This window comes from Eleginops maclovinus, chromosome 2 (assembly GCF_036324505.1).
Source record: "Eleginops maclovinus isolate JMC-PN-2008 ecotype Puerto Natales chromosome 2, JC_Emac_rtc_rv5, whole genome shotgun sequence".
Classification (NCBI taxonomy): Eukaryota; Metazoa; Chordata; class Actinopteri; order Perciformes; family Eleginopidae; genus Eleginops; species Eleginops maclovinus.
In genome coordinates, this window is record NC_086350.1 from 8,490,250 (window position 1) to 8,628,548 (window position 138,299).

Consider the following 138,299-nt stretch of genomic DNA (forward strand, 5'->3'; position numbering starts at 1 on the left):
GTGAATAGATCATTTTTTAATGCAGAAACTGGCGCTCAGGAATTGGTTTTGAGTTGGATGTTTTGGCAACATGCTCAAAAGTGTCTCCCCATGTATTTATCCACAGCAGATGCCCTTTATGGACGGATTGGGCCGAAAAATTGGGAATTGTTATTCAACAAAATGCTCTCAAAAGATGCAGTTTAGCACATTGAAGTGAATGGGATGCACTGTGACACAAATGTCCTTCTTACTGCCTTAAACTTTCCGAAATACGGCATAAATCCAGTTTTCCAGTTGTTGTTGAAATATATCGTATATTACTCAAAACTACAATGTGAACCTCATGATGGAGATGGATAAAATGTCAAATGATCACCAAATGTCTTTATCATCTGGAAACCATAGATGTCTCCAGACAATAGATGTGAGTTGTTGAGCTTATTCAGCATGGACCAAAGTGCTGGACCAACCAACCAACAGTGAGACATCATCATTGTGTCACTACTTTGGTAAAAATGGGAAATATATACAATATTTACTGAAAAGGCCAGACGGAAAGCCCTGCTCATATATTTGAGAGGCAGCAGCACATTCATCCAGCTATCAACCTGCCCCACAGGAAGAAATCTAATCATACAATTGGTTTATGCTCCCACAGTCACTTCTTTATTTCTCATGGTGACATCTGTCTTCTGAGGAGGGCCCAGGGTTGGGTTAATGTACTTAAACGTGTCCCCGTCTGGGCTTTTATGTGTGCAGTGCTGCTCTTATTTCTCAAGGCTCTTGACATGATAGATGTGTGTCCTTGACATGACTGATGGCCAGTTTAGGACTGGAGACCTTGGAGAGCTCTTTCGAGGGAGGATAAGCCCTCTGAGAAGTGCTGGGGGGGCCAAAGGGACCTTAGCTTCAGGAGGACGTCTGAGTGCTGCCTGTCTCCAGTAGGTCCTTCTAGGGCCTGAAATCAGGTCTTGGGTGGGGACCAGTCTGAGTGACCGGGTAGCCTGTCTGGTCGGATACCTCAGGTCTTTCAAGGTCCCTCTCTGCTTGAGTGCTCAATTAGTGACTAAGAGCCTTGCTCACAGACTTCCAGAAAGTCCATCTGCAGGGCTGGTTCAACACTGCTTTAGTTGATTTTAGGGGCTGGTTTGGGAGGGAACTAAATCCACAACAAGGCCTGAGGGCAGACAAGTCGGATCAAGGGGTAGCCTCTTCAACTCCCCAACAATAAACAGCAGGACAAGAGAAGACAGGTACTAGTCAGACAAGGGAGGCTAATCATTGAACTGCAGGGCTTTCCCTTTCAGTTGGTTAAGCCTCTGTAGTCAGGCTGTTTCACTTCTTGTTCTTGATTTGTTGACTTTCAGTGAAAGAGGTCTTAAAAGATCAGTGTCCTCATCCACAGGACACCTGCCTCAGCTGGATCAACCTCCTGCGGAACTCAGGTCAGTGATAACAGATGCACAACAAATATTTTTCTAGCACTAAATCATTTGGAATACAACCCTTATTTTATTTTTTTTGGGGGGGGGGGGCAAACACTTAAACTGTAAGTTTCCGGCCTCTTTATCTGTTGTGGGTTTAACTGCTGACAAGCTCATTTGATGTCACAGTAATCTCTGTATTCTAGTAAGTATAAGCAGTCCCGGCCTTGGAAGAATAGCCTGGATCAGCACTTTATGCCGCATTTCCTCCCTCTATGCAGTGACCACAATGCCAGTTAAAGCTGCCTGCTCCTTTTCCTTCCAGGGCGTAATCATTATAGAGTGGCAAGTCAAAAAGCCCCACACAGTGGTAGGCATCCTGATCCCGGTGTGCCTTTCACATGGTAAACAGTTTCAGATGGCCCCGCATTGTGCTGCTATAATACAGCATCTGCTTTATGGCATGGAAAAAATGCATTGTCACCAGGCCGCAGTGAAAGAGCCATTGAAGGACAGCCTGGATCTTCGCCCCAATGCCGAGGCTGTGACCGTGACACAGGCTGGTGGGTGGTGGTCAGACGACCTGCATACTACTCTGACACTGAGGTTGTGACAACCAGGACATAAAACAAGGTGCACAAGAGTCAGTGAAGTAGGAACTTTATACTCTTGCCAACACTTAGAACAGAAGCCTATGCTGCAAAAACTAGTCAATATACTGCATAACTTCAGTGGAGCTAAAAAGTCTCCAATGGGGCTTTGTATCCGGTCTCAATGCAGCAGCGTAGTGGGTCAGAATGCTGCAGTGAGCCCTGGAGCTTGGCCAGGTGGGAATGAGACACTATGCAGACGGAGACAGAAGATGCCCCTTATTCCTTAACTCTCCATTAAACATTTAGAGCTGCACTCGCCACAGCTGAGTGCTGCGACTATGTGTGAACACAACTCACAGAAGTGTTCATTTATTCCACATCTACAGAGACCATCAGAGCTTATCTGGCAAAAAGCACTATTCTCTCTATGTTTTGACACTTTTTTGGTTAGTATTTCTCCATAGTATCATAACAGAAGCTTCTTAGATTAGCTCATGAGGATTAATAAGATCTTATCTGGTGTTTAATCCTTACACTTTCATTAATGTGGTCAGAATAGGGTAATCATAGGGATCCAGGTTTAACGCTTAGCAAATGTCCCACTTACATGTATCTGATCGGTTCAGAAATACATGAAAGCCACTACAAAGACAGAATAAAGCCTCGGGGCCAAAATTAAACTTGACTGTTGTCGGGTATGTGTGCTCTCTGTGAGCGGTGTATGGGTGGGGAGAACATATACTCAGTTACAACAATGTACAATCTCAAGTGTTTCTTTAATTGGAACAAATCCAGTGATAAATGTAATCCCTATCAGGTCACGTCTGCATGAATTTACAGAGAAAACTTTTATTCATATCATGAAACAGGAACTTCAGTATTTGGATCAAGCAGCTTGTGAAAATGTGTGTCAGATTAAGTTACAGCCAGAGCTGTTATTTAATGTGTCATATACATTTTAAATCAACAGTTAAAGCCCTGTTTGTAGCATTTAGGGGGATCTACTAGCAGAATGACATATTAAATGATCCATCATTATGTTTCATTAGTGCTTTATAACATGCATCTAAGACTTGCTGTGTTTCATTAGCTTAGCATATGCCCATTTGGAGCATCTCCTTTTCCACAGAGTCCGCAATGTTGCAACGCCAGAAGCTCAGGGTAGCAATGTGCAACTGCAATGCCAGCAAATATTACACCCTGTCCCTTTAAGTAAATACAAGCATTTGATCTGACTTGGATTTGGTAAAAAAAGAAAATAAAAGTTTACTTTTTACTTCAAACAGTGAAGTGGAAATGTAATGAGTTATTTGCTTGCATGACTGTGTGCATTATTATCCCTGTCAGTTAACATTTACAATGATCCACATTGTATTAAATTATACATTAAACTAACCATTTTGAAATCATCTCAGGAGAAAGCAGAGAATACATGAAGTAGCTAAAGAGCTTTGATGGTATTATTTTATCCACCTCAAATGATAACCCTCATGCCAAATGGTATTCATTTATAATCCAGAAAAAGTACTCGATCTCAATGCATTGATATAAAGATTGTGCACATACAGTGCTCAGCGTAAATGAGTACACCCCCTTCGAAAAGTAACATTTTAAACAATATCTCAATGAACACAAAAACATTTTCCAAAATGTTGACAAGACTAAGTTTTATATAACATCTGTTTAACTTATAACACGAAAGCAAGGTTAATAATATAGCTTAGATTACACATTTTCCAGTTTAACTCAAATAAGGGCGATATTGTTTAAAATGTTACTTTTCAGCGGGGGTGTACTCATTTACGCTGAGCACTGTAGGTCTCATTTCATATATTACATTTCAAAGTAAAACAACAACGGTCAGTCTAACTGAAGCCAATCCTGGGAAATATCCATGATGAAATGGAAAGCTATCCTTGATAAAATGGAAAGCTATTACTCAAACAGAGTTGAGTTTTCTGCCCTATTACCATATCAAGCACATGCCTCAGATTCTGCTAATTTTAGCATTACAAAACACAGATATGTTGAGGTTGCTCCAGTTTGAATTCACAGAGGCCCAGTAGTGAATGAAGGAGGTTAGCCATGCACTTGTCCAATGTTATGTTAAAGAGCCACTTTTATACTATTTTACCATGTCTGATGTGAAAGAAGAAGTGCTATGTCAATCAAACTGAAGAGCTATGACGAGCTGTCAGGGGAGTTTTCTCTGCGGCCACCTAGCTACTCCATTATGCTTTAATTCCACACAATACGAGTCAAAGGGATAAAAAGGGATGGTTTCACGAGACAATATGGGTAGAAATGGACCTCCATCACAGTGTTGCCATATATCAGTAGTAGGTTTTATTCAAACCTCTTGCATTCCTTTAAACTAGCCATTTGGAAGGAATGAATTCAACAGGGCTTTCAAGGACGTGGCCCTGCCACTACTGTCAATGCTCTACTTCCACTCGAAAATCATACACAAGTCCCATTTCTGTTGAATCAAAGCTGAGCAAGTGATACAAACGCTGGTACTTTTGTTTTGAGGACAAAATAGCACTCACTCTGGCTGAATATTGATGCTAGACTGGACAACTCACAATCCCCTGAGAAAGCAAGAGGTAACACTTTGTTGCGTTATTGTCCAAGTAAAGTCATTGATATACTGATAATAGGAAACCAGAAACCTTATTCACATGGGTACAGGTCAGTGATACCTTGGAGACATGGGAAAGGAAACATGGGGAGAGGACATATCCTCAGGCCTCCAGCAGGTGCATTGTTTCCCGGATCAAAAGAAAAGAGCCATATTTCAGACTAGGCTGCATCCTGCTGAGTGGGAGAGCACGTCCTGGTCACTGGCTCTTCCCCTTCTCTCTCACCCCATCTTGACCCCCTTACACTCCTCACCTCTTCCTCCCTTCATCCTCACTTCCTTTAGGCAAACACCTGATCAATAGTGGTCTCCTGTTGTGGGTCAATCTCCTCACAAACAGACTCTTTTCAAGGACTGTTAAAAAGCAATGACCACAGTAAACATGTACTCTCACTCAACGGACACTAAAACAAAGGAGCGAGTGAAAAGCAAACCCTAAAATGCAAAGCTTAAATCCAACCCTCATCCTAAAGTTGGGACAAAAGGGAAGATACTTTGCAGGGTTTTATTTAGTCTCAAAAGATTTGAAGAGGTGGATGTGAGGGGGGGATGATTGCTCTTTCAAAGCATGTTTTCTGTTCTCTAATCTGCCTCTCGTTTCCACCCATGCAGACACACTCCTAATTTGACTTCAAAGTGTTGGGGATCGTGTGCTACACGGATAACACTCTGCATGAAATCAGTTGTTATATCATTATCTCCCCAAAACATGCCGATGTTACTGGAGCTATACGGCTATTTCTTGCTGTGGAGTTGCCCATTAACGCAGGCTATCACTTTCTCAAACTGGGATTTAAACTTCATTTACCTGATGTTTCACTGATTCTAGACGTGAGACAACGTGACTGACATACTACTGAGCATGTGGATGCAGGGATTTCATCACCAACCCCACACCCCCTCTAGTCAGCCCTAGCTTCAGATTATGGGAGTCTAGTTATCACTCTCTCCCAGGGTTGGGTTTTGGGAGCAGGGCCAGGGTAATCCCGGGGAGTTTGACTTGGGACGCCTAAGGCATAATTAGATTTTTTCCACTTCGATGACCGTGGAGAATCCAATCAGTCCTTCCTCTGTGTGGTTCTCCAATTCTAGTCTGATTAAGCACTACATCAGGAAATAACGCCTATATTTAAAAGCAATGTTGAAAACAGGGGACTCTTTGAATTCATAAAATATGCATGGATATATTGAACGCTACCAGTTTCCCTTAGGCTTCTATAGACGACAGTAGAAACATGCAAGATCCCAGACTTATAATAACATAACATGGAGCCATATTATTATCTTATAGGGAAAAATGTGGGTAACAACATGTAAATGCAGATCAAACACTAGCTTTCATGTAATGGTTTATCTTTGCAAATCAAATTGCAAAACATAGACATTTCAAATGCAGTCTGAATGGTAAAGACCTGTCCAGCTACTGCAGAGCTATCAATGTCCAAAGAAAAAAAACCCGTCTTTCCCACAGATTTGAGGTCGTAGGTTTCAAGGAGTATTACATCAGTAGGCGTAAAGCTGTAGCTGGTGCAACATATTGACCCAGGGAAACATACAATGAACACTTCACATTACAAAAACTGAAAATCCTTTAAAAGGTATCCTAATTGTGTCATGTAAAGAGCATATTGAGCTGCTTAGTATAGGTCTTTAGCAACACACTGTAAATACCATTGTACAGCTAGCACAGTGCAGCAGTAACTAACAAAGACTTACACATTATTCTAAGTGATGGATTTACAAGTGGCTGTGAAGAATATGTAGATATGAAATGTATCCTGAGAGTGATATGAGGGATAGAAAGGAAAGGGAATACACAAAGGAACAGAGAGTCAGAGCATAATCTGCTCTCAGGGCAGCGACTGCTCTTTTATTTAAATCACATGGCTACAAGCTGAGATTATGCACCAGGTTTTAATAATTCCATAAGCACTATGCATACTGAAAGGATGGCTGTGAAAATAAAACTACAGTTTCAATCATTATCATTGAAAAAAACAAGAAACTGAGATTTTGATGGAGAAGGCGGTTTTGGCAATCACGTAAAAAGCCTCAGCTGTGCACTTAAATTAAAGCTCAAATACATATAACCCAGAAGAGCGAGTACAGCAGCTCACCACAGCCCCTCAGTACATTAACAATTTCATCTATTATTCCACACCAATCACATTTCATGAAAGCACATCTAAAGCGTGCCCCTTTGACTCTAAGCTGAGCCTTCTACATACCACCAAATGTCAGCTACAATCAAGATACTCATTTCAGAACCGAGAGCTATATGAATTCCACCTCAGTGACACATCACAAATGACCAGTGAGTGAAAGTGTCCTATTTTCCTCTCACAGGATCTGTGGAGGCGTGCACTCTGTCATGCAGTAACCCCTTTGAGTAACATGTCCACCGTAGCTGCACTCGTAGAGAGACGTGGTCATTGTGACTTGAGCCCCGAGAGGCCCAAAACCAGCCAACCTCGAAGACCCGAGCATTAGGTCTGACTCAGAATAGTCTTTTCAACCTTTGCCAGGACAATACCAACTAAAACCAATATAAGGAATGTCATTCATTGCTAATGTCCAAATGTACAATGGTATAATTGTGTGAAGACAGGAAATGAAGCACGAGGAAAAGACCATTTCTGCTTCTGAAACATAACGATTTTTAGTGTCATTTTTGCTTTGAGAGATTTTCGGCTCATTCCACTGTGGAGCTTTGGCTATAAACCATGGCATGCTGACAAAGACTCATTGATATTTCCACATAGAGACAAACACAGATCTGAAAAAGCCCAGTGTTGGCCCAGACAGGCTACAGCCACACTCGACGTTAGATTGGGTTATCAGGCGAGCCAGCCTTAGACGAGATCCTGATAAATGAAGTTGCCATTTGTCCATCCTCCCCTCCTCACACCGGGCTCAGCTAGCCCACAGCAAGGAATTATCTCAGTGACAATTACATTCTTCCAGCTCCTAAAGACGCCCTGCGCTGAGAATCCAGCAAAGGACTGACCACAAGGAGATTATACTGATGGCTATTCCATTGCCAACGATTGATCCTAAATTGCTTTGGCACAGAGCCTGAGCACAGTCTTTTTCATGGTGGATGTCCTTGGGTTTTGTTAAGAAATCAAATTTGAAACCAATTTTCTTTTAAATATTTTGTCTGTGATGTTATAAGAATCTGGAAAGAATGCTCATATCTAATCAGTCTGGAATCGTGAAAAGAAAAAGAAGGCAGGATCAACATAAACCAACTAAAGTATACACTACTAAGGTCAGTTATTTTTTATTGCAAGTCGTTTTGATCAATCATAGATATACAACTAATTACCTCTTACACCCCGAGATTTCTAGGGCTTCATGTGAAGATTCATGCAATCATTGATTCCACTGTTGATTGTTATATCAAGGAGTATCGGCAATTAATAGAAACAGATATCTAAGATCCAGTCAGAGATGATTAATGATCTTTTGTACAACCAACAGTCAAAATACATTCATATAAAGCAGAGAAAAGCAGAAAATCCTCACATTTGAGAAGCTGCAGCTTTAAATGTGTGCTATTCTCCCTTGAAGAATGACTGTGGCTGTGACCGTGACTGTCAGTCAATCGCCTGAACAGCAGTTTTCCCAAGTGAACACATAGACAAAATAAATAATGCCCTTAAAAAGGACAATCTGTAGTATCAGCCTGGCAGATCCCTCCGTCTAATGATGCCCATTGTTTTTCCACATGTGATCTCTGGTCGGCTCTGATTGGTGTACAGGAAGGAAAAGGGATCTGGTTTGATGGCGACCCCACATTTTATGACACTAATGGTTTTCTGACCTCAATCTTCCTTAATCATTTCGAAGCCTGGACAAAGATTATCTGGGTATAGATTATGTTTTTACACAACACGCGGCACCAGGACAAAAACAAAAATTCAACAACAAAAACAACCTAAGCTAGCATTGTATTTTTAGCTGTTGATATCTCAAACAGAGATGCACATTTAACTTCTGATGAATGGAGGAATCTCAGATGTACACTTGGATTTGTTTACCATCCCATTCCTTTGTCTCCCCAGGGAGATTTTTTTTTTCCCAGGATTCCTGTGGCTGTGTTTGGGGGGTTTAAGAGATGAAAAAGAGGGAAAGAAAAGCCCATTGGTCTCAGCGCCACAGCAACAGCATCCAGAGCCAAGCTGTCATCCCACTTGGATTAAGGACCCTTCAGTGGTGGCTGCTGAGCTGCTAACATGGTGTCTTACCCTCGGCCGGGGTGTGGGAGGGGGTAGAGGTTTGATCAGAGGGTAAGGGCATTAGAAGGTCTGGCCTAAATAAGACCTTGAGGTCAGCGAGGCTTCTGAACCATGGAAAAGCCACTTTGTGTTTCCATGTCAACTTTTCTATTCATGCGCTGACAGCAAAGCGTCCCCGTCTTTCCTGTTGATTCAATCACTGTTGCGCCGGGACACAAAGATAATCTACACCTTCACTCCGCCCATCTCTGCAGACCCCTTCTTCTACAAGTTTATAGGATGTAACGTTCAACAACAGGCTGGTGAGAGGGGGTAAGGATGGATTTCCTGGCAGGGCCCACTATTCAATTCTCCAAATAGAATAAGAGCAGTGGCGATGTATTTGCTGAACACAAGTGGACTGCATTGGTGTGCCAACAGAGAGTGGGATGTGCAGCCGAGTTACTCTTAAGCTCTATGCAAATAGGAGGAGGATGGAGGCTATAGAACAGACTAGAAAACATTCAAGTGCACACTCATCCTGGATTCTCTGTTATATTGGCGAGCCTACTCCCTGCCGGTGGAGCAATGCCCACCTCCTGTTGTGTTCAGGACGGGAAAGGGAAGCAGCGGTCCTTGTTATGTGATGCCACCGGGCCACCAACTACCTCTCTAACATCTGCTGCCCATCTAAAGTTGGCCAGAGCTTAAAACAGGCCCAATGTGGCCGGTTGCAGTGACTGCCTCTCCAGTCCTCTTCAGCGGGAACAACTGTGTTGAAACCGAGGCTACAACACCCAAGTTTCTTTTGTGGATATCCTCAGGCATAACCCTGCATCACCCCCCTATGCTGCAAGAAAAGAGGCGAGGACAGCCGCCCCGCCAGTACAGACAGAGAAAACAGACCCCCTTTGTTCCCCCTGCCCCTTCTCAGCGTCGAACGAGGTACTTGATCCATCCCTCCTCCCTCCTGCAACCCTCATAGCCTTAAAAACACTCCCACTTTCCCCCTTCCCCTCCCTCCAATTCTTCTGGTGGGTGGCAAGATAGCAGATCATCTTATGAGCATTTAGATAATATACCCCGAGTGCAAGTATCAAGTCGGATATTGATCTGTTCATAGCAAGTCCCTAAAGTCAAGGTTGACTGGCAGTCAGATCTAGTTGTACATGCAGCTAGTTAACCTGTCAGGCGCTCTACTGGGGGAGGAGAGGGAACATAAAACCCATAACATTACGTCCCATTACCCCAACCTCTCACTTCAAAAGGAGGCTTTATTGCCGTCACTCCCCGGCAGTTGGTTTGGATAGAAAAGAGCATCTCTAAACGCTTTGTTCTCACTAAGGGGTGTAATAACCTGACAAGGCGATAATAGCATTCCCTGGGCAACCTTGAGTGATCAGGCTCGATGACTGTCATGGTGAAAAGCTCTGGAGTAACGACTCTGTCACAGAGAGCCGTACAGGGGCATCAGCACTGACCACTACTCATCCACCATCTGTGCAAATTACCTGCTCCAAAAAACTCATCCTTACATGTAAACGTAAGGGCAGCGCTTTAGGTAAGAACTGCAAATTAAAACAGTTTTCATTACTGGTGATTCTGCTGATAAAGATTTTCCCAAGTTGACATGTTCAAATTGCTTGTTATGTCATTCTCAAACTGCAAGATGTTCAATTAAAAACTAACACAACAGGAAAAAGCAGAACATCCTCACATTGGGGAACTAGAGCTTAATAACATGTTCTTAATAAATTACAGATGATTCATTTGTCTGCAATTTACTCACTAATCATTGAAGCAAAATCTCAGTGTAAATCCTTCAAGATGTGTTGTTGCAGGAGGTGAAACTGAAAATACTAAAGTGCCTCCACATCTTTTTATCTAATTAAACCAGTCTGAGTTGGGCTATGAGCAACACGTAAATCTTCATTAATATCCACTTTCCTTAGTCATCTATCACCATCCACTCCTGGAATTATAATAGATGTCTAGTACACAAACATCAACAGTTGCAGCTGTGTGGAGAGGATTCGCAGGAACGTGTCAATCCCCATTAGAGACTGCTGCCTAACTGAGTGTGAAACTCTAATTGCACCAACCAGCTTGCAACCATACAGGCCACACACACACACACACAGAGGGAGAGAGTGTGTGTGTGTGTGTGTGTGTGTGTGTGTGTGTGTGTGTGTGTGTGTGTGTGTGTGTGTGTGTGTGTGTGTGTGTGTGTGTGTGTGTGTGTGTTGAACATGCATGTCCTTCTTTGCATGTACTCATTTACCCCTGCATAGATTTGTCCAAATTACAACCAAGGCAAGTGTTCAAGCAGCCGTGAACCGGGGGAGTTGGGGGAGTCAGCGTTCCCTCTGTGTTCCCCTAATGAGGTGCTCATCAGTCCCAAAATGAGACGAACATGCTTGTGACAAGGAGGTCCAGGCGATGTCAGTGTGCTGGGCTTCTGTGTGTGACTGTCCCACTGGGAAGAAACACCCACACCTCAGTGACACTAATGGACAGGCATAGGCCTCTGTCAGTCCCTGGAGATGTAGCCCCATCACAGCTGAGCAGCACAGCCCTTCTATTCACAGCGGCTGCTGGATCGACTGCACTCAGGGCCAGGACACGTGTCTCCAGGACACAGTCAATCATCCAGTCAATAAGCCCGAGTGACCCACTGCATGATGAGCCATAACTTAACGGTGTTTATCTCAATGGAAAATAAATGATCACAGAGAATTTTGAACAAACTTTCATCAATAATTGTGGGTTTTTTCCACATGGGCATCTGTTTTGTAGTTGAGGTCGTAGCTGCAACAGGGTAATGGTCACATTTAGCTGATGTGATCTTAGGGCATGGCACTAGCGCTTGTAGAAGGCAAACAGGGCAGGAAACGCAACAAGTCAGATGACTATACAGATTGTAAACAAACCAACAGGTTGGACATATTCATTTATCAGAGTATACAAAGGCTAATCGTAATGTTGTTACTATTAACAGTCTGTAGTAAACATCCAATAAAGTCAACAGACAAACAGACTAGTGTACTTTTTGGAGTTGCATACACACATTGGAATATTACTTAAATACATGTTCCTAGTTTTACCTCCAAACACAGTGGTTTAAATCATATGTTGTCTTGTTTACAAACAGTCGGGTTTTCTGATCCAGTACTTTAGCTGTTTCTCTGTTTTGTCAAACAATTGATAAATCATGTTTGTCCATGATATGTCAGAAAATAGTGAAAACTGTGGGTTACAATGTACAACTGCTGAATAAATCTTGATAGTTGCAGATTCATTTTATGTCAGTCAACTAAATCATTAGTGAATGAATTACACAATTTCAGCTCGAGTTTGTTCACTTCTTGTTCACGACTTGCCTGACAGATTGTTATCTAATCTTTAGCAATGTTGTTGTTTGTCGAGATCTCAGCAATCAAGTAAGAACAAATCAACAAAAAAAATGATAATGTGAAAAAGAAAGTCAAAACTACAAATGTAGGACCAGGCTGTCATTATCGATAAGTATTCTTTAAAATACAGAGGACTTCTTTTCAAAAGTCTACAATACTACGGTGTGCTACTCTGACTTCAGCTGTAGTTTGAGATCGATCTAAAATTCCCATCTTTAAACACCATTTCTAAGACATGAATGAAGTCTGTCCTTGGAGAAATCAATCACACGAGAAAGGCTCTCAGGTTCAGCTCAGTTCCTTTTCAGAAATGATGTCATCATGATCAACATAAGTGACACAGAACCAGTCTTTCTTTCAATGAGACACTTTGTCCCATCATGTGGTTGGCGGAGTTCACAATGCCACAGACGGCTGCTTACAGAAGGAGCGTTGATCACTTTTCGCAGAATAGTCTGCGTGTTTCATGCTGCCCACAGAGTGACATAAGTGGCATTTTCCCTCAAACACCCAAGCTTTTCCCATAGCCCCCGCAGCAGGGCTGCCCGCCACTGGTTTTAGGTCAGCAGTGTGACTGACTGGTGTTCTCACAATAACTCCGGCCAACGTGTGTCATGATAATCCCTTAGTTATGCAAATCTCCCGGCCTAGTGGCATTTGTGCTGAGGGTGAAAGTAAAGATGGCAGCACAATGTAGGTCAATATCTTGTTCTACATTTCTCCACATTGGTCAAATGAGCCTGAAATGTCCTGTCAGAATAGCTCCAGTAGCTGCGGACAGTTGGCTCTCTCGACTCAAGCATTGACTGTATAAAATCAACTCCAGCAACATCCTGACTCACCCTGGTGAAGATAGGACCAGAGTGGCACACACAGTCCTCGGTATACGTACGTAAAGTGGTATCACAGATTTTGCCGCCTGTTTGTAAATTAATGCAAACGAGACATAAGGCAGGGGATAGTGGGATATTGTTATCTTCTTAGACGGATTAACAATAGTCTGCACGCAGTGAATAAACATCACTAGAAAGTGTGTCAGCCCTTTCAGAGAGAGAGTAAGAACAAGACAATAAAGCAGGGGGTCATTAGCATTGTATTAATATGGCTATCAGAGCAGGCAGCGAAAGTGTGTAGCTGGGAGATGTGTGTTTGAGTGTGAGTGCGAGTATGAGTGAGAGTGTCTGGAGCAAGAGGGGTGGGGGGTGTTGTTGCATGATGGTGAGCCCCCCCCCCCCCCCCCCTCCCCCCTTGAGTAAAGCTTTGACCAAGGGGAGACAGAAGGGGGGGGGGTGTAAGGAGAGGATTTGGGTGGGAATGTGTGTTTTTTTTTTCAGGAAAGCAATTGTTTGGCTAGTATAATAAATGGCATGGGATGTAATGGGTGAATCTCAGGGGGCTATCATAATCAGATTGAGTCTGATGAGGGGAAATTAGACTAAACAAACTGACTGGTCAGTCAAAACAAGACAGAATGAATATGAAGGGAATGAAACATGAGGGAAGCAAATCAGCTTAGGACATGAGGGATTTCTGTAAGAGGACAGCTTTTTTTACAGGGCAAAATAACAACTGTCAAATACAATAGATCTATGCATCTACCCATCCATCTATCTTTGCTCACAGCCTGTAGTGTGAGCAGCATGAAGCAAAGGACAGATCACATCCAAGGTTCAAACCGGAAAACAAGTGACAATGATTCCTCCCACCGTCTTTCAAAGCAGCACACATTTGATTGACAGTTGCACTCCGGATTATGCACACCTGCACCTGCTTTCTCTGATGACCACATGCAGGAGGCTAACGCGTCAATGTGTCTCAAAAATGATGTAGCTTTGTCAACAATCCTCGAGTCTTTAACCTCATGCATTGAATAGCACAGTGCTTTCATTGACAGCCTTACAGCATCCAACTCGCTGCTTTTTCTCCCACAAACTCCTGACAGAGAACTGAAAGCTACGACACGTGTTTATTATGAATGGCATCATTAAACTCACCTTATCTCCTTCCTCGGCGGTGGGAAACCCGGAGCCTGTTCTCTATCTTCAGTCCCCTGCGACACAGCGATACCGTCTGCTGTTTATTTACGTGGAGTCCCGTTCACTGCCGAGCCTCTTTGCACTTGTCTCCTCCTCTGCCTCTCTGGTCCTCTCTTCCTCTCCCCACCAGCTCTCCGTAACACAACAGGCGGGGGCGCGCAGCAGCACTCCGGGGCGTGCGCACGCCCATTGCGCGCACTGCAGCGCCACTACCGATGTATGGTGGCCTCAAGGCACTGAACGATTCTAGCAAAAAATGCTAACCAAATAGACACATTAAATGTACTTTACCCCCTACAGGCTCTAATCCACACATGGACAACAGCTGGATGAGTTTTAGTGTTAAACCCCCCACCCCCAAAAAAATCTAAAAGTTGTCTGTTAATTCTTAGCAATTCCATTTAGTGTTATTTACCAGCAGGGAGCTGCTTTTTAAAAAAATGTAGCTGCAGTGTAGGCCTAATCGTTAAATTAAATCACGAAAATGCTACAAGCATGAATAATGTTTAGTACTGAACCAATTCCCAGTTTTAAAGGCTTAATAATCCTGCACATTTTTATTAATCAGACCTGCCAAATGACAGAGAGGAAATGAGACAAAACGAAGAAAATAAAACATAAAATCCACGGTATACCATTTGTCGAATATGAATGCTTTCACCTTTTGTGAGTGAACTTCATTCCAGCTTTTCTTGACCTTGTATACCTGGAGCCATTTGCATGTCCTGATACACTCCAGCAGTTTGCCTTGAGAGCAGGATTGCACTAATAACCATACAGTAGCCTGCGGGATCAACCAAGACTACTGGATGAGCTCACGTGACATAAAAGGGACATTTCCTCTTAGTTCCATCTGCTGTAAATCAGCCAACCAGCCATGCTCTCTTTTCTCAGTGCATGTTACACACATGCATTATTTTAGGCTTAGCCATCTGTAGCTAAAGAATCAAACATTGAGAGCAAGTGACGCAGTTATTTCTGTGATAAGCCTGGTTTGGCAAGTAGACAAGTATTTAGTTTGAGTTGCCATACAGAGGCTGGCTGACTGAGATTAGCAGAAATTAGGTTGTAGCACGGATTTGAAGCAAGATGAAAATGGGTTGTTAGATAATAATCATTTGGAATTAAGCCAAAGTTCATCATGAGAAGCCGGAAGAAATGATCTATTTAAAGGTTAAATTCCCCAACCGTACCCCAACAATTATTAATCTCTCTCTCTCTCTCTCTCTCTCTCTCTCTCTCTCTCTCTCTCTCTCTCTCTCTCTCTCTCTCTCTCTCTCTCTCTCTCTCTCTCTCTCTATATATATAATATATTTATTCATGATGTCTTCTATTATACTTTGCTTAACATAACTAAATGTGACTGAAATCTGAAAAAGAAAAACGGTTAACACGCATACAAGGTCATCTGCTGGATTTAATTCCCGAGCGTCAATGGAACCAGTTTCCCTCATCATCATGAAGGGGCGAGGGGATTCTTACCAACATCAGTGCCACACTGGGAAGTATTGTAATTTTCGTGGCCTCACCTCTCATTTCAGACCGCCTCCAGATATGTCTGCACACCTCTTGAATCTCATTAAAATATTCTCTTAATTTCCCTCATGCATAGTATCCATAAAATACTCTGAGGGATTTTCTCAAGTTCAAGGATACAGCACCATGGGGACAAAGCACTGGCAAAGTTGCATAGTGAATCTTGTAAGGGCTTTGTGTTGAAATGCAAAAAAGCCCGCCAGAGAAGACGTCGTCTCTGCCTCACTGGTAACTCCAATTATCGTGGCCATTACTGAACTGGATCATGAAGTCCCCTACTTACTGAGATGCAAAAAAAAACCTCACACATGGCACAACTGTTGTGCAGACAAACAGCCATCGCTCGGCCTGTTTTCGTCAATGATTCATTGTTATTTGGTCTGATTATTTTTTAGAGCAAACATAATAACAGATGCAGAACCAGCAAGCCAACCATTAAATGAGTTCCCTCCCAACAGAGGTGATGATTATTTAACACAGATTCAACACGGACCAGCAGGCTCATAGTCAGAACTTACATCAAAACACAGCAGTTGAAAACAACATCACATACTTTCCCACCTTGACATTTTTAAATGAGACAGAAATTCAGAACAACATGCAATGATTATTAACAAAAATACCTCCATTTACAACGTGGTACATCTATTATGTTAAAGTGTAGTCAGATGGTCACAATATACTGTAGATGTTTCCTTTCCATCTGTCTGGGTTTGTTTTTCTACTTATCTTTTGTCACTTTCTCCAAGAGAGGCAATCATATTCTGCAATTAAACTCTTCACATCTTATCACAGTATCTGCCTCTCGCTCTAAAACTAATTGCATGCTAATAAGTTGGGTTCATTTGCTGCAGCTAAATGTGATGTGTAATTGAGAAGCAGCCAGCCCGAGGATGAGAGGTTACATGCCAACAAAGATGGGAGAACACAGAACCTGTCAAGACATCCCTGAGATATATATTCCAAACATGGACCGAAGAGATGTATTTATACTCAGAGACTGGAGGATTGGCCAAAGGTGCAAAAAAAATCGAATTATTGAAGTGATTACTGCTGGGGGACACGTTCATGAGTCTGATCTGTTTACATCAGGGGAGGATGCATTTCCTCTCAGCCTGCTGTGTAATTACATTATGACTTCTCTATATTGAGTGGGAGCAGCCTTTACTGGCTGCCTAACCATGTTAACAGACAGGGGGCAAAAACATGACACAAATCCACTACATACGACACAGTACGCTGATATGGAGCACCTGTGTTTACGCTGATAATATGTTGCTCTACAATCATTATTTATGTAAATCCCAGGCACAGTAGTTTTGTGTATTTCTTTGATTTCCATTTCCATTTTTCAAATATAGGTATAAGTTAGTAGGATAATATGAATCACCATCAAATTGGTTGAGGATTCATATTTATATTTTCTCAAATGTTGGCCACTGTATCAGTTTCCGTGATGGTACGACACCATTCACTCTGATTCATTTAACCCCGACAATGTGTCTTAAATGACCAAATCTCAGGGTTCAAAAATCTCTTCAAGAAATCCTATAAGGCCAAATTTAGAAGTAAACATTGAGAGTTCAAATAATCAGCTTCAGTGGCTGATTGAAAAGACGCAAATGCTGTAAAGTCACTTAAATTGTTATTTAGTGATTAAAGTCAGTTTAGAGTATTGCTTCAAGAGGAAAGAGTATGGGAGTATCCTCTTAACCCACAATAAGAAAACGCCATGCTCTTTTAAAAACGTAAGATATACTGAAAACTTGTTCATAATTTCCTGAAGGCCACACTAGATTGAAAGGTTTAGTCAACTAAGTGATCAAAAAGTTAGAAGGTGGATTGGTACAATGAGCAAAGCAAAGACCTTTAAAAAAAAACTGTTCATCAATATCTGCCATAATCTTCTCTTTACTGTTAAATAACTGGAACAGTCTGGCTGATGTGCGGTGTGGTAGAATTACAGTAAGTCTATTGACAGTGATTTCTACATTCATGAGCCACATTGTGGTACAAATGCTTGAAAGCTGTCTTAGTGGGATTCACCACCATCCCCTAATGGCGGCACAAGTTTATCCATTAAGAGGTGTGACCCACATCTCCAGTTAATCCCTGGAGCCAGGAATGCTGCATTCAAGAGCATACAGTATTATAGTGCCATTAACTGAAATGATCACAGGACAAAAACGACTGTACAGGCTCTCCAATGGAAAAAGAACACCGGTACGCTCTATAAACAGGCTGCACTGTCTATATTGATGCTGAATGGATCATCCTGATGAAATAAACTGAATTGTGCCTCAGGTTCAGGCCAATGAGCTGCCACACTGGTGACGGATTGAATGAGAGAGGAGGTATTCCTCCAAATATCTCTCTGGTAAAAGATGTCATGATGAGCAACAGAAGCACCTCTTGATGTTGATTATCCCACTTTAAGTAATTTGCTGTTGGAGAAATCAGCACCAAATCAGGGAACAATCAGCTCCCTGTTTTTCTAAAGGTTTCTGCTTTTATAGGCTCATATATATTATAGGTTCAAAAAGACCCTTGAGGAATCTCTGTGAGAAGAGGCTATTCATCCAGCAATAAACGTGCTTTCCCGTTATTTGGTCTTTGGCTTTCAACCCAATGAGCCAAATCCTGATAGTGTAAAAAAAAAAACAGGGTTCAATGCATGCACTATACAGTATCACTTAATTTTCATAATGTGTCTGCCATGGAATCTGCAAAGCAAGATATGTTTAATCAGATATTTCCATCTGTTGGTACTTAAAATATTTAGGATATTCCACCTTGTGCCCCTCTGGCGATACATTGTAACACCTTATACATTCCAGGTAAAACAGTGTGTGTGAATGACCTCCATGCTGTATCATCTCCCCCCTTAGCTAATGCTGTTCATTGTGTCCTCTACCTTCTGTGGCCATTTGTGCTCATGCATCTGCCACGCATAATTACATTTTCTCTAACAATTCACTTAATTTATGAATGTGTCTAGAGGTTTTTATCAGGAAAGCAAGAGATGCAGTTTAATTAGTACTTTAAATAACTAGGATACACCTGTTTTCATGTGTTGCTCTTGTCATTTGCTCTGTAATACCTTCTAAAACACTGTACATGAATGACCTCCATCCTGTATTATTCCCCCCCCCCGCCCCCCAGACCTCGGTTGATGCTGTTTGTTGTGTCCTCTGCCTTCTGTGGCCATCGATGTGTGTTCATGCGTGTAAGCAGTTGGTGGAGAGCTGTGTCAGTGCATGGTTTTTATGCTGGAGGGAAATGCGATCCATCACAGCCAGGGTTGTTAACCAGGTGCCTGAGCTCAGCCTTGCACAGTCATCTCATCCCCCCTTTTCTTTCTTTTATGACAAGCAGCTCAGGGAAGGACCTTCAAATTACCATCCCCTGAAAAATACACAACTGTACGACTTGAGAAAATACACCCATAGGAACCAGTGTTATGTTAAGATAAGGAGCGTACCTGCAATTCTACTCATCAGAATTTGCCGGTAATCAAATCTTGGAAATTGAGCAGTGTGTATATCAGTCCAGATCTGTGTTGGAATAATGAGACAGATGTGAGTACAAGTTATTGACTAAATATCCTCACCTCTTCCTTCGATAATCCTCTAGCTGTGAGAGAAACAGCAGATTTACTCAGAACACAATCAGCTAATCTTCATATAATTAGGAGGCGAGATGCAGCGAGGTTCAGTGATGGGTTTTAATTACATACTCTCTCATACAGTTTTACACAGGATCAACAGTGGAATTATATTAATCTGGGTAAATATCTGCGTCCACCTCAGGTCCTCTGGGAGTGACCGACACATTGCTGCATCGGTTTTACAGTACTTGACCAGGTTAGGCATGAACGTCTGCAGAGCATTTTTTTTATGCTGCACATGTCATGAAAATGATTTTAAGCCATGACAAATCAATAAGCAGCAATCGGGTTCAAAGCAGTCCCTCAGCTGTGACCTGCATGATTTAAATAGAAGTTATTGTACAGCAGAGTGTGTGTGTGTGTGTGTGTGGGGGGGGGGGGTGACACACAGCACTTCAAGGTAGAAAGAGGCTTTTGAGAAGAGGCATCAAAGGGAAAGAGGGCACAGTGAAGACAGAGCAGAAAATGTGTATCGCCTGTGGGGGATCCATAAAACCAAACAATCAAGCACACAATGATAAAAGCGTTTGAAACAAATGAACCTAAAATACCCAGGGTCTAAATAATACATAAAAGTACATCCTTATGACAGCAAGCTTCCAGTGGGATACTTATATATATAAATATATCTGCTTTTTTATTCATCATTATAGGTGTTTCAGATTAAACACTGGGCTAAATATTTGCAACATATACAGTTCTTTGCATTTTTCAAACCACATTTACTGTCTTTGTGCGTAAAATCTTAAATATAACATGCATTCACATACAGGACACACAATAATGTATTGTTTAAATTAGGCCCTCATGTACCAGTGTTACTTTAATCAGTATACAACTACACATTTGATCAATAGCTGCATTGTTAAAGGTGCAAATTTTGATTCTGATAAATGTCTCGAGCATTTAGTGCTCAAATTGGCCTTGATTTGACATCTAAGTTTTACAGTGTTACAGATTGCTAGCTTAGCGTGACAAATACTGCACAATACCACATATATCCCATCTACACGTTTTCTGAGAAAAACAACTTTGTGAGGATATGCTGGTGGTCATAACAAATCTTTATAAAAGAAAGCAAGTGGTTAAAAATGGATCACTTGGTTTAACAGTCTGGTACTGGCTCCTGTGAAATTGTACAGTATCTTTTAGAGCAATATTTTCCTGACAAAAGTTAGAAGTGAAGATTGATACCATTCAAGCTAGTTAGCTTAGTTTAGCAAAATGTCCAAAAATAGTAAACCGAGAGGCCATGCAACCCATTTTCAGCCTTTTTACTAAGCTAACCTAAGCAACCACTAAATATCTTCATATTCACCGAACAGAATTACATGTTAGCGATCTTCTGTGAATGAGAAAATCGCTACCATTTAATTTGCTCTGGATATTTCTGGCAAGAAAGCAAATAAGCTTATTTTCCCGAAATGTTGAACCATACCTTTAAATATACAAGCTGAATTTGCTAGCAAGCTGACACTGAATATCTGTCAAGGGAGCGCCGAAATCTACTTCATTTGACATGTCCTTGAATGCAACACAGTGCTTAGTTGAGCGCTGCCAACAAGGACGGCAACCGGATGCATTTACATGCAAATTGCAACACCTAAACACTAAACTCACAATCAAAGTGTGTATGAGAGAAGAGGAAGGTAGTGTTTGGCATGTTGGACACATTACCTACTTATATGTTTTCAAAAGCTACAGGTGAAGATCTTAACAACTATGACACACCAATAATGGAACTATGACTTTTTCTAGACAAAGACTTTCCATGTGAGGTAAAGGTGGCCTGTGTTGGATCTACGCCTTGGAAGATTTAAAGGACAGGCCGTTGTACATGTCCGCCCTGAGCTTGGCCCACTCTGTCACCTTCTGCACTGAGCGTTTCTCCCGGCTGAGGATGCGAGCAACCTTTTTCAGCTTCTCCTCGTTCCTCTCCAGATAACGGAGGCCCTCAGCCTGCAGCAAGTTAAGCTTCTCCTGCCGGTTCTCATCCATGGAGATGTCCTCGCTCATGTAAGGGTTGAAGCGGAAATAAGTGCCGTTGGGGAGGAAGGCGTCAAGCATGACGTGAACCTCTGGAGGGAGGAAGAGAGTTGAGAGTGAGTTCACACGAAATAACAAACATACACTTTTAAATTGAGATGAAATTCTAAACAAACGATTAACTTCCTAATAGTCTCAACATGTTCAAACATTCAGATATTGTGTTAAGAATTAGAATGTGTCTCGCAAATGTGCGACAGCATGACATGTGTTGCAGAGTAATCACTCAAGGCTGAGAGTGTGAGCTAATACCAAGTGAAAATGTCTGGCTTGTCAGTCACGGTTGTTTCCAAATGCGACGTCTGAGAGGTTTAAAATCAACAAGATGCAAATGCATGCCAACAGGCTGAGAGTAGCAATAACAGGGTAAATATGCCTGAAGGATCCAGAAAGGTGAGGGAGGTTGTTTCTGTCTGTGTTCCCACAGTGTTTCAGCAGTGCAGAAGTTCAGACTCAGCCAGAACTACATGCCTTTCAGTCTGAGGAGCATACTGTACGTATAGAGGGTTTTATTGACTTTCATTTTTGGATTTTCTTATCTATTAGGTCCAGGTACTGTATTACATTATTGCATTTTGAAAGAATATGCTATTATCTGTCTATTTACACAATTCTGAGATGACAAAAGATATAACATCTAGAGATTTTATATGTTTTCTATCCAACATAATTCACTGTTTTTCCTAAATGTACTACCCAGAGTGTGTCCCTGCTTTTCAGCTAAAGACTGATCAGCGTGACAAGTTTGGTGACAACTGTTAAAGACTCTGATTTTCCCTGTCGCCTCAAAACATAAGCATGTGGGCAGCAGCCTCTTAATGTTCGCAGCTGTTTCAAATACTTCACAGATTTGACACTTCAATATTCACGCAATAAGTTAAATGGAAGACAAATCAGTATACATAGTGAACAGGGGAGTCATCTTCTAGTGCGAGGTTCTTTTATCCTGAAAAATGCCATGCTTTGTATCGTAATAATAAATCCAGCAGACTTCAGAAATATTGTTCAGGAAAACTCCTCCAATAACTGAGTTTGCAGCACAAACAGATGTGTGCAGAAAGCTGGCACGTTATGGTAGAAACCATGGGCTAGCATTTATTTAGCAGGGTGCTGGACACTCTGAGCATCCTAATATGTAAGCAAATAGTTTACAGGTATTGCATGTTTGCACAAAGTCCTTGCAAGACAAAAATTATCAAAAGAAAAATCCTGAACAAAGTCTGTGAAACACTGAGACTGGAATTATAAAACAATTTTGTTCATATTGTTATGCAAGTCTAGACAGCAGCTTCACCTCATGGAGTATCTAATTTGTGGACTGCTCAAGTTTGTGAATGACTACAAGCCAGTTCCATCAGGAGCTTTGTACAATAAACCCCCATTAGATCAGCCGTATCTGTTTACAACAACAAACCGAGCTCTCCTGATAGAGCGATGACAAAGCAGGAGGCTTGTGAACACTGAGACAGGAGGTTTTGAAAAAGAAAATAAATATGCGATAAACACTGTTGCTAATCTGCCGTTTCTTAATAACAAGGCCTGTCGGAGAGCTGGGTAGAGCTTAATCCCAAATACAGAAGGAACAAGTGCAGAGAGGCATCTAGGTCACCCTCTGCACCACAGAGCAGAAACAGGGAGGGGACCGAGACAAATTTAGCCTCAGCAGAGGTGCCCGTGTCCAGAGGTGATAAGGAGACGGAAGGGGGCCACTACAGAGGGCCAGGATGGGACGTATCCAGAACAAAGTCAAGCTGCAGTGTTTACGACACATCAAAGCCCAGCTCCTTCTCTCAGAACAGACGGAGACAAAGGGCATAATTCATTTAAGTCTTTGTACATTCTGATTATAGTCTGTACTAATTTAATCTTCATGTGCAGACAAAACAACATGAAGGTAACTAAATCAGCAATGCCAAAATAGAGGGTATGCATGCTGGCGAGTTCCGTGTTGTGAACACTGTTCCTCTTTGTTGATGCAGCTTGTCTGTATTTGGCACGTTGCCTCATGATTTTGGGGACACATTAAGTAGTGTTTCCACATGTTGGAGAAAAATAATCAGACTTTGTTGACACACTGTGCCAGCTGGCTTGTGTTGCTTCAAATGCTCCCAAATGAAATGTAGAGAGCCAGACCCCTTTAATAGTTAATCAAACCAACAATATGTAACCCTTTTCTGCTCTAGAGTTAATTATTGTGATCAAAAGGGGGACTGTGAATATGTATTATCACACTTACACTATACGGTAGGGGGATGATGGACACATTTTAGTTAACAAAATGAAAGCAGAAGAGGCCAAGCTATCCTGAGTTTGAATCTCTAGTATGGATAAAGCTTTTTAAAAAGTAAGCAGCCTATAGATTCCATAATTCAACATACAGCACCTTTCCTGAGACAGCTTGATAAATACCACCCAGTTTATAACACAAGCTTTCGTTCTTGAAATATGTATTTTCAAACCTAATAGCCCTAAGGATATCTTCAGAGCTCAGAAAGCTCACTTTATTTCCACAGAGGACATTATACAATTGGTGGAATATCCCTAAGTCACAGTAAGTTTATTTAGTAGTTTCAAGGTTTTTAACCCACTGTCCAGCTACTTTAAAAACATGCATGTACTTACATTAATATTATATTGGAAAACCATTTGAATAATGTGCACATTTACAGTCCAATAACCTGACTAAATTACCACAAAGCGCCTTTATCATTCTGCAGTTACGGCCCCTTACCCTCAGTGTCTGTGGCGCTGCTGATGATATTGTTGAGTTTGGTCTTGAGGCTCGTGGAGGTGGTACCCTTGCCAGGAGTTTCAAAGGAGCGTCCTGTACCGAGTGAGACCACACACTCCAGAGGCGTGTTGGGCCACAAACACTTACTCTCATGGATAGCCAGTGATGTGGGGTTGTTAATCAGCAGACCTCCATCCTGTGCACAAAACAGAAGAGGTGCCATGTTAGAGAGTTCATATACACACTGTGAATGAGTCTGTGACAGGACCTCAGTCAGCGAAACCAATTCATTGGCATTTGAAACCTCAAAAAACCTTCATGGATTTTAACCATAGATGAACTTTTAGAAGAACCCTTGACCAAACAAAAAGAGCCAATCAATGTGCAGTTCCAGAGCTGCTTGTTAATGTACAAAGCATCGAGCTAAATTGTTTTTTTTCTTCCTCTCCTGGCACAGTTTCAGTCTTTGATATCGAACAACCGCCCAGGAGTGCTTTTGCTTTGGATCCATAGTCTACCCAAGGCAAAGGGGTGGTGTGGTGATGCAGGGGGGGTAACTGGAGAGGCTGTGGGGATTGTTGAATAGGCATGAGGCTGAGGGGCCGCAAGGCTGTGGGCTGGCAGCAGGATCAAACACACAGGGGCCAGTCCTCATTAAAGAGGCCAGGCTGGGGGGTGGGTGCTGCAGGGCCCCAATTGTCTTGGGACACACTGGAGGGAAGAGTGCTTGTTTTTATGACTGTATGCATGTGCATGTTTGATCGAGAGCCGTCTTAGGAGTGAATGCATATAATAATGTGGGTACGTGTCTCTGACAGCATATGTCACATCGATTCACACACACTGGGCCTTGGGGACGAGAGGGGGGGGACATCCCATCTCTCCAGCACATACAGTAGTGTTGAAGCCAAGGTTGTGTTGGGGAATATAAACGCAAAGGTCTGCTAATCATCCGGGAACCTGGACTGCGTAATTGCATCATCAATCCAAAGAGCAGGAACATAGAATTGCTAAGGGAGGAGGCCGTTGTTTTTAGGCTGGGGGCACTGCATCAAATAATAGCTCCCATGGTAGCAGATGCTTATGTTGTGTTACATTAAGGAGAAATTCAGAAACCAGGCAAACACAGACAACAATTGATAAATGTGAAAAATTACAACGGGAAATACCTCCAGTCCCTCTGGGTGACACTTTCCAATAGAGGAAGCTTTCAATAATTTCCAAGAAGTAATAGTATGACAATGAACTGCATGAATCATTTAAAACCTTACAGTAAGTTATTTAATGAAAGCCCTGTGTGAGCCACAGCCTCAGAGAGCAGCCAGCTCACAGGCTGAGATGGAAGTCACACAAAGAGAGTTTCGCTCGGCCACAAAGCACGGAGGAACTGCTGAGGCAGCCGTTTGACCAAAGCACGTCATTATGAACCAGTAGGGAGTCTGGCAGTCCAAGAAAATGAATCACAGATGAGGGAGAAAAGGCCTGAATTGGAGTTGCTCCTAACAAAGACTTAGAGGGACTGTGGAGAACACCAGACGAACCCAGCTGGAAACAAAACAACTAAGCAGTTTTCTTATCACTCACCACTGTCAGAGGCTCCATTTTCTGAACTCAGTGGCAATTATGGCAACAGTCTGGGTCCAGTCCTGGGTTCTTTGTGCCGATAGCTCGGGGCAAGTTTCACAGCACAGTGGCCGGCCTTGCACACAGAGCAAAGGCATGTAATGTTAGACGCCAAGTGCACAATGCTCCTGTGAGCGGGGAGTTGAAGGCAATAGCTTGTCTCCATTACAGTGCACCTGCTAAAGCAATTCAAAGAGTTGTTGAGAAATGTAAGGAAAGTCAGATTTTTTTGGGCAGTGAGGAAGCTTGTGGTGCCACTGGAAGGTAGGTGTTACTTGTGTGTGGAACTCTTCGAAGAATCAATAATTTAGAAAATAGTTTGCATCCGTCATGTCGTTCCACAGGAAGAAACAGGCACGCTCAAGGAAAATGGTTCTAGTTTCAACTTACTCTGAGAGGCTGAAGCTGCAGTGCTAGAGCCGAGATTTCCACACTTGGCCCTGTGCCACATTCTCACACAAGGGGTTTATGAGGCCAAGGCATATTTGGACATAGATTTAAATTAGAAACAATGATCTACTTAGGACAAGCTGCAAATAAGCTTTGCATACAAAAACGACAAACACAAACCGTCTGTCAAACACGCAGCGTGACGCAGGGCAAAGGTCACGTCTATTTTATGTGGATTTATAGCCGAAATACTGCTAATAAAAGAACGTGTCAACAAATTGATATCGTCGGAGAGCACACCCTTAAAGTGGAGACCATCTGAACGCCAGAGTTTGAACGGAAACTGTATTTTGAAATGGTTCGTTTGAATCCTGCCTTCCTGAAAGGCTTAATGATTGCAGAGCCTGATTGTTGATGCTCCAGAGGATCGCAGTTCCTCTGGCCTCGCCTTTGCCCTTCAGGGCTCCAATTGCTGAATCAAAAATCAGCTCCGCATTTCCCTGACGCTCGTATAAAGCAACTATTCAACTAATTAGGACGCGCACACCTTCGGGAACATGTTTCCCATTTTCCGATTGGCCAATTAAACTGAAATATTGCTTTTAAAAAGAAACCGTTCTTGCAGCGTGTTCTCAAATAAAACTAACGAGATGAAGAGTCATGATAAATAAACAAAATTAAGACATGCACGAGTATGAGGTTCCTTGCATTGCTGTTGGAAATTGCCCCGCAGTCATTAACTTTTGGGAGCTTATCTTCATTGTGCCAGTTTAAGCGGTCTTGGAGAGTGAGTGCTGATTTGAATAGGAAAGAGGTGCTATCGCCAGGATCAGTAAAAAGTCATTTCACGCCCCAGTGTATGTCAGCTCCCATTAGCACGGACAGCAACCTTCTTCCTCTTCATTCAGACTGTGTGCCTCTCCCACCCAGGAAAGGCTTCAATGCCGTCTTGTGTGAGGGCCATAATGAGCGGCCACAACACAGGAGAGAACAGAGTGCCTGCTCAAATCTAAATGAGGTGAACCTTCGACATACATCTGGGGAAGCATTCACATCGCAGTCCCAATGAGTCGCTGTAGTCATTAAGATCTCTTCTTCGGCTTCTTTGACGGAGCTGGACTGAGGGGCACTGAGCTCTGTCATGATTTATTATGAGGATGTGCCAAAGAGGCTCCTTTCTCTGAAGTGATTAATTAGGGAAGCATTACATAAGACCAGGACAACTGATTATGCCTGAGACAATAACCAGACTGTTTTCCCAGAGATGGGTCGTCATGATAATTAGGCAGCTATGAAAAACTCGCTCGATACTTTGCACAAATCTTCCAAATCACTCTTTTCTGTTTGCACATAAAAGCAAGCGTTCTCTCACTGGATGTAATCAGTAAAATAAATCTGCTCATTGAAGAAAATGAATTGCTTAAATGGCATCCAATCCACACAAAGGACACCATTGTAACCGGGGAAGAGGAGAAGGACAACACGGTCGGTGTGGTGACTCTTAAGGTCGAGTCAGAGGTCTTCATGCCATATTATGCAATTACGCCGACCAGTTCTCCTCTGCTTTATAGGTCCCAAAGGGTCACATTGAGGTTCAAGTCATCCTCCCAAGCTGTCAATAAAGAAGAGCCCCATGTGTGAGTGCCAACTTTGCCCCAGGCAGGCAAAGAAATTGAGATGTACTGTGCACGGTTAGCTTTTCCCACACATTCGGTGAATACATGACCACACATGTACACCGGGTATTGAAACAATGAATCATTCCTGTCGGCTGTAGCCTTTCAGATTAAACTGTGACAATTCCTGCACTGATATAAATGGGAGCAGTCAGAACACCCCTCTCATTATTTACTCAGTTTAGATTTCCTTGAGGCTCTTTAATGTACATTTGACAACTTCATAAGAATAATTTTTCTGTCCATCATCTAGTGAGCAATTTGAGGCTAATTTCCCTGCCAAACAGAGGAGAGGTGACACACACACTAGCATTTGAATGCAGGATTCAAAGCTGTGATTTATACCAAGGAATCTCATCGGCAGCAGCTGCAGTGAGAAGCTTGCTAAGTGCGGTGCACTGTGGGAATACAAAAGGGTTAGGGACAGAGGAAGATTTGGGCAACATAATTAGTGAACTGGCCAAGTGTGGCAATGCAAATCAAGTGTTTGTGCATGACTGAAAACATATGAATACAACAGAACAAAAAGAGCAGTCAGTGGAGGAAACAGAGTGACAACGAGACAAACACAGTGCGCGCATTTACACATAAAAGGACAAAAATCCAGAGTCTTTCTGGGAGGAGCGAGCTGTCTGAAGTACGGCTCAAAAGTCTGAGCTTCATCCTGCAACAGCCTTCAGGACGAGCTCTGTGGGCTTAACACAGGAGGGGAAGACTATGATGAGGAAGAGGCTAAAAGCTTAGATTTATACTCTCTGTCGCCTCCCCGAATCCAGCACCTCTCCTCCTCTTTGCCTCATCAGACAAGCGCTGCGGTGCTGAGCGTGTCATTTATGAGCAATAATGTTGCCTCCAGTGGCCTTTACAAGAGACAGGGAGTTGAAAAAAGGTTATCCAAAGGTTATGTCTTCTTGAACGGCACTTTCTTGAAATGGCAATTAAGTGAAACTCCCTTTCTCCTCTTCTTTCCTCACACAGAATCAAGACATTTTGAGATATTTAAGCCAAAGCTGCCACGTTTGATGACTTCTAAAGACTCTTTTATGTGTCACTCCCTCTGCCATTTATAAGCAACACAAATATGGGAGTGCTGATGTGACCTACTCCATTTCAGGCTGTGTGAAGTCTTTCTGCTGAGCGTTGTGCCACGTTAAAGCCCTCTAGAGCTCACGCTGAGGGTGGTGGCCCACTGATCCCATGCCTCCCACCGAATGCTGGCAGAGGTGGGCACAAAACATGCTCCCATTCCTCCCCGTCCCCTCAGGAGACGCCATGGCAACTAGGCGTAAAAATTGGGTCCTCCTCGCCATTCCACGCATGCTCTGGCATCAATTGTGAAACGTCTGAAGTCTTCTACTTCTGTGTTCTTTAAAGCAGAGATAGCTGAGGGAGCTTTAATGTGGAACCACCCTCCCTTCATCTCTCTTTTTTTTTTGCTCCTTTCCCCTTGTTCCCCCTCACTAAGTCGTCCTCTTCATGGCTATGGTAGCAAGTGTGAGGCTTTGATAACGCCGTGACTGTTCTGCTTCAAAAGGTCTTACTAGAAGTCACATTTTCCCCTGCGTTAACCAGTTTGAATCTTAGGATATGGTCGCTTTAGATTTTTCATTTACAGCCTGCAGAATCACAAAATCATCAACGGACAATCACAACCTTTTCGAAACGCTGCTTGAGAATTCCGGCATTCGTTCAGCACATGGCGCCGCGACTCTCCTGCGCTCACCGCACAAAAGGATGATTGTTTAGGGCTTGAATTAAGTGGAAAACTCTGTGGGCGTTGGTGGAAAAGAGTGAGATGACTCTCTCTCTAGGGAATCCTGACATCACACAGACAGCATGTTATACTCATGGCTGGCTTCAGTGGCTCAAGTAGCCAATAAAGAAAGCCATCAGGCTGGGTGGCCGTTTGAAGCTGCCGAGGTTCACATGGAAAATAAATTGGCAGACAGCGCTGCGAAAAATAGTTATTTAGAGGGAAAGTAATTAAAAATGCTGTTGACATTCACAACATGAAAAAATGATATCTTGTGTCCTGGTTTAAGTTAGTTTAACAAACAAAAAACTGAAAGAGTCTCTTTATATATTACAGGTCCTCTTGGTGCCGCTAAAGACATAATGGATGCTTCTGTAAGTTTTAGTCATATTCAATTAAATGTACATCTGTATGCATTGTTTTCCATTTGCTTTTAAGGTTGTAAAATGTTTTCTTTAACAAAACCAGATCATAAATCTTGAACTCAAGATGTTTATTTTTATCAGCAATGAAGGAAATGTAGTGGAGGTAAAACAATATTTAAAGACTCCTCACTGAAAGATATTTGAAGGAAGCAAAAATACTGTACAGGGCATTTGTTCTCCTTCATTTCACCTCCAATGGGAATTTCAATGTTTGAATTAATAAGAAAACTGAACTTTTTTCTAAATGTAATGGTTCGAGGCCCAATATTGATGTTTTAAAGTTTAAATCTCTTTTGGAAAAGCAAAGCAACTGCAAGTAGAATACCTTCAGTCATGGTGAACACACAAGTAAAAACTGTTCCCAAAATAAAAAGGATAGAAAGTGGAACAAACGAGCAAAAGCACAAATCACACAGGAATTACCAGTCAAGGCAAAACGCCTCCTAAAATACTCTGTAGCCTGAGTTAAACAAGAACAAAGCAACACAAAGTATTAGTAAATCAGGACAGAAGCTCTCCTTTCTCTTTCTCATTTAAATTTTTTTTGTCTTTCATAAGTTTCTTTATGGCAGCAAAGAGTGAAACACTTCACATCGAATGTATTAAAGATATCTAACTCCTGAAGGCGTCTCATCCTCTCACAGTATGAGGGTTTCCTGCTAGAGGCTAACAGAATTTGGAATAACTGCTCCATAATAAGATCATCTGTCTTCTTGTTCTAACGAGGCAGATGTGGAACTCTAACAGTCGTGTGTGATGAAGGGAACGCTGCACTGGGCTAATTTATGCATCTCAGAGTAAGGGGAGACCTGCTAGACGACAAGCTGGGGAAATCTTCGCACTACAGGTGGCTTTGCATCTCATAGTCTCTTTCATTCTCTCCCCCTGAAGCCCCCCCCCCCACTCACCTACGTAACTAACACAGTTTCCAATTAAGAGTGTGGGGGCGTGCGGACATGGGATATTGCCTTTGATGCAAACACATGCTCATTCATGTGTGCCGTGTCTAAGTTAAGTCAGTCTCTACACCCCGTATGTGTTTTGAATGTCGCTTGAAGGGGATATTGAATTCCTTAAGTGACAGGTCAAACACAGGCTACTTAGAAAGAATACTCAAACAGAAGTGGAGGGTAATGACTTGCAATATTGTGTGTGCATTATATCTCTTTTTTCTTAAAGCACTTTTCCTAAAATCTTTAAAGGTTCATGTTATGTGCCTCTACTGTGACAGGGCAAAAGGTCTTTATTTTACATATTCATACTGCCTTATTGGTCTGCAGCTTAGGGATGTCCTGCCCCTTACACTGTTGTGTACAATGTGTTGGAGTTCTAGCCAATACAAGCGCCAGTGTTGGCCGTCGTATACAGTAGCTCAGTTGGTAGAGCTGGCGGCCATATACTGGGGTTTGGTCCCCATGCGGAGGACCCAGGTTGGAATCCGAGACCATTTGCCGCGAGTCATCCCCTCTGTCTCCCAATTTCATAGCTCTTTATTAAAGTCACTGGTTGCCCCAAAAAAAAAAAAGCGCCAGTGTTACATAGTGATGTCATTATGTTACGGAAGAAGACAAAGGAGTCCAATGGAGGCGTTTCTGGCAGGGGGGTGTGAGAGAAACTCCCTCTGTTGTGAACTATGGTATTTAGCCTTTGCAGACCATTTACATGCACCTATATAACACACTACAGGATAGAAGAAAAACCCTAAAAGCAAAATATGGCATTTTTAAGATTCTACTCTTCCTCTGCTCATGTGGTTTTTTCGTTTCTAGTGTGCTCTCTACTGATTAAGCCCTTGTCGAAAAGACAAAAAGAGTAGCCTTAGATATTGATCAGTAAAACGGTAGAGTGCAGCGGTGGTTTGCTATGTCTCTGATGGCTAATGCATACCTGTTTAGTGGAGACGGATTTAAGTGCGTCTCTCTGCGACTCAATCTACTGTCAAGATGTAACTGACTGGAAATAAGCCCTGACAGGATGGAAATGGAGTTCGTCCCTCTCTCTTGCTATGCGGAGGATTTTTCTCATTAGTCTGCCTCGAAATCCTTCAGACTCTCCACTGTCAACACTGACTGCATAAAGGGCATTTAAATCCTGCAGCCCAACAATGAGCCATGGATTACTGTAGCAGAGCACTTTAGTTCAATTGTCAGTACTAGGTGTGTAAATACACAGTGTGAATGTGAAGCAAGGGGCGAAAGAGAGCGAACAAAATAAGCCTCCACAGGTCAAATTTACATTATGTTCCACACTATTTCACAGCTGAAGCAAACGTCTTCAAACTGTCTGCACTGTGGTACACTGAGGACTTGTTTGTGCAATATTTGCATGCCTCCAAACCAAACCGTTGTGAAAATGTACATTTTATAGGATATAGATATTCAGGAAAAGCTTAAGAAACAAACAAAACACATTGCCTAACAACATCTTTGCAAAACAGAAATATGTGATTCCCAATACTGAGGTTAGCCCCTAAATTAGACCAAGTTGAACTCAATAAAATGGAAAATGGACTTTAACAATGGCTTGACGGCATGAACACAAGGGTTCTTTAGGGAACTGACAATTTAGTATTTCATTTTGACCACAATCCAAAAAGAAAAGAAAACTTTGGTGTCTTCCCAAACTCAAACCCATTTTCTATTGCAACTAAATTGACTAAGCTTGGTCTGACTCCTCTTGACTCTATTAAGTACATTTGGAAAAATTGAGCTTGGTGATACATAAAATTATCCAATAAAGCTCAAAAATAGAGTTCAAAATCTGAAGTGCGGATGTTATTTTCTAAAATGTGCTCACGCAATGTTTGTATGTGGATTGATGTCTAGTAACCAACTCTGACCTACAAGTTCTGAAGAAAAAAGTATGCTATCTGACAGATTTTACTTACTTAATGTTATTGTACATAACAGTTGTGGTCATGACAACCATCCTCAATAAAAGCATCAAATGAAGGTCAAAAGAGGCACCATCCACAGCCATACATTCTCTCACTTCCATCTCTGTAACTAACAGTGATGTTTTAGAGATTTAATGTAGGATTTAATCACCAAGTTCATATTAATATTTAGCAGCCTATCCGCTGTTCCCGTGGTGAGTGAGACTGACCTGGTGGAGATCATTACCCAGAGTGAACTCCTGAAAGTACCCCGGGGCTGCTGATGAGGCGCGGATGGCCTGCCACAGCTGGTGCTGGCACCCCCCCAGGTAGTGAGAGCGCAGCCCGGGCAGCAGGTTGTAGTTCCTGAACACGTAGGCCTTCAGAGGAGTCCCCCGGTTCACAATGGTGCTCACCGCTGACACCTAAAGTTTTAGGGAATAACGTATAACCTGACATTATGTTTCAGCATGAGGCTGCATTTTACAAACAGATACAAAATGCAGGCGTAGTTTGAAGATCTATATTCGGACATGTGAAGTTAATATCATCCCAGTTCAATAAGCCTCAGAGGAGTTAGCTGACATATGAAATCCTGTTTACTTGATCCACACTGTTTTTTTATGTTGCAATTTCCTTCCACTTGTCATTGCAGAGGTATGCAAGTCAGCAGATAGAGATAGAGAAGGGAGCTTTCTTTTTTCATATCCCAGTGCTGAAGGCTCAGTGGTCAGAGCCAGAACAGAACAAGATGAAGAAGGAGAAGAAAGGCCAGGAGGAGAAAGACCTTCGGAGGCTCACCTTGGGGCATTCAGGGTTTCTTGAAGTTTCCACCAGAAGGTGAGAGCCCATTTTCTCTCTGTGGAAGTGAAGATAGGAGGATTTCATGTTTGGGTTTAGTCAATATTGGATAGCAGTGGTACATGTGACACACAAAATCCTCCTGCTTATCAGTTACTGTAACGGTAGGGATGGGAAGATATGGGATTATCGTAGTGAATTTCCACTAGTGGGATAATCGTGAATATATTTACATAAATATCTATAAAAAAGCTGTATAGCTCGCTATCATGGCAAAATCGTCAAATTATGCAGGGGGACATTGTGATTCATGATTACCTTATATAAAATAATTTGAACATTTGTTTTATACACAACATATGGCTCATCTGTGATGCAATACAAAAATATTTGAAATATGCTCGAGTTAGTTATGCACTACGCTGCCCTTAAAGACGCAGGCACTGACCTGAGGATGTTCTCCCAGGCTTCGCTGTCGTAGAAAGCATGGTTCCAGCCCATCTTCACAGTGCCAACGAGGACATTCTGTTTGAAGACATCTGAACCCAACTTCCGGTAAAGATCATCACACTCGTTCAGTGGGATCTGGAACACACCTAGCATGAACCCTAAGATAGCACCTGAGGGGTGGAAAAACAAAAAACAACAACATTTAGGAGACTGAGAAGGATGGGTCAACTTTAAATTCAGAAATACTGCACATGTATTTAATGTATGTCCCATATTGTATATTTATACTTTTAGGAATCACTTTTTTTCTTAATATATTTACAATAGTTTTAATCATATTTATTTACTCAGAACTCAATTTCTCTTTCTCTGAGAATCCTTGCACTAGTATATACCAAAGCAGATTTCCTTTACGTCTAAACCTACGTGGCAATAAACCTGATTCTAGTTTTAAAATTCATTTTTAAACAGGAGCTAACAGGTATTGTACAGCTTGATCTTCTGGTACTCTTGATTGATGCTCCGCTAATTGCCTGATTATCTGTTAGAGTAACATTTCTCTTGGGTGATCCATTCTGAGGAGTGTCATTATATTAACCTTTTTCTCCATGATTAAGTATCTCTGACAGGATTTCTAATACACTACCTTGCTTTAAGGGGGAGAGATGGGATTAATCTGAATGATATGGGTGATCAAACTCCCCAGATGTGGCCCAGATGGGTTCTACTGTTTGAACATCCTTCAATTGAGCAGGTTTACATTATGCTTTGACAACATTCATGATGAAACTCCAACTGGTGGAGATTAAGTGTGAGAAAGCTGATGGCAACTTGGGACAATACAACTTCTGGGGGTGATAAAGGGCCAAAGTGTTCTGCTAATATATTTTCAATCTGGTGTGAAATTAAAACAACCAGGCAGCAGATGGAGCATGAGGATGGTGCACACTACCCTCTAGTGGTGGCTTTGTAAACATGGAATGGGCGTTAACATTTTATGACATATAATTTAACAATCCACTTAAGAGTTTGAACCATTTAAAACTGTTATCTGTAGCATGAATTGAGTACAGATCTGGAGAAGTGTTGGTGGTGATATTGAGGTCAAAACAAGAGCAGAGAGACAAATGGGTCAGGGTGTGATCAGTGCTGCCAGTCCAGCCGGCGTTATAGCACTCGGCTCACATAATCCCTACACACGCACACAGCACACAGAAGTAGGACAGAAGGAAGACGCACCTGTGCTGACACCACAAATATAGTCGAAGAGTTTGTAAATGGGTTTGCCGGTCAGGGCTTCCAGCTTATGTAACGTCTGAAGTGCAAGAAGTCCTCTGAAAGTCAGACAGAGTTAAACACAAGAGAGACACATTAATAAAATGACAACACACACACTAGCTACAAAGAGTGACAGCTGATTGATTTTACTGTCATTATTATTTTGTATCAACATTTTTATATAATCCATACGACATACCAATGTGAAGGAAATTAAAATAAAATATACACCCATATCTCTTGTGTGTGCGAGGACAGGGGGCACAGATTGGTTTTAAACTAGCCTAACAAAGACCAATCGTCAATAGATCTGTATCCATTTAACTGAATGTTTGAAAGATTGAGACTGTTAATAGAAAACCTGAATTTCAGTTCAAAGCAGGGCCTTTGCAGTAAATGCTATTCAGTTCCACTCCACAAAAGCTTGACATCAGTGACTCATATCTTACAGGAAAGAAAAAGAGCTGAACTTGTACCTTAGTCCTCCTCCGTCTATGGACAGGATCCTTATTCCTCGACCTTTTACAGGTTTGTGGTAGCCCACCAGAGCGAGTGCTTCTCTGACTGCCGCCCTCAGGCCCGGGTCACTGGCCTGCTTCAGACGCAGCAGGCAAGGGATAACCCTCTCCTAATAAACACAAAAACATCCCGAAGAGGTCAGTCCATCATGATGTGAGGTGGTTTGAAAATTGTGAAACAGGGTCAGCTGCGGGAGATACTGAAATATTTGACTGGTGAATACATCCTATTCCTGTATTTATTCTCATTACCAGTCATACTGCTTTTCTCCAATTCTGCTACTTGTTTTCTTTCAGCATACAGTTACGTCACCAAGGGCAAAAGCAATCAATGCTTCCTTAATGATGGGTCGATACCAATATCTCTCTCAAATTGGCTTGATATAAACAAGTTTTGTCTTCTAGTGAGTCATAGTTTAATCAGAATGAAGATGGGAGGATTTGCCGATGGAAAATGAATGCATACTAAATCCTCACTGAAACAAGTGGAGCAGAAATGTGGTGTGACCGCACTATTAAATGGTTTTACGGCTAATCACACCATTAAACCTTGGTCGTGCATAAACATGAAACTGTTGTGTTGTAAATGATATGATTACAACTGGGAGAAAACGTTTGTACGGGGAAAGAGGACATATGTTTGTAACAACATGACTACATTGAGATCAAATTCAATCCAGTCAACCACAATGTCAACACATTAGTGCCCTTTAATTCAGTTGCCATTTGTAAAGATATTAAGAGACAAACCTGTCCCACACTAACAAAAGTGACCTTGGTCTGCATTAGATAAGCCCTGTATATGGTCCTTAAACATTCACAGATAAGGCAGAGACCTAAATAAAGGCTGCAGTGTGTAATCTGCATGTACAGGAGTTGCTGAGCAGCAACATTAAACCGAAAGCAACACATATGCTGCCTCCACAGCTGACAAACTGACATTTGCCTGGCATGGGGAAATTCGCAAACAAAAGTCTTTATCTACATCGTTTACATGCCATGACTGTTTAAAAACTCATGCCATATATAACCTGACTATGTAGGAGTGAAACATATGCTGCTGTAAACACCATCTTGACATTATGAGTAAACAATAAAAGGGGCTGCTTTTGATGTGGTGAGAAACTTCAGGCACTTTCCTGACAAAGCATCAGAATGTCAAAAGAAATAAAATAACTCTAGCCGGTTCGGATTTCTCACCTTGACTGCAACGCCACTGGTATCTGGAAACTCCAGGAGATGGTAGCTGAGGTCCTCCACCCTGTTGATGTAGACTCGTACATCTGAAGCCCTGCGGAGAGCCTGAACCAGACCCCGAGTTCGATTGTCCACACTCACTTTGGCAATGATCTAGGAGGGAAAAACAAGTTAGGTCCAGCAAGTAAGCATTTGCTGGGATCCAAAATTAAGAAATGATCCTTATTTATATTCTTTAAATGACTGAGTTATTAATGTATGTTCTTATCATCGTTTTATTCCTTGATTTGCTATCAGTTAAAACATCAATACATTTTCAATATCTATAAAAACAACTCTAACCTACAATCCACAATATGACTGTCATTATTTTCAGGACAAACAGACCCCAAAATGTAACTTTTAAGCTACGTTCAACTCAAATACTTTCAGTAATGGACTGTATACAATACAATAATTTGGTAGAACAATAATTGCTTGAGCAGCATATTTTTATTTTAACAAAATTAAATATTTATGCTTCCATCATCTAAAATGATGTTGTTTAACAGTAACATCTGACAGCCTCAAGGTGAACCAGTTCCTAAAATCCTAATTGCCAGTGGAGGGTGGTTAAATTATTAACAAATGTATGGAAAAGCTGCCAGTAAGTTTCTGTTGTCTTTACAAAATACTGTCAGCCAACATGTACCTTTACAGTGGGCTTGTCTTTAACTATGTTGTGTTACCTTGGTGGTACGGATTTCTTTTCTGCCCCTTGGATTAAATGTAACAACATGACCTGAGCTATAAGCCACCTGTATATGACATGAATCTGTATATCATAAATCAGTGGACATGAATTATGTGGTTTTCTGGCTATCTCAAACATAATGTATTATAACTTCCCATTTCAATAGCCAGCCAGCTTTGACATTAACTGAATGTCAGGTGTGTTTACGGCTCTACAGAATGAAAGCATGGCTTGGCCTTTAACGTAAACACCTTCTGAGGCCCTCTATCTCCTCAAGGGGTTATTTTTGAAAACACTTTCCAAGAACTCAGGCAGCATGTCAGCACGCGGAACTACCCTTGGACATAAAGAGTAGCAATAGCCCTGGTCAAAGTCTAAACAGAAGGCCCTCTGCTACAATATACCAGATACTGAGAACAATCTGATGTGGGGATTATGTTTCACACAAACATAGACACAACTTTTTGTAAACGTACCTTCTCCCTTTGAAGCAGAAGTTTATTGGCTTTCTCCTCTAAAGCCTTCTTCTCCTTACTAACTATGGCCTCAACCTGTTTGACCGGTGCTTCCTCAGACTTCTTTATCTCCACTGCAGCACTTTTGGAGTCTGCTGCCCTAAACCTTGGGACCAGGGGAGCGATGTAGCTTCCTACAAAGGCTTGTACAGTTGGAGCTGAGTAGGACAGGTAGTGTCCTAAACCCTTTTTAGTGGAAGCTGGGGAAACAGTAGCAGCAGAGGCTGGTTTATCAGACACTGGTATGAGGTCGCGAGTTTGTTTACCCTGAGAGGAAGCAGAGGAAATGTCAACATTGTTCCCTTTTTTGTCCTGAGTGTTTGTACTGCTGCCAAAGTATGAGTTGATGTGATGGGCCAGGTAGTTGTAAGTGTCATCCAGGTTTACTGAGAAGGTGCTGGGGTGGAAAAGTGCTGTGGTTTGTTTGGAAGTTGTGCTCTTGCTCTCAGTTTCAACCAGTGAAAGTTTAAGCTCCTCTTGCTTCCTGGCGGGACTGGCTTTGACAACGGGAACAACACGTCTCACCCTTTTCTCCTTAGGCACAGTCAGGATTGTGCCTGTGACAATCACTTTGTTAGAGTTGTTAGGATGGGTGGAAGTAGTGGCACTTGTAGGAATAGAAGGACTGGCAGGTGATGAGTCACATATAGGTTTGGGTGTAGTAGATGTTGAAGTGGGAGCAGCATTAATTGAAGGTGGAGTAAGCTTGACATCACTCTCCTCAGCTTTGGGCACTGACTCAACACTTGCCTCAGCCTTTGTTAAACCCTTTAATGCATTAGGCTTGAGTCTTGCAATTTTGGAGAGAAGTTCTGTATGCCTCCCACTCACAGCTTTAGAAACTGTGTCCAGTGTGTTCCTGACCCGCGACATGTGTTGGCTGAGACCAGCAGACCACCGAGAGGCAGATGTGTTCAAATTCAAGGTGCTGGTGTGGAGTCCAAGCCTTTGTCGAACTTGGTTAGCTTTGCAAAGCCATCCCTTCCGCCCAGTTATCCTCAGGTGATGGATGTGCCTCCAGCTGATATAGCCAACCTTGTAGCAATAAGGTTGTTGTACATGAACCCTGCAGTGAGAGGTGCCACACAAGGGAAGAGACGCTGCTGACTTGCGGGCATGTGTTTTCAACAAATGAAATGCTCTGCTTATTTTTACCCAGGTATTTGGTGCCCATTTATGACTCATTATTTCGGGTCACAAGAGTCTGTACCATCCAAAGCAATATTAGGGCTATGCTCTTCCTTTCATTAACCTGGTGAGAAACAACAACAAAAAGTAATGTATACATGGAAGAATGAAAAACAGTACAAAATAAAATGATGAGAATGGAATAACGCGGAATAAAGCTACACAAAATGCTCCTGGAACTGGGTCCTGAGTATTGTTCTGTTTTGAAGTAGAATCTCTTCGTTAAATGATCCTAAGTGAGAGGACAACACAATAGCTAACTTAACTTCTATTCAGAATAACAGAGTTTAACATCAGCCACTAACGTTAGCTGTTAGCACCGCGAGCTCCGCTAGCTAACACCTAAATAAACTCATAGAACTCACACTAAATATAACAACACGTACCTTATTATGTCTCGGTATCAATAAAGATAGAAATCCTTTAATGTTCTCATTGAGATACCATCCTTGGTTAACGTTAAGACAGAATAACAACGGTCATTCGACCTGACACAGTTCCATGATGACGTAGGACGTCAGTCGAAAGAAAAACAATTATCACGTGATGGTTAATGTGCTCTGCAATTTGCTGTCTACCACTTGCCTCTCAAAGACCGTCGGTTGATTGGCTGAGGAAATTCTCCCCACCGTTTGCTGTAGCAGAGGATCAACTTTCAAGGGTTACACGGGCGTACACCGGACTTCTCCCAGGTAGGCGGAGTTAACCCCAACAATAAGAAATGAACCCCCACCCTTCTATTTACCACGCGGGATTCGCACAAATTCAAATGGTGCGCTACGCAACTACTTGGAAATCGGAGCCGTATATTGAATCTGTATTACGGATCTGTTGGAAATGTAGTAACTACTTTTTCCAGAAACGTTATAATCACGTATAATAGCCTAAGTATTCCCTCAAAACACTATGAGATCATAACATTTATAGTGTAATATCAATAGTAAGACTTAGCAAGTAGCCGGTAGTAGCTGTTAGACTGTTTTAAAACATCACATCGTTGCTGTAAACACACCAGGGTCACTATCGGACACTCCCACATTACCGGCATTGGCCATCAGAGGGCAGAAGCGCACTCAACTGCACTTGCTCTGATGCAGTGCAAGCATCGAAGAAGACATGGAAGCGATGCTGCTTCTGACCGCTGCTTCTTTTTCTATAACACTCACTTAAACTAACAACTCGACACTGTCATGTTAATCGTTGGATACATAGTTTGATAGGCAGACCTGCAAAACACCAGCTAAGCAGGACTTGGGTCCCTTTTAAAGGTGAGTTTGGGTCTAAAAGAAAGGTGAGAAACGAAGTGGGCAGTGCCCTGTGTTAGCAACGTCAGCTAACGTTAAGGGTGACGGCTGATGTCTATGAATACATGGCGGTGAAGTTATCAAATATAACGCAAAAACTACTTACAATAAATGTGACCTAGTGGTAATTTATCTTTCAGTGTAACACCATGTCTGTTGCCGAAGTTATTAGAATGTAAGGCAAATGTTATTGTGGTATGCAATGTTCATTCATAATTCAAAGCTAATGCACAAGAAGATATACATAAAATCAAGTTGGACTAAATAGTTTTACTGTCATTTAGTACATTTAAAGTAATTAATATTGCCATATCATGTCACTCAGATATGTTCTAATATATGTTCTAGAGATACTTGCTAAGTTGCCTTCTCTAGATGTGTAAACACAAATTGACTCATTACAACACTGTTTTTTTTAACGCATGCATACATTTTAATTTCCATTTGTCTTCAATGCAGGGGGTATCAGAGCTATGGCATCTGCACAGTCGGCTGTTACATTTGCAGTGTGCATCCTCATGATAACAGAGCTGATACTTGCCAAGAAGGACTATTATGATATACTGGGAGTGCCTAAAGATGCTACTGAGCGACAGATAAAAAAAGCTTTCCACAAGCTTGCAATGAAACATCACCCAGATAAGAACAAGAGCCCAGATGCTGAAGTGAGATTCAGGGAAATTGCAGAAGGTACAGTTTAAGCTATCTTTCTTGTTTTTTGTGGGATAATTGTTTTGGTACATAATGGAATGATATTGTTATTTGAAGTGTTGCATTGTGGCCAGTGTTGACAGAAATTCTAAATCTTTCTCAACCTCAATTCAAGAAGTCCGAAGGATAAATATGCCTGAGCTTGCACATTTCCTACTACTTTTTTTCATTTTCTTATATGGGACTTATTAGAAATGTTCATAAGATACAGTACTTAATTTATCCAACCGTGACTGAATTATGTCTTCCTTTTGCAGCTTACGAAACATTGTCAGATGAAACCAGAAGGAGAGAATATGACCAGTTTGGTGACACCGCCACATATTTCACTGAGGAGACGCAAGGCGGACATAGACAGGGCGCACACCAACCTTTCAGCTTCAACTTTGATGACATTTTCAAAGACTTTGACATCTACAGCCAGAACAGGCATGCCCGTCATCGAAGACACTTTGATGAACACTCCAGGACCCACAAGGAGTCCCACAGTAGACATAAGAGACACGTTCAAGGAGGTTTTGGAGCAGGTGTCTTTGATGACATGTACGAAGACATCGAGAAAATGTTTACCTTTGACAGCACCAAACAGACTGACAACAGGTTTCATGGTGCATCAAAACAACACTGTAGAACAGTGACACAACGCAGGGGAAATATGGTAACCACATACACAGACTGTACTGCATCTTAAGATGCAATGTAAAATGACTCAAAGTTGTCCAAATGGCATACAAAACTGTTGTATCCATTAGGTAGCGTTAAGCCACTTGGTTCAAATGCTGTGAAATTTGATAATGATATTGATATCTGACATTCAGGCACAGTTAACCTCAGTTTACTTATTTTAGGTCTAAATTCAAATAAGCTATGTTTTTCTTAAAGCTATTCCAGGTGTGTGGTGCTCATGGACTCGTACATGATTGTAGTAGTTTTTCACGTATTGTGAAATAAACTTACGGAGTATTTTTTCACTAATTTAAGCACCTTTTGATAGTGGAACTGGTTAGGTTTAATGTTTGGAAAAACTTCTTCTTTTAAAGAAATACTCACGTGTCAGTAAATCAGTAATTCACTACTTCTATTATGTTTTTAGGGTCTTTTGTAAAGGTTTTGTCATTGTTGGTTTCAAACCACAACTCGAGATAGAAACAATAGCCAGTGGATTTCTGCTTATGTCAGCATTGTCAACACAATCCTCTGAACCTTCACAATTTGGCTTGTTTTACAATTTAAATTGTTTGTGTTACATCTTGTTAAAATATTATTTCATTCTACACTCCCAGTCAATGTTGAACAAACAATATTTTAAAATGTGTTGTATTGATTGTATTTGTAAATAAATGTACACATTTGTAAATATAAGTAGTAAAGAGGTATAAGTCAAAAGAGAAACGGTGTGACTCTAGCCTATCCTTATAAATATAAGTGTGGAACACATACTGTTCTGCTGTGGTATTTTGAGTAACTCAAAGTAACAGAGGACATCTAGATTTAGGTTGTCTTTCATTCAATAACATAGAACAATTTCTGTTTTCTTGAGTATTTAATATACGTTTCCAATTACAACTGGAAATCCTAAAATAAAAACCCTGGCACTACAAAGATTGTTCTCTGTAAACTCACACAAGCAGAAACAACACGTAGGTTTCACGACCACTGATTGTACTTTTTTTATTTTTTTATATTTCAATTTTACAATGGAGAGTGTTAATGTGTAAAATACTGCACATTTGATTTAAATGTACACTAAATACTGTTTTCGTGACATATAATCCATTACCTCTTATATTTAAACTAGACACATTAAAGTGCTCCTTTTACTTTGTAGTACAATGTTTTTCCCGGATAATGATAGTGCTTTAAAATTTGAATTTAGTTGAAATTTTTACTTTCACACAGGGCGTCTATTTGTTATGGACCTACAATAACATTTGACATCAGAAATAAGTATTTTTTTATGTCTCAACTTCGTATCATCTGTGAAATACATAGTTACTAACCAGAACGCAGGGTTGTTATTCGACAAAATACAATAATATGAGCAGATATTCATTATAGGATTTATACTTTAGTATTGGCCTCAAAAATCCACTGTCAGCTTGAATGTTACGGTACCTTTTCCTTTTTGTAGCACTTATTATATTGATTTGGATGATCTGAAGGTGTGACTTATTCGATGACTGTTTCATGGGTTTCAGCCATAAATATTTTGGTAGTCACCTTAGTTACGGTGGCGCAGAGTAAAAATAATTTCCTTTCTTTCCATTGGTCGACAAGCGCATGACGTCATCCGTAGGGAATGTAGTTCAGCAAAAGTAAATCCATGATAATACAAATGCCAACCGGGTCTCTAGCGAACTCCAACTCCCATGATTCAACGCTGAGCAACCGTCTGCGTAGTTGTTGGTAGCTCGGAGAGACGCTGCTTTAGCTTTAGCCATCATTGAATGACTTTGTCCCCCTGTGCAGCAGCAGGGTAAAGAAAGGTGCCTTTTTGACAGGTCGGGATCATTATCGGAGCTAATGGAGGCCCTCATTCCTGTCATAAACAAACTGCAGGATGTATTTAACACGGTCGGCGCTGACATCATTCAACTGCCGCAGATAGTTGTTGTGGGAACTCAGGTGAGAAACATTGCTTTAGGGCTAGCAAGTTAGTTAGCCTGCGCCAACTTACTGATTGAGCTTCTTCTGGTACGCAGACAGACCAGTTTTCTTTCACTTTCATGCAGCTGTGGTAGACATTATTGTGTAGACTGACCTTACATAAACGCCGCCTTTTTTACTCTAGGATCATTCAGTTAGCGGCTAAATTAGCATTAGATAGCTACATGTGATCTCACTTAGGACTTTTGTGGCTAGCAATGTTTTTAGCTAACAGTTGAGCCAATAATAATGATCCATGTTAAGTTTTCCTTCACACCCTGAGCTTATAAGCTAATTCTTAGCTGTAAGATCATCACTATAAAACGAAATATTACTTGCACCTCTCGATATAACACAACAACAATCACAGCACCATGAACTGCTAATGACGTTCAATTAACACCTTACTTTTCTAACACACTTGCCCCGTCTACCTTACTATCTTTGTGCACACATTAAAGCTAATTGGGTTAAAGTGGCAGCTTTTGTCTAACACATTCACTTTCACTGATCAGCTAATAGGATGTGACTGTCTCAGACCTGTTGGCATGCATCTGATTCTGTTACAGTGAGACAAAACAGCTAGAAGGTGTTTAACATGCCTGGGCTCCACAAAGGCCCAGGTCTGCAAAGACCTTCAGTTAGGACAGCTGTAACTGAGACCTGACGCCAAGTGTTTGTTATCCATGTAAGATCTATTAATAGGCCTACCCTATATCAGTCTAAACATGTTACTGCTAAGAAGGAAGTCACTGATTACATGTTTAGCCCTTTATACATCCATGGTTTAGCCTCAGTCTCCTATTGAGAAAGTCAGTACCAGTCTAATAAAGAGGTATCTGCTTGCCAAGTCAGGTATTCCAGTTAACAAAGTCTCATTAGGATTTATGTTTCCACCCATATCAACAAAACAGAAAGTCTTCCTAGTTTCCTAGCTGCACTGTGAATAAAAACTGTATTAAGGACTCATTTAGACCTTGTCCCCTCCAGCGAAAAGGCAGCTGAGGTTCCAGAGTTCCTGAAATTACCGGCAGTGATAACGGGTTATTAATAGTTTCAAAGTAACACATGCAAAATCAGGTCTAATGCATTCAAGCTCAGCACAGTGTGTTTTGTCTGAACCTGCACAATAGAAACACTGTTTTCTTTCATCCACGAGTCATTCATACTCCTGTCCCCCTCTTATGTTTTTGTTTATGTTTTTGTTTTTGTCTACAGAGCAGTGGGAAGAGTTCAGTTTTAGAGAGCCTGGTTGGCAGAGACATCCTTCCACGAGGGACTGGCATCGTCACACGCCGGCCTCTTATCTTGCAGCTAGTGCACATCGATCCAGAGGACCGCAGGAAAACCAATGAAGAGAATGGTAACATCACTGTCTCTGTGTTTTGCTGTATCGTTGGAGTTGTTGCACATTCAGTTGGAGTCATTTAAATTCATGCCATCTGTAATATACTTCACCTAAGTGTCCAACAGCATTTATCTTTATAAGATTTAAATGTGAGGGAAACTTTATTTAATCTACTTGAGTGCTATTGCTTTAGTAAAAAAAAACATGGGGAAGCTGTGCCAAGATACGCATCCTCTATGCTGTCCTCTGGGAATGGCTTTAGAGGGATCCTGCATTGCTGCGGTGTCACACGGGAGCTGCAGCTAGACAGGCTAACCCTTTTGTCTCCTGTGATCTCTCTTTAACCACAGAATCAAAGAAAAATGGACGCCTTAACAGAGGTCTCCTTTTCCTTGCTCTTTGCAATATTGTGTTTGCAATTACATAACATCCCCTCATTATCCCCCCCCCCCTGCCTTGCATTTTTGTAGCTTGTCTAAAGCTGCCGAACCATTGTACCTTCACTTAATTCAGCTCTAGCTCTCGGCTCGATTTAGGCTGGTGTCTGTCGGTCTAAGTTAGACAAAAAAATGCTGAAAATATTTGTTAGGCTTTTTTTTCAAATACCAGCTTCTTTTAAAATGACTCACAGACTCCACCTATGGAATTTTGTTTCTTGTTTTCGTTGCAATGTTTATGATTATTTCAGCTGAAATAAGAGCTTTGTTTATTAAAAACTCTCTACACTTAGTCCCTGCTTCCCTCAATTCACATGCTTTTTCTTTCCTAAGGCTTTTATTTGCTTTCCCTGTGACAACAACAGTTGTTCCACTGTTATAGTTTGTTTTTTAGCATTCAGCTGTGAATTCTTCTCTGAAGTGTTTTTCCATCCCATCATTGCCAGCAGAGAAATCCTCCCATGAGACGTAGCACTAGTAATAATAGTAACACTGATCTCCAGGCCACATCTGTCACATCGGTAACCACAACATCTGTCCTCAACTTTGTATTTGTGCAGGCATCGACGGAGAGGAATGGGGCAAATTTCTACACACCAAAAACAAGGTAGAGTTGTACTACAGTCTTGTCTGCCCCAAAACAATACTCTCAATCAAGTCTCCCTCCACGAAAAATCTAATTATTAATATACTGCATTTGATCTGAGATTCCCTTGTTCTGTATCTTGTATTGTTTTAGTTGAGCACATGCTGTGGTTTTGTGGTGTCTTCATAGCATTTCCTCTCTCTGTAACAAAACATATAAATGTGGCTGTCGGGTTAATGTCCTACAAGATTCAATTGTGTCTCTTGACTTCATTATGTTTGAACAAAGATCCCTTTTAATGTACTGATGATAGCCTCATGACACTCAACAGGAAGTCTCTTTGTAAACAAACCCTGTCTGTGTCTTGTCACACCTTGTTGCTGTTGTGGTTTGAAAATCAGAAACTACTGCTTACATATTGGAGTCTTACTTTCATGGTTTATTATTCTTACAGATCTACACAGACTTTGAGGAGATCAGGCAAGAAATCGAAACAGAAACAGAAAGAATTTCCGGCATCAACAAGGTATGGTAAATACGGCCAAAGCAAAGGGACCGTCATAAGTTGCCAAACAAGAAATGACCTTTGGAGAAACTGGATGATCTCTTTATATCCGCATACACCTGAGATCCTTTAAGCAACATCAGCCTGTAAGAGTTACCATCATTTTTTATGTTTGTTTTTCTCCAGGGTATTAGTGATGAACCCATTCACCTGAAAATCTTCTCCCCACACGTTGTGAACCTCACATTGGTCGACCTCCCTGGCATCACGAAGGTGAGATAGGTCTCCCTTTCACTTCCCGTCTCCCAACCTGAGTGAATATTAACTCAAATAGTCCTGCACCAGGCTTGGAATTTCATCATTTTAGGGGCAAAGCCATTTGGTCTTTTGTGTCACAGGCTAAATGCCAGGGCACAAAGGCCATTTAGGGAAAGACTTAGGATTTGGAGCTTACAAATAAATAACTTCACTTTCTGAACATAAAAACACATGGAAAACAAATCACTCTTTTACTACACTGTGCATTGAATAGAGTAGTGTTTCATTCAATGTGTGCAGCAACAAATAATTCAAAAGTGGAGCAAAGCGCTCGCAGCCCGACTAAAACGTCATCTCGTAAGTCAGAGCTGATGACTGTAAGTGTGTGCTGTGAAAAGTGTAGTTATGAAGAGGAGACAAGAGGGCTTAGAGTACATCCCCAGCGGTGAATAACACAAACAGAAAATGAAAGAAGTTGACCCTCTACTGGAGCTTTGGTGAGCGAAAGTATAGTTTATGTTGATGTCTGTGTTTAGCCTTTAGGCTATCCATCTGCTGGATTGATTGCTATTGTAACCACGGTGACGAGTGTCTGTGTTTTCCTACAGTCTGATGTTTTCATGCTGAGGCATCACGGTTGTTGTTATTGTTAAGTTTTGCTTTGTGATAGCACTCTTTACTCCATGTATTAAGGTACAAGAGGCCTATTTATAAATATCTAATTTGTTCCTGCCCCACCAGTTTTGTACATATAAAACACCACTGGGTGAGGAGAAGGGAGGCTCGTAGAGAGAGAGAGACGGGGGAATGATATGAGAGAGCGTGCAAGTGTGTGTGCAAGTGATAATTAACGTACTTCTTTGTTGTTTTGCCGTGGTTACGGACGCCAGTAAGTCCGTAGTGAATAAACTCACGGACAAAAAGAGACACGAGGCCTCCTTGTATTCTTATAGCGAGACGCTACAATGATGATTGAACGATGCGACGTGTGAGGTGCACGTAACCTATCCAAGCTACAAGGACTAATGCAGTTCAGAGCCCAGGCCACTGCTCTGACGCTTTTAAAGCAACTTCGAGATTTTAACAGTATCAGGGCATAAAGTCCATGGTGGCCGTAGGACGTACAATTATTTTCGGGGTGTCACGGCCAGACCGACGGGCAATGACGGCCACGGCCGCCGTTAAATTCTTACCCTGTCCTGCGCTCAGATTCATTTCACAGTTTGTCAATGAGTGCATATTTGTTCAAACAGTTGCCGGTGGGAGACCAGCCCAAAGACATAGAGGGCCAGATCAGAGAATTGATCTACAAATACATCTCTAACCCCAACTCCATCATCCTGGCTGTGACTGCTGCGAATACAGACATGGCAACCTCAGAGGCCCTTAAAGTTTCCCGCGACATGGACCCTGATGGTAAATGGACTTCTTGTTTATCCCTAACTTTCTTTCTGTTTCTTTTCCTGAGGTTTTATTTTCAGATTGTAAAACTTTGTCATGTAGAAAGGAAAGTAACTTGACTTGACTCTTTGTATTTCAGTGTGTGTGTGTTCGAGTGTTGTTTTTGTTAACCGGTGTTTATGATGTCTTTGTCTTTAGGCAGGAGGACGCTAGCAGTGGTGACCAAGCTGGATCTGATGGATGCCGGCACAGATGCCATGGACGTATTAATGGGCAGGGTCATTCCTGTCAAACTGGGCATTATCGGAGTCGTTAACAGGTAACGCTGCTCTTTTGTACTAGTTTGAAATTAATAAGTAAGGGGGGGACAAAGGAAGGAACAAACTAACTTTTTTAAAAATGATATAAAGATAAAAGGCAGAGACACAGAACCCACAAGCAGCATGATTTAATAAGAATTAAGACAGTACAGAGTCTCCCTGATTGTAAAATCATTGCTTGTGGTCTGGAACCTCCCTCTAAAGTCTCACTTGGCTACATCCGGGGCTTCCTTGTTTTCTAACATTAGATGTTCATACCACACAACCAAAATAAAATGAATTATCTCCAGCTGATTTCCATACAACATAACCTCTAAAATCACCTTCATCTGAGAGAGTGTGTGGATAAAACTGTCTCTTCTTTTCTTGTGTCTGCAATTTCTCAGGAGTCAGTTGGATATCAATCAGAAGAAGTTGGTGGCCGATGCCGCCCGTGATGAATATGCCTTCCTACAAAAGAAGTACCCGTCTCTTGCAAACAGAAATGGTACCAAATATCTTGCCAGAACATTGAACAGGTAAATATTGGTTTAGCTTCTGTTTTTAATTTGGCTGATGAAATGTTTGAGTCGTCTATTGACCTTGTTTACATTTGAGGTTTACTCTTTCTCTGACAATGTGGAAAATAAGACCGTGACCTCTAATCTTCCATGTCAACATACTGCTGTTGTCTATAACAAATCCCCCTTTGGTTTCCCATCAACATCTAAACCGATTACTTTATTTGAATCACAGGTTACTCATGCACCACATCAGAGACTGTCTCCCTGAGCTGAAGACGAGGATCAACGTGCTGGCAGCGCAGTACCAGTCGTTATTAAACAGCTACGGTGAACCCGTCGAGGACAAGAGCTCCACGCTGCTGCAGCTCATCACCAAGTTTGCCGCAGAGTACTGCCACACCATAGAGGGCACGGCCAAGTACATAGAGACCACTGAACTGTGAGTTACACAACCGTCAGTTTCCTTTACCCTCAGACACCACTAAGGGGTGCTAGCATCAATATTATCCTGAGTGCTCAAGTTTAATGTACTGTCCTCTTCGTTTTTCAGATGTGGTGGAGCAAGAATTTGTTATATTTTTCATGAAACCTTTGGTCGCACTTTGGAGTCAGTAGATCCTCTGGGAAATCTGACGACCATCGATGTGCTCACAGCCATCAGAAATGCTACGGTGTGTTTCTGCTTCCTCTTTAACTTGTTATCTGTGTTATTAAATGGGAGCATTTTAAAGACTCATAGTTTTCATTGTACTACCACAGGGCCCGAGGCCTGCTTTATTCGTGCCTGAGGTTTCGTTTGAGTTGCTGGTGAAGCGGCAGGTGAAGCGCCTGGAGGAGCCCAGCCTGCGTTGCGTGGAGCTGGTTCACGAGGAGATGCAGAGGATCATCCAGCACTGCAGCAACTACAGTACTCAGGTGAGAAACACGGCCAAACAAGTTGAGTAGATACTAAAATACACCGCAGGTTAGGGAATATGACCTCAAATTTATATCAGGGTATTTATTTTTTGCAATGACGGTATTGTATCATGGTATTACAAAAATGCCAAAGTAAGGCAATATATCTTAAGAAATTAAACAAAATGTATGTCTTTTTTGGCAAGGTACACACTTGTTTGTTTAACATAGTTTATCAAGTGTGACTAAAACCAAATTGTGGGTGTTAATCAAGTAATGATACGATTGCAAAACCTTTGTTGTGGCCGGTTTTGACACCATTTCGTCACTCACCGGTATCCCGCCAACCCTAAAACCAAGGCGTGCTAAATCCGTCCTTCCTCTTCTGACTCAAATCACCGCTGTACTACTGTATTGAATCACTACTAAGTAGGGGTGGGAATCACCAGGGTCCCATCGATACGATAGTATTGCATTTCTACGATATATTGAGATATGGCGCATTTCTGATTTTTATCTCCGCTGTCTCCATCTTTGTTTTGACTTGCTTCCTGAATTATAATAATTCTGCGAATTTCTGAAAAACTCAAAATTCTGACCCATGGCCATGACTGCACAAGAAATAGCTCAGCACCATTTAGTGGATTGAAAAAGCAATTGTTACCAAACAACTGTAATTTGGATTTGCCATATGAATTGTTTATATAATAAAACACGATACTTGGCGTCCGTTTATCGATACAATATCGCCACGCAAAGTGTCGCGGTACTATGCTGTATCGATTATTTCCCCCACCCCCAATAATAAGCACTAATTATGTCTGTTTATCTCTGCAGGAGTTACTGAGGTTTCCAAAGCTCCATGACGCCATCGTAGAAGTGGTCACCTCCTTACTCAGAAAGAGACTCCCGGTCACCAACGAAATGGTGAGGACCTGCTCACACTAAATACCTCAGAGCATCTGTAAGTGAAGTCTATAAGGATTCTTTTAGAGATTAATCTATATTTTTCTCTTCAGGTTCACAACCTGGTGGCCATCGAGCTGGCTTATATCAACACCAAGCATCCTGATTTTGCAGACGCCTGTGGCCTCATGAACAACAACATAGAGGTGAGACAGCGTCACATTTCTAAGAATGGAAGAACATTCATTTATATTAGATGAAATAAAATTACTCTAGACATTCTGTGCTTTGTAATCCTTAAAGCGCCCCTAGTTCAGATGTGTATAGTATCAAAGTATGAATGAAAATGTGAATGTATGTTGTTTGAGACTCAAACTGTTTTTCTTCATTTCTTCAAACGTGTTCTTATAGGAGCAGAGACGCAACAGAATGAGAGATCTACCCTCTGCTGTTCCCAGGGACAAGGTACAGCCGGGTCTCCGTGATCTGAATGTTTCCTCTGTTTCTTTAACATGCTTTAACTTTAGTTCTTCCAAATCTTGAAAATGAAGATTCAGTCCACTTTCGCTGAGTTATTAACCAAGTTCCTGCTCCCCCCTGCCTGTAGCTCCTGCCAGTTCTCTGTCCACTCTTTCTTTCATGTTGTCTTTCTTTAGTCCCTTAAAGGCCCAGGTGGGCAGTCTCTCTCTCCCTCTGAGCCTCACGCCCTCGAGGGCGAGGCCGCCAAGGTGTGTCCCGTTCACTCACTGCCCGCCGACATTTCCCCCTCTGCCCCCCCACCCAGCCCTTCCTGTTGTTCTTATTTTCCAGTTAACACCCGGCTCAGATCACATTGGAACGTTCTGCTTTAAATTCACCCACACCCCTGTTTCAGCAGGCGGTTTGTTCTCGAGTCCTCTGAAATACAGTGTGATTTGAGGGGTGTTTTTTCCCCTGATCTGAGTGAACTTCGACCTTCGCTCTCTACTATCTATACTAACCATTTTGCTGCATTCTGACTGCTGCTAACAACAAACAACGACTATGGCATTCCTTTTTACAGTATATTCATACACATCTGGCATGTCCTGTTTTAATTACAATAAAGGAACACTTTTGTTAACCTCATTTGGAGTGGGCGATATGGGCAAAACATTATCGCTGAATAAACACAACTAAATTGTATAATGAGGCGGCAATAAAGTATATTTTCTCGAATTTCAGTTGAAAATAACCAACAAATAGAATATTAACTTAAAGTAGTCATGCATGTTCATTTGGCCTTAAACCAGGAAGAAGGAACATTTCCTATTTTGAAAGGAACATTTCCTATTTCAGCATATATATTTTCATATCCTCCAATCCTAAACCTGGGTGATGTTATTGATGCACGCTACCTGTCAGAGTTTTCCAGCAGGCCTCTTCCTTAATTAACATTTCTCCAGAGTCACTTCTTTGCATTAAAATCAAAGAAGGCAAGTGGCATGACTGTTCCCAGTCTTACCTCTGTACACTACTAATATACATATACATCATGTAATAACGTTTATGAATCAATGCATCTCCAGCCTTTGTAAGTGGCTGAAGATGTGCATGATTCATCACACACATCGTCTCTCTCGTCTGCAGGCAGCAGCCGGCGGATCGCAGAGCGGCCAGGGCAGCGAGCAGACGGACGGCGGGACGGGGAACTGGAGGGGGATGTTGAGGAAGGGAGATGAGGGAGCAGCAGGAGAGAGAGCCGGGCTCCAGCACTCATACCCATCAAGCCCTCTGAAGGGCCACGCTGTCAACCTGCTCGATGTGGTGCGTCCTCCTCTATTGCCTTATACATTATATAATAATATTCCCTTCTCAAATGTCAGTCTATCGTCTAATATCATATTCATGGTTGTCAGGGGATTTTCTAACGGCTTTAAAACATGCCATGCTACTAAGTGATATCAACAGATTAAAGCATTTGCATTGTTAGCATCGTAGGTAAACTCCACCCTCTCCTTCAAATATGGTCACTTCTGACTCCAAAGATGATGGTGATGCCTAAAAGGCTTAAAAAATAGTCCAAATAACAATGTGTGACGTGATGGTGTCTACGTCCCACTCAATCCATTAATGCCTGATAGAAGCCACATTTAGTCATCCTTTTTGGAATAAATTAAGAAACATCTCGTTGTGTTTTAAAATGTACTATATTTTTAATTCTTTTAAATCCCCAGCCTGTTCCAGTTTCCAGGAAGTTGTCTGCTCGGGAGCAGAGGGACTGTGAGGTCATCGAGAGACTCATCAAGTCCTACTTCCTTATTGTGCGGAAAAACATCCAGGACAGGTACACACTTATCCAGAATCACTCTTTTTAATTTGTTCTACCCACCGTGATGTAATTCTTCCCATATTGGCGTGATTCGCCCTTCTCATGTACTTCCTCCTCTCTCTGTGTTGTTGTCTGGCCTCAGTGTACCGAAGGCTGTGATGCACTTTCTGGTGAACCATGTGAAGGACTGCCTGCAGAGTGAGCTGGTGGGTCAGCTATACAAAGCGGGCCTGCTGGACGACCTGCTGACAGAGTCCGAGGACATGGCCCAGAGACGCAACGAGTCCGCTGACATGCTCAAGGTAACGCATTCATCAAGTGTCACAAGACATCGCCAAAGCAAGATCCGGTATCAGTCATACGCTCACAGCTCCTTAAAGCTTTTTGTCAGTGGTCTTCATCGGGCATATGTGCTTTCACTCTTCATTTAAAACTTTTAAAATGTACGTAAACACGGGTCATTAAAAAAACATGTTTCTGAAGAGATTTGAATGTAATTAATCGAAGACAAAATCCAGGATCCTTGTTCTTTGCTAAATCAATTTGAGACGCTTAGGTTTCATAAGTTTAAGCTAGTCAAGTTGGTAGATATCTTCCGAAGTCACTGTCTTTTAGTGCAATTCTATCTTTTGATTTACCTGTTGAGCTGCAGCAAAAGAAAAGTAACTAGAAGAATACATTTTACATGTTTTTGCAAAGAAATAGTGCCTTGGATTTATCTCCCAGCACTTGTATTGTCAGCACACTTGGAATAGATTGTTTAATGGCCAGTATGAACAAAGGCATTATAGGAGCTAGATATTGTACAATGTACCTTTGATGAGTAGCCTAAAATCTTTTGTATTCACACCCTTTTTTTTACATTTACTGTCCAGGCTTTGCAGAAAGCCAGCCAGGTGATCGCAGAGATCAGAGAAACCCACATGTGGTGAGGGCAGCCGCTCTTCATCCGTCCCGGACCCTCCTCGCTCCTGCTGGATCTCCCTGCTCCTCAGAGACGAACAACATGAAAATGCACTGGTGTGGATATGTGTATATGAAAATATAGTTTTAACATACAGTAAAGACTTGGATTTAATAAAGAGCAATACATATCAGCTCCTCAATGTCAGCAACACATGCTTCTGTCTTAGATTATTGTATTTTTGTTATGTAATTGAAACCTAAATAAATAGATCATGTAAAGCATCAACACTATGTGGAGCCCTGCTGAAGAATGTCTGCTCTTATTGTAGATCTGAATTAAAGCTGGTAAAAAAAACCATGCTGCATCATCTAGAAGCTGTCTTTATCACGTCAATTCTTTATTTAGGTATTGACAAGATGTCTACTGAAGATTGCGCCGAAGAAATGCACTTCACTTAGATTTAGAACAGTTTGAATTTAATGTAGACATTCAAATATTCGACATCAGATCCATTTATTCCCTTTTGTTTACATGTCTCAATAAGCTCTCGTACACATGTTTAGGGTTAAGGTACTTTTAAAAAAGGTGTTTCTAAACAATTGTTGCTGCTTAAGTATTTGTGTTGTATGGTACTATATGCTGGACTTATTCCCACAGGGACAGTCTGCGTAGCTTGCAGGGAGGCAGCGGAGGGGATGTAATGATTTATTTATTGTTTTATGATAATTGACATGTAACCCAACACAACAGAACAATGAATACACACATAATGGACACATAGGCCAATCACTGGTGTCTGCTTCGCCCTCCTCTGGTTGCTCCTTTACCTCAGCCGGCCGCCCAACTTGCCCTTTCCACGACCTTTGGCACTGAAAGGATGCAGGGAGAGATTAAAGCCGAATACCAAGCACTGCTATCAGGGCGTTGCCACAAGGGAAGGTGATTTGATTGCCAATTAATATACAAAACAGTGAACAGGATGTGTTTTTGATTGGACAGTATTGATGGTTAATACAGACCTTATATAAATATGCTTTGATTAAATTAACTGTGAGAATACAGACGATTATATCGGTGAGGCTTAAAGTGTTTGTTATGCGATGATATTGCCAATAAAAGCTAAGTTTATTTCCTTTGCCGTTTTTGAAAGAGTCCCTGTTCATGATCAGATATTTCTCAATGTGTGCATTCATGAAAAACGTGGCATATGTTGTAATGAAAGTTGAGTAATGAGAAGCAGATGCAACATAAAACATGATGAGCAAAATGAGCGAGTACGGTCATAATGCAGAGTAGTGGAGAATGATCCGCTTCAGAGAGGGTTGTGGCTCATTTTGAGTATTTATGCATGATTGTACTCTGTGATCTCTGAACAAGGGGTAAATGTAAGGTAGGGTAAATTAGCATAATGGAAAGAAAGAGGTGGGGCTTTGTGTACTTACTTCTGGTGGGCCTGGACGCGACCGAGAAGCTGGTTAATCTGCAAGAACACATACATCGTGCTTAAGCTTTAAAAAGAACATACAGTATGTTGCCAGATAAGTCCAGCACAGGTTGTGAACAGGGACAGGAAAGCCCTCTGTTTTCCAAACATGGACACCTTTCATCCGTCATTTGCCAGTCACTTATGTTACCTCTAGCACCTGCCAGTATGGACTGTTTCTCTTGGATCATCTTCTCCAGACTCCAGACGTTGCTGATTATTTGTGACATATGGCGTTTATAACGGTTGTCTTCAGATGTGTCTCGTGTGCAGTGTCTGTCTGCCTTTTTTGCTTCTCATAGAGGCCCTCATTGCTAAATCAGTCATTTCTTTTATTTTGTTTGGGTGCTGGATTACTTACATCGTACTTCTGTCTTTTGAGTTTTTCACTGAGATCAAACTTCTCAGCCTCCAGTCCCATCAGCCACTGCCACAGCTCGTTGGCCTTCTCCCTAAACACAAACAGCCACATTGAGCATTTTTTAAATCCTACAAATATTCATACGGAGTAAAGTAAGTAAAAATACTGCACAGTTTGGACTTACTTGAGTTTGTCCTCATTCAGATGATCAACAACTAGAGCCTTCTTGCGGTCAGCAAGGATCTTCTTCTTCTTCTCTCTCTCAGTTTGTTTCTTGCCTCCTCTTCTGGTCTCACCCTGTGTTAGTCATCAAGCAGAAATAAACATTACACAATCTGAATGCAACAAAATGGTTTAGTTTCTTTTTATGAATTCATTATTTTATGAATAAGGGATTGATTAAAAAGATGTTTAAGTTAAATAACCGCTCCACTGTTACCTATATCCTTTTCCGAAGTAAAAGTTGTGATAAAACTTTGTAAAAACCCCTCTTTTACAATAGAAGTCGCAAATAAATGAATAGCTTCAAAATAAAAGCTGCCCTACGATTGTTCTCTTAATCCACACCATTTTTCAACATTATTTGAGTCTTTTGTAAATGTACTTGTAAAACTATAATTGTTAAAATACTGCATTATCTTTACTGGTGAGTTTACAGTATGTGTAAGCAGCATTCCAGTGTTGTAGTTCAATTGTGTTGGGTACTTACATCTGCAAAGTATGTAGTGGCTTGATCTGTCAACTCAATGTAATAAAAAGTACGTTTGTAGTGAAGTAGAATTATAATCAAAGTACAATTACCTCAGAATTTCAAGGAACTTGAGTAATGTAGCGTTGCAATAACATATCGCTCTACCAGTAGCCTAAAAGCTGCACTATCAACGTATTAAATCTCAAGTTTTACCTAATTTATTTGAAAAATCTCAGAATAAAAGGGGCTTACATTGATGGTGCTCTGGGAGGTTGATTCATTTGAGGGTTTTTGTCCTTCATAAAGCACCATAATCATCAGTGGTGAAGAGGAGTCGGGGCCAGTTCATATTTAGACTCTATTTAAGAGTGTTGTGACCTCCAAATAGGTTAGCAATAGATATTTTTGTTTGCTTAGGTATTTCTATTCCTGTAGTTTTTCAGTAGGTTTTTTTTTTGTAGTACTTTTTGCATCCCTGTTCATTATGTTTCACATTTGAACTGTACAGTATACGTGATAGATATTGAATGACCTTCTGCCCAGCACTGTATTGCTGGGTCATGTTAGATAGGGCCTTCTTCTTCTTAGCGTCATCATCGTGCTTCTTGCGATGCTCCTCCAGCTCCCTCCTCTCCTTTTCCTCCTGTATGCAGCATAGTTAGAAAGGAGGAAAAACACTGTCATGTTTTTGATGTCCTAAAATGTGAGTGTATGAGTTAATGGCCACTGAGATCATACCGCCTGCCTGGCCTGCCTCTCCTTCTCCATCTCTGCTCTGACTCTCTGCTGCTCTGCTCTCTCAGCACGACGTTTATCCTGTAAAATCCAAACATACACTGTCATGGTGGTTTGAACAAAAAGAAACACAATGATTTATCTTTGATTGACACACTCACGATTCTGCTAACGAGGGCGATGAGCTCCTCCTCCTCTTTCTTCCTCTGGATGAAGTGAGCCTCGATCAGAGACTGTAGCTCAGACAGGTCCTTCTCCTGACGCTTCCTGTGGATGTCCTGCCATCACAAAACAAAGTGTAATCAAAATAAATCAGTCGACATGATCCAAGGGGATGTTTCTAACAAAATGGGGGCATTCAATGAGATCCACTTACATCAAAATCCACCTTGTCACCATCAGGGATCTTTGGGGCAGCAATGTTTTGCATGAACCTGTGAAAGTGAACAGTTTATAATTGTATAATCTGTTGTATAATATAAGTGTAAGGTAAGAGGTGTTATAATCACAGACGAGACAAAGACTTACTTGGGCTTTGGCTTTGACTCATCTGGGACAAGAAAAGAAATGTGTAAACATTATGAATAAATTGTGACAGGAAGTTAATATTCAATAGGTCATTGAAAAACTGTTGCATGGAAAGACAAACAAGTAAATGAAAGTTTGTTTACCTGTTGCCTCTTCCTCCCTGCAGAAGTATTGACGAAAAAGAATAAGAAAAGGATTCATGAATAAACTTAAAACCACAAATCATGATCAACATATATGTGATGAAAAATACAACAATGAGTACATACAGAACCTCTTCATCCATGACTTCTTCCGTGTCAGACATTTTGATATGGATGATCTCTGCAAAATGGATACCTATTAGCCTATTTTAAGACTGGCAAATATTACAGATCATTAAACAACATAGCAGAGCATGAGATGGAAACGCAGCTCACAATGAGTGGCAGCTATGACCCAAATATCTGTGGTCACTGTGGCAGAAGTGGAATAAGTATTCTTATCTGCGACAGAAGCAATGTCACAATAAAATACGCTGTTAATATTAAACGTCCTACATTCAAAACAAAATATTTATAAGTACGACCAGCAAAATGTACTTAAGAATCAAAGATTTGGCAAGCTGTAAAATGCGGCTTTAGTTTTTGTAACTTTTTTTAGAAACTCACTTTTGCATGTAAACTCATTAAATTAAAGATGGGCTCCAACCTTTCATATTCAATAATGACATTTCCCTCTGTGTAGTCATTAGAAATAAAAAATTGAGCTATATAATACGACTTTTGTTCCAGTTAATGTACTCTCTTTCTTCCTCTTTAAGTTATTATTATTCAAATACGTAGTTTATTTTGTGTCAGAGCAGTTCTAAACTTTGCAGACACATAATTTCTATATCTTTTAAGTATTATTTATAGATATAAAGTAGAAAAAAATACACAAGCACAACCTTAAATCTACTTATGGACAGTGTTCAGTTAAACTGTGTCAGTTACTTTCCATCTAAGTGTATTACTCTATGTATGTGGCTTTAGGTCGTTTCAAGTACCAACACGCATCAACTGAAGATACGAATGAGAAGCAAAACATTTCATAATTTGAATGAGCCACATTGATGAGATTAAATGTAAATTAATGTGACTTCAAGATTTTAGCTGGCAGAATAACTTAAGAAAAATAGTTTACACTTCCGTTAATTTCAAGACGTATGACTTAACAAGGATTTGATTAAGTAGAGGCGCTGAAATAAGAGAGTCCTTACCTGTGACCCAGACAGAGGAAGCTCAGAGTTGACAGACTTCGGCTCCTTGAGCTTCACCAACAGGTTGAGCATCAAGGATACATAGTCCGGCCCTTCTTACTCATGTGACTGCAGCACCCTATGGTCGGTGGGTCTATTGTTAGACAACCGGACATCATAATAGGACTCAAACACACACACACACGCACACGCACACACGCACACACGCACACACGCACACACACACACACACACACACACACACACACACACACACACACACACACACACACACACACACACACACACACACACACACACACACACACACACACATTCTGCAGGTACATTCCTGACCTGGTAAAATGTCACTTATCCATTCAAGCTTTCACCAGCCACATTTCAACACTCCATAATTTCACAAGTTGTTAGAGGGGACATGAAACAACATTCCTCCCATCAATCGCTAAGAACAAAGCAACAGGACTATAAAAAGCTTTTTTATTGATCTTTTTTTTTTATTGCTGAAGCAAGAACAAACAATTATTTCAAACATTAGGATGAAGCAATACACCTCTGACAATTTATTTTGGTAGGATTGTGCTGTTGACTGACAGGAACACCAGGGACAATTTCAAGGCATGACAGGCATTGTTAAAACTGAGTGCATATTGCCTTATAAACCTTTATCACTGTTGCAAATCAATGCAAATAAACTGTTAGTGGCATGTAAGAAAAGCAAAGCTGCAGAATTGCATTTGGTCACTGAATAGTTGTTACAGTGCATATCCTCTTACACACGCATTCATAGACTTTGTTCGTGCTCGTATTAGATATCACTGTGATTTTTATACAAACACAAGTTATAACAAAAGGAAACACGCCCAAGTGTTGCTGACAGTAACATCAAACTGCTAGCACACAGTGTTATCATTGCTGCAGCTATATTAGCTTCTGGTCTGAGGTGGGAGGTTTATTTGTACCATCTAATAATAATAATAAGGCACTTTTTAAAAAAGGGTTCTTACACTGTGTGACTAATGGTGCTCATTTCTTTTTTTAAACTTTTGAATGTTGATACATTGTTGATAAATGAACTGTAGTCCAAAAGCCCTGCAAAGCTTGCTAGCTGCTGTGTTAGGCTGTCATTAGCAAGCTAACATATGCTAATTAGCATTTCATAGGAATAGGGTACAGCGGATTTGGTCATAAACTCAAGTATTGTAAAAAATGTGCTAGTGATGGCTGTAAATGCAAGGTTGGGGGATACAAAACAACCAAGGGAAACACCCAATCCATTTAATACTTGTCGAGTACATGCATCCTTATGGCTAAAACATTAGTTGATCATCATAGCTTGGCAACCTAAAAACCTGTTATCATAACTGATATTATCAGCAGCACTGATAATAATCAATGATGTCATTAGCTTCTACTGTTAAACCCTTGATAAGATTTGCGTTGCGATACAGATGCAGTACAAATGAGTCTTTTATATACAGGCTAATCTTCAAACATCCATATCGGTATACTCAAACCCAAGCGGTGAGATGAACGTTAAACAGCCTTGGTTATCACAGGGAGTCAAAATAGTGACAATAAAACACAATTGCTTATTATTTGGGTAAGCTATATTGGCAAAACATGACAATAAGATCAGCCATCTGAAATATGTAACGTTGATTAGACAGATGGATACTACATTAACTAGAAGCATGTGGTTCTTTGTCCTGAAAACGATAACTAATTATGCCATGTTTGAAATTCTGAGGAAAAATCAAGTCAAGTCTGATAAAAAACGTTCATATTTTTAAACGTTTGAGGAAAAATCTCTGGAGTCTTGGATGCTGGAATCACTCATCCTGCTCCCTTGTCTTCTCCTCACTTTGGTGTGAGCTTCATGCGGAAAGCAGGATTGTTGAAGGATGCACATACAGTGGCATAGCCTTGTGTTTGGTCAGATGAGACTTGATTTAAATGGTTAAGGTCTTACGCCCGCTAAAAGAGAGAAAGAGACAGACATTAAAAATCTGTAAGTCAATGCATATGTCAGGGTTTCATTTAAAACTGCATATTTTCTCGAATTTTATGAGGTGTCGAATAGGCTTAGTCGGGGCTGTTAATCAATGCTCTTACATTCATTCTTCTCAATGCATATGCTGTATGTACATGTGCAGAGTCTTAGTCAGACACTTGCCCGTGTGATTGAAAGCTATAACTTTGTCATTTGCCCTTTACTTCATTCCTCTGTGGTCTATTTCTGATGAAGAAGTGTAGAGGTTACAAACAAGGATCGCTATTTAGGGTTGGAGCCGACACTCGACAAACACTTTTCCATTCCTATTGTTCACACTCAGGCTCAAGCTTTGCGAGCTTAATGTCAGAAGAACAGTGGCTTTTGAACACGAAGAACAGAGACAGCTTAACTCTACTAACACCAGCGGATGTTTAATGCTTTTTTGATGCACATGTTATATCTTTATCACCAGCACTGAGTGAATAAGCCAGGTGATGGAGTCCTATTTGTTGCTTAAACGGTTAGTAATCCTCTTCAGCAGTAGGTTGTAATGTGAAAATCAAGCAGCTGCACTCTGGTATGTCTAACAACTCGCCAACAACGCAGTGTTGGACAGCCCAGGTGGCACAGGGTGAACAGTGCAGGGCAAAGACACGAGAGCAATCCCAGGAGGCTAGAAGGTTCTTTAAACTGGGAAAGAAGGTCAGGGTGAAGGTTTTTTTTTAAATATAGACCACAGTACCACAGAGCTGAACCTATGCCCAAAAATCCCTTGCAGCAGATTTGATTTACAGGGAGCAGCTACTCTGGCACAAAGGCAGGTTGGTGGGCTGTGGTGGGTATGAGTCCACAGTGGGTCGTAAATCCGTCACGGCCTGCCCCCCTCCCCTTGTTCAAAAAATGGTTTGAAGGACAGAGACATTTCATCTCAGCTCTGCTTCCTCCAGCACTGATCAAAAATAAACCCTGGTTTAACATGAAGTATGTGCACATTAACAGTTTGTGATGGAAGATGTATTCAGGTTCTTTAATTGAGTAAAAATAGAAATAACCAAATATGAAGATACCAGTTAAAGACATCCAAAATTGAACATAAGCTTATTTCCGTTCTTGTCCGAGTAAGATAAAGATATACCAATCTCACCTCTGGGTGTGGGACTGATCTTCTCGTTTAAATTTGGGAAGAAAGTCAACAAGTGTTTCTTAAACTATCAAACTCTTCCTTTAATGTCAAAGTTAAAGTATGTATCATGCAGTAGAATGTGTTATACCATTATATTGTATATTATGTGTTCACAAATTGTTTTTTAAAGTAGAATACACACACATAAACCTACCATTGGTGACAAACTTATTCTTGACTCCAACTGCCGGCTGTAAACACAAAGGAAAAACGGTCAACAAATACCGCAAACCAAATATTTTGTATTGCCTAATGTTATCAGTTGATGGTGTCAAAACTAATCATCAATTTATTCTGGGATTAACGGCTTTTTCACTTAATTTAAGGCATAAGGAACCCCATTTAAAAAAGGTGTACAATGTGATAATGATAACTATTTACTGTATAAACAATGTGCTTGATGCAGAGTATTCCACACTCATCAGATATGTTGCTTTATATGCTGTTAGGATCTCTCACATGAAGAAATGAATTGAGAAACATCAAACACAGTGTTCTATCATAAGCACATGCACGCGATGACCGATGTCTTGTGCTCACTGCAGTTTCAGGAATGACAGTAATACAACACAACCCACTAAATTTTTAATCTGACCAACATTGACCCTATCATATGCATGTTGAAACACCATGAAAACCGTGATAACACCACACAATCAACCACTCTGTGCCTGTGGAACGTGCATTGTGCTATGTCACCACAGATCGGGAAATTACCTCTCTCTCCCTTCTATTTGGAAGACTGAATGAAGCAAACACACGGGAACATTTCACTGTAAAGCCTTTAAAATATTAGCGACGTATTATTCAAAGTATAGGTGAGTGTGTGTGTGTGTGTGTGTGTGTGTGTGTGTGTGTGTGTGTGTGTGTGTGTGTGTGTGTGTGTGTGTGTGTGTGTGTGTGTGTGTGTGTGTGTGTGTGTTACCTTTGCAGGTGTGGAGCTCTTCTTGGTTTCCCACATGCCACGCTTGTTACCGATGTCACCTGGTTTCACTTCCTGTCACAAAAACAGTGCAGAAATACTCTGTCACAATAAGAAATCCTGTATACAAAATGATATTCAGGTACAGGAAAAGTATCAATAGCAAATTGCACTTATTTAAATGACACAGAATGATACTTTTCAGAATTACATACATATACATACATGCAACACACACAATATGATACATTACAGTATAAGCATTCCGTAATGACACAGGTGTTAAAAGTTAGGGCAGTTTTAACATTTAGATATATTTGTTGTACTATTTTGACCTATAATCAGAATCTGCAAAGTCACTAAAGCTTTTAAGTAAAGATAGTGGACTGCAAATGAAAACATATCCAAGTTAAATACCAAAGAATTATACTATTACTTTACACAACAGGCTTTATGTGTTTCTTTTTGTTTAGTTTGTATTATAATGCTGACTATTTGTAGTATTTAGGGTAAAATGTGTAGGAAATGGTACCTTCGCCAGTTTGAAGAGCAGGCAAAGAACAGCAGGAGAAGTTTAAGTGAGGAAAGCTGAGAAACAAGTGTGCAATAAGAAGAAGGACAGAAAGGGCGGAAGAGAATTAAACAACAGAGTAAACAAACAAGAGAAAACAGTCTGCTGTGCAGCTTCACCCCATCAGGGGGAGGTGTTGCTGCATAAGTGACGCCAAGGTTACAACCACTCCTCTGCTGCTGGCCAAGACGTCTAACACTAAAGATAACTTGCTCATAAATTTGACGTTGAAACAATGTCACACGTCATTCAGCAATGCTCCTGCATGCGGACATAATGTCTCCAGAAGACCTAGTGAGATCAGCAGCTGGTGTCCTACTTTAAGAAGGGGACACGGTGTCTGCCAAGTAACAGGAATCTTTTATTTTTCCATGCCATATAATATAAAACTAAATTAATTTACATAATTGTTCATTAGTTTTGTCAATGTTGTGAAACAAGCACAACAATGTCTTTGGGTGGGATATGAAGGGTATGACCTTTTGCCCTTGCTTGAAGGAGACTTTAAACATGGAGTGACTGTGAGATTAAAACATATAGGTTGTTAAGCTTTAAGTAAGTCCAATACAAAAGATGACTGTTTAAAAGTAAATGTCTGGTCTGCAATGGCTGTAATATAATCTTGTCTGAAGTGATTGATGTATGGAGCAATGAAGAAATGGCATTGCAAGGAGGCATGTTGGCATTCAGCTGGCACAAACACTCACAAGTGCTCCTGATCAGCTTTGTAGTTTGACTGTCCAACAATAAGAGTATAATAGTCTTCTATACAATGACTTTCCACATGTTTAGGCTGAAATACACGTGTTAAAAAAAGAGAGTTGGGGCTTTGGGAGCAGATGTTGTGAAGTAAACTCTCCATGTGGTGTCACTAGACTCCAGGCAGCAAACTTCTCCAGCCCTGGAGCTCAGATGTATATACTGCCAACAAAAGACTGGCTTGTTGATGTGCAAATGAGCACATTAGCGTGTGCAGAATATCAACGGCTTACTCTTTTGATGTAACACTGGTGTCTTATTCACAATAGAGTGTATGTGCGTGACAAAGAGGAGGATTTACGAGGTCTTACTGCTGGCTTTGCTGCTGCTGCTGCTGCTGGTGATGCTGCTGTTGGTGCAGGTGCTGCTGTCTTCTCCGCCTCTGGAGGCTTTGCCATCCAACTGTTGACACGTCCGGTCACGCCTCCTTTTATACCAATCACATCCTGGGAAAAAGAGACATTTCAACTACACACATCACACATCAGTAAACCTCTCTATCCTGCTCTCTTGGTGTCTTTCTCTCACTTTGTTGGCTGGGGCTGGACTTTCAGAGGAGCCGCCGACGTTTCCTTTCTCCCACATGCTCTTTATGCTGCGAGCTCCTCCTGTAGGAATATCAGCCACCGGAGACTTAGGAGATTTGACGTCTTTGTTTCCCTGTGGAAGTAGAGGATGGATTTAACTGCTTTGACATGTGGAAAACAACTACATTGACTGGGGAGCAATGGTGGAAAGTACAATTTTAATGAACTTGTATTTGAGTTTTTTCCATTTTGTCTAACTTACCAATTAACTTTTTTCAGGAGAAATTAATCACAATTTGTCCAAAAATGATTAAAACATTTTTTTTTTTGAGATCTTGAGTTACTAATAACTGTATGGATTAAGGTTTTTCATTAAACAATTATACAATACAAATGCATTGTTGAATATAAAGATAAAATAAACATTGTTATGTTTGTGTGATTGTGTATTTTTGTTATATATGCTAATAAAATGTTATTATTTCAACCAAAGACACATTTCCTCTTTAAACTATCTAACAGTATCTGATTTAAATGAAACTATTACAACAAATAGTTGGAAGGTTTGTGTTTTTCTTTTTCATTTTCATTCATTTCATTAGTCATCTCAGACCTATCTTAAAACCAACTGTACCTCAACCAACTACAGCAGTAAAATGTTCTTAACACACTGATGTCAGTCAACTACAGTCATAATTATATAGTATATCAAAGTATTTTATTTACAGGGTGTTTTTCTTGTGTGGAGGATTAGTACTTCTGATACTTTGAGCACATTTTGATGATAAAACTACTTCTAAAATACATGTTACATAAAGTATTTTGACATTGATGATTTGAGTAGAATCTCCTGAGGAGCGTGCATCATGAGTCTCACCTGTATGGCAGAGTTGTACTGCTCCATTCTGTTGCCGATCTTGGACACAATTGGAGAGTGAGACACTCTGGCTGTGGTGCTGTGTGGATGAACAACACATGGGACATCAGTGCTGATCACCAATATAATAGTGCCTTGTTAAATAATATTTTTGATATGTTGTTTATTTTATTTTTCTCTTACCTTTTTTGGGCTGATTTGCTCAAGAATTCTGCCTTCGCACCAATCTGTAAAAAACAACATGGTCTCAGTTTATAAACTAGTCTGTAGTTAACGTTCACAAATAAATAATTACATGGTCAAGCTGCCCTGGCTTCCTTCCTGTCTCTGAGACGCTCTGACTGAGAGGCAGAGCAGTCTGTCCCTGAGAAGCTCTCTCTGTATTCACTAAGTGCCTGAGTGACTGAACTGAAGAGTTTGGCTGAGAGGGAGCCAGGATACACACCAAACGCACACACACTGAGAACTGCTGGTCATAATGAATTATACCTCCTGTGTGCTTGTAGATTTATACACTCAATTCTCAACATTCCTCTTAAAGTCATGGTCTTGTACAAAAACAACCACATAGGACAACAGCGAAGACGCCAGTTCACTTAGTTTTTTATACTTGTCAACCAACAACAGGCCTATATGAGTAATAATAGAGGATTTTAAATGGGAGCTACGGAAGAAAAAACACATAAGACCCCAAAACATGTCTTACACTTGGAGACAACCTATATTAAATACAGACAGATCTGAGGGGAATAAATGAGAAATGTAACGCTATAAACTAAGACAAGATTTATGGAATATTTCAAATATTTTCAAAAATGCATTTCTTTTCAGAGAGTTGTATACAAAGATTTATATCAGCAAGAAATGTAGCTCCAAAAATGTCTGTACTGGGAAGTATGCTTCACTGTTTTTTAAAAGTGCTAAGTTATACATACTGAGCATTCTGCCTCCATCCCAACAAAATATGGAGGTAAATTAAAATGTGTTTGTGGTGGTCAAATTACTTTTAGAATTTTTACCAAACTCACCTTTGAGGAGCCTTTGGGACTGATAGCAAAGACAGGTTTTGGAGACTCTTCGTCTTTCTGTTTCTTCTTCTCTGCAGCCTCTGCCCTCCTCTTCTCTATCTCCTCCTTCATCCTCTTCCTCTCCTCCTGTTAAAAAAAACACACATTTCTTTCACAACCAAATCCAATGTACCCAATGTGGAGTATATCACTGATTCATCCCTGACTGTAAAATCCATCCTCACCTGTTCTTTGGCTTTCTTGTCCTCCAGCTCCTGTTTCTTCTGCTTCTCCTCCTCCTCTATGATCTTCCTCCTGTCCTCCCTCTTCCTTTTCAGCTCCTCGAGCTCGGCCTCTGCGTCCTGCTGCTTCTGCTTCATCTTCTCCAAATCCTCGCTCTCTGCATCGTTTCGCCGGCGCTTCAGCTCCTGCAGCTTACGCTCGGCCTCCTGACGCTCCAGGTCGTCTGCCTTGGTGGAGGGAACACTGCTCACAGGAAATAATTTAATGATCAGTACGTATTAAAGAAAACGTACTTGTTCCTGAAAAAACTATAATAATGGGTTGAAAAATATAACTTTACTTTGATGTCTTCTCTGTTTTCTTAAGTTTATTCTCGAAGAGTCCTGTGTTCAGTTTGGCTGGTTCATTCTGTCGAAAAGGGGGAAATGAAATATACCCTCAAACATCCAAACACATATGCCTCACACTTCCCACACCGAGAAGTAAACAAAATAAAAGACCAAATAACTAATAAGGGTAAAAGGTGAACGATGTATGAATGTAAACTATGACAAATTGTTTTACCTTTTCCTTGAATCCAAATTTCTTCGGCTTCTCCTCCTTCAAACAGGGACAGAAATATTACATTTAAATAATAAATAAAACACTAGATTCACATCATCTTGCAAAAAAGCCATCTAAAACAAGTGATATCTGTTTACACCATGAAACCATATCATATATCATATCAAATTGTGAATAAAGCCTGGATATAGTATATGTAAGTGCTGATTCATCTGATGCATTTTGATTTGTGATGAATTACAACAGGAACATTAACGCTTTTATTGAACTACTTCAGGATTTGAAGTACGGTATGGTATCAATCTCATACCTCCTCTTTCTTCTTCTTCTCTTCCGCCTCTTTCTTTTTGAGCTTGTCCTCTTCTTCCTTCTTCTTCTTCTTCTTCTCTTCAGCCTCTTTTTTCCTCTTTTCCTCCTCTTCTTTCTTCTTCTTCTCCTCCATTTCTTTCTTCTTCTGCTTTTCCTCCTCATCCTTTTTATTCTCCTCTTCCAGCTCTCTCCGGCGTTTTTCTTTCTCTTCATCTCTTTTCTTTTGCTCCATCTCCTTTTTCTGTTTTTCCTCCTCTTCTTTTTTCATCTTCTCCTCTTTCTCCTTTTTCTGTTTTTCTTCTTGATCCTTTCTCAGTCTCTCTTCCATTTCTTTTTGTTGTTGTCGTTCCTCTTCCCTCTTCTTATTTTCCTCCTCCTCCTTAAGCTGTCTTTCTTCATCCACACTCTTCAGCTTTTCCTCCATTTCCCTTTTTTGTCTTTCCTCCTCTTCTATCCTCAGCTTTTCATCCCTTTCATTTTGCTGCCTTTCCTCTTCTTCTTTCCTTTTTCTTTCCTTCTCTTCTTTCAGTTTTATTTCTTCTTCTTCTTCTTTGTCGGCATCAGGAACAGCTTCCTCTTCAGCATCGTTCTTCCCTAAATTGGGTTGCTCTACTTCTTCTTCTTTTGCTGCTACCTTCTCCTCAATCACCTCCTATAAAGTAAGGTTAAATGTCAATTAATGCACGTCAATTAACAAAATGAAGGTTGCAGAAAGCTAAAACAAGAGACCTTACCTCATTTCTTGTGCTCGTTGTTCTTGATTCCTCAACAGATTCCTGTTATAAATAAACAAATAAGTGAAACCAGAATAATCTCACCCTAAACTCTTGAATCTGCACATCTGTCACTGTACCGTCTTCTCTTCCTTATTGTCCTCTTCCTCTTTTCTCCAGGAGTTCATGTCAGTGTCTGCCACGTCCTTTTCAGCTGGTTTCTCCTCCTCATCCTCTGTATGTTGCTGTCTGCTGCTGCTGATGGAGGACTGCTCCTCCAGTGCGCTGTCAGTGCCGTTGGTGGTGCTGACTGTGGGGTCAAACTCCTTCTGTCTCTCCATAGCCTCCTTCATCCTCTTCTGCCGGCGCTCCTCCCTCTTGGCCAGGCGCTCCAGCAGAGCTTGGTCGTCATCTGCAGCCTCACCATCCTCGCCTGCGGTGGAGGACTCCGTCACACTGTAAGCACAGGAAATTCACTTGTTCATGATAACAGTGGAGTTGGAATTTGAATGTAGTAATTAAATGTTCTGTCTGATCAAGTGTCCCCATTTGCCAAGTCTATGATTGGGTGTGAATATTTTCTGTCTTTAATGTTGACTCTTAAGCTGTTAAGTTACACACTTGGTATAATGGGAATAATACATAATATTGAATACTTAATGAATTAAGTGCTGGGTATCTATAGTAGAACACAATATATTAGTTAAATATATTCTGTATAAAATCTAAATCCGCAAAGGAATTGAAGTTATAAAGTAAATAAACAATAAGTGTGTCAACATGTAAGTGCAGTAGAAATGTGAAGTAGCATAACAATAAATGAATCAAGTAAAGTACGATTGACTTCAAATTGTAGTTAAGTAGGACTTCATTAAAGTTAAAGTACTTAATTAGGCGGCTACTTTCACCACTGCCTATAAGCAGCTTTTTTTGGGGGTATTGATGGAGGCTTGGCTTAGCATGGCTAGCTAGCAACGCTGTTGTGTACAGCAGCTAACGTAACGTAGCAACAGCAGATCCGTCATAGCTGCTGCTTTATGGTCAACAGATTAACTGACAGCTAAATATCAATGTATTACTATATAGTGGCATAGTTTACCTTTAATATTTAACAAATCAACAAACACATTAGAGATCTTCTTCTGTTCTGTAAGTCCTTTATAACAAGCTCTTGGTCCTGTACATAACTGAGGATAATCAAGTACAGAGGGCAGCAACCTGTAAATCCACCCAGCTCAGAGGCATAAATCTCCACCCGGCAACACCTCTCTACTGTCCAACAAATTACAGCAAATATCTTGCTATGGTTTGGAGCTCTTTAGAAAGAATACAAGTTTTCTATTTCTTTGTCAATTCCCTTTAAATGTTGTCTTAAACTTTGCCGGTTTGTCGTACCGCACAATTTACACTTGTTGTATCCCTCGTCTGCTTTCTGCACAGGACCTTCGTCCACATGTTAGGCTACCTGTTGGTGTCGATCACTTCAGGTTCTCCGGACTCCTCTGACTCCCTCATCACCTTCTTCCTCTCCTCTCTCGCTCGTCTTCTTTGCTCCCGAGCTTCCTCTTCCTCATCATCATTAGTGCAATCCGGCCTGAAATATAACAAATAGTTTTGTTTTTTCGAAAATTTGACAACTGAAATGTCATGTTTGAGAACATAATAATACATGGTGGTAAATATTGAATTATTCCCTTTTAAGTGGCAGTAAAGTTTCTAGTTATATGATGTTTGTGTGAACATGAAATGTGAGTCAATTCATTAATTTTAAGATATTTTAAAGACCTGAACAGATAATATAAACAAGAAAAATAATATTGACCACTCACATTTAGGTTTGGAAGCACTGATATGAGCCACACTGTCATGTCCTCGTAAGACCTTGGCATTTATTAATTTAAGAAATGACTTTAATTAGAGACGGACAGATGACTTTACTTTCCTGACATGTTCCTGGCATTACTAAGCTTATATCTTTCCAAGCATTATCAGGCTTTATGAAGCATGGAAAGAGCGTAACATGGTCCATTGATAGAGCATTATTTCCATCTGCTCTTCCTCAATCCACAACACAATGATTTACAGATGTTGTTAGATGGAGAGGTGATGAGAAACAAAAGAGTCCTTTATGTCTTTCAAACTGAAACCAACGAGGCAGAAATCCATCAAATCCTCAGGCAAAGCTTTTCCTGGCATTGCATGGGTAATCCCCACAAATCATAGAGGAACTAATTTAGATAGATATTACTCCACCTAAAGCTGGAGGTCTGCTGCGAGATTGCTGTCAAAATGTTGCAGTTACATTTTATGAGACACGATAAATGCTTGGGACGGATATGATGACAGCATCTTGTCCAACAACTTTACTCTCTGTAACTTTGTGTCTGAAGTGTTCAGAATATATCAAGCTGAAATAAAAATGGCATTGAAAACATTCCAGTGTCTGCAGCATTTCCTCTGGCTGCAAAGAGGAGGGCAGCTGGTTTGGCACTGTTGGCACTGCTGGCACTGCTGGCTGCAAGACTGTGAGAAAAATGGCTAGGAATGCCTTATTTTCCACTGTAGCTCTGATAGGACATCTGATAACAGATCAAGTTATTTCTGAACTGGCAGAAAATAATGGGTTGAGCTGTGATGGATTGCTTTGACATCTTCACTTTATTCCCATAAAAGTCGAAATTGAGGATGTTCTTTTAATTTTAACAAACCGAATAGAAGGACCAAATCCAAAATGTGTTCGACCACACCTTGATACTTGCTGATATCCCCAACTTGTCAGTGTGAGCTAAAAAAAAGCTACAACATTATGAATATAGTATATAAAACAAATAGACTAAATCATTTCCTAAAACAGTTGGACACTAGTTTAAACCAAACCTGTGGATTTGAAACTGTTTAAGATGCTCAGATGGAGTTCCCTCATTTACCTACCTGCTTGTATAGAGTTTAACATCTTTGCAGGTCAGTTTCCTTTTGTTCTTATCAGTTAATGCGATACACTTACTAAAGTCAAACTGACAACTTCAGACCCACAGAGTGGAAATCAGCAATATATGTATCTGAGAGAGAGGGAGGGAGACAACAGGGAGTGTCAATCAGCATCCTGGCTCTGATGAGTGAAAAGGCAAGGTAGATCTCTAAGTCGTCATCACCCAAGCATCATCAAAAACCTGTCTGCTCCACTCTGCTGCTCAATGTGGAGACACACAAACCCCTCTACCTCGTGCAGAAATTCAACAACAAACAGTAAACCTCAACCTATCTCCTTGACCTTGCATGATAACAGTAAAAGGTTATATCTGAAACTCTTAACCACCTTGTACTGAAGCTGCAAATGTCAGATTTAAGTCAGAATGTCAAAAAATGCCTTTTTGGTTTCATTCTGCATGTCCGTTAATGTGAGCTTTTCTATGTTTTTTTCCACACGATTGTTAACTCTTAGATGGGTAACTCACTTGTCGGTTTCAGTGCGCATCTGCTCCCTCCTTTGCCTCCTCAGCTCCATGCGGCGGTCAAAGTCATCGTCCATGATTCCAAAAAGATTATCTTCACTTTCTCACTGAAAGACACATTTACCATATCATGAGAGATGAATTTTGCACAATCTGACTGTCAAAAAATCACTCATCAATTGATTTATCTTGCAATTGTGATGATCAATGTCCCACAAGAAGAAAGAGATGCTTGAAAGTTGCTGCATATGGCAGCATTTTATTAGATTGGGATTCAACAACAATTAGATGAATCTCAGTTTAATATCAGGGTAATTTCACAGCTTTAATACTAAGTAACAAACCTCAAGGTAATGATTAAAACATTCATAATTCAATAAATTATCTAAAAATCAGTAACACATCCCAGGATAGGAGACCACCCAAGACAGCTTTATGACAGAAAATCATAAAACACTACAGTGCCTGTTGGTTTACCTTAGCAGTAGCTGAAGTTTAGTCCATGAACAGCGGTGTCTCCCCTCTCGTCATATATCAACATCTACAGTCTGGTTTATATCTCAGCCCTTTTGCAGCACAAAAAAATTCCTGCTGGTTCTTCCAGCGCCTGTAACTACCAGAAAAGGAAACGCCTGCCTCTCTGCTCCCCTCTGTTTCTCTCAGCCTTTTTCCTCCTCCTCCTCCTCAACCAGAATCCTGCCGTCTGACTCTCTCAAACAGTTTCCCTTGTTTCATCCTGCTTTATCCCTTTATTTCCGATGTACTAAAGGTTTTTTGCTACCAAATGTGCAATACATCCTAATTGATCGTACATAAACCGATAAACCATTTAACCACCTGTCCATTCAGGTTCTCGTAACCACTAGCCAGCACTCATTTGTTTTGATTTGTTTTTTTCTAATTAGACATTAAGTAAACACTCTCTGCAGTGTTGACTTCGACCTGTAAACCAGACTACTCCTATTTTGGTGTCTTTAAAGCTTCATCTCCAACATTCAGCATTTTCTTGGTCAATTTGGTTCAATCAAATTGTCCAGATTCCCATAAAACGTGATGCTTATGTGGAGTGAATTTGGTGCTAATCTTATGAGAAAGAATTCAAAAATAATTATTGGTTAAGTTGTGTTTGTCTCATCCTTTTATTTACAGGATTTGTAATCGATCAATAGACACTGCCAAAGAATAAACAAACTACCTGACCTTCTTACCTAATGAGAGATTGAGGCTCATATATCCATGTGGCAGACACAATCAAAGCACTGTTTTTTGTCTGAAGAGTTTAGTGGGGGTCTCTATTCCAGGACATTCCTCTGACATCAGACATGACAAACTGTGCAATAAAAGTAACAATTAAAGCTTCCAAAGTATGTTTAATTCACTGTACGTCTACACCAATCAATCTCCAATTCAAAGCCTTTAGTTAGAGTGTTGTTTATCGCCCTACACATTGTTTTGGCTCACATTTATCGTCAGTGTTTTTTTCTCTCCTCACTTGAATACAGCATGCCATATTTATAGCCCAAGCACTTACACACGAGAATATGTAACATATACAGCGTCATAAGGCAGGACACTTGAGTATAATCCTTTTGTTTGGTTTCTGTATCTTCAGATCTGAAGAGGAGCCTATCAGCAGAGAGCAGTCGGTCATTAGTTTGGGTTTTACATTGGCCGGCACCATATACAGTCAAAAGGCTTACAAACAGAATGGACCATAAGAGGTCTTTTCCAAAACATCCACTACATGGGTAACAAAACAGTTCTAAGCTTTCCTGGAAAAGTATGACACTCTTTGCCTCCCCGGCAAATAGGAAAGTGATTTATTAAAACTCGGATATTTTGGTTGGGAATGAAAAATATTCATGAACACTGATGGTTGCAAGACAATGACTTCATCGATTACATTATATTTAACTTTATTGTCATTGCACACTGCATTTCATTGGACAATGTGCAATGACAATAAAGTTAAATTTGATCTCACCAAATATGTTGGATTTTCCAATGACTCAAGAGCCACTTTAACATTTTTAGTTTTCAGTGAAATGTGTAGTCAGCGTGCTTTGAAAAGTTATATTTGGTAAAACTCAAAAGAAAACATCGAGAGATGATGTTCAAGACAAATCAGTTGGTTTGAGATCTCTCAATTACATATCTGCCTTCTGACAATCTGAATTGTAAGTACAATAGTGGTGTGTCGTGGCAGCTTAGAAATATTTGCAGGCAGGATGCAGGAGTTAAAAACAGATCTCACCCCCCTCCTCCCCTCACATCCCTCATCATTACACAAGGTGTCCGTCAAAGCGAAGGTATAGGAGGTATTCCAGCTATGTGATCTCTGTTCTCCTGTACAGCAGTGAAACGGCAAGTCAACACCAGTCAACTATCAAGTCAAGGGCAATGTGTGGCCCCTTATGTGTGGCCCCTGACAAAAGACATTGGCAACTAGAATGCTCCCTGTCAATTCATCAGTTACTCTTCATATACAAGTCCTTGAATAAGTGTTTAATAGGCATTAGGGCCTTTAAAAGTCCTTATAAATCCTCATCTTCCTATAAAAAGTATGAAAAAGTAGACTATTAAAGCATTGATTACAGAATCATAAAGCAATTTATGGTTTATTAGCCTTTTAAAACACTTCCAATAAACTAGTTAATATTATATATACTGCTTAAGAGTTTAAAAAGGCTTGTGTTTGTAATTATTGTTTATAATAGTTACAAACTCATTTAAAAGGTTTAACTAACTCATCAGTTGTATCATTTTTAAACCTTTACCATGTTTGTTTTTTTTTGCTTTATTAGGCAATAAATCCTTTTATAATGCACCTAATAACATTTTACTATGCTATTACAGTTACAGGATCTAAGGTGAGAATAATGCCTTAAATTTATATATAACAAGGACCTGGATATAAAACTTTACCCATAATTCCTCTCCCAGTCAAACATGAGACATACTGTTATCCATCACCCCCTCACTGCTGTTCCTGTATGGGGCCAATTCATGACAAAGGCTGGTCTGTTCCTGAGCATTATGGGCTCTGTGGAGCAGAGACTGAACTGCAGGCTACCCGCTCACAGACATGTCAGAGCCGTGATCCAGGCCTGTTTGGACTGGCCTGGCTCCAGGGGTGCCGGCAAAGTTCTATATTTCGAAAGTTAAAAAACTCCCCAGTCTGGCAGCTATAGACAAATCTCTCTCTCCATTCCACTTTGTTCATAAACGTGGATACACACAAAGAGACCCACACAGAATTATAATCACTTCAACACTACAGCTGTCACAACAGTCACCAGGCAGTTTATTTGTATAGATTAGAGGTGTGTGAATTATTCATGCACTGATATAATCCAAATGTAAAAGCATGCCTGTCTGCCTGTACCCACTTGGGACACAGAAAATTCCCTTCAATGGTCAAAAACTCAAGCTCCTTTTTTATATATACAGTATGTTCACAGCATGTTATAGGTTGTTATTGTCCGAACATCTGTAATTGGACAGTTTTTAATTCACACATCCGTAACTGATTTGTTTCATTTGGGTCAGCTGTCCCTTCTGATGGCACCACAAGCTGGCCATTTTTTTAATTGTAAAACCTCTGTAGGGTCATCCTGCTCTCACGCAACCGGAAGCTTTTCATTGGCTTACCTATCTAACACTTATGAGACACTTATAATCAATATTAATGTTTTGCATCACATTCAGAACCTTTTATATTTAAACACCAGCTGCAACTGGAAAAAAAAAAAACTCTAAGCCTGACATTTGACTTGCATGGTCTTTGTGTATTTTATCTATAAAGACTTTCAGTCCAAGTTGTTTTACATGAAGATTAGACCTGGAGTACGTTCAAGAGCAATAATCTGGTGCTGGCCACGGCTGCAAAGTAAAAAAAGCAGATTTAAGAGAGTCTAATAAAAGCATGCAAGTCTCTGGTATATTTAGGGAGATCGACTACCAAATATATGAGGTTTCGTATGATGCGTTGTCTGTAATTTGAAAGATCAAATACAGTTCATACAAAGGCAATGAATCATATGATAGTTCTTGATTTGTGAACCATATTTTGTACAATACTCATGTTAACTGGATGACCTATAATTTGTGTTTATAGGATACGACTCCAAAAAAGAAACAGTTTACTTTTGGGAGAATGAAAGTATTTAAATCAAAGTAAGCCAAAGTTTAAGTCCTTTGTTTCTGAAGCCATCTAGGATTTAGACTAAGAATTCCTCAAGTGGTCCACTACAGGTTATAATAAGTCTAATAAGACATTAGTGCTCGTTAAAAGCCTCCTACTCAAAGCCCCATAATTACATCAATTGCCTGGTACTTCGTTGTGTCTTTATTCGTCCCAGCATTGTGTACACACCATGGGCTATTTGTATATCGTCTGGCCATGTAATTACTGGCTCGATGATGGCGTCTTTTCAGAGTGTTTCCCATTGTATTGATCAGACATCAAAAGAAGAATGATGAAAGCTTTATGTTCTGTTAAAGGCCGTTTCTAATGCATGTACAGTACATTTGATTTGGCAAGTTGCAGGGCTCACACCTTCAGTCAGGATATGTTCAGGAAGTAAATGGCAGCTGGATATTAAATCTGAACAACTGCCTCTCTCTCAATCTTGAAACAATTACAATACAATCTGTGGGTGTTAGAAAAAAAGTATCCTGCCTCTGCCTCCAGACTTGATGAAAAGATTGATACCACCCATGCTTGTACAATAAATACTAAGCTACCACAAGCAGATGATTAACTTAGCTTGGGTCACAGGATCCACCCAACAGCTTTAGCCTACGCACATATTTTATATTGTTTGTTTGAATGAAAGTGTAACATTGATATATTGCCATTTTACAGGGGATTGTATGCTAGAATGTTTCTTGGGCAGTACCAGTGTTTAAAGTGTGTTTCATTTTCGAAGGACAATAAAAGTATTTTGTTGGACAAAGCATGTGTGAATCGATCATAATCAATCATTTGTTCTCCAATACTGTTTACATAATGCTGCAATTGATTCCAGTAAAGATTTCAAAAGCCAACAGATGTCCTTAAGTTTTAATTGGAGTGTTTAACCAGCTGCAGGTACACAGCACAATGAAAGTAACATATGAACATGACAAATATAAAATCTGTTTAGTCTGATACTAAACGTTATTTGACCTTTGAAGTTATACCATTAGTCATAAAGCCAATGGTTCACAAAATATACATGTAGGTCGTCATACTGCCTAAAATCAGACAAGGTTCTTGTTGAAAGATAAAGAAAGTGCTTCAACACGCTAATAGATAAACAGTTTCCTGAGGCGTTTGCAATCAATCACAAAGCCACAGCTGCTTTCTCCACATGACCAAACATGGTCACGTATGAAAAAGTCCCCGACCAGGATACACATTCCACAGTTTACAAGCCACAACATACTGTAGTGGTGACCTTTTCTACAGCTCATTAAAATGTTTGTGTACAGTTTGGTTTAAATGGAGGGTGTAATGTTTTTCTGGTCGATAACCAATTGACTGGTAAAGTGGAGATTTGGAAGCGTCTTATCATCTCTATGCAGAGATAACAGGACTCTCTGTGCAGCTCAGCTTTGTTTTAAGGAGCAACCAGTCCATCAACAGCTGACAGGTGTACCTTTTACAAGTGGAAATGTTTGTTTGCTTTATTTTGTCGATGAGACCAACTTAAGAGTCTGGTCTGATATCAAGTCTGGTGACATAGGGGGCTAAGATTAATCAAATTTCAAGTCTGAGTTTTAAGTTACATCCTCTACCAGGGATTCAATGGAAATAGATGCAGCTATGTGCACTCCCTGTTCTGCATCCCATCAGCTGAGATGTTATACTCAGCCTCCTTTTAAGGAAGTACACAGGCAGTGTTAGTTGTAGTGTCCCTGCTTGGCAAGGTGCGAGGCCACAGACAGTGAGCATGGTTTACTCTAGGAAATACCTGCAGCTAAACAAAGTGGTAATCCAAGAATAACTTGTTTCCATTGTGATTTCTAATAATCAACTTTCCATAGCGTTACTGGGAGGCAGAAAACAACATACTGTCGAAATAAGGAAAGTGATAGTTGCTTTGATATTTTGTATTGTTAGAAGGTTTGAACGGTAGAATAGGAACAGCTGGACATTTAAACCAATAAACACGACTCTAATCATTTGAGTGTTGATGTAAGGAATGTTATTTCTCCTTAAATGTAGATTTGAGGACAGACTGATGAATGCCTCCATTAGTGTCAGAATCACTAACGCTCACCTCCTGTAATTTACTTCTGGGAAAAAACCTTTCCTCTCTTATTGAGATTGTCTCACCTGTACATCCAAGAGCTGACAGCCCCCCCTCTTTGTCAGATCACAACACTTTTAGGTCACAAAGACTCAATTGTACTCAGACTAAAAACATTACAGCAGCCAAATCTCTGTTTATTTGCTCCTCTTCTGGCCAATTTTAACAAAGACATTTGAACTCCACTGTTTAAAAAGCAGACATTGGCGTGTGCAAGATGCAGCCTTTTAGATGGGGAACGTAAGTTAACCACGGCTAAATATGTCACTATTGTTGTTTTAAGACCGTGTGTTCAGTACACTTGAAATCTCTCATAAATAACGTTTCACTGTACATTTACAGCTGTCTTCACTCTCACGGCACAAACAATTATCCTGATTTCATGTACCCAAAAAGGGGAGAGGATGCTCTGGAAACCCAAACACATTTCCAGTCCCCAAAGAGTCTGCGGTAATAAACTCACACACTGAGGTTGAGGCCTTTATCTTCAATACCATCTAAGGAATAGGAGTCTGACTTGGCATGTCTACTACGCCAAACAGCTTTTCCACAACCAGAGGTCTGCTCAATGTTTGAGTAACAGAAAACTGGAGATCAGAAAGTCAAATTATAGTATTTACTGCTGTGTTAGACAGAGCAGATACAAGTGCTGAGTCTCAAGGACACATTGCAGAGGCAAATGCCAACAAAATGCATGAAATGTTTCAGCTTACAAAATCCTCTGGCATGCACTGCCTCTATATCTTTTAATGTATGCCATGTGGATAAAGTGCCTTCCAACTCAGATCCCTCTGCAGAAATATACTCACTGATGCTAGATTTATATTTTCCAAGAATCTCTTGTTGAGTGAGCTGAATGCTATTTATTTCTATTATTGCAATCAATCAAGTTTGGCATTTTATGCTCAACAATGTTTGTTTAAAATAGTTATATCCAAAGTACAGTCACATTTTTCTCATTATTGTTGGTAAATTTCACTGAAAAAAACCCGATTGATAGCTTCGTCTTCAGGCTTTATAGCTGAATCCAGCAATTTTCATGCCATGCTGTCCAGCTGTTTCTCTGAATGATGGTGACATTTCTCAAGCCAGTGCACACATTTGTATGAAGGACACATTTCAACATTCAATGAATTCCTTTTAACATCTCTTGGTGTAGCTCATCCTTGATTGTTCTCCAATAACTGTTTGTATTTGAGATGCACAATACGTAGGCTTAATAAATGATGACTTTTCAACAGCTTAGGTCAACTCGAGCTTACTTGGTATCAAACTTAAATCCCATGTCAAATGTTTCGTAGTAGTTCCCTTCCTTTGTATCAGGTTTATATAGAGCAGCTGTTCCTTAATTAAACCAAGTAGTTCAATCTAAAAGTCATAAACAAGCCATGCATCTCCATCATGATGTACTTTTTGGTCACAGCAATTATCTGCACAACTCTCATTACAGAACTCTGATTCATGCGGCGCTCAAAGTAAACAACACGAACACACTTTTTCTGCATTGCCTAAGATAGCATCACACGTCATCATCATCAAACTTACCAGGTTGATCGGCCAAAGGGACTGTTCTCGCTGGAAATCAGCTGAGGGAGAGCAACCAGAGGTTTATAAGCACAGCATGCAGCTCCGCCTGCTGCTGCTGCACCAGGCCTTTAGAAAGACGTGATGGGTGTGTGTGTGCTGTGTGTGTGTGTGTGTGTGTGTGGTGTGTGTGTGTGTGTGTGGGAATGAAGTTTCAGTTAAGTGATGTCTTTCAAATGTAATGATAATGATTCCTCTCATTTATACACAATTTACAAAATATGATGTAGGTTATAAAATGATTTGATCTTAGTCTTTTTGACATAATTACTAAACGTTGTACGTCTGGGGCTGTCTTTTCTACATTTTACTCTTGTATTTAAGTGGTTTTAACATATAAACTGTCTTTGGGTTTTAATATGTGCATGCTGCAATGTCTGTGTGGCCTTTTGTGTTATACTTCTTGCCCAGTGTTGTTGTTTTTTTTGCTACTGAGACAAATAAAGGTCTTTAACTTGAACATAAACCCTTGCACCACCAAATAACTGCATGTAACTCACAAGTTTTCTGAATCATTGACAAAAAAGTGTCCTTAAAATATGATTTTTTTTCCAAGTTTCCAAGCTATTCACGAGCAGGCTTAAGTCCTCCTTGCTGGTGTGTATGCAGGTTTGCTAAGTATACAGTACATAGTATCATAGATGCAACAAAGATGGGAATGAGAATCATGGAGATCACTGTGTTCATCTAAGAACGTTTCCATCCAATTAGAGGGTTTCTGCCTGGCTCATCAATATTGGTTTGGCCAAATTACAGAAATGGTTAAGAAATAAGGAGCCACTCCTCAGACTCAGCTGTTTATTGTTTCCAGCGGGCACAAGGCGACCACAATCCAAATTGCAGGCATATCTGTATCTTCCCAAACAGCATAGTTGTTTGTTTTTAATTTGTTTTGTATTGCTCCTAGCAGCACACATTCTACTGTATATGTGAGTGTAACACTAAACACACCTTCCTGTTGAGCAGGCAAAACTGTCTGATAAAAACAAAGCTTAGAAATGACAGAGAATAACCTTTTCAGGAAAATTTGAATTCCCTTTTATTTCAATTTCACATGGTAAGGTGTGAACAGCAGGGAAGACATTAAAATGTCTTACATGAAATTACAAATATAACAGTGTTTTCTGCTTTTTAGTATCTACAAATGGATGTTCGTTCGTATCTCTTCTCCCATGTTGACCTTACATACCAGTGTACAAAAAATTACAGAGAAACAGAAGTGCAAGTCACATACAGACAAGAGACACAATACAAAACAAGGAAGTAGCCTGTGCCACACACAGTTGTAACATGAGATGACAAAAGTGCTATAATAAGAGAAAAGTTGAAGATTCGAGGGGTTTGTAACATTACACAAATGTTAGCATCACATTAGGAACATCAACGTATTATAATAAGTTAGAATTAATAAACCAAAATAGTGCCTGTATATAACAAGTACAAATCTTTAAATGTATCCCTAAAAATGATACTCACCATTCGTATTTGTTGCATTTAATCTGGAAGGGGATTCATGTAAAACAATCTAAATACTCTAAAGCATAATCCAGTTTTTATACCAAATGGTACCAGTGATTTCAACTCAGCCTATTTTTTGCCTGCGTTTATGCACTTTATAAACCTCAAAGTAAAACAACCCTAGCTGTGTAGCTTACATTAACTGTGCAGGCAATTAAAAAATATAAGTAACTCATAGAGTATGCGGGGGACAGTAATGGATTTCAGTGGTGTTGCATATTTTCAGCATTTCTGTGGCTCACCTTAACCAAATTGATGGAAATAATATCTGGCTATCCATTTTTTATGAGGTCATATTTGGTAACAGAGTGCTTTAACCCATTTAAGCCGGGAAAGCGTTGCCGCATTTCTACTATCAAAACCGGGGGCGCTGTTGCGTCATTCTACCATTGAAGAGAAACCAATTATTTAGTAGGCCTTGACACAACTGCTGAGTTTCCAGAAACACTTCAGGCTTTAGGGGGTTCTTCTAAAATCGGCCATAGGTTTTACAGGCATTTTTTCAGGGTGTTTTAGGCCTAAATGGGTTAAATCCTAAATCAACAGAAGACCTGTAAGATATTCTTATTAAAAGAAGTTGTGACGAACAATAGCTGAATCTTAGCATAACATGAATACTGAAGGCAAATGTTTTAATGCAAGTGAATGTCAAAAGCTTATCAATGTAACAGAAAGGCATTTTTTTAGAAAGTAATTTCTTCCAGATATGATAACGTTCAAGTTTTATTCAGCTTCACCAAATTACTATCAATCTTTATAGTAAGATCAATAAGCAAATAAATAAATAACCTCTTCAGGGCCAATATACAGGCATAAGTAGGAACAGTTAGCTTAAATTCAGTGTCAACACATAATCCAACTCAGCCAAGCATCAAAGCATTTACAGTACACAGTACAGTACTTCCTCCTACTCCTGTCGTACCAGTCTGACCTGCGACACATTTTCTGTATCCAGATCAGGTCACTATTACACGTACAGCATTTTCACACCTATCCTTTGAAATGTATTAACAACCCTTTGTGGTTTTTGTTATTGTCTGATGTTAAATTATTATTATTTGAGTCTTTTCAAGAGTTTTCACAGTACCTGTTGACCTTATCGGAGTGCACACAGGCGAGCAACCCAGAGCTGCAGCCAGTTTAGTGCATTCAAGTTGACGGTATAGCTTTTCCCTGGTCCTCCACCTTTTTAATTGCCGCCTGAATCTTCACTTGATCTCCCAGCAGTTGTCGAGGTTTCACAGGCTTCAGGTTTTCATCCAGCTCGAGCAGCACAGGAATACCAGTAGGTAAAGTCACGCTGGCAATATCTTTATCCGATATACCTGTTGAAATAAAAAGAGTAATATCAACATTCCATTATTGGATAATCCTGAATATCCAAATGACTTGAACAAGCTCTCTAGCAAGCTATCAATGAAGAGTAAGAATTAGTTATAAAATAGAATGTGATTAAAAAAACACAAAGATTATCATGTCAGAAAGGACACATTTTAAACATGTTGCTATTTATTAAATGTATTTATACTTTATATGCATGGGGACCCTATACTTTATTATAACCTTATTTAACATTGTTTGAATTGATGTTTCACATGTGTAATGCAATAAGAAATATGTGTTTCTTAACTAAATCCAAGCTAACAGGATTTGATTGAGTTTTAGTGGCGATAAAATAGGTTTTAGCATCATTTGATGATCATGGGGTCGATAGTGAATCGCAATTCTTTTCGCCATATAAACTGTGACTTCAAATGTTTATATCATCCCATGCCTGGCAACCAACAGGCTTGATGACTAATGAAAGCCGTAACAAAGCCATGTTGCCAGATTAGGAAAACAAAACAAAAAACACAATTCCAGCCGACATATCCTGTGCTACATACAAGTAGGTAAAAGTCATTATGAGTGAAGTAAGTAAGTGTCCTCTGGTATCAGGATCTTATGAGTGTGGTGAAAGGTCAGCATGGACTTAATAGCCACAGCCAAATGTAACATAAACTCCCTGGCCTTTTTACACAAGTTCAACTCTCCATTTGGGGAATTGAAATAAGTCCCTTCACAATTCAATGACTGACAACTAAAAAAAAGCAGCCTGTAGAGTCCAGAAACTGTTGTGGAATTCAACTGAATGCATTTACTGCACACACTCATCACAAAAGCTGAGAGAGCATTGTTTATAATAGCAGCATACCTTCCAGGTGTTTCAGCAGAGCCCTGCAGCTGTTTCCATGAGCAGAAATAAGCACAGTCCTGCCTTGCTTTATCTCTGGCACCACAGTGCTGTCCCAGTATGGAAGCAGCCGGTCCAACACCTCCTTCAGGCTCTCTGCCCGAGGAAGGTTCTCCTTTGGCATGTCACAAGTGGTGTATCTGCGGTCATTGTAGATTTCCAGAAAGTAAGGGTGGGACTCCTCAATTTGAGGTGGAGTGACGTCATAGCTTCTTCTCCATACCTTCACCTGTTCCTCTCCATGTTCTTTAGCCATCTCTGCTCGGTTCAGGCCAATCAGGGAACCATAGTGACGTTCATTCAGTCTCCAGGACTTGATCACAGGAACCCACTCCTGACCCATAGCCTCCAGAACAAGCCATGCTGTCTGGATGGAGCGGCTGAGTATGGAGGTGAATACTAAGTCGAATTTGTAGCCCTGTTCCTTCAGCAGCCTGCCACAGTCCTGGGCCTCCTTCAGCCCATCCTCGCTCAGCTTCTGGTCGACCCAGCTGCAGAAACGGTTCTCTTTGTTCCAGGCCCCCTCCCCATGCCTCAGCAGAAACAGTTTGTACTTGGACATCCGAAACACCTGCAGCAGAAGCCTGCACACATTCAGTAAAAATTATCAACGCAGTTTTCTAGTTGGTGATAACACAAGTGAAATGATCGTAATATAATATATCAAATCTCCAGCTAACAGCATTTAGCCTCACTTTAAGTTCCTGGTCTGAGTATCTGATATGAAATCAGCAGAAGGTACTTTAGAGGCAGTGGCAGCAAAAGGTTAGAGGTTGTCTTAAAAGGGTAACAGGCTAAAGGCAGATGGCTAACCTTACAGTAGCTATCCCTAGCTTTATTGAAAGGCTCGTACACAAGATAATGATAACTGAATGAACGATAACGTTAGCTCACTACTGTATGCACATATTCCATTGGATGCTGCAAAGCTTATTAGCAAGCCTGAAAGGATGGATAGACGTGTTGCTAATACAGTATTTTATGGCCGCTCAGTCCAAGGTAGGGACAAGACAGACGTGTATGGAACAAAACTACTTTAATGTGACATCTCAAAACGATCATAACATTGTGAAAATGTAACCTTACCCTGTGTGGGATTAAAATCCAACCTAAAAGAAGCTAGTTCAGTCGTTGACAATGTTTGGCCGGCCATGTACAGCAGTTGTTCCAGTGGATGATTGACATTCCTTTCCTCCAATCAGAATGGCCCAAATTAAGTGGGTTGTACCTTTGGCAAATGTTATGCCCATATTAGGAGTGGTGGCAATAACGGCCAAAGCACGTCGTTGAGGAAGGAGGGAAAGACGGGGGGAGTGACCCTTAAACATGGATGAATTGAAGAGGTACTGTTTAGCTAACTGTTGATGTTTTGTTGTTGTGTTCACAGTTTGGAGAAGCTTCATGGTGTTTTTTTTTTAGACAAAGGCAGTAGTGTAAGCCAACTTTGTTTCAGCCAGATCTTTTATACCCGCCTAAAATGATGCAGGTGTGTGGAAAAACAGTTTGTAGAATTTCTATCAAACGTTGTTGTTTTGTTCTAAAAAAAAATCTTGTTTAACGACTATTTTTGGTAAATATTGCCACATTAGAAACATAGTGTGTCAATATGGTGTACTTTGAGAGAATAATTAAGAGGCTATAATATGTTTTGACTTCAAATGTGAGTTTCTGTGATGTGACTCTCAACAATGCCCTTGGGTAATAGGGATGAACTCTCTTTTAACAGAAGTAGTTTTTCTGTTACTTTATTGGTATATTTAGTGTGATGAAGCCGAATAAGTTTTGTAGAAACCAACACGAAAAAGAAGGTTAATGGATCATAAAATATGAAATTGAAAGTACAGTTTCGCACCAGACCATAACATGATTCATACAAGTGTAAAAATACCTAAGCAGTGCTGTAAGGACAGGAACATAATGCCAGTTTCAGACAATGCAATGTCATTTACATTTTATTACTTGATATACAATTCACACTTCTTCTCTTCAACATGTCTTAGCTTAATGCCATATTCATTTTCCATGATGCTTTCTTTATCTAACTTCATGAAAAGTTGAACCAAAACATTACCTACCCCTACATTCATGACAATCTAGGCCTGTTTATTGTTGAATATAACAGAGAACTGAACAGCCAAAAGTGATGCTGTGTGTTCATTAACTTCATGAATGCTAAAACCATGCTGTAATACATACATGTTTTTCATAATACATCATACATTATGTAAAAAACGTTATGTATTATATGAATTAACGTAAAATTAAACACATCCCTATTGTCATTTCCAGAAACACTTGAAACATGACCTGTGCCTACTTGTCAATCTGATCTTTACGTAATTCACTGTCATTATAAAGTAAACAATAGTCACGGGGCTCCTTCTCTTTAAGAGCAGCAAACATCTTTATAAAGAAATTCACCACAAAATCTACTGCCCGGCATTGAACAGCTTCTTCCTGCCCTCCATACCGGACATTGCATCCACGTTCTTGCGCCAGTCAGTCACTTCCTCTTTCTGTGGGGTGAAAAAAACGATGATTTAAAAGTGATTAAAACAAGTTATTAAAGCCATATTGAGCAACACAAATATACACACAATGTTTGAGAATAAACATGCGTGTACAATTAGAAAAACTGTTAAATTCCTGAACTAAACACTGCATCAGATTCTTTACACCTTTGTCCCTCTTGCTAATTCTGACATTTTTTTTAGCAAGTTTCACATCCCCTTTTTATTTTTGTCTTTAGTTTCAGAATGAATGATTGTGGGTTATATTTATTTTTATCAAATGTGTTGTTTCCAAAGTGAAAATAAAACCTAACACCTTGACTGCAACCAATGTGTAATGATGATGATGAAGTATTATTTCATAGCTTCCTTACTAAAACTGTTCAGACTATTATGTTGTATCTAATTTGTTATTGATTGCCTTTGTGTCCTTTGTGTTTAATGTACACAGAGAACTGACACTCAGTGAATCAAGCTAAAATAGAACTTTATTAATCCCTGAATCATTTAATTTGCCAGATAAAGGTTAAAAAATGACAATAACATCACGACGAAAACCAAAAAGAGGGTGTACATAAAGTGTATAGGAAGTAACACCTGTGCATAGTAGAATACCAATACAAGTTAGATGCATTAAGTAAAATAGAAATTGATGATATTGAAATTGATATTGACTATAATATTACAGCCAGCAGCCCTTACCTTCTCCTCCTCTTTCTTCACAGTCTTCAGGTTGGCCTTGAAGTCCACAGACTCTTTGACTTTAGAGCCCAGCAGAGCCCCCAGCATGGCGTCAGCTGACACCCTCACCCTCCTCAGGGCCGGCCTCTTCATCTTGCCCTTCAACTCAAAGATCTTCTGAGACAGGTCCCGTATCTTTTTTCCAAAGCAAAGGACAGAAACACCTTAAAATATTGTTGACACTCAATATGTGTGTGAAAAATGATAGGACTCAAGCAGTTATTCACAAAGATGACTTACCTCAATAGTACATTTCGACACTTTAGAATCAATGTCGTAGCGCTCTTCATCGACCACATCGATCTTCTGGTGCAGCTCTTTACAAAAATTCTGTTAATAGAAACCTAGAAAGTATTACACTCATTTAATAACAATTCCCTGAATTTATGAGAGTAACTTGCATGTATATCTTCATGGAAACACTGACACATTGACAATGCAAACACAAAGACAGAGCAGCATGTGTAGGGGCAGAGATTTGTTTGAAGGCATATGCTCTCAAATTTTGAAATTATTTATAAAATATGCCATAATCATTTATATAAATTGTTGTTGGATGTGTATGATCCATAGATTTATCTGAGGACTTGTCTGTGGAAAGTTTTCATGGAAGTATTTTCTAATTGTCCCTAAAAGTGTAGAGATTGACATCTGAGTATTACTCTGAAAAACTCTGAAAAAAGACATTGCTGTTGAGGGTTTTTAAAATATAGGTTCAATGCTTTGAGCTCCACAAACTTAATTACATTCACCTTGATTGTATTTGGGCAACTGCTCTTGCGACTAGATAACATTAGAGGGCGATTTGGAAAGAGAATCTGCTCAAAGGGTTAAGACGGTAACTGAATCTACTGTTGACTTTGCTTATTACCAAAACCCTCCCAAATATATGTATTTATATGGCTTTAAATTACTCAATGATGAATGTAGGCTACCTGTAGATCCTGCACAGACAGGCCAGACAGCTGCAGTTGTGGGACTCTCTCAGAGAGGACTCTCTCTCGTTCCTCTTTTTTCATTTGTATATCATTTTCCAGCAGAGTCATGGCCTTCTTTAGCAGCTTGGTCTGGTGACCATACATATATAGAGAATTACACTTCAGTCAACCAGAGAATATATATTGTTGAACAGGATATTTTGCATTATATTTAAGTCACACAGTTAAACATAAAGCACCTTCAAGAACAGTCTGCGAGATGCAGAGATCTTTGGCTTTGGTTTCTGGAAAAAAAATGATGTCATACATGTCAAATATTTGGAAAACATTTAAATATCAAGCACCACACACTGTTTTTCCGCATGCATGTTTTAAACATTAGTCTCTTTATAATTCAACCAAAAAATGACAACATGTGCAATACTGAGTACAGCCTCAGTTGAATTTGACTTTACCCTTCATATTTAAGCTTTTCATTATACTATGTACTTATTATACAAGTGTTAAAGGGAACCCAGGGTCTTTTTCTGCATGAAAACTGATCAAAACTCCAGAGAGTTTTTTCTATTCATCAACCAGTATAGGGCTTGCCCGGAGCAACGCTAATAGCCCAAATAACTTACAATGCATTCGATTGGGGCAGTGCACAGAACGCTTCCAAAACGGCATTTTTTAACCACTAATATTGCTCGAAATAGCACCAAACCTCTGCAGTAGCATGACTAGGGTCCCTACACATAAAACGGAGCACCAACAACGTAGTTTACAAACCCATCCATCCATCCATCTTATCCATCGCGGAGGTAACAGCTCCAGCAGAGAGCCCCAAACTTCTCTTTCCCTGGCCACATCAACCAGCTCTGACTGGGGGATTCCAAGGCGCTCCCAGGCCAGCGAAGATATATAATCCCTGCACCTGGTCCTAGGTCTACCCCTCGGTCTCTTCCCAGCTGGACGTGCCTGGAACACCTCCCTAGTGAGGCGCCCAGGTGGCATCCTCACTGGGTGCCCGAACCACCTCAACTGGCACCTTTCATTGTGAAGGAGCAGCGGTTTTACTCCGAGTCCCTCCCGGATGACTGAACTTCTCACCTTATCCCTAAGGGAGATGCCAGCCACCCTGCGGAGAAATCCCATTTCAGCCGCTTGTATCCGCGATCTCATTCTTTCGGTCATGACCCATCCTTCATGACCATAGGTGATGGTAGGACGAAAATGGTCCGTTGGACAGAGAGCTTTGCCTTCTGGCTCAGCTTTCTTTTCGTCACAACGGTGCGGTAAAGCGACTGCAGTACCGTTCCCGCTGCTCTGATTCTCCGGCCCATCTCACGCTCCATTGTTCTCTCACTCGAGAACAAGACCCCGAGATACATGAACTCCTTCACTTGGGGTAAGGCCTCATTCCCTACCTGGAGTGGACAGTCCATCAGTTTCCTGCTGAGAACCATGGCCTCAGATTTGGAGGTGCTGATCCTCATCCCCGCCGCTTCACACTTGGCCGTGAACCGATCCCGTGAGTGCTGAAGGTCACAGACCGATGAAGCCATTAGGACCACATCATCTGCAAAAAGCAGTGGTGCAATCTTTAGCCCACCGAACTGCAGACCCCCTCCCCCACGACTACGCCTCGAAATCCTGTCCATAAATATCACTAACAGGATTGGTGACAAAGCACAGCCCTGGTGGAGACCAACCCTCACCGGAAATCGGTCCGACGTGCTACCGAGAACACGGACACTCTCGCTTTGGGAGTACAGAGATTGGATGGCCCTGAGTAGAGACCCCCTCACCCCATACTCCTGCAGTACCTCCCACAGTATCTCCCTGGGAACCCGGTCATACGCCTTCTCCAAATCCACAAAGCACATGTAGGACCGAAAGTCCTTCTCCATGGCTTCTCCGAACTTCTCCCACACCCGCTGCTTTGCCTCGGCCCTCTCTTCACCCGACTGTCCAAAACATGCGGCCTGAGGTCCGATGATACAATAACAAAATCAATCATGGACCTTCTGCCTAGGGTGCTCTGGTACCACGTACACTTATGAGCATCCTTATGTTCGAACATGGTGTTTGTTATCGCCAATCCATGACTAGCACAGAATTCCAGTAACAAACCACCACTCCGGTTCAGATCGGGGGGGCCGTTCCTCCCAATCACGCCCCTCCAAGTGTCTCCATCATTGCCCACGTGTGCATTGAAGTCTCCGAGCAAGACTAAGGAGTCCCCTTTGGGAGCCCCATACAGGACTCTTTTCAGGGTCTCCAAGAAGGCCGAATACTCTGAACTGCTGTTTGGTGCATAAGCACACACAACAATCAGAGTTTCCCCCCCCCCCCATAACCCGCAGGCGTAGGGAGGCGACCCTCTCGTCCACTGGGTTAAACTCCAACAAAGCGGCACTCAACCGGGGGCTTGGATCCAACTGGATCTCCACCTCCACCTCCGCACAAGCTCCAGCTCCTTCCCCCCCAGAGAGGTGACGTTCCACGTCCCCAAAGCCAGCTTCTGCCGCCCGGGTCTGGTCCGTCGAGCATTGCTCCCGGTTGCTCCGGGCAAGCTCTATACTGGTTGATGAACGAAAATAACTCTTTGGAGGACTTATTTGTTCAGTTTCTATGCAGAAAAAGACCCTGGGGTCACTTTTCGCCGGACTATCCCTTTAAGTCAAGTAATTCCACAGCTAGTCAAGGCACATGTGCATATTTGTAATAAGAATGTAAAAGACGTTTAATAATCCAGCAGGTGCAGTTAGTTTATAGTCACACAACTGACTCAAATTATATTTATTCTATCTTTCACAGTAGATTCAACTTACCGAACCACTTATCCAATTAAGAAGGTGATGTGTTTCAAGAAGAGAAAGAGAAAAGGTGCCATTTGTTACACTTGTTGAACTTCTGTTAATACAATTTGACTAATGGTGCTGTGAAAGGAAATAAGAAATAGCTACTTACCCTTCAGACATACTTGCAGTTTTATGTTTACCCTTGTTTATTATATCTAGAGAAGAAAGGAACAAGACTGTTTTACATACTATTTTACACACATAAAGCTTAACTAACATACTTTATCAGAGGAGAAGCAAAATGCAACACATTTGGTTGAGAAATCCTATAGGTTGCGGTTCTATTAGAGAGGATCCGAACAATGTATGACATTGTCTAAAGGTCAAACTGACACATTAGAAAATACTCAAAAACATTTAAAAATATATAATTACCAGAGAAATCATCAATCAAGACCATAATGGTTGGTGGTAGTAGTGGCCCAATTCATTTACAATTATTTTATAACTGTATTTAATCAGCCAAAAATATTAAATACACTGTTATTAAAACTTGAACCAGCAAAAAAAAGACTCTCCTCCTTCACTCACATGTAAGAAGAATTGTTTGTAAAATTAGATAGTGTTAACAAGAAGACAGTCAGTTGTAAGGAATGATAACTAGAATAACAAGCTGTGTTGGAGTGGAGTTTTAAACTTCTGATAAACTAATTGGTTTTTCTCAATCTTTAGCCAGAGTGTTGCAATAAAAAGCTTGCATTAGCTGTTTAATCTCTTCATGTTCTGTAACATTTCAAAATAAAACCCCTTACCTTAGCAGGAGACGGATACTCAAAGGCGTCTTTATCTGAGAGGAGAAGCGCAGAAAGAGGGTAGATATATAGATTCCAGTGGCCTTGTGAGTGGCTCACTAAAATAGACACTCTGTCCGCACCATTCTTGCACTTTGCATCTCACATGTATGAGGTGTGAATCTTGCTGGGAATGTCCACCTGTGATGCTTTCTTGGTGTCCCCCGTCTTCTCGTTGAGGTGGACGGGGTGTTGGAGTTCGAAGGAGCTTCTTTCCAAGTTAGGTTTGAGAAATTGAAGTTGAGAAGTTGTTCCCACACACAATTCAAATCGGTTACACAGATGAGAAAAACACAGGCAGGATTGATTTATTTTTATTTATTGCTGGTTTCATGTTTGTATCAAGTACTTAAACTAACATTAAGATAACGTGCCCACTCCAACGACATAAACAAAGACTGCAATCATACCGTTTCATCTTAAGGCTTTAATGGGCGATACATTTTGAATGTCGGACAAGCTTGATATAAATGTGTCACAGCAGATAACAAACTAGCAGTTGTTTATTGATGTGGGACAAACAATTTCTCTCCACAGTGAATATATGATCCTGTAGCTCTACAAGTGTCTGAGGTTTAAAAGAGTTCTGCTGCCATCACATGGCTGCAGAGAGGACTACAGTTTCTACCCCTAAGCCAGCAGGCTGTTAAACCTGCAGACTTAAGTGCAATACTCTTTGAAATGCTTAACTCATATACATTTGATATTTTATTTTAATCCTTTAATGCACTTTATAGCTTTTTACGCCGTTGTTCTTAACTATTAATTCCCCCCTGTTTGGTGGTTTAAGTTCGTCCGTCCTACTGGCTTGTTTGTATCATTTGTCTGCACTTGCGACAGGGTTGCACTCCAAATCTCATTGTTCATTTTTGCACACTGACATTTAAGGCTTTCTATTCTAAATACTCTACACTCTATTCTATATATTATACGGTCACATCTCCAATAAAAAGCTCAAAGTGACTAAGAAATCAGTTTTAGTATTCCTTAAATCCTCTATTTAAAATATACTTTCAATAAACTATACCTGTTTCTCTCCTGTATTACTTTAATATTATAACAAGCAAATCAATCCTAGTTGTGACGGTTGTTGTCCAACTCCTAATTCCTGAATCAATATAATAAAGTAAGACAACCAGCAAAGTTAAGCATTTATTAAAACGAAAAGAGCTGTAACATCCGTCAATCCATTTAATGCTTATTATCTAATATTGATGCAAGTAAAAACACCGATATGTATCATCATTAAGATACTCCTTTTTGAAATTCCCATACCATTACCATTTCTATCCTTCCTTCAAAGACCAGTAATACTATTGTTAAATCATTAATTGAATTGAATTGCTTTTTGTAACTGTATCGTTGATTTAAATGGACGTTGCATGAACATGATAACTTCATGATAACTATGGATTGCAGGCCCCTGAATTGTACTAAAATCTTAAACTTTGTAATATCGGCAAATACTGTATCGTTGTCCAAAGAATCAGACCTTTACGAGAGGAGATCTCTTTAACAAAAGCCAATGTTTCTTTAGGCGTCAAACAGCTTCTTCCTGCCCTCCATGCCGGACATGGCCTCCACGTTCTTACGCCAGTCAGTCACCTCCTCCTTCTGTTGGAAACATAACAGACATGCAGGCGAGATGAAAAAGATCATTTCAATCAAATTAGCCGTAACCTGAAGGTTTCCATGACCCTGAAAAAAACAGGCTTACCTTTTCCTCCTCCTTCTTGACCGTTTTGAGGTTGGCCTTGAAGTCGATGGACTCCTTGTGTTTGGAGCCCAGCAGAACGCTCAGCATGGCTTCAGCTGAGATCTTCACTCTCTTCAGGGTCGGCTTCTTGAACTTACTCTGGATCTCAGTGATCTTCAGGTTCAAGTTTTCAATCTGTTCAGGGGATCAATTCAGAAAAATGAATGTGCTGATGCCATTCTACCATTGAGTCAACAATTACCCACACTATTCAATATTGATTCATTTACATGAAAACAAAGTTAAGGGAAGTTTGTTTCCACAAGATCATTATCTCACACCCATATATGGATTAATAAACACTTAGACTTCAATCAATATTTCTAATTGTTATTAATCCAAAATTGAGAGGACTGTCAAACAACCCTTGCAGACTTCCTCAGCCGATACATGTGAACCAGATTAAGTGAGTTGGGATCAAAAGCTAATACGTGGTTCTATAGTCTTCTTCTTCTTCTTCTTCTTCTTCTTCTTCTATAATGTATGTTGAATGCTATAAGTCACAGGGTGCTTGAGGCCGTGCATCACTTTCTGTTATGTCTGTGCGCTTCCACTTGGAGGCAATGTCTGTTCACTTAGCTCTTTTATGGTGTGACCCTGTGTTCATGGTAAAGACACTGGATGAATTAACTTTAAATACATTTCCACTAGTTTCACTTTATCATTCTATTTATTCTTGAGATGCTGACCTCTTTCTCATTTTTGGACACCTTGAGACCGATATCGTACCACTCCTCATCTACAACATCGATTTTGTGGTGCAGGTCCCTGCAAATATCCTGTAAGAAAAGAGTAAACACACCCTCTAGTGGTGTCAGAATATCATGCTAATATGAAATGGAAAGAATTGGGTAAATGAGAGGGAGTGTTTGTGTTGGACAATGTGAATAAAGGTAGTTACCTGAAGCTCTTGCAGAGACAGACCAGACATGTTAAGAAGAGGAACTCTTTCTGCCAGAGTCACTTCTCTCTCCTTCTGCTTCTGCTCCTTCTCATCTTGCAGCATCTGAGCTGCCACTGCCAGAAGTCTAAGCTAAAGAAAAAAACGTAAAGATAAAGAAACAACATTTTACTTTCATTGAGATCTCTTGACAAAAGACCTCAATATCCAAAGTTTACATTAAAACTGACCACGTGTTTAGCACATACTTTAAAAATGACATTATTATTGTTCATAAAGTCCGAACGCATGCATTCTAAAGTCCCGAGTCAAATAAAGCATTAACAATGAACTTTATACTACATCTCAAATAAAGAAAAATGTACCTTCAGCCCCAGCCTTCGAGAGGAGGAGATCTTTGATTTGTGTTTTCTAAAATTCAGACATAAGAAACACTCCATATAAATACAGCAATTGTACATGTGCGTCCCTCAATCCATAAAAATAGGGATTGAGGGAAAGAGATTAAATACTCACTGGTCTGTTGAAGCATTAACAAAGAGAGAAAATACATGCCAACTGAGTTACATATCAAAACATAGTTTACAGTATACTTTATCAATGATCACATTCAAGTAAGAAGCAGTTATACTCACTCGGACATGATTGTCTTTATTTACCGCACTAAAATAGGGAACAGAAAAAGGTATTTTTGCAGAACATGAGAACAGTGGTTTTAAAATGTGTAAATCATGCATCTAATGAGTGAATTCACAACTTTTCAATTGAGCTGTTTTGTAAAGATTGATAATTTTGTTAACCTCCCTGGTCAATGTATTTAACCCACCCCAAATATTCACTCGCCCATTAAGCCACAGTTATTTACCGTTGCCCCAGCGCTGTTTTACGATTGTTGTGCTTTTGTTAACTAAACTTTACTTAACCTGTCATCATTCATGTTGGCTTTCACAGTACATATACATTAGATCAATGTACTTCATTCAAATACAGAAAATCACAAGGATTAAATGATTATTGTTCCAAATGTAAAAACATGTTACAACTACATGTAATTATAAATCCAGTGCAGCTTTTGTTTTTCTGTGTGATTTGCATGCATTGGTTCAGCATACATCTACCGAAAGTTTAAAAGCACATGTGTCACATTCAAAGTGTGTGCTGGGTCAGTAGACGTGCATAACTCACAAGAGTCTCTGCATAGGTGGCAAAAAAGGTGAATGGCCAGATAATCCACAGGCATGCAAACTGACAATGTTATAATTGACGTTAATGACAACAAAATCCAAATAAAACAACAAAGCCAAGTGAAGACTAATCTGAATAAAACATTTGACTGATTATAAGTTAGTTTTTTGTAATTGTTTTAACTTGCAGCATGCTGAGAAGTTACTCCCAATTCCCAGATTATCACCACATGCCTACCACACCAACTTAATTCTAATACATATAAGCAACTCTGTACCTTAGTGAAGCTGAAACAACTCCTTAAGCCACCACACGGAAGAAAAGTGTGTGTGAGGGAGGCAGCAATGGACTTCTAGACTTCCAGAAATCAGATTTATAGTGTCATTGCATAGTGTGAATGGCCCACAAAAATAGACTCCTCTCTGTCCACCAAGAGTGGCATTTACTGTTGCACATAGCATCCCCACAATATCAGACAGGAAAGGAGGTAATAAAACTCAAACACTTGGGTATCTTGTGTAAATTTGACAACACCTGTTGTGGGAAGTGACAGTGAGAATTTAAAGAAACATTACCCACTGAGCCGCTGGGTGCATGCTGGGTCAGTGTCACACTTTTCCATTTCACCACGGCTAGATTTTTGGAAATTTAGATAACATTGTTAGAAAGTCAAAGAGAAGGAAGAAATCAGCATACAGTGTCAGCATTAAGTGGTTGTGCTAATGTATTAATAGAACAAACAGCTCTCTCCAAGTGTGATGTTGATCATCTCAAGATGTCCATCTATAGGCATCCCAACTGAGACTGTTTTAAAGACCATATCACATATCTCTTTTTCAAGTGGCCGCAATCAACTGTATGTCATTGCTTTGTTCATTTCCAATTTTCAAATTAGTCAACAAGATGGAGATTTAAATATTGCAAATGATTGAAATATTGTTTTTGGAGAACTTAAGAGCTTTAGAAATGACGACTTGTATCCCCTTGCATCATTTTAAATGGAGCTCTTTTTCTCATTTTGACCACAGCACGTAGAAGAGTAAGTAAAAGTGTTGATATCAATTTTGTTTAAACAATTCAGCATTTCCTAATTCTAAAAATGTGTGTTATTGTAGTTTAAAGTTATAGCTACAGATTTCCTTTTCATTCTTGTACCGTTGTATTTTTAAAGTAAGCTATAAACCAAAAAATAGACAAAACTAAGTATAAACAAAGCTGAATTTGAGTGATAGCATTATTTTTCCTTTGGCCATGATAATCCTGTAGATAAAACCGATATTGTGACAGCCAATCTGATAACACCTTGAAGGACCACCATGGAGGTAAAAACAAAGCCAAAAATCAGTCATAGTTTTATTTAGGCGAGCAGAAGAACACAGACAGGTGCTGGTCACTTGATGGTTTGTAAACTGAGCCGGACAGAGGTCAATCTGCGTCATTGTAGTAACAGGGAGTCAAATGGTTCAAAGGGCGGCGACTTGTGCCCTCACGTAAGGAAAGATTGGCAGCGAACGATTAAACGAGAATAGTTCTAACCATGGGTCAAATACTATTGTAAGATAACACCTCGAAGTCCTTGCAAAAAAGGAGATAATAATGCGCCTACACACAAAGGACAAATTACACAAAGAATGATCAGGTCTGATGGGTCACAGCCTACATTTCCCATAATGCATCAATCATCTACTAGTCTACTACACCCACAAAATCTCCTGTCCTTATAACTTCAGAGTTCATGCTTTATTACCTTTACTGCTAGCTTTGTCATCACGTCATGGGAATAAACTTGCTGCTTGTGTGGCTTTGTGTACTTACTGTCTTTTTTAACAAGTGAAAACCGAAAATAAAAAGTAATAAGTAGTTAAAATATTGCCCTTTATTTAGATGTAACTGCCAGTGATGGGGACTTTGCAGACATAGGCAGGCAATTTTGTTTTTATGCATCTGGCCTACAGACAGTTTATTTTTCAACAAATACTCTATAGTTTTCCAGAGATAATTGTCATGATTCTTACATTTTATCCTCTATAGTACCTTGATAAGTTTATTTTATTTTGCTTTCTCAAGATCACAAGTCATTTATGTGCGAAAGTGTAAGAAAAATAAACCTTTGAACAATGGAAATAGTGAAAATGTTCACAGAGACTTACTGTAATGGCTTCAAATTGCATGTCAGTCCCAAATCATTGATATGTGGTACACTAGCAGCTGAGAACAAAGTTGTTAAACCATCTTTGTAAATCAAAGCAGACGTAACATTTGCATTATGAAACTGTAAACGTCTAAAATAAAAGAGGTCGCCGGTTCAGGGCTGCAATAAACTCAGTAAAGCAAACAGAGAGCAGCTAGAGTTCACAGCACCAAACAATAAGTGGACCCTTTCAATGCCATTGTCGTCTAAAAGTTACAACTTTTTTGTATCTTTGTCTAATCAATCAATTAGAAAATAAAGCAGATATTTAAAAATAAAAGTCACAGACCAGAATTTATTTTTAGCACATAAACTGGTCTTTTGCATGCCAATTACATGACGACAGAATCATACTATTTATTTCCAAAATATACAACTTCCTGTAGTCTATGCTGTACACACACTGTTCCCCTGAAGTCTGTACTGCACAAATACTCAAGCATACACTGTTGACCTATGTTAAGTAGTAGATATACTAATATCTGTACCATTTTAAATCTACTGTCAGGCATCAAACAGCTTCTTCCTGCCCTCCATACCAGACATGGCCTCCACGTTCTTACGCAAGTCAGTCACCTCCTCTGTCTGTTCATAAAAAGAAAATGTTTCTTAGAGAAGCTGTACTCTGTAATTCCAACCTAATCTAAACCAAGGAGTCAACCCAGCCTTTAAGCAATCAGCTGTTTAGGATGCCGCACTTACCTTCTCCACCTCTTTCTTCACGGTCTTTAGGTTGGCCTTGAAGTCCACGTACTCTTTGACCTTGGCGCCCAGCGGAGCTCTCAGCATGGCGTCAGCAGAAATCTTCCCCCTGTTGAGAGCAGGTCGCTTCATCTTATCCTTCAGCTCCTCAATCTTCATGGAAATATTTTCAAGCTGCAGGAAACAATGACAAGTGAAAGGTACTCAAAATAAACAAAATCCAATCAATCACAATGAAAATACATTTATAAATGGATCAAAAACACAAACGTAGTAAGGCAATTAACCCTAAATGCTTCTAGTAAAAAATAAAACAGAAAATGCTGCAGCTTCTGAATTTGTAAAGAAAGTTTTGATTAGTTAACACATCCATGAAGCAAAATCAGGATTAAATCAACATTAAGTCCAATTAACATAAATATGTACTTACTTAGTATTTTTGACCACTTTGGCCTCAATGTCATAATGCTCTTCATCTATCACGTCGATCTTATGGTGCAGATCTTTGCACAGACCCTGCAGACACAGAGAATCATATTGTGTGTGTTGAACCTTTAACGACAAGCATTCAAATCCTTATGCATGTTTGAAAGTTTCTTTCAAAAATAATTACAGCTAAATGCAGACAATGTAAAATGTAGACAGTGAGGCACATCTCTTTATAATGTGCATACTGCATATGAACATACTGTATGCATGTTGCCTATAAACGTCAGAGCAGTGCATGCATATGGAACATCTCATTGATGTGGATTCACTGTAGTATGATTGGTGGCGCCTGCAGTGACCTGCACATACCAGATAGTCCTGGAGAGACAAACCAGACAGCTGGAGTGGAGGGACTCGCTCAGCCAGAGTGGTTTCCCTCTCCTGCTTCTTTTCCTCCTTCTCCTTCTCTTTCTACAACATCACAGCTGCCATTTTCAGCAGTTAGGTTTAAATTGAATTAAGAAAAACAGGTTGATTAAGTACGTGGCACAGATCACACTTGTAAAGACGGTATCATAAGAGATAATACCTTGAGAGCCAGTCTGCGAGATGCAGATATTTTAGATTTGTTCTGCAAAAATCAGTCGAAAAGACGTTATGTAGCAATTGGCAGTTCTGTACAAAATGTAATGTATGTAAGTGTAGATTTGCCTTTTCATAAGCTACACAAATTTTATAGACAATTCACCTATCTGTGGTAGACATAATGATGTTGGAAGGAATAGAAACAAGATAAGAGAATGTTCAACAACATCGTAAAGAATTACTTTAATTTTACAAATACTGATTTACATAGTAAAGAAATGATAACTTACCCCTCAGACATGATTGCCGTTTGTCTGAAAAGATGAAATAATTCATATTAAAATCTGAAAAATGCAATGAAAGGACAGTATTGGTTGCACTAGTTTTACTATACAAGCTGTTAAGCAGTAACACCGTAATCATTATTATTTTGTGATTCATGCACCAGCCTCTGATCCTAAATACTAAAAATAGTATTTTTTTAACATCTTGTTGACTGGGCCGACTCATCCAGACCTCGGTTTGTCAGCATACCAACATTAAGCCGTTCAATTAGTAAGGCTGCGTGTGTAAATGCTGCACATTGTTCGAAGGGTAATCATTTTTTAAATCCCAGAGATCCATTTTTCTTTTGCAACATAAAACAAATATAAGTACTTAAATATAGCTGGATCAATGTCCCTAATGCATGTTTAACAAAGTAAGCAATATTATGGTTTTGATTTGGCCTTATAAAGATCAAACTGTATCAAATCTTTTACGGTAAACCTGCATGTCCCCCCCCCCACCCCCCCCATTTTTTTTCCATAAAAATGAACATACCTTTTTATCCCTGCAGAAAACCTGTTGAGGTGAGAAGCGGCTGTGAATTCTCTTCTTTTCCTCAAGAGAAAAACCCACCCGAATGTAATGGAAATAGCCTCCTGTGAGCTGACATAGTCTGTATCACTTCACCTCTACACGGCATCCCCCCACACCGGGTTGACCACCACTTCTGTATACTCCCGTTACTCACCACCACCAAGAGTAGAGGCTTTAAAGTGATAGATTGAAAATACAAGATCAAAACTGGAAAATCAAAGAAACCAAGTAGTAAAGTCTTTATGGTCTTTTAATAAGCATCGCATGTATTACAGACCAGTGGGACAGCCCCTTCATCTGTATAATACAAATACTTCACTTCAAATGACAAACTCACAAAGCTAATCTGCATTTTCTTTAGCACAATTTCAATATGCAAAGGGTATTCTATTCTATACAATGTTCATGATTACATCAACGGCATATAGTGGTATTTTTTACATACATGTTTAAATTAAATCAAGAAAAAAACGATTTATCTCAACATCATTATACACTCTTTCTATAAGTCCGCATGACTGCAGACTTTCCGGACGGAGGTGCCCAAAGTGGTGGCTTTTTCTCTTCCTTTTTAATGGCAATGAGTTGTTGCAAGCATGTCACGATGGTGTGTCTTGTTCCTCCTTTTTCATACAATTATCAGCCCTCATGAACTCACACACTCAAGCATTACAGCTGCGAACACATGTGACGTCAATTAAGCCAATGAGGGTTTAGTGCTTAGGCCATAGGGTGTAGGTTGGGATTGGGCCGGTGTATTACTAACATAGCACTGTCTTATTGTCCTGCGTTAAACATCTTCTTCCTGCCATCCATTCCAGACATGGCTTCCACGTTCTTACGCCAATCAGTCACTTCTTCCTTCTGCAAAGATAAAAGATTTGAATGTAATTCACTTTTACATTTCATTTCCTATTATTGTGGATGATTGTTTTCAACGAAGCCTTACCTTTTCCTCTTCCTTCTTCACTGTCTTAAGGTTGGCCTTGAAATCAGCCTTCATGAGTTTGGATGGGTCGCTGCATGCTCCCAGCATGTCGTCCGTGGTTTTCTTCACCCTCTTCAAGTTGGGCCTCTTTGCCCCCTTCAGCCCACAGATCTTCTCTCTCAGTGACTGGATCTGGGAAACAAACACACACTTCAACATCCTGATAGGTCAGTAACTATACAAATGAATTGGTGATGTACTGAAAAACTTCCACTGTACCTCTGTTTCATTTTTGACTACCTTAGCTTCTGTATCATAACGAACTTCATCTACAACATCAATCTTACGATGTAGTTCTTTGCAAAGATCCTGCAAAGAGAAAAGGAGAACATGTCAAAGTGATATAGAATATAAGAGTGTTGCAGGAATAAGTCTAAAAACCCAGTAATGAGCTATCATTTTCGCCCTTTCTGTTTTATTAATGTCATTGGGTTTTGGAGCATGAGGTTGTAAACGACATGAAAGAGGAAACTCATCTACCCAGCGGTGGTGATGTTAAAGTCATGCCAATATCTAGTTAGTTTAGCTTTTTACATTTGGTGATAGCATCTAGTCCTCAAAAATCATTCAAAAAGTGCAGATTTATGACGATAGTATAATAATCGAACTTTCTGCAACTTAACAAAATGTTTTGGGAAGGTAACCTTTAATTTCTGGGTTTTCCTACAACAACATGTCATCCTTGCAGTACTGAAAGACTGAATCAGCATGGTTTTCTGTGTCAGTACCTGGAGTTCCTGGACTGAGAGACCTGGCAGGTTCAGGGCAGGGAAACAGTCTTTCACAGCTCTTTCCTTCTCTAGTTTCTTCTGTTCAATTTCAGCCACCAGCATAGTTGCTGCTTTCTTCAGCAGTTTAGACTGTAAGACAGGCAGACGTTAATAACTCTGTTTAAAACATTAAAGCAGTCATGGGACATATGGCATTTTTAGTGTATGGTATTTCAGTGGTCTAAAGAGTCTGCCAGACCTACCTTCAAAAGCAATCTGCGTGTTGCTGAATACTTTGGTTTTCTCTGTGAGGAAGATCAGAATGCTTTACATGTCAAATAAATTCATACATTCAGTTTCAAATGTATATTTTCAAGCACAAAAAGCATTATTAATGAATGCATGTGAAAGAAATGTTTTTTGGACTCACCGGTCTTCATCAAGATGTAACAAGACAAGTAAACAAAAGAAAATGAGAGATGTTTTAATGTATTATACCAATAGTCTGCAGAATTGTGACTCTCTTTTAGAGGTCAATACTTACCCTTCAGACATGTCTGCAGTTTACGGTTTCCTTTGGAGCAAAAACAAAGTTTGTTTACTGTTTTGAAATGCCTTGCATGCATTTTTAACACTTCTTTACATCGTTTTACAGACTTCACTTAGTATTTATACATTTAATGAGTAATTATTAAAGTCTGAACAATGTTTCCTACAGTAAATGTGATGAATCCTTCTAGTTCACAGTTCAATAGAATACAGTGGTCTCATTGACCTCAGTGGCTTCAGACGTATTTTTTTTTTCCAAGATCAGATAATCCTTCCCATTGTTATAAGAGCTGACAAGGAGCCAGTCTCTATATTTAGCCACATTGCCACCATACTTTTCTGTCCCCCAGCAGCTGCCTTGTCCTTTATGGTGCCAGAGAAAAGTTTGGCAGGCAAGAGACAAACTTTAGTTAAATCTCACAAGGGCTGTGAGAGTAATAAAAATCACTTCTCAATCCACAACACTGCTTTATTTTTTATTTAGCTGCATATTAATTGCACATTTCTCCGAGCAGCAATTCCAGATTAGGGCTGAAGTGAAAATGAGCTGTCAACAAATCTCCTTTGTCTCTCTCACTTTCTCTGACCTTCTCCTTCGAGCATTAGCTTTACAACCACATAACTTAAATGCAATGTAACCATGCCATTATATATGAACAAAGTAGGTGTTAGAGACTGATGAAAGCCTGTCAATGCCTCTGATACAACACAGTTATATAACCAATTTGAGTTAATCCAGCCTGACAGGGGGCTAAATTCAAAGTAAAGTATCCAATCATAAAGCCTTGCCTCTCAACCCAAGAGGTGCCAGTTCATACGAGCGAGCCATCATCACTTATCAAAGCAGCTTTTCGGACACAACGACGGGTCAGGCCTGCTGTTACCAGCCGATAATACCTTTTCAGGCAGTTCAAGCCTCGGGTTACATTTCTACCCTTACAGGATCAAGATATCATCAAGATGCATTTAAGATCTGACAAAAGTGGCAACATAGCAGGGATTCACTCACATAAATTCCAGTCAAAGTAAATGTGTCAGTGAATGCTGTTATGCAGTCTTCGTCATTAAAGCCTTTGATAGCTTCGGTAGCATCAAGAGAAGAAGTTAATATTGCACTGTCATTTTAAAGAGTCTCCTTCAATGTCTCACATGATTGACTTTGAGTTTCTTGTGGAAAATAGCATTGGTTGATTATATGAAACTTACCTTGAAAAGTGAGAGGAAATCAGAGCAGGCAGCAGCCGTTCTTAGTCTGGAAAAGAAAAAAGCACCTGACGATTATTAGTGAAAGATTTATGTATTCAAAGTCTCACGTGAATGGCTCGCTAAAATAGACCCCCTGTCCACCTGACAATTTCTACATCACAGTGCAACCCCTTTTTGATTTGCCCTCAACCCATGACCCATTTATCTCATGTGATTGCATTACACAAGGGCACACCTCACACGCTCTTCACCTAACTGACAGCTGACTTATCGACTCTGCAGATATCTGGCGCCCTGACCTTGTTTGCTTTCTCACTATGTGTCATGGGGTGGACAGGCCAAGGTTTTAAAGGTGCCTTTAAAAGTCAGTTACAAAAATCTAAGTATTGGATCAATTCAAAATATATTTTTTAAATAGGATTTTCCTTTGACATCCAGCATTAAAAAGCCTGTACAACAATTTGACTCCAGACAGAAACAGCCTGTAATGTAGTGGAAAGCAATTACAAAAATAGAATAATGTGTTTTGTTTTTTTCATATATTTGTAATAATTGTATAACTTGTGAAAGTATGAAGCACCAGTAACTGGTTTATAAACTCTTCTTAAAAGCTTGATAATGAGATATAACATGTGATTACACACATCAACACATTATTACATGGTGTTATTAAGCTTTAAATAGCAGTTTATAATCATAACAGTTATTATGTGATATTGTGTTGTTTTTGTTGTTGTTGTTTACTGCTCGTTTTAGTTTGATAAAAATAATAAAACATGTTTTATTCCTTAAGCTGCATCTCGAGGTCAAATGGCTTGAAAACAAAATTTAGAATTAATATATCTAAATTCTCATATAAAAGATATACAAGTATTGAAGACAGTGGCCAACAATATTCAAGATGACAAACGTCAGAAAGGAACAGTTTAAGTGTATTTATCAATCAAACGATGCAATTCCCAAGGTAAACATTTCTCTTACGTCTGCATCTTAATTCTTATGTCATCCGGACAAAAAACTATGTGTATTAACTATGTAGAAAAGGTCATCTTGAATAACTTTAGCATGTGTTTTAGATTGCATTAAAGCATTAACATGTGTTTTGCATGAGGAGTTTTAACGTTCAACAAATACACTCAAAACAAATTCTTATAATAACAACACTATGTAATGTTTAATGTGTAACAAACTATTCATTAAGGGTTTACCTTCTGCTTACAAATGCTACATTCTGAACACAACACATCACAACAGACGGCAGCTGCACTGAATAAAAGTAACTCGTTATATTTAGATGGAGGTGCCACCATGGCAACTGAATCACAATTGCCCTGATACCGCTGTCACACAGAGCAAAAACAATCTCCAGTCTATTCTGGTCAGATTTAGGCGGCACATGTCCGTCTTTCTTAGTGTTGTGTAAAATGATCCTCTTGGGCTAAACGTTCTGTATGAGACAAAGTAATACTGAGACAAAGCAACAGGAATTAACACATAACCACAGACACACTTTGTCCTATACAACATAATCCCTGGTAACTATAGCTGCAGGTTCAATGGAATTAATCCCGGCCCTAAGGTGTTGATCCTTTAGAGTGAGATGTTCTGTTATCTTTTTATTAGGGTAATGTTCCCTGGTGGTTATGCAGGGTCAATCTTGGTGTTAAGTGGTGTTTTAAAGGGACAGTTTACCTCAAAAGACAATTATACTTCCTTTGGTTTGGCTGTAGTGCTATTACTCAATATAGATAGTTGTGTTGTTGTCTGTTGATTGTTGGAGATGTTGACGCCTTCTTTTGAATATAATGTAACTACATGGCGCTGAAGATAATTCACAGACCTTGTTGTTAACAATCTCATGTGGGATCTTTTCTACCAAAAAGCCACCCACAAACCAGTCAGCACTAGTCCTCTTCTCTGAGTAAATGCATGCTTCCTCCCTCACCCTGATATGAATGTAGTTACCAGTTGAAGCAGCTCAAAACAAGGCTGTTCATTATTTCACTAAACAAGTCCATGATTTCTGAAAAGACAAAATGCTAATAATTTAATTTATTTGGTACTTTGAGCATCACAGGCTCAGTACCATCTAGTTCTGCTACACTTGAGAGAAGGCAGAAATGTATACAGCTGATATTTCCAATACAGGGACACTCATTCTAAAACTGTCTCAAAATAAGCACTAAAAGTAAGAGGAAAAGTGTATATTTTTGATCCTGTTGGGAACTGTCCCTTTAAGGGGCGGCCTCTGGACAAGAGGTTTAAGACTCTGATTGCATAATCACAACATCCCACGTTCAAATGCGGCCTGGGAACTGTGTCTCTCTCTCCCCTCATTTTCTATTAAAAGGCTACTGTTGTATGTCTAAAAAAGCTGAGCATTTCCCCAAACAAATGTAGTTAAGTATGCAATTAACTAATCAAATGTTTTTAATAGGCATAACACTCTCCAAATATAATGTTTAAAAGGATTGGGCATAACTTAACTTAATGATTGGGCATAACTTTTTAGAATGCATTTTAACGGTTAAAAGCTGAACTTTGAATCTTGTAAATTTGGTAGCTGCTGACCCCTAGTGACTGAAAATAACTATCATCTGTTTCTAAGATAAGTCTGTAGAAGTGTAGACAATGATTTTCAGCCCATGTTCCTCCTGAGAATGTAAACCCCGAACCACAAGAGCGTGCTTCCTGTGTAATAAGATGACAGCGCCTGATAAACATGAACCCTGTTTGAGATTGGATCACATTGAACCGTCTCTGTCTTTGTTCAAGCCAACAGTTGAAATCTCTTCAAAATGGAGTGTATTATTGCTCTTATTTACGCCTTTGTTTTTAATGCGTTTTCTCGTGTGACGTGGAGCTTCAGCAGAGTGATTCACGTTCCCTTTTTCTGTTTTTGTTTGACTGCTGGACTCACCCTGACGACTTCTATCAGGATTCTGGACAAGCGTGAAGACTGCAATCCACTGGTGAGGATTGCATTTATAAAAACAATCAATCTAATAAAAGTCCAGTTTTTAATTGATCAATTATCTTGTGTCTTCTTCCCAGGATCTTAAGAACTGCCAAATTAGTGAGTATCCTATTCTTCAAATGTGTCTAAAAAGTTCAAATACTTGTGTACAACCATCAAGAATATGTTAAAGGTGGCCATACTTTGTGAAAACAGTCTATATTATATATATACATGTGTTGTTATTATTAGCTTGGATGAATGAATTGTGCCGAAAAGTATTATTTTAATTTGACACTTATGTGATCTGCCAATACAGTTAGCTGCACAAACAGTAAGTTTACCATATATTCACAGCAATATAATTGAAACACTGTTCCTTACGTCTCAGAAAACTGTTCAGACGAACGCATCGTCAAACCTAGACAAAACGCTCCAAACGGCCCAGAAGGGGGTTCCCATCATGTGGGTGTCTGGATGGACGAACACGAACTTGTTTCTGTTGTGAATGTAACATGGGCAATAAAGTCAGATGGTAAGTATTGCTAAAATCTATACTGAATTTAAAAATACACATTGTTTATTGTAGCTCACATTTAAAAATGCATCAAATACAAATTGTGAACCAACTGGTATTTCTTTATAGGTGAAAAGAAAAGCTGACAAAAAATCAAATTGGTATGCAGTAAAAGATACACTTCCTTCTATTGACAGGAAATGTAAATGTCCTTCGGGGATCACAGATAGATATTCTGGATGAAGGTACAAATCAAAGTTTGTGCGTGCAGTTCTCTTACAACCTCTACAGTCAGCAAAATTCAAAATATAATAAGGTAAGATTGTAACATACTTGCTTGATTATCTATCTATGGATGGCTGTTACAGATATGTTTCTCTTTATTAGTGGACATTTTCCTTGGATGGAGTCGTGGTAGAGCCTCATCATACATATATGGTGTCCATTTTGAATCTACCAGAGGCTGATTATGAACCTGAGAGGCTTAGAAAGACCATTACCATCCCAGGTCAGTGCTCTCCAAATCCCTGAAATCTGCATGAACAAATAATCATCTTGAATCAGGCATTAGTCACAACTTAATCCCTCCCCAAAAAAAGATCACTTTAATACATATTGTGAAAATAGCTCATGAATCAAAATGGTCAATTTTGCACCAGTTTAAAATGCATCGCGAGTATTTTGATACATGTCTAATCATCTTCGTGTAACTTGTCCCCTCATGGCCAGGATGCATTGACAAGAGAATCCAAAAGGCCCAAATGTGTCTGGAAAACGGTAACTCTAAAATAATAACAGCTCACAGATTGTAAATGGACCGCTGTTAACGATCGTGGACGATCCTAACATTGTGCTCCACATGTTTTGTTATTTCAGGAAGTCTTTGGGATCATCGAATGAATGCTTCGGTGTTTCTTAATAAAGGACTTGGAAAGTTTTTCATCATTGTGCTTTTTGAAGCAGCAAAGTATTCAGAGATATACCGAGTGTCCATCCAGAGTCAAGGTTTCAGTTTCTCAAAGAATCTCTCAAAGGTAATTACACTGCATTTCTATCTTATATTAGCAACAATGACAAATAATACTATATAGAAAGACTACCTTCATACTATATACACCTTGTTTAGGACACATTACATCATTATTATTTTCTCTGTCCGCAGGAAAACAAAACATCGCTGAATGTGACATTTGAGTTTGGTTGGTGGCAGCTTTCACAATGTCAAATGTTGTTATTGGTAAGTTTAATTTAAATGTAAGTTCCCATCCATAACAGTTTACAAAGTAATCTAACATGTTCTCATACAACAGTAAAAGCTAAACTGACTCTGCTTATTTTTAAGATTCAGCCGTTTTTTGTTCGATGCAAGAATGACTGTTGGAGTCCCAAGAAAAATATCGATTTATGCCAGTGTAAGTACGATAGGTAAAGTAACCAACTCAGTGGTTCCCAACCTTATTGGCTTGAGGTTTCTAAAAATAAAGCAGCATTTACTTGCATTCCCCTTGTTGAAGGAGTCAAAAGTCCATCAGTACTTGACCTTTAAATTGATCAGATTATCAAAGGTTAGAGAAAATACAAAAAAAGGCTCTACTTACTCTTCCCTATCTCTTTCATCATCTATCTCAAAAGCCACTTAGATTTATCTTTAGATCTAATCATATTTGTTTGTTTTTCTTTAGATTATCCACAACGGACTTTAATTATCAAGGCATGCTTAGGACTGCTTGTCTTTGGTGGTTTTCTTGCCTTTTTACTGTGGAGAGCTTCCCAGAAAGGTTTGCTTCTTCCAAATGCACAGTACTGAATAGAAAACGCATCTTGAATTGATAATTAATCAACAGACTTCCCACTTCTCTCAGATCCTGTGAACACATCCTTATCTTCTGCCAAACAACAAACTGAAGGTTTTCAAGTGCGAGAGAGAAGAAGACTGCTCGTCATTTACTCCCTCGACCACCCTTTATACAAAAACATTGTCCTGAAGCTTTGTGCCTTTCTGGAAACTAAATGTGGGACTGAAGTGTTCCTGGATCTGCTGGACTCTACAAGACTGGGAGTGTTGGGAAGCATCCAGTGGCTGGACTGGCACAGAAAACAAATTGAAAGCTCTAAAGACAAAATACTAATCCTATGCTCAAGAGGAGTACAAGCCAAATGGAAAGCCATGTGTGGAGACAAACAGGTGTTTCTGAGAGAGGACGCTCGCTCAACTGTGGGTGACATGCTCAGTCCAGCCCTCAGCCTCATGGTCCCCCATTTTATCAGATCTGCATCATTTGAAAAATACATAGTGGCTTACTTTGATGATGTTTGTTCTGAAGAGGATGTTCCTTCACCTTTCAACATAACATTGCGATACAAGCTGATGAAACAGTTTGAGGAGCTCTTTTTCAGGATCCTGGACACTGAGAAGCACGAGCCCGGCAAAGTAAACCACATTGATGGGCTGTCAGAGGACAAGTACCACCAGTGTGCCTCCGGGAGAGCCCTGAGGGACGCCATAGACACTTTTCATGAATACCAGCTGGAGCATCCCCAGTGGTTTGAAGATGAATTATTGGAACAGTCAAAGTCCTCACCTGAAATCTGCGATGATGCAAAAACAACCATAAACCTCATTAAATATCGTGTGGATGATTCAACTCAAGTCACCAATCATTTAAATACACAAGACACTGATTCCACTGTTGACACATCAGGACTTTACGTGGCTGAAGAGCTTTAAATGTGCACTTCAGTTGAGTTTACCCAACTTATATCTGAGAACAGCATGTTTGATTAAATTGTGGTAGTGTTTTGGGATGATGTTCTCCGCTGTTGGTTGAAACTTTGAAACATGCATCATGGTGCATACAAACACATTTTTGTGTCTCTTATGGAATTGGCTTTTATGGAGGCCTGCAATATCTGAGTGACTTTCGAGTTTTACCAAATATATGTATCCCTTTATGCAGTATCAGTGCTGCAGTTGTTTTTTAATTTACTGCATTAATGTTAAATATACAGCGGAGGAAATAAGTATTTGATCCCCTGCCAATTTAGTTAGTTTACCCTCTTACAAAGAAATGAAAAGTTTGTAATTTTTAAGGTAGGTTTATTTTAACAGTGAGAGACAGAATATCAAAACAAATCCAGAAATGTATTTAAAAAAAAGATATAAATTGATTTGCGTTTAATTGGGGGAGTTAAGTATTTGATTGCAACTCACAAGGATTCTGGCTCCCACAGAGCAGTTAAATAAGTCCTCTTGCTTTAAGAAAGTACTCCTGATGTCAACTCGTTACCTGGATTAAAGACACCTGTCCACAGTCAATAAATCAGATTACAACATCTCCCCAATGGCAAGCCCAAAGACAGGTCTTGTGATCATGGCGGAACAAATGTCTAAGGACATCAGGGACAAGATTGTAGACCTGCACACGGCTGGAATAGGCTACAAGACCACCAACAAGCATCTTGGTGAGAGAGAGACAACTGGTTTGATTATTAGAAAATGGAAGAAGCACAAAACGACCATCAATCGCCCTCAGTCTGGAGCTCCACTATCAATGATCATGAGAAAGGTGAGGGGTCAGCCAATAACTACACAGGAGGGACTTGTTAATGATCTGAAGGCAGCTGGGACCACAGTCACCAAGAAAACTATTAGTAAGACACTGCGCCATAATGGATTAAAATCCTGCAGCGCCTGCAAGGGTCCCCTGCTCAAGAAGGCACATGTACAGGCTGTCTGAAGTCTGCCAATGAACCTCTGAATGATTCAGAGAAGGCTTATGAGAAGGTGATGTGGTCAGATGAGACCAAAATCAAGATCATTGGCATCAACTCGACATGTCGTGTTTGGAGAAGGAGAAATGCTGACTATTACCCCAAGAACACCATCCCCAGCATCAAACATGGAGGTGGAATCATTATGCTTTGGTGGGGTTTCTCTGCTAAGGGGACAGGGCGATTCACCGCATCGAGGGGAGGATGGAGGGGGCCATGTATCGTAAAATATTGGCTTATAACCTCCTTCCCTCAGCCAGGACACTGAAAATGGGACATGGATAGGTCTTCCAGCATGACAATGACCTAAAACATACGGCCAAGGCAACTAAGGAGTGGCTACAGAAGAAGCCCATTAATGTGATGGAGGGGCCTAGCCAGTGTCCGGACCTCCATCCCATAGAAAATTTGTGGAGGGAGCTGAAGCTTCCAGTTGCCAAGCATCAGCCTCCAAACCTTAAGGATTTTTGAGAGAATCTGCAGAGAGGAGTGAACCAAAATCCCTCCTGAGATGTGAGCAAACCTGGTAACCAACTACAAGAAACATCTGACCTCTGTGCTGTCCAACACGGCTTTCTCCGCCAAGAACTAAGGCATGTTTTGCAAGGGGATCAAATACTTATTTCCCCAATGAAATGCAAATTCATTTATATCTGTGTACATTTCTGGATTTTGTTTTTGATATTCTTTCTATCACTGTTAAAATAAACCTACCATAAAACTTACAGACTGTTCATTTCTTTGTAACTGGGTAAACTAACTAAATTGGCAGGGGATCAAATACTTGTTTCCTCCACTGTATCTTGCTTTCACTCAGGAGACAGATCCAGAGTAGCTTTACCAGAGAGATCTGTGGTTGATGCTTTTGGTCTGTGTAAACAACGTTTGGGTCAAAGTTCAGCCTTCTGGGCAAAGTTTCTATCATTTCTGTTACACTGAAGAAGGTAAGACTAGTGTTTGTTTGTGACAGTGTTCTGTATTATAATGAGCTGATTTAATCTAATGTGCTATAGACTTTTTAATACTGTAACGCATGGACATGGTTATTCAATAATCACAGGTAAAAGTTGTCCCTGCTGCATAAAGCATGTGAGCAGAAATAAGTAAATGTTGATACTCCTTTCTATGATGTAGATCTGATCTGTTCATTATAATTCCAAGTGTTTGTTGGTGTGTTTCTGATCCTCTCAGTGTTGTTGTTGAAATATTAAAGACTGTTAAAGTTTAAATCTGGCACAAACAGTTGTAAAGTATTGACTTAAGACAATGTAGTACATTTCAGCAAACTCACACCAAGTGCAAACATGCAGGGAAGTAGCAGAAAGAGATAGCAAACAGACCCCAACTCTAGAAGTTGGTTTCTGAGAGTGGCCCCAAAAAAGGGGGGAGGTTGTGGGAATTTGTCCCGACTAACTGGAGCAAAGAAATCCTCACAATGGCTGAGTTGGTCTTCTGCCTTGCAGTGCAGGGTGTAATGCAACTGGGGAACCTTTTTGATTTTTCCTTTAAGAAGCTAAGGTAATGTTGTACATTGGTTTCATTTTGACAAGCACATTGTTTGATTCCTTCATTTCTATGTTTAAGATTGGTTTATAAGAAATATTAGAGACACTGGTTATTATGAAATGTTAAAATAATCAAGTCTTTTTTAATGCATTACTGTTTGGGAAGAACAGTTCATATTAAGCTTTGATTGACGATAATGTTGGATGCAAAAAAAATAAGTATCAAACTATAAGTAAGAACACTTTCCATTCTCTAGAAGCCAAGTCTCACTCAAAATGAAAACCCTTGTCCTTATATCTATTAAATTAACTCCCAGTTCCCAAGGAGAGGGATGCTAAGGGCCGGCTGTAGCCTTTGGCACATCAGTGTGCAACAGTCAAAGAAACTTGGGTGGCACATGTTGACTGGAAGAAAGAATCAGCTGACAGTTTTTTGTTCCTAAAAACTTCATGTTTTCAAGGTTTCTCTCAAAATCTGAGCAGAATGAGGATGCTGAAGAGAGCTTCTGCACTCCTCCTGAAAAGAGGAATCGCAACTTATCAAAGTAGATTGTGCAGAAATGGTAAATGCATCCTTTAATTATATCTATATTTGAAATATTTCATAAGTGATGATGATTTAATGGCACCTCTTCTCTTAGACAGCCTCTTCAGAGTTCATTCATCTGTATCTGAGGCACTGGCAGAAAACAGACCAGTGGTTGCTCTGGAGAGTACTATCATCACACATGGCATGCCCTATCCACAAAACCTGAGGTAGCCTGTTTACAGTGTCAGTAAACTCTAATAGCAGCAGCCAAAAGTTCATTTAATCATTGAAAATGAGTGCGACCAATGTTTTAATGCAGCACAGCAAAGGAGGTGGAGGCCATCGTGCGAGCTGAAGGAGCCACTCCAGCCACGGTGGGAGTGATCGATGGTGTCGTCCATGTTGGTCTGTCGTCAGAGAAGCTCGATCACCTCGCCCGCTGCGAGAGCTCCATGAAGGTGTCCCGCCGTGATCTACCCTACGTCATCAGCAATGTGAGACCACAACCAACTTCTTTAAAGAATAACTTTACCTGGTTGCATCCACTTAACATACATAGCCACTGCAGGAAAGGAAGAACGCCTGAGAGACTTATTCGGAGTTCTCCCCTATTTATACAGATTAAAATGATCTTATTATTAACTTAAGACAATGCAAAGCAGTTGAACAAACAGAGAACCTAAAGCACAAAGAATACACTTTCACAGAAATACAGGCAAACCGAAAACAGTAGTAACAGAGAGGCAGGAAACAACAAAACAAACCTAGAATAAGTTCATATGTACAACCAACAAAAGTATATTGCCAAATTGTTCATGAAGAATTAGAGATATCTTTAATTGTGTCCTAAAAGGAAGTTAACAATGTCAGTGTCAAATTCTGTGAACGTTGAATCTCTTTTCACTTTTGCTGTCCTGTGTGATATTTTCTCAGGGGCTTTCTGGAGGAACAACAGTGTCGGCCACGATGATAGCTGCACATCGAGCTGGCATCCCTGTGTTTGTCACAGGGGGCATCGGAGGAGTTCACAGAGACGGAGAGAACAGTAAGCAGGCTTATAAGTTCTAAAATAAAACGTGAAAGCAGACTCGCTGACTGGATTTTTAAGCATCTTGAACAGTGTGTCATCAGGTACTGTAAGTGTGTCTGTTGGTGGATAATAAGATAGTATCATTTTACTTTTTATGTGAAGACTTACCATTGGTCATGATTATGCCTCCAGGTCTGGACATCAGTGCAGATCTGACAGAGCTCGGCAGGACTCCCATTGCAGTCATCTCTGCTGGTGTCAAGTCTATTCTGGACATCGGTCGGACCCTGGAGTTCCTTGTGAGAATTATGAGATAAAAAAATATATTAAAACAAAAAATATATTAAATATTAGAAGGACGTTTGACTGTATTATATTCCTGGTACTGTATCTTTTTTTAGGAGACGCAGGGTGTCTGTGTAGCAACCTATGGAGGGTCAAAGAATTTCCCGGCCTTCTTCTCTCCACAAAGCGGATTCACTTCTCCTTATCAAGTCTGCAACCCTGAGGCGGCTGCAAAACTTATTGGTATGCTATAATTTATTATCCTTTAAACACAGATTCAATATCTACTGTTTATTTTAAACTATTATGAATTTGTTTTTTGTGTCGTTCAGCGAGTACTCTGTCACTCGGTCTCCAGAGTGGCGTCCTGTTAGCGGTGCCCATCCCAGAGGAGCATGCAGCAGCCGGCAAGCTGATAGAGGAGGCTGTGCAGGCTGCAGTCACAGAGGCAAGGTACAGAAAGTCACCGCAGCTTATAATCTGTTGCATTTTGTTTATTTAACACTTGGAAAACGAGTTCTGTATGGATGTCTGGACTTTTGTTTTGTTATTCAGTGTTAAAGGTATAACAGGAAGAGATGTGACGCCGTTTATTCTTCAAAAGGTCAACGAGCTGACTGAAGGAAAGTCCCTTCAGGCCAGTATCCTTCTGAAAATCTGAATCATTCAGACTTCAGACAGAGAGCATGATCATATCAAATCATGTTGAAAGGACAGCGATGTCTGAAAACGTTTTTTTCTCAAATGCCAGACAATGTTTCCATGCTGTATAGAATTATAAAATACCCTTAACCTGTTTTGTTCTCAGACATTGCTCTCATTCTTAACAATGCTAAAGTTGGTAGTCAGATAGCTTGCGCACTGTCACAACAAATGACTGAGAGAAAATTCAGAGGAAAGACTAATCATCATGGAAAACACTCAGACTCAGATATTGTGAGTATAAAAAACGTACAGTGGATGATTTAGTAAGATACTTGCACACTAAAACACCCACAATGCTGTTCTCTTGCAGGTTGTCATAGGAGGAATAAATGTTGATTTTATTGCAAAAGGAAAAGCAGAAACACTTATTGTAAGTTACATTAATTCACTCTACCTCAGATCATGTAAAGCCAGATTACTGAAGGTTACTTCTGAGAAATAATGTTTTTTCTCTTTAGTTTGGACAGACCAACCCAGGAAGTGTGTGTCTGTCATTTGGTGGTGTAGGACGGAACATCGCTGGTGGGTTTTTATCTGATTATGCACATGCACTTGTTTTCACACGTACTGTGAAAATGACAATCTCACTCAATTTCCTTCCAGACTCTCTGAGTCGATTAGGCCGCAGCCCTCTGTTCATCTCAGCTACTGGAGCTGATTCACACAGTGAGGCAGTGTTTAACTATTGTAAACATATGGTATGTAAACATCAACAGTTGTTTATCACCAAGCATGATTCAAATAGAAAAAATGATATTCGATACTGGAACTTGAAATACTGATTTTGAACAGGCAGTTAAACGATTTGGTTTGATTAGAGGTTTATTATTTTAAGAGTGACTTTTACATTACCTGCCTTTTCATTCCTGTTTTCTACATACACCAAGGATATTTCAAAATGACTGTACTCAGGTCTCACTTGACATGACATTCAAAGTGGCCTGCTGATTAAATACAATATATAATTTATTTTGATGAAATATTTTAATGTTAACCTACATTTTGTTCCTTATTTCTCTAAGAACACAACGGTGTGGCTAGGCTAGAAGAGCAAAGCACAGCGACTTACTGTGCTGTGTTCACTGCGAGTGGAGAACTGAGTGTTGGATTAGGAGACATGGACATTCATCAGCAGATCACGGCGCAATATGTAAGCATAACAGGCTTCTAATTTCAGCTATGCTACAGACAAGGATTTGTGATCAAATATCATATACATGCAGGTTATTCCCTCTGAGTTTAAGCCCAAACACTGTCCATAATTTTCCAATTTCCCCTTCTGAAATGTGTATATTCAATATTTTATTTTCAACACTTCCAAAGATTTTGAACTGATTATATTTAGGGTTGTACTTGTGGTCCATCAGTGTAAAATGTCCAGGCCAAAGTATTTAGGAGAATTTAAGGTACAGATTACTCATTAATGACAATAGTTAAAGTTGCAACCCAAATTAGTTTTATATTTTATTCATATTTTTATTTTTAAGTTGTAGCACCTCTTATTTTGAATGGTGCTATATAAACAACAATTACTAACTCAAAGTTTTTTTGTAGGTGTCACAGTTTGAGGAGCAGCTTTCATCAGCTACTCTCGTGTGTCTGGATGGAAACATTCCTGTCTCCACCATAGACTATGTTTGCTCCATTGCTAAAAAACACGACATCAATGGTAAGCATGGAGAGATTTTCACTGTGAATGATCGTGGGCAGAAGCTTCCATTGACTTTAATACAACACAACCAATGTGTGTCACAGTTTGGTATGAGCCGACTGATTCAGATAAAGCCTGTAAGCCTTTCCTGTCGGACGCCTGGAAGTCTCTTTCCTATTCATCCCCAAACCTGGCAGAGCTGCGCGCCATGAACAAAACACTGGGCCTCCCCACACCTGAAAGTAAAGTGTATTTATTGAATATGTCATGGTTTAACCCCTAATTTACTTCTTTACGCTGGCCAACACATAACCCAACATACAATGACCAGACCACAGGCCATAAGATGCCGAACTCCTGAGCTTGCAATATTCTTATTGATGTGTTTAACGCCCTTTGAACAGTGTTTGAAGTTAGTGTTCTCGTGAAGTAGGGCTTGATTGTGATTGAGGATGTGGTTTTGTCTTGTGGGTTGAAGTGCTGTTGAGCTCTGTGGAGGAGGTGCTGAGTGTTGCTGTGGCTCTCTCACGCCCCCTACTGGAGCATCTCCACTGTCTGGTGGTGACTCTGGGCGAGAGTGGGGTGCTGGTGTGCGGAGAGCATGAAGCAGGCTCGGTCAACCTGCAGCCAAGGAAACAGAAGAAGGTAAGGGCACCTTATATTCAACCCTTAGATTTGGCTTTTAATGTTAATGTGCTACATACATTTTGGAAAGGGTGTCAGGTGGTGTTTTATCTGAATTTTAGATGATCAACTCCTATAAAAACTCTATAATTAAGCTGTCACTTGGGCCCTTAAAGACAGTCCCCATAGAAACACAATTTGTGATTCTACTGCCATTACAGCATCGAATCATGCATTCTTTCACATGCGGCTTTCAATCTATGTCCATGGCTTCAAAATGGTAGTTTTGGTCATGTTTGTGCTACAGAACAAATAAGTGTTATTTTCTGAGTTTCCTCCAAAAAATAGTTAAAATGCAGGGAAATGAATGCTGTTGCTAATCAAGCACATGTTCCATACTGATATGAAAAAGTAAAAAAGTGGACAATAATATTAATATATGATTATTTCTTGACATTCAATAGTTCTGTAAGAAAATCAAAGGAACTTTTGTAATGTAAAGCATAAGGTTAATCTAATGATGATAATTACATTGAGGATGATGATGACGACAATGAAAGTGACAGTTTACTGAACTATACGCTTGCAGAAGAGGAAGCTCTGTGCTGTCCACTACCCAGCACTGACTCTGACAGCGGACGAGACCATGAATGTGTCAGGAGCAGGAGACAGGTGCTGGAAATTTACTTTACCTACTTAACCTATTTATTTTTTATTCAAAACTTTCTTTCTGCTTCAGTTTCATCCACTTATTTCTCATGATCTTTTTCTCTCCCTTACAAAACTATTGTGACTCAACAACATTAAAAACAAATGACCAATTATCCCTTCCCTGTCTGCAGTCTCGCAGGTGCTTTGATGGCTGGGATTCTCCAGCAGCGAGACACAGACAGCTGTGTGCGGATGGGGCTCCTGGCTGCAAGACTCTCCCTGGTGTCACCGCATCCTATCGCCCCTACGCTTACCTACGAATCTGTGGAGCCAAACAAAGTCAAGACTCAGGAGTGGCCCAAACCCAGCTTCATGTGGATTGATTGAAAATATTTTCACATCATTTTGACACATACCTGGGGAAAAGTAGAAAAGTGGGTCTATTATGCATAGTTTTTCAAATATTTGTGTCAATTTGATCATTTGAGGCCTTTAAATGCGTGATTGGATTGTGAAGTGTGATGTAAAAAAGATTATACATTAAATATAAATGTTATATGATATTTGATGTTGGTCTAATGAAAAATAATTGAACTACTTTGTCTTGATCACAAATCCTTGTGGGAAAATTATGAAACAGTATAATAAGGTAGCCTGCTGTGGTTTTTTATTTCTTAAAAAAAAAAAAAGAAGATAAAGATACAAATTCAGCAGTGATAGTGAAAATACTCCAGTCATTTTCTTATGTTTTTGGTGTTTTTTTTTCGGATTTCTTGTTGTGTATTTGAACGCCTAACAGTCCCAACATTTTGTATTTACCATCTTAACTTAAATCATTTGTTCAATGTTTTTTTTTCATATAAACTAACCTAATATCAAAAGACAAAGGTTGGACATCCTTCAAAAAAGGAAGAAAAACAATAAAAACTATTAGTAGTACTATAATTAATTAACAAAAAAATAAAAGTACTAATAAAACCATCATAATCTTACAAGTTAAACTTTACCTGTAAATGTTTTTGCCTAAATATTAAAGAAAAACACATTATTTAACCCTTATCAACCCTTATCTAACACATTTGGTATTTTATTTTAAATGCACCCAGTCCTTCCCTGGTCACACTTTAGCGAAGACTTCATTTCCCACAAAGCATCTTTCCTTCTGCGCAGACTCAGTTGCTATGAACACTTGCCCCACTCCCTCCTCCCTACTTTAATGCTAGCTAAGATGGTGGTTTGAGCGTAAATTGTCTCCACTATACCAAGAAAAGAAAGGGGCAAAACATCTTTATAGCCTTTTAATAACAACAGAACAACATAACTACGGCTATCTTAAGTGACCGGTTATAGACATTTTGACATTTCAGACACATTGGCTCGCAGTCCCCGCCCAATTTGGTGTGACTCCCTTTGGAGAGGAATCCTAAGCTAAATACGGACAGGGTAAGTAACGCTAGCCGAAATGCTAGTTGGGCTAGCCAGCTTCAATCCTCCCTCAATAAATAAAGGGCAGTTGAGTCTGTGTCACTATTTTACACACTGGTACTGGAGTATTCCCTGCTCAGTGTCCAGGTAATCTGAATGTCGTGAGAGCCATGTCAGTTGTTTATAGTGCCAACAACTTGTTCCCAGGTTAGCTTTAGCTTGTGTAGGCCTCTTCGTAAACTCTGATGAGAATGTAACAGCTAGCTATGCCGATGCTAGCGGCTAGCTTACAGCAAGCTGTCAGTTAATATATGGCAGAAGGCGTATCGTTGTGGCAGAGGTATTTTAAATTGTCAATATGAAGGTAATAATGACCTCTGTGTGTTTTGGTGTTGTGATTAAACTCACAACTACTCCTGGATACTTGCTATTAGTTAGACCGGCTTCTTTGACCAATTCGCGGCTAAAGTTAGCTTAGCCTAATGTTAGTCAAATAACATCTGTCATAATGTACGATCCAGTAGAGAGAGAAGCTAAAGTTACCCGCTAGGTACTCCGGCTTCATACACGACTTTACCAATCAGCTGGTTTCTGTAAAGAAAGCAGGATAACTGTGACACTCCTGTACGTGTTCATGTATCAGGGAAATGTTGGTGACTATTTGAAAATGTTGGCATTTCCCTGTTATCGTTTAACTCAGCTGTACACTGTCAGGGTTTATCAATCTGGGTTTATCATCCGTTGGCCTACTGGCTGCAGTGTTGTCGTGTAGGAACCTAACTGGTGTTTAAATGCTAACAGACTCGGTTGTAAACTATATGCCGTTATTTCCCTTTAACGTGTATCATGACGATGTGTCAACTACTGTCAACCCCTGGAAGATACCACAACATCCGCATTATCACTTAAACATGATGACAGCTGTTTTGACTTGTTTTCTAAGATAAACAGGCTGTGTTCTATTATAAGAGAAGTCTTCATTAAACTCGTCCAGTATGTCACGAAGCCCTGTACTGATTACTCCTTTGTGGAGGTAAACATTGTTTTAAAGAGGTGTTTATTTAACTTAATTTATGGAGGTTGTAGTTTGCAACCTATCAGAGCCCAAGTCTACTTTTTGAAATGCCTTATTTTGTTTGATAAATAGATTTTCAGAATACTTTTAATTTATTTCTCTGGCTCGACTAATTGTTTCAGCTTAAATCTGCTGAGAGCCATTTCAATATTTGTTCTACACTGTGTTGTATAAAGGTATGAGACAGAACATCAGGGACAGCTAACCACCAGTACAATGTGTGTTGTAGTTGGTCAAACTAAAGCCTGTCAATCAGCCATGCAGTTGAATCAACTCATCTCTTCAAAGTTTAATCAAAAACGTGTTTGTAGATTGACTAGTTGATTGTGGTGTTTCCGTGGCTGATGAAAAGATAATGCATTTTGGTGTGCTATGTCTGATATTGTGACCTTGTTTCAGAGGCTATACCATCCAGCCATGTGTCAGGACGACAAGTTCAGCTGATATTTTTTTTTAAACGTGTCATGATGGAGCTTTTAAACTTTGTTTGTTTTCTCAGCCTTGTGCTCTGTGACCAGCTTCAACACTCACCATCGCCGTGCCATAGGATGTCCCACAGCCCTGAGATAAAGGACGACCCCATGGAGTGCCCTCTGTGTATGGAACCGCTGGAGATTGATGACGTCAACTTCTTCCCCTGCACCTGCGGCTATCAGATTTGCCGCTTCTGTTGGCATCGCATTCGCACAGACGAAAACGGTCTCTGCCCCGCCTGCAGAAAGGTGAAGAGATGATGAGATGGATATGAATGCTGGGAAACTCATCACAACTGACAGGGGATTTTTCTTTAGTGACAACAGAAGGGATGATGCTACGTGTCCAAATATTCATCTGGGGAAGAGATTCAAACATTAGCTCATAGTCATTTACAGTTTACAGCCTCAGCAGATTTGATTTCAATTGCACACGTGACAAAAACAGCATAGAATCCAGAAAATAAGAAATGTTTCCTGAGAAGTCAAGAAGCCATTGATTTAAAAAAACAAAAAACGAACTCCCTTTAACATTAGGATAAAACACTAACAAGAAAAGGAAAAACTAAATGACATCAGCATTTTGAAAATATTCTGCAAGAAAAGAAAACATGATATAAAAACAAAGACGTATCTTTTTTAAATACTAAAGAAAAGAAAAAATACTATATACATATATGTCAAATATTTAATTATTTAATGATAACAGGTGATATATTTATATCATATATGATGTTCAGTTTGGCTGGTAATGCCTGTTGCACTACTATATTGTCAACCAGAGGCCTCAGTTACTCGCTGACCTTTACAAAGCTACTAGAAAAGTATTATTTTTTCTAGTGTTGGATACCTCTTCCATATTTTTTTCCCCTTTTTTTTTTTTTTTGTAGCCTTACCCAGAGGACCCTGCTGTGTACAAGCCCCTGTCACAGGAGGAGATCCAAAGGATAAAGAACGAAAAGAAGCAGAAACAGAACGAGAAGAAGCAGAAGGTGACAGAAAACCGAAAGCACCTGGCCAGTGTCAGAGTGGTGCAGAGAAACCTAGTGTTTGTGGTCGGGCTCTCGCAGCGACTCGCCGACCCGGAGGTGAGTTCAGGGTCTCCAAAAGCTCGGTGGTTTATGCTACATGCGATCTAAGAGTGTTGGTATGGTTTTAGCTTGATATGAATACGGCTATGATAAGCTGACGTAAACAGCTGGTCATGGTATTTCGGATTTTTCAGACCATGATCATTATCATAAATACTTTTGAATTGGAATCTCCCTCTGAAGCGTTGTGTGTACTTATGTTTTTGATATTGTTTTTAAGAGTTCACATTGCACCCAAAACTTTGTGATAAGTGAAATATCTGTTAACACTTGTGCCCACAGGTCCTAAAACGGCCAGAGTATTTTGGTAGGTTTGGGAAAATCCATAAAGTGGTCATCAACAATAGCACATCATACGCAGGGTCACAGGTAAGACGTTAAACCCAATCTAGAATATGTATCCAAAATGTCTGTTTCTAAATATGACAAGAACATAATCAACATCATTTTAGAATAACTTTGTATCTTTTAATAAGGAAATGTTGAACCCCTTTGTTGTATAAACATTATTTCTCTATTTTTTTTTAGTCGTTTTTATTGCATATCATTTCGCTCTTCCCCTTTTCTCTCCTGCGTATCTCTTCTTACCTCTCATTATTGCATGTGAGAAATCAATGTTGGGAATCCTTATTCATTGCTTTCCTGGAATTCCACTGTAAACAGAATTACTCTGCTTCAGTATATGTCTGTGCCTTGTATGTTTACTTTAACTTTGTGTTTTTACAGGGGCCGAGTGCCAGCGCTTATGTGACTTACATCCGCTCTGAAGACGCTTTAAGAGCAATACAGTGTGTCAACAACGTGGTCGTCGATGGGAGAACACTCAAGGTGAGAAGTTAAAAACTGCTTTTCTCTTTTATAAAAGTGTTATTTGTATAAAAAGGCATGTGAGAACTGTATTCTTTATTTTCTTTATCCTTTAAACAACCTGCTATGTGAAATAGTAGGATTAAACCAAAAGTCCTTGGACGCAAACTCCTTAGTCTTGATGTATGAATGGTTTCATTTTGTTCTCTTTTTGTCTCTGTTCCAGGCTTCTTTAGGCACAACAAAGTACTGCAGTTACTTTCTTAAAAGTATGCAGTGTCCAAAACCTGATTGTATGTATCTACATGAGCTCGGGGATGAAGCAGCTAGCTTTACAAAAGAGGAGATGCAGGTGGAATAGTTGTTTCTTTTTGTGAAATGTGAATTAAACTGTCATGCTTTTGCTGTAGGTGTTCACCATTTATGCTCTGTGCATTAATAAAAGGATTAATGTTGATCAATATTTGTTTTAGGCGGGGAAACATCAAGAGTATGAGCAGAAACTCCTCCAAGACCTCTATAAAATTAACCCTAGCTTTCTACAACCTCCAGCATGTGGAACAGAGAAGTCAAAGAGTAAATCCAACTCCACACAGAGGTTGGTTTTTTTATTGATTTTTTTCTGTGTTCTTCCTCTTATTGCTTCCCTTGGCGCAAACCTCACTTCTCTGCTGCTCTCTTTGTGGCAGAAGCAACGGTAGCAACGGTAAAGATGGCTGGCCGACGCTGTCAGGACACAACAAACTGGCCAATGGGCTTTCAGAGGACCGCAAGTCTCCTCCGCTGCTAGACTTTCTAGACCAAGAAGGTATCACTTCAGACGGGCTAGAAACAGACATGGGTTCTGCGCAGTGTTCTGCACTGTCCCCCTTCTCCTCCAACTGCGACAGTAACAGGTAACGTTCACTACACCAGTCAAAAGGCTTTCAGTCCACAGTCATTAAATTATTAGATCATAGAGATATTAGGGAACAATCTCCTATCTTAAATCGGATGTGAACGCAGAGGCTTTTGGCAAGCAGCACGGAATTCTCCACTAGCTTCATTTACTTTCTGTCATCATCTGCGCTTTAGATCAATCTTTTATTGATAGTCTTTTAGGTCTTTCTTTTATCCGTCAGATAGACAGAAACTGCCTGAAGAACAAATGGTTCAAATCTGTTCTGAGGTTATTGGAGTGGTGCAAAGACCCGATTTCTTTGTTGCTGCAGCAAACAAATTCTCCATAAACCAGAATCCATTTCATCTTTATCTCCTCTGCAATCATACTTTTAACGGCTCTGTACCGTTTAAACTTTAATTCAGTTATCTATTTTTCAACATGTTTCCTCCTTGATGTTTGTATGTTATGTTTCTCTGTGTTAAACTGCTAGTAACTAATAAAGTTGTATTTTGAATTTGCAGTCCCAGTGATAAACCAGAGTCGATCGGTATGGTGAACGGAGAAACTTTCCAACAGGTAGAAACAATAATTGTATCATGCCTTTATTCTCAGTTTGTTTCTGTTGCATGATTTTAAAAACAAAGGAGAACCTGGTCTAGGAAGGCCAATCTCACAAGCGTTTGCCCCGTTTTCTCCCCCTGTTTTTCCAGATGCCCTGCAGTGACTCCCCCTCTCCTCCCCCGGGTTTAACAAAGCCCAGCCTGGTAGTGCCCATCAGCGTGTCAGACCTCACCGCCCGGTCACCCTTCGAGGGAGCGGCAGCCGAGTCTCAGTCGCTCTTTTCAGACAACAGCAACTTCAGACATCCTAACCCTCTACCCGCCGGCCTCCCCCCCTTCCCCAGCTCCCCCCGCAGCAACTCGGACTGGCCCATGACCCCCGAACCACAGAGCCTTTTCACGTCAGGTACAGAGCGGATCTGACATCATGTTTTTCTGTAGTGTTTCATTGGTTGGTTTTTGGTCTAGTTTCAAATTCTGATTGACCTGTTACCTGCAGTGTTCTCATAATACTGTGGACATGAGCATTACACATCATTACATCCACTGGAATAGTAGTGTCTCCATAATTCAGGTATTTTCTGCTTCTATATTTCCCTGGAATAAAAAAATGTGCTATACTGAGCCATCTGAATGTATTTTTGTCGACACTACTGGGTGCATCCCTGTAGTGTCGACAAAATATTCTTATTACATTTTAAATGTTCCTTCTGCTTGATGGCATTCAGTTTGTAAAGATCAATAATACTGGAAACAGTTTAGGTGCTTATTTGTGAAACTGTTTCGAATGTTGACTTTTTGTAAGCAATTTTTTAAATGGAGGCCATTTGAATGGGAGACCTTTTTCGTAAATAATAACATGGAGGAAATAGTCCTTCTTATTCAACACTTATGACCCAATAAGGTGTGCAGCAATGTCTCCATCTCCATATTTGCCTTTTTTTTAGAGTTTGTTATCATAAATGTCTTTAATAAAAGAGAAATAACGAGGTGAAATACCAAGCGGGCAAACCTTTTACAAAACGAGAGTGCATCTGGGTCGGCTTTAACCCACAGTAATCCTCATTGAGCAGGATGTTGTGTGTTTGCAAACTGTGCCTGTGATGTAGTTACAAAGTTCTTCACGGGGAAAAGAAAAAGACAAACGAAACAGCTGAAGATAGAAATGTGTTTAGAAATGCTTCAAATCAAAGAAAGCCACAGATGTCTGATGGTAAAGGCTAAGCATTCCAAAGTCCCGAGGCTCAAGGCTAATCAATTAGCTAAAGAATTCCCACGGCTCGCCAGCTAGCACTTTCTCAGTAACGCATCTCTCTTCTCTCCTCGCAGACACAATACCAGTGTCTTCCTCCACAGACTGGCAGGCGGCCTTTGGCTTCGGCTCCTCCAGCAAACAGCAGGACGACGACCTGGGCTTCGATCCCTTCGACGTCACTCGTAAAGCCTTGGCCGACCTGATCGAGAAGGAGCTGTCGGTGCAGGATCAGAGCCCCTTGTCCTCGGGGCTCCTCTCCCACAGTGGGAGCGCTCACAGTCATGGCCTGCCTCCCCTGAACCCGAACGCCTCGCACCACTTCCCCAGCGGCCTGCCACGCCTCCCCCAGCTCCACCACAGAGCCATCTACAGCTCCTTCAGTTTCCCGGGCAGTCACAACAGCCAGGCCAGCCAGCAGCAGCAGCAGCCATCCTCCAGACACCCCTGGATGGGCATCCCGACACGAAATAACCTCACACACTTGAACCACTCAGCCAGTGCTGCCTCACACAGTCATTTCCTGGACCTGAATCTGCCCCCTCAGCACAACACAGGGCTGGGCGGGATCCCCATCTCAGGTACTGGACGCCTCGGCGACGCCTTTCTGCACGCTTACACTGAATGTTACGTGGTGCATATCGGTATTTAAGATCACTATTAAAGCACAGCCTTGTAGCTCTGTGGTCAGTGGGGACAGTAACTGAGTATTTCAGCCGTACTTAGGAACAATTTTTAAGGTACTTTAGTTTGTGCTTTGGTTGAGAGTATACAGTGGGGCAAAAAAGTATTTAGTCAGCCACCAATTGTGCAAGTTCTCCCATTTAAAAAGATGAGAGAGGCCTGTAATTTTTATCATAGGTATACCTCAACTATGAGAGACAGAATGAGAAAATAAATCCAGGAAATCACATTGTAGGATTTTTAAAGAATTTATTTCAAATTATTGTGGAAAATAAGTATTTGGTCAATAACAAAAGTTCATCTCAATACTTTGTTATATACCCTTTGTTGGCAATGACAGAGGTCAAACGTTTTCTGTAAGTCTTCACAAGGTTTTCACACACTTGCTGGTATTTTGGCCCATTCCTCATGCAGATCTCCTCTAAAGCAGTGATGTTTTGGGGCTGTCACTGGGCAACACGGACTTTCAACTCCCTCCAAAGGTTTTCTATGGGGTTGAGATCTGGAGACTGGCTAGGCCACTCCAGGACCTTGAAATGCTTCTTACGAAGCCACTCCTTCGTTGCCCTGGCGGTGTGTTTGGTATCATTGTCATGCTGAAAGACCCAGCCACGCTTCATCTTCAGTGCCCTTGCTGATGGAAGGAGGTTTTCACTCAAAATCTCACGATACATGGCCCCATTCATTCTTTCCTTTACACGGATCAGTCGTCCTGGTCCCTTTGCAGAAAAACAGCCCCAAAGCATGATGTTTCCACCCCCATGCTTCACAGTAGGTATGGTGTTCTTTGGATGCAACTCTGCATTCTTTCTCCTCCAAACACGACGAGTTGAGTTTTTACCAAAAAGTTCTATTTTGGTTTCATCTGACCATATGACATTCTCCCAATCCTCTTCTGGATCATCCAAATGCCCTCTAGCAAACTTCAGACGGGCCTGGACATGTACTGGCTTAAGCAGGGGGACACGTCTGGAACTGCAGGATTTAAGTCCCTGGCGGCGTAGTGTGTTACTGATGGTAGCCTCTGTTACTTTGGTCCCAGCTCTCTGCAGGTCATTCACTAGGTCCCCCCGTGTGGTTCTGGGATTTTTGCTCACCGTTCTTGTGATCATTTTGACCCCACGGGGTGAGATCTTGCGTGGAGCCCCAGATCGAGGGAGACTAGCAGTGGTCTTGTATGTCTTCCATTTTCTAATAATTGCTCCCACAGTTGATTTCTTCACACCAAGCTGCTTACCTATTGCAGATTCAGTTTTCCCAGCCTGGTGCAGGTCTACAATTTTGTCTCTGGTCTCCTTTGACAGCTCTTTGGTCTTGGCCATAGTGGAGTTTGGAGTATGACTGTTTGAGGTTGTGGACAGGTGTCTTTTATACTGATAACGAGTTCAAAAAGGTGCCATTAATACAGGTAACGAGTGGAGGACAGAGGAGCCTCTTAAAGAAGAAGTTACAGGTCTGTGAGAGCCAGAAATCTTGCTTGTTTGTAGGTGACCAAATACTTATTTTACTGAGGAATTTACCAATCATTCATTAAAAATCCTACAATGTGATTTCCTGGATTTCTTTTCTCATCAACAACTTATACTTCAGGTATATTTTGTCGGAGCTTTACTTGAGGAGTGGTATTTCCTTCTTTAAGTAAATGTTTTCTCGCTCCTCCATTGATTGTGATTCTTGTTTCAATTAGTGTTTATTGACCTCACTGAGGGAATGCTGGGAGATGCAGTTCTGCAGCTGACCACTAGTCGGTGATCTAAGCACCCGATGAAATTGAGTGCTCACCTTCTTCTCCTCTCCTGCAGAAAACAGTGGCTCTATAGACGGCTTAAATGTGAAAGAGTGGCAGGATGGCCTCAGAGCTCTGCTGCCCAACATCAACATCAACTTCGGGGGCCTCCCAAACTCCTCTTCCTCTTCATCCTCCTCATCCTCCAACAGTGTTAACCACATCGGGGGCCCGGTGGGGCCGGCAGGTCTCTCTCACAGCCTGAGCTGGGAAAGCACAGCCAGCTGGATGGACCCTGCTATCATCACAGGTACAAACGCTCACTCTAATGGTGGTTAGGTGAAAGTATGTAAAGCAGGAGTGAAAACATGGCCATTACAGTTTGACATAAGTTTACTCAAATATGAGACCAAGAAACTAATTCCCACAATAGAGAGGCTGGAATCAGAATGACATGTGTGAAGAATAATTTGAACAATTAATAAAGTAGTTTATTTATGACTCGTCCTTTCAGCTCTAAATATATTTTTAGTTTTGGACTTGACCAGACGGAATAAAGGATTGTAAAATGTCATGTTTTGACTATTTGTTGACAATTCTAAGACATTTATAGAACAATAAATACATTTAAAAAATCAACAGCCTAGGACTTACTAGAGTTTGCAGCCTGATATAACTACACTTTATTTAATCATATGGATACAAATGATTAACTTGAGATGGTCTTTTATGTCATAAAAACAGGACAATCACACCTAAAATGATCAGAACCTCTTCCACAATAAACAACAAAACCACAGCCAGTAAATAAACAACAGAAATGAACGTCAAAATGTTTCCTTGGAGCTTCTTTTTTCGAAACAATATATTTATCTTTTTTCAAATCCCAAAACAATGAAAAGTCACTTAAATCTCTCACCTGTTCACCCCCCAGGTATCCCAGCCTCGGCGGGGAACAGTTTAGACTGTCTCCAGGACGACAACCCCCCCCACTGGCTCAAGTCGCTTCAGGCTCTCACAGAGATGGACGGTCCGGCCTGCTCGGCGATGCCCGTTCCCCACCAGCCCATCCACAGCAGTCTCCTCGACGCCCACCTTCCCCTCCATCACAGAGCCACCGGCGGCTGGGCTCCCTACATGGCCCCCCCCACAGCCAACCCCGCCAGCCAGTTCCACTCCCCTCCCCCCGGCTTCCAGACCGCCTTCAGACCCCCCGGACAGCCGGCCACAGAGCTGCTACAGAGTGCCGCTTTGGACCGCCACTGAACACAGACTACACCCCTCCACCCCCACTTTATACCCACTCATCCTGTACCCCCCCTCAATGCAATACACACCAATCTGCAGAGTATGAAAAATGATTAACAAAGTAACAAACATGCTTTCTTCTTTTTCTCTTCCTCATTCCTTCTCGTCGACTCCCAGGCCTCTTTGTTTTTGTTTGGCGCACAGGTCATCGATACCTTTCCCATGCGACCATCATCCCTCCTTAGACCGTGCTCTGGGCGTAACATGGCATTCATCGCGTAGCTCGCTGCTAACGGAGAGCACAGGAGACAGTTCAGCACCGAGCGCCCAGCGGTGACATACGAGCTAACTCCACAGAGAAACAAACGAGCTGAAGGGAGGCGTTTGTTTAAAAAGTAACTAATGATTAAGCATGAACAACATTTGTGTTTTCGAAAGGTGACTTCACTATTTGTTTTTGCGAGGAATGAAGCAAGCTGTGAATCTGCTGTTGAAGCTTTGCCCCAAAGACCCTCATCCTCCCCACTTTAACTGGGTCAACCCTTAACAGCCAAGTTGTGAATACAGCGAGGTGAGAGAGAGAGAGAGAGAGAGAGAAAGGGGGTTGGCGCCTAGCTTTTTTTAAAGAGAAGCTGAGATTTGGGTGTTAGAGTGGATGCAGATGACAGGGGATTCGAGGGCGCAGGCCATGCATGGGCTCCCTGTTCGGTAGGGACACATGACCTGCCTGAGAGGCCACTTGGCCCACTTTCCCTTTAGTCAAGGACTCCCACTGGCCCTGTCCTGCTGCAGGGAAAATGTTGCTGAACCTCTGTATCAGAGGATAGAGCACTGCCTACCGCAGGACGCAGGATCTCTGGGAGATGGTGGAACACATCCTCAACTCTAGGGTTAGACTCTTACTCACAGTGCCACTGTGTGGTACCTGCAGTAGCTATCCCTAACATGGACAGCCACAACAAAGATAGACAATGACTAAAGATGAGGTATGTCAAAGATACTAAAGAGGGTAGCAACAGGGTTAGCGGGGGCTTAACCCAGGCCTTAAAACGGACAGATGAGAGAAAGGAGCTTGAGTGATTGGAGGGGGAGTGTAGCGTCAAGGAATGCTGAAAAATATGCAATATTGTATGACTTCAGCAGCTGTATGTGAGTGTGTGTCCCAAAGGAAGGTGCTGCAAGACAATTCCAAGTACTGTAGCAGTGATTTAAAAGCTCTCAACCTCTTTAGGGTATGAGATCGACCTCTCCGACCACCGCCTTTTTTGTTTTTTGAAGTCTTAATTCTGATCCATGTTCGTTCTGTCTCTCTCTCTCTTACCCTCCACTCCCACCCCTCCTGCTGTTCCCTATTTAACAGTATTTCACAAAAATGAACAAAATCATCCAGGAGAATCCAACACGGTCATACAGTGGGTTTTAACATGATGTTGCGCATTTAAAAAAAAAAACAAAGTTGAGGCGCTAAAAGGAAGTGAACTGTCCTCTGCAGGTCTGGAAAAATGAACCTTAAATAAAACTGAAAACTCAGAGCTGGTGTTTGTCTACTGTTGTGTTCTCAGCACCCCGATTCAAACATGTGCACTTATAAATATTTAAACTTTAAAGTACTCATCAGCCATACTGTGTAGAGCTCAGGAAGGTCACTATAAATCACTCTTGCTTTTTGTTCCAATGTCTTCCACTAGAGGGCAGATGGCTTTCTGTCAGTGATGAAGCTCTGCAGTCAAACTTCAGTCGAGCAAACACAAGATTACACAGAATGATACCACAGTTTGTCAAACACACCATGTTTAATCACACTAAAAGAAGATTACAACTTACTAGGTACATTCAATAATACATGCAGCTATAATGCAAACAAATGTGATTTGTTCTCATTTTTCAGAGCCGGTGTTTTCAGTGGGAACAGAGCATGTGTGCATATCGCAGCGCTTCAGTTTGCAGCTCTGCACTCTCCCCGGCCAATGCAGCAGTAGATACCTGCAGCAGCAGAGCCCCTTTTTTTTGTCCTGTAGGTCTTCTGACAGACACAGGGAGGAGCACCGTCGATACAGTGGCTTCAATAGATATCAGAATCAGGTGACTCGATGTACACATTTGACATTTCAATATTGTTTTGCAGTCGCTGCTGTGGCCAGAAGGACAATCCAACGTTGTTACTGGCTTTGGGCTGCAATTTAATATTGTTTTCCTTATTGATTAAAAGTATGCATTGAAAGCATTTATAGGCAGCATCCAAATATTTTATTAAATGATCTTTAACGTACTATAGTGTAGTTATGAGCAGTTGTAAATACATAGATTTTTAAGTGTCTATTCATCTTCAGTTGCCAACAATTATCAGATTGTGTATTATTATTCATAGAAGTGTGCTATAACAGGATTATGTATTTGTTTATGTACTGTATAAATATAGGTGTGTGTTCGTGTGTGTGTCTCTGCTTTTAAGCCTCTTTAGTTTCAGACCCTGTCAGCCTCACCAGTCTCAGTTTCAGCCTCTGGTCTCATACCCTTTAGTATTTGCCCCTCTGGCTTAGGTCCCCATTTTTCAACCCCTCTAGTTTAAGCCCCCCTGGTTTTAGCCCCTCTAGTTCCCGCCCGTCTGGTTTCAAAAACCCTCAAGCTTTGACCCCCTCTGGTTTCAACCCCTCCAGTTTCAGGCCCTCTAGTATTTGCCCCTCTGGTTACAACCTATTTAGCTTCGGCCCCTCTGGTTTCAGACCCTCTAGTTTAAAACTCTCTGGTTCAGCCTCTCTAATTTCAGCCCCTTTGGCTTCCAGTCTTTCTGTTTACAGTTTCAGCCCCTCTATTTTCAGCCCCTCTGGTTTCAACCCTACTGGTTTCAGCCCCTCTGGTTTCGACCCTTCTGGTTTCAGCCCCTCTATTTTCAGTCCCTCTGGTTTCAACCCCTCTGGTATCAACCCCCTCTGGTTTCAGCCCCTCTGGTTTCAACCCTTCTGGTTTCAGCCCCTCTATTCTCAGCCCCTCTAGTTTCAGCCCCTCTAGTTTCAGCCCCTCTGGTTTCAGCCCCCTCTGTTGTCAACCCCTCTGGTTTCAGCCCCTCTGGTTTCAGCCCCTCTGGTTTTAGCCCCTCCAGTTTCAGCCCCTCCAGTTTCAGCCCTTCTGGTTTCAGCCCTTCTGGTTTCAGCCCCTCTTGTTTCAGCCCCTCTGGTTTCAGCCCTTCTAGTTTCAGCCCTTCTGGTTTCAGCCCTTCTGGTTTCAGCCCCTCTGGTTTCAGCCCCTCTTGTTTCAGCCCCTCTGGTTTCAGCCCCTCTAGTTTCAGCACCTCTAGTTTCAGGCTCCAGGTGCTGAGGAGGCTTTAGCAGAGGAAGGTGAGTGTGTGAATAATGCAGGCAGGCAGCAGATTCAGGAGCTGTGACAATGAGTCAGCAGCAACACAGATGGGGGGGTTAGCTCTGCTGAGAGTGTTCCCGGACCAACACACACTCATGCCGACACTGCTCTGAAACATAATGGAGGGATCTTTGTGATGATGCATACCTGACAAGAATAGCATCTGTTTATTTTCTACAGCTACAGAAAATAACTCCAGCGTCTGGGCCTTTATTTCTGCTCTAGTGGAAAAATACTATAGAATTTACCTAAAATCCTGCCGGACTTAATTATTAAGTGCTCCGTGAGAGACGGTGTAGCCGAAAAAACTAATGATTAGCTTATTGATTTGCTTGCTTTGCTGAAACTGCATATTCATGCTCATTATTATAAGAGGAAGGGGCGGACTTGGGACTGAGGATGAATGATGAAGTAAGAGAGGTTGGAGGTAATTCATTATTTTAATTTCAAAGCACAAGAATTGGGAATTTTCCAGCATTTGAGCTTCCAATTCCCTCCAGTAACTGTTGGACTGAAGTATGCTGAGTAGTGAATAAATGTCCACAAACAGCATTTATCTATGTCCAGGTGTTTCATCAGGCCAAGCAAAAAAAACCTGATTTTTCAGGCCTCTGCAGGGGTTCGGTCTGTTAAACTGCTGAAATCTTGCTTTCCTTGAGGACTGCAGCTATGAGGGCATGTGGAGAGGGCACAGTAGCTGCAGTGGCTGCCTGTGCTGAGAGGCAACGATGGATTATGAAACAGTATACAATAACGCATCGTCTGAAGTGAGCGACATTTTGCAGGTGAATCAGAAAGTGCTGCAGTATTTTGTTCCCACTGGAGATACAGATTGTTTGTTTTAGGCCGCATCCTGTGACACATCCACACTGACAGTCCTCTACACAGTATTATACTCAATGCTGCATCACACTGTACGAAATAATGTAGGAAACCAGCAAGGAAATCCTGAGTTGCAGTTTATTCTAAAGGGAGTGTGTTGAAATTAAGGTTTGGGGAAGAGGGTAATGGAAGCAAGCCTTTTAAATATGTTTTTGGCCCCCTCCCTTTCACTTAAAAAAAAAACTGCAACACAGCAGTGTCGATATCCTCATAAATAACTCAAATTCATTTGACAAGAAGTGACCTTGTGTGCATCCTCACCCTGGTATGTATTTGTTTGTTTAGGATATGTTGACTGTTTGAGGGGGTTCCATCTTGCTCATTAATATAGACAAGGTTGCAGTGTAAGACTGTCTGTACGCACAGCAGGGTTTTGAGCTAAACGCTATCAGCATGCTAACATGCCCACATTGGCAATATCTACATGCTGATGTGAATCACATATACGTGCCTTTTCAGCTTAAATTAACATATATGCATGCTAACATTTGCTCATTTCCAACAGACACAAAGTATAGCTGAGAAGGTTCCCGGTCGGTTGTGATTGGCTCATGCCGCTGGAAAATCTGTCCAAAGCGAGAGGCATTTGCCAGAGCAAGTAAAACATGAGCTTCAAATTTGTCTGGTTCCCAGCCAACCTAAGTGTTGGACCGACCCACAAACTGACATTTGATCCTTGGAACAGGGGCACAGGCACAGGGGTCTCTGACCTCTTGGGCCCCTGGACCTGTGCTTGTTCAGAAGTTTATTCGTTCCAATCTGTACACTTCTTTACTTTACCCAAACTGACCAAAGTCTTTTTATGCATGTCAGCAATTCAGTAGTTTTACTGCAGCCCTTAATGTGTGTCAAGGAGGAGGACAACCTTAACTTACATTTTGAGGTTATGTGGTTTTCACATGTCAACATTATGATAGTTGATGATATATATGTGATTTCCGGGCCCTGGTTTGCTGCCTGCATGAGAAACCTGCAGGGACGCCTCTCAGCAGAAAGCACTCTCTCCATTTGTCAGCCTTTGACAGGCTCTCTCACCAGTGGGGCGGCCTGCACTGCAAAAAATTACCATTTTGGCAGGTGACTGTATGTAGTGTTTTATTAGGCTATGAAAACTAGAGCTAAAATGATTGGTCAATTAATCTATTACCCAGAAACTAATAAAGAACTATTTTTTTGATTTTTCCCAAATTGGTCACCTAAAAAAACCTTTTCTTTTCTAATGTAAACCGAATGATTAATTGTTGAATATTGGAAATAACGGTGGTTTAATATATAATAAAGTAGGTTGTTGAAGTGAGTTGTAGCCTTAATTAAACATCAAAAACTATTTTTTTTAATATTACAAATAGACCAAATAGTTGCCCTTCTCTGTAGGGTTGGACATTAACGGGTTTTTGTGAGTACAGAAATGAATTCAAACATGTCACCTTATATGCAGGAAGTCTCAGTCTAAGACTGAATGACTCAATAAGTTGGATATTTTTTACAGTGTGCACACAAGCCTTTACTGTAAACTCCACCAGCAGAACTGTTAATGTATCCCGGCCAGGAAAACTGACATGCTCCTCTATCATCCTACAGTATATAATGGCTCTTCTGTATGGACTCTGCATGTGGAGCAACATATGCGGTGGTTTATGACTAACGGTGTCTCTGTGTCATCTGGTGTATCTTCAGGGAAGACACATATCCTATGCATGTTTTTGTTCCTCATTGACTTTTTGTCTAGACAACACGACAGCTATTTAAGTCTCCTAACCTGAACATCAAATTGAAATGATTATCAGTTTTCAAAACAGTTTTTTTCCTGAAGATGTGATAACAAATCAATACAGCAATGTGAAGGAGATGAATGAATGACTGACAGGCTGTAGGGGAGATTTGGGGAAATCGGTTTTCTTGCTGAGAGTAAGAAGATCTATACCAAAAAAGTTGAGCCAGCAGACGGTAAGGTTAAAGTTTGGGAACAGTTAGTCCGGCTAAGATGACCAAACCAGGCAACCAGCACCGCTACAGGCCTTTACACACCGGGGTGCAACATAGACATAATTCTCCTGTATCTTTTTAACTAAATCTTAATTTAAGATCCCTCTTTCTGATCAACAGTTATGTAGTGTGTGTGTCCAGGTCTTTAATTGTGAAAGTTAAGAATACAATTTGTCAGTCTAGTATGGGCTGCTTTTGCCAAGGTTGAAATAAAGGATCCGGTTTTGTACCACGAGGCTTCGTGTTGCTGTTTTATAATCCTTGTTAGCAACCAAATAACCGTATATATGGCTGTGATAAAGATCAAGAAAACTTCAGTTATATATTGGAATTCAAAAACAGCATTTGGCAGAAGCCTTTAAGTCAAAAATGATGATATGGTATAGTAGGTTTTAAAAAGGCTGTGTGCTAAGCTAACAGACTGCTAACTTTAGTTTCACATTGAACGTACAGACAGGAAAGCTCAATATTATAAATGATCATTCTTGTCTTAAAATGTTGAACAATTCCTTTAAAGATCATCAGTCCTAACATCCTTTTTCCAGCTCCACAGTGACCTTTGTTGCTGCTTCCGTCTCCAGTCAGCATGTCAGCTTCACGGCAATATCCTTTTGTGGTTTTGTGTTTGCCAGCCTCCTTGAGCACTGTGTGGTGATGTAATTGAAGCGGGAAGGTCACAGCGCTGGTTTTTCGTTGATGTTAAGTTTTGAATTTTTCTCCCCCAGACAAGCCCGCTGACACTGCACACTGGGCAGGAGCAGCATGTAAACTGAGATCCTCATCGCCCGATACCACAAGGACACATCCAGACCGGAGCATTGATAACAGATTCTATCAGGGCTGAAGAGATGGTTAGTAGAACATGTCTATTACATGTTATTGGGTTTCAGTAGATACATCTTCAAATAACTGAAGAAATCTACCATTTAAGAAGATATTTCTGCATGCTGAGCTGTGCAAGTGGCTTTGCTCTAGAGCTTTGGGCCCATCAATCCGTCATCTGCTAAATTGTTATAAACAAAGGTTCATGGTTCCCAGAGGATGCTTCCTTCTGACTTTTTGATCCTATATTCTTCCTGAGGGCTACCATGTGGTTGATATTTGTGTTTGAGTGTGTCTTAACAACTGTTGGATGGATAGCCATGAAAAAGACATTTACATTTCTCTCGGGGTAAATTGGGATAACCATTTAGTCTAGCTAGCCCTATATCATCAGGTCAAACTTTATAATATGTCCGAAACTTTGATTAATGAGCAGAAAGAAACCATCAAAACAAATGACATTTTCAACATCCTCCTGTTGTACTTGGTTTAGTGCTTATTAGCAAATGTTAGCTTCCTAACACATTTAAACTAAAATGGCAAACCTGCGGTGCTTTCTGATGCCTCCATACTATTAGAAAAAGATATAGTGTTTCCTAATGTATACTGTGTATGCTTTTGCAGGCTGGCTGTGCACCTGACCATATGTCATATTGTTTGCGCTGCTGAGAGTGCAACAACAGATTGAGGCCTGATGACAGCTCATCCAAACTTCACATTACAGAGTGATGTATGTGTACAATGTTATAAACTAATTGTGAACATACTGCATATAACACTACGTGCTTTGTAAAGAGAACTGCAGTTACTACTAAAAGTAAAAGTATGCAATGTTGAATGCAAGCACAGTAAACAACGTTCTCACAGCAGGTATATTGAGCTGTCACAGGAAAAGCCAAGGTGTAAATAATAAAAATCAATAATGGCTGAATTCCATTTAGCTGCTTTGATTTAAGGTTGCTTGTATTGCGCATGCGGCCCGAGTTCATATCTGATGAGCGGCCTTTTTTCTGCATGCTTTCCTCCTTATCCACTCACTATAAAGCTATACAGGTCACAAAGTCCAAGAAGAAAGGAAAATCAGGGGCTAAACCAAAGCTATTGTTAGTGTGATTAGTGAAATCTGTGCTTTTTTTCTACTATGACAAGTCAAAATGTCTGTTGTGACCAAGACCTGCTAAACATGTTAGCATTGTGATAATGAGACCAAGCGCCTCACAGAGCTCCTAGCACGACTGCAGACTCTGCACTGTTTCTCTTCATGGATCGGTGCATGAATAGATGGACTCATCAGTTTATAGATTGATTATTTTATGGGCACATGGAGACACGGTGAACAATCAAACATATCGATGCTTGTTTTATAGTTAATGCACTCTGTCATACATTATTG

The 138,299-nt window shown here is 40.4% G+C and overlaps 13 protein-coding genes and 1 long non-coding RNA gene across 31 annotated transcripts in view; 6 read left to right on the forward strand and 8 right to left on the reverse strand.

Moving 5' to 3' along the window:
- Window positions 1–19,555: 19,555 nt before the first annotated feature.
- LOC134880477 (calcium-independent phospholipase A2-gamma-like) lies at window positions 19,556–40,233 on the reverse strand. 2 transcript variants are annotated; one of them, XM_063907425.1, is made up of 10 exons: window positions 40,098–40,233; window positions 38,485–39,775; window positions 37,279–37,428; window positions 36,037–36,188; window positions 35,522–35,616; window positions 34,281–34,452; window positions 33,833–33,890; window positions 33,262–33,456; window positions 24,290–24,485; window positions 19,556–21,590 (listed from the first exon to the last, which is right to left on the reverse strand). In XM_063907425.1, exons 2-10 carry the CDS (start codon window positions 39,706–39,708, stop codon window positions 21,313–21,315), a joined length of 2,520 nt encoding a protein of 839 aa, XP_063763495.1. In that variant the 5' UTR covers window positions 39,709–39,775; window positions 40,098–40,233; the 3' UTR covers window positions 19,556–21,312. The 2 variants fall into 2 exon arrangements, with proteins under 2 accessions (XP_063763495.1, XP_063763504.1); XM_063907434.1 differs by having other exon boundaries at window positions 38,485–39,758; window positions 40,098–40,227.
- A 16-nt stretch (window positions 40,234–40,249) lies between these two features.
- Window positions 40,250–43,328, forward strand: dnajb9a (DnaJ heat shock protein family (Hsp40) member B9a). 2 transcript variants are annotated; one of them, XM_063907447.1, is made up of 3 exons: window positions 40,250–40,403; window positions 41,475–41,705; window positions 41,984–43,328. In XM_063907447.1, the coding sequence occupies exons 1-3, from the start codon at window positions 40,265–40,267 to the stop codon at window positions 42,415–42,417; spliced, it is 804 nt and encodes a 267-aa protein (XP_063763517.1). In that variant the 5' UTR covers window positions 40,250–40,264; the 3' UTR covers window positions 42,418–43,328. The 2 variants fall into 2 exon arrangements, with proteins under 2 accessions (XP_063763517.1, XP_063763523.1); XM_063907453.1 differs by lacking the exon at window positions 40,250–40,403 and adding an exon at window positions 40,519–40,979.
- Window positions 43,329–44,094: 766 nt separating this feature from the next.
- On the forward strand, window positions 44,095–55,868 carry dnm1l (dynamin 1-like). Of its 4 annotated transcripts, XM_063910497.1 has the most exons (20): window positions 44,095–44,351; window positions 45,591–45,735; window positions 46,071–46,100; window positions 46,718–46,764; window positions 47,198–47,269; window positions 47,435–47,521; window positions 48,760–48,922; window positions 49,106–49,226; window positions 49,614–49,745; window positions 49,963–50,169; window positions 50,281–50,401; window positions 50,490–50,645; window positions 51,465–51,554; window positions 51,647–51,739; window positions 51,945–51,998; window positions 52,190–52,261; window positions 53,142–53,318; window positions 53,729–53,838; window positions 53,966–54,125; window positions 54,699–55,868. In XM_063910497.1, the coding sequence occupies exons 1-20, from the start codon at window positions 44,250–44,252 to the stop codon at window positions 54,753–54,755; spliced, it is 2,196 nt and encodes a 731-aa protein (XP_063766567.1). In that variant the 5' UTR covers window positions 44,095–44,249; the 3' UTR covers window positions 54,756–55,868. The 4 variants fall into 4 exon arrangements, with proteins under 4 accessions (XP_063766567.1, XP_063766585.1, XP_063766576.1 ...); XM_063910515.1 differs by lacking the exon at window positions 52,190–52,261; XM_063910506.1 differs by lacking the exon at window positions 46,071–46,100.
- tnnt2d (troponin T2d, cardiac) lies at window positions 55,424–59,980 on the reverse strand. 2 transcript variants are annotated; one of them, XM_063910545.1, is made up of 12 exons: window positions 59,769–59,980; window positions 58,798–58,852; window positions 58,672–58,688; window positions 58,529–58,550; window positions 58,377–58,434; window positions 58,162–58,278; window positions 58,004–58,081; window positions 57,798–57,908; window positions 56,759–56,871; window positions 56,575–56,665; window positions 56,173–56,210; window positions 55,424–55,599 (listed from the first exon to the last, which is right to left on the reverse strand). In XM_063910545.1, the coding sequence occupies exons 2-12, from the start codon at window positions 58,833–58,835 to the stop codon at window positions 55,554–55,556; spliced, it is 729 nt and encodes a 242-aa protein (XP_063766615.1). In that variant the 5' UTR covers window positions 58,836–58,852; window positions 59,769–59,980; the 3' UTR covers window positions 55,424–55,553. The 2 variants fall into 2 exon arrangements, with proteins under 2 accessions (XP_063766615.1, XP_063766606.1); XM_063910536.1 differs by lacking the exons at window positions 58,798–58,852; window positions 59,769–59,980 and having other exon boundaries at window positions 58,672–58,744.
- Window positions 59,981–60,240: 260 nt separating this feature from the next.
- Window positions 60,241–80,829, reverse strand: LOC134882633 (caldesmon-like). Of its 7 annotated transcripts, none has more exons than XR_010168182.1 (18): window positions 73,369–73,829; window positions 72,895–72,998; window positions 70,905–71,033; window positions 69,580–69,895; window positions 69,461–69,502; window positions 68,728–69,378; window positions 68,418–68,453; window positions 68,194–68,261; window positions 67,856–68,096; window positions 67,632–67,757; window positions 66,787–66,830; window positions 66,604–66,682; window positions 65,728–65,859; window positions 65,511–65,645; window positions 64,402–64,457; window positions 63,873–63,944; window positions 63,102–63,138; window positions 60,241–61,745 (listed from the first exon to the last, which is right to left on the reverse strand). XR_010168182.1 is itself a non-coding variant. In XM_063910456.1 (17 exons), the coding sequence occupies exons 2-17, from the start codon at window positions 72,966–72,968 to the stop codon at window positions 61,729–61,731; spliced, it is 2,199 nt and encodes a 732-aa protein (XP_063766526.1). In that variant the 5' UTR covers window positions 72,969–72,998; window positions 80,733–80,827; the 3' UTR covers window positions 60,241–61,728. The 7 variants fall into 7 exon arrangements, 4 of the variants coding, with proteins under 4 accessions (XP_063766526.1, XP_063766517.1, XP_063766551.1 ...); XR_010168181.1 differs by lacking the exon at window positions 64,402–64,457 and adding an exon at window positions 63,665–63,689 and having other exon boundaries at window positions 73,369–73,822; XM_063910456.1 differs by lacking the exons at window positions 64,402–64,457; window positions 73,369–73,829 and adding an exon at window positions 80,733–80,827.
- A 956-nt stretch (window positions 80,830–81,785) lies between these two features.
- Window positions 81,786–85,761, reverse strand: bpgm (2,3-bisphosphoglycerate mutase). 3 transcript variants are annotated; one of them, XM_063876163.1, is made up of 3 exons: window positions 85,609–85,761; window positions 84,484–85,106; window positions 81,786–83,614 (listed from the first exon to the last, which is right to left on the reverse strand). In XM_063876163.1, exons 2-3 carry the CDS (start codon window positions 85,082–85,084, stop codon window positions 83,439–83,441), a joined length of 777 nt encoding a protein of 258 aa, XP_063732233.1. In that variant the 5' UTR covers window positions 85,085–85,106; window positions 85,609–85,761; the 3' UTR covers window positions 81,786–83,438. The 3 variants fall into 3 exon arrangements, with proteins under 3 accessions (XP_063732233.1, XP_063732243.1, XP_063732251.1); XM_063876173.1 differs by having other exon boundaries at window positions 84,484–85,093; window positions 85,609–85,692; XM_063876181.1 differs by lacking the exon at window positions 85,609–85,761 and adding an exon at window positions 85,218–85,223 and having other exon boundaries at window positions 84,484–85,093.
- A 697-nt stretch (window positions 85,762–86,458) lies between these two features.
- LOC134873835 (troponin I, slow skeletal muscle-like) lies at window positions 86,459–89,001 on the reverse strand. Its single transcript, XM_063897719.1, has 5 exons — window positions 88,951–89,001; window positions 88,709–88,840; window positions 88,014–88,103; window positions 87,735–87,908; window positions 86,459–87,038 (listed from the first exon to the last, which is right to left on the reverse strand). Exons 2-5 carry the CDS (start codon window positions 88,817–88,819, stop codon window positions 86,952–86,954), a joined length of 462 nt encoding a protein of 153 aa, XP_063753789.1. The 5' UTR covers window positions 88,820–88,840; window positions 88,951–89,001; the 3' UTR covers window positions 86,459–86,951.
- Window positions 89,002–92,651: 3,650 nt separating this feature from the next.
- Window positions 92,652–96,666, reverse strand: LOC134873811 (troponin I, slow skeletal muscle-like). The gene is made up of 7 exons (XM_063897683.1): window positions 96,468–96,666; window positions 95,641–95,668; window positions 95,371–95,416; window positions 95,006–95,137; window positions 94,794–94,883; window positions 94,066–94,239; window positions 92,652–93,962 (listed from the first exon to the last, which is right to left on the reverse strand). Exons 2-7 carry the CDS (start codon window positions 95,646–95,648, stop codon window positions 93,882–93,884), a joined length of 531 nt encoding a protein of 176 aa, XP_063753753.1. The 5' UTR covers window positions 95,649–95,668; window positions 96,468–96,666; the 3' UTR covers window positions 92,652–93,881.
- Window positions 96,667–97,073: 407 nt separating this feature from the next.
- Window positions 97,074–101,137, forward strand: LOC134873846 (uncharacterized). Its single transcript, XR_010166990.1, has 3 exons — window positions 97,074–97,229; window positions 99,114–99,283; window positions 100,936–101,137. It is a non-coding gene; the product is annotated as an uncharacterized LOC134873846 (long non-coding RNA).
- On the reverse strand, window positions 98,886–99,727 carry LOC134873825 (troponin I, slow skeletal muscle-like). The gene is made up of 3 exons (XM_063897708.1): window positions 99,514–99,727; window positions 99,084–99,257; window positions 98,886–98,966 (listed from the first exon to the last, which is right to left on the reverse strand). Exons 2-3 carry the CDS (start codon window positions 99,240–99,242, stop codon window positions 98,886–98,888), a joined length of 240 nt encoding a protein of 79 aa, XP_063753778.1. The 5' UTR covers window positions 99,243–99,257; window positions 99,514–99,727.
- Window positions 101,138–101,190: 53 nt separating the features above from the next.
- On the reverse strand, window positions 101,191–104,626 carry LOC134873818 (troponin I, slow skeletal muscle-like). The gene is made up of 7 exons (XM_063897696.1): window positions 104,412–104,626; window positions 103,197–103,230; window positions 102,920–102,961; window positions 102,675–102,806; window positions 102,166–102,255; window positions 101,908–102,078; window positions 101,191–101,822 (listed from the first exon to the last, which is right to left on the reverse strand). Exons 4-7 carry the CDS (start codon window positions 102,777–102,779, stop codon window positions 101,736–101,738), a joined length of 453 nt encoding a protein of 150 aa, XP_063753766.1. The 5' UTR covers window positions 102,780–102,806; window positions 102,920–102,961; window positions 103,197–103,230; window positions 104,412–104,626; the 3' UTR covers window positions 101,191–101,735.
- Window positions 104,627–107,156: 2,530 nt separating this feature from the next.
- On the forward strand, window positions 107,157–110,689 carry LOC134880784 (interleukin-17 receptor A). The gene is made up of 11 exons (XM_063907866.1): window positions 107,157–107,383; window positions 107,466–107,487; window positions 107,759–107,902; window positions 108,082–108,200; window positions 108,272–108,392; window positions 108,614–108,661; window positions 108,761–108,918; window positions 109,047–109,121; window positions 109,227–109,296; window positions 109,567–109,662; window positions 109,747–110,689. The coding sequence occupies exons 1-11, from the start codon at window positions 107,210–107,212 to the stop codon at window positions 110,610–110,612; spliced, it is 1,893 nt and encodes a 630-aa protein (XP_063763936.1). The 5' UTR covers window positions 107,157–107,209; the 3' UTR covers window positions 110,613–110,689.
- Window positions 110,690–110,927: 238 nt separating this feature from the next.
- zgc:136858 (uncharacterized protein LOC678543 homolog) lies at window positions 110,928–119,505 on the forward strand. Its single transcript, XM_063907877.1, is given in 18 exon segments — window positions 110,928–113,723; window positions 113,802–113,916; window positions 114,009–114,183; window positions 114,623–114,734; window positions 114,912–115,018; window positions 115,121–115,247; window positions 115,337–115,457; window positions 115,560–115,645; window positions 115,813–115,940; window positions 116,020–116,079; window positions 116,168–116,231; window positions 116,313–116,411; window positions 116,732–116,859; window positions 117,264–117,378; window positions 117,465–117,602; window positions 117,839–118,005; window positions 118,574–118,656; window positions 118,827–119,505. Coding segments are annotated over 18 exon segments (2,100 nt in total). The 5' UTR covers window positions 110,928–113,644; the 3' UTR covers window positions 119,023–119,505.
- A 338-nt stretch (window positions 119,506–119,843) lies between these two features.
- Window positions 119,844–138,299, forward strand: part of cnot4a (CCR4-NOT transcription complex, subunit 4a) — an 18,496-nt gene continuing 40 nt past the window's right edge. The window contains exons 1-16 of one of the 4 annotated variants that reach the window (XR_010167965.1): window positions 119,844–120,078; window positions 121,635–121,857; window positions 122,499–122,696; window positions 122,982–123,068; window positions 123,426–123,527; window positions 123,733–123,858; window positions 123,980–124,104; window positions 124,196–124,402; window positions 124,911–124,965; window positions 125,100–125,355; window positions 126,279–126,782; window positions 128,688–128,921; window positions 129,546–130,254; window positions 131,748–131,941; window positions 136,810–136,935; window positions 137,531–138,299. The exon at window positions 137,531–138,299 is cut by the window's right edge and continues 40 nt beyond it. Coding sequence is in view for 2 of the 4 variants with exons in the window: in XM_063907841.1 (XP_063763911.1) it covers window positions 121,684–121,857; window positions 122,499–122,696; window positions 122,982–123,068; window positions 123,426–123,527; window positions 123,733–123,858; window positions 123,980–124,104; window positions 124,196–124,402; window positions 124,911–124,965; window positions 125,100–125,355; window positions 126,279–126,782; window positions 128,688–128,921; window positions 129,546–129,877 (2,400 nt within the window). In the remaining 2 variants the exon portion in view is untranslated. Of the gene's footprint in view, window positions 120,079–121,634; window positions 121,858–122,498; window positions 122,697–122,981; window positions 123,069–123,425; window positions 123,528–123,732; window positions 123,859–123,979; window positions 124,105–124,195; window positions 124,403–124,910; window positions 124,966–125,099; window positions 125,356–126,278; window positions 126,783–128,687; window positions 128,922–129,545; window positions 131,392–131,547; window positions 131,567–131,747; window positions 131,942–136,809; window positions 136,936–137,530 lie in introns of those variants that run through there. The other 3 variants (XR_010167966.1, XM_063907841.1, XM_063907855.1) reach the window with 3 other exon arrangements.

What these genes read in the sequence shown, in the direction of transcription:
- LOC134880477 (XM_063907425.1), bottom strand. Translation starts at nt 39,708, where the DNA reads ATGAGTCATAAATGGGCACCAAATACCTGGGTAAAAATAAGCAGAGCA. An exon ending in CCAGTGGCGTTGCAGTCAAG is followed by an intron (nt 36,189 to 37,278) that starts GTGAGAAATCCG and finishes TGTGTTTATTAG; the next exon opens with GAGAGGGTTATCCCTTGCCT. An exon ending in TGGGTAATGATCTCCACCAG is followed by an intron (nt 24,486 to 33,261) that starts GTCAGTCTCACT and finishes TTTTGTGCACAG; the next exon opens with GATGGAGGTCTGCTGATTAA.
- dnajb9a (XM_063907447.1), top strand. Translation starts at nt 40,265, where the DNA reads ATGTGCTCTGCAATTTGCTGTCTACCACTTGCCTCTCAAAGACCGTCG. An exon ending in GTACACCGGACTTCTCCCAG is followed by an intron (nt 40,404 to 41,474) that starts GTAGGCGGAGTT and finishes TCTTCAATGCAG; the next exon opens with GGGGTATCAGAGCTATGGCA. An exon ending in ATTCAGGGAAATTGCAGAAG is followed by an intron (nt 41,706 to 41,983) that starts GTACAGTTTAAG and finishes TTCCTTTTGCAG; the next exon opens with CTTACGAAACATTGTCAGAT.
- dnm1l (XM_063910497.1), top strand. Translation starts at nt 44,250, where the DNA reads ATGGAGGCCCTCATTCCTGTCATAAACAAACTGCAGGATGTATTTAAC. An exon ending in AAATGGACGCCTTAACAGAG is followed by an intron (nt 46,101 to 46,717) that starts GTCTCCTTTTCC and finishes GTATTTGTGCAG; the next exon opens with GCATCGACGGAGAGGAATGG. An exon ending in AGTCCGCTGACATGCTCAAG is followed by an intron (nt 54,126 to 54,698) that starts GTAACGCATTCA and finishes TTTACTGTCCAG; the next exon opens with GCTTTGCAGAAAGCCAGCCA.
- tnnt2d (XM_063910536.1), bottom strand. Translation starts at nt 58,729, where the DNA reads ATGAATCCTTTTCTTATTCTTTTTCGTCAATACTTCTGCAGGGAGGAA. An exon ending in CAGGGAGGAAGAGGCAACAG is followed by an intron (nt 58,551 to 58,671) that starts GTAAACAAACTT and finishes TTCTTGTCCCAG; the next exon opens with ATGAGTCAAAGCCAAAGCCC. An exon ending in GTGACAAGGTGGATTTTGAT is followed by an intron (nt 58,279 to 58,376) that starts GTAAGTGGATCT and finishes TTGTGATGGCAG; the next exon opens with GACATCCACAGGAAGCGTCA.
- LOC134882633 (XM_063910456.1), bottom strand. Translation starts at nt 72,968, where the DNA reads ATGGACGATGACTTTGACCGCCGCATGGAGCTGAGGAGGCAAAGGAGG. An exon ending in GTCCAGCCCCAGCCAACAAA is followed by an intron (nt 65,646 to 65,727) that starts GTGAGAGAAAGA and finishes TCTTTTTCCCAG; the next exon opens with GATGTGATTGGTATAAAAGG. An exon ending in AGAGCTCCACACCTGCAAAG is followed by an intron (nt 63,139 to 63,872) that starts GTAACACACACA and finishes TTGTGTTTACAG; the next exon opens with CCGGCAGTTGGAGTCAAGAA.
- bpgm (XM_063876163.1), bottom strand. Translation starts at nt 85,084, where the DNA reads ATGTCCAAGTACAAACTGTTTCTGCTGAGGCATGGGGAGGGGGCCTGG. An exon ending in TCTGCTGAAACACCTGGAAG is followed by an intron (nt 83,615 to 84,483) that starts GTATGCTGCTAT and finishes TTATTTCAACAG; the next exon opens with GTATATCGGATAAAGATATT.
- LOC134873835 (XM_063897719.1), bottom strand. Translation starts at nt 88,819, where the DNA reads ATGACTCTGCTGGAAAATGATATACAAATGAAAAAAGAGGAACGAGAG. An exon ending in TGTCTGTGCAGGATCTACAG is followed by an intron (nt 88,104 to 88,708) that starts GTAGCCTACATT and finishes TTCTATTAACAG; the next exon opens with AATTTTTGTAAAGAGCTGCA. An exon ending in TGTCGAAATGTACTATTGAG is followed by an intron (nt 87,909 to 88,013) that starts GTAAGTCATCTT and finishes TTTGGAAAAAAG; the next exon opens with ATACGGGACCTGTCTCAGAA.
- LOC134873811 (XM_063897683.1), bottom strand. An exon ending in CTCGAAGGCTGGGGCTGAAG is followed by an intron (nt 95,138 to 95,370) that starts GTACATTTTTCT and finishes TTTTTTCTTTAG; the next exon opens with CTTAGACTTCTGGCAGTGGC. An exon ending in TCAAGAAGGAGGAGGAAAAG is followed by an intron (nt 93,963 to 94,065) that starts GTAAGCCTGTTT and finishes TGTTTCCAACAG; the next exon opens with AAGGAGGAGGTGACTGACTG.
- LOC134873825 (XM_063897708.1), bottom strand. Translation starts at nt 99,242, where the DNA reads ATGAAGATTGAGGAGCTGAAGGATAAGATGAAGCGACCTGCTCTCAAC. An exon ending in TGAAGAAAGAGGTGGAGAAG is followed by an intron (nt 98,967 to 99,083) that starts GTAAGTGCGGCA and finishes TTTTATGAACAG; the next exon opens with ACAGAGGAGGTGACTGACTT.
- LOC134873818 (XM_063897696.1), bottom strand. Translation starts at nt 102,779, where the DNA reads ATGCTGGTGGCTGAAATTGAACAGAAGAAACTAGAGAAGGAAAGAGCT. An exon ending in TCTCAGTCCAGGAACTCCAG is followed by an intron (nt 102,256 to 102,674) that starts GTACTGACACAG and finishes TTCTCTTTGCAG; the next exon opens with GATCTTTGCAAAGAACTACA. An exon ending in TAGTCAAAAATGAAACAGAG is followed by an intron (nt 102,079 to 102,165) that starts GTACAGTGGAAG and finishes TTTGTTTCCCAG; the next exon opens with ATCCAGTCACTGAGAGAGAA.
- LOC134880784 (XM_063907866.1), top strand. Translation starts at nt 107,210, where the DNA reads ATGGAGTGTATTATTGCTCTTATTTACGCCTTTGTTTTTAATGCGTTT. An exon ending in ATGGGCAATAAAGTCAGATG is followed by an intron (nt 107,903 to 108,081) that starts GTAAGTATTGCT and finishes TTCTATTGACAG; the next exon opens with GAAATGTAAATGTCCTTCGG. An exon ending in TCTCAAAGAATCTCTCAAAG is followed by an intron (nt 108,919 to 109,046) that starts GTAATTACACTG and finishes CTCTGTCCGCAG; the next exon opens with GAAAACAAAACATCGCTGAA.